The 144,179-nt window shown below is 46.3% G+C and overlaps 4 protein-coding genes across 6 annotated transcripts; all 4 read left to right on the forward strand.

Moving 5' to 3' along the window:
* Positions 1–279: 279 nt before the first annotated feature.
* On the forward strand, positions 280–3,160 carry LOC120924692 (E3 ubiquitin/ISG15 ligase TRIM25-like). Its single transcript, XM_040335703.1, has one exon. The coding sequence runs from the start codon at positions 441–443 to the stop codon at positions 2,319–2,321; it is 1,881 nt and encodes a 626-aa protein (XP_040191637.1). The 5' UTR covers positions 280–440; the 3' UTR covers positions 2,322–3,160.
* A 15,207-nt stretch (positions 3,161–18,367) lies between these two features.
* On the forward strand, positions 18,368–109,287 carry LOC120924691 (E3 ubiquitin/ISG15 ligase TRIM25-like). Of its 3 annotated transcripts, none has more exons than XM_040335701.1 (3): positions 85,229–85,357; positions 88,832–88,899; positions 106,513–109,287. In XM_040335701.1, exon 3 carries the CDS (start codon positions 106,515–106,517, stop codon positions 108,264–108,266), a length of 1,752 nt encoding a protein of 583 aa, XP_040191635.1. In that variant the 5' UTR covers positions 85,229–85,357; positions 88,832–88,899; positions 106,513–106,514; the 3' UTR covers positions 108,267–109,287. The 3 variants fall into 3 exon arrangements, with proteins under 3 accessions (XP_040191636.1, XP_040191635.1, XP_040191633.1); XM_040335699.1 differs by lacking the exon at positions 106,513–109,287 and adding an exon at positions 91,514–94,203 and having other exon boundaries at positions 85,247–85,357; XM_040335702.1 differs by lacking the exons at positions 85,229–85,357; positions 88,832–88,899 and adding an exon at positions 18,368–18,528.
* On the forward strand, positions 62,071–74,723 carry LOC120924693 (fibronectin type III and SPRY domain-containing protein 2-like). The gene is made up of 2 exons (XM_040335704.1): positions 62,071–62,167; positions 73,129–74,723. The coding sequence occupies exon 2, from the start codon at positions 73,550–73,552 to the stop codon at positions 74,612–74,614; it is 1,065 nt and encodes a 354-aa protein (XP_040191638.1). The 5' UTR covers positions 62,071–62,167; positions 73,129–73,549; the 3' UTR covers positions 74,615–74,723.
* Positions 109,288–141,919: 32,632 nt separating the features above from the next.
* LOC120924695 (E3 ubiquitin/ISG15 ligase TRIM25-like) lies at positions 141,920–144,007 on the forward strand. The gene has a single exon (XM_040335705.1). The coding sequence runs from the start codon at positions 142,020–142,022 to the stop codon at positions 143,754–143,756; it is 1,737 nt and encodes a 578-aa protein (XP_040191639.1). The 5' UTR covers positions 141,920–142,019; the 3' UTR covers positions 143,757–144,007.
* Positions 144,008–144,179: the final 172 nt, after the last annotated feature.

Here is a 144,179-nt window from a genome sequence, read left to right on the forward strand (position 1 = left end):
AAGACAAGCTTGAGCGGAATTCCGTCGGAAAAACAGATCGTGTGTATAGGGCATGATACTTCTATTTGACACAAAAAATAGCTGCCAAAATTTAGATGTGGGTTTCCTTACTTATTAGCCAAAGTTTTACGACCCCTTCAGTGACTATCACCCCTCCCCCAATCTATAGCTCTCTCTTTATCTCATCTCACTAACTATGCTTGTTTTATTATCATTGCCATGTTCGTGTGTGTGTGTTTTTTTTTCCTTTCCCTCAAAGATTGTGTAATTTTTTCTAAAACTTGTGAATCCGTACTGCTGGGACCTTGAAAAAGGGGACATACCCCAAAAGATTGTCCTGAAAAATTGTGTTAGTGCAAATAAAAAAATATTTACGTACATTACTCTATTGTTTGAGTGTCAGAGAATTTAAATTTCTTTTCTCTCTTCTGCTTTCAGTCATGGCGTGTGCGGATCTGAGGAAGGAGTTGAAATGTTCCATCTGTCTGGACATTTATAGAGATCCTGTAACCCTGAAATGTGGACACAACTTCTGCCGGGACTGTATTGGTCGTGTGTTTGGTACTAGGGTGAGGTCTGGAGGTTATTCTTGTCCTGAATGCAGAGAAAGGTTTAAAAATCGGCCTGCACTGGGGAGGAACACAACACTACGTAACATCGTGGAGAATTTGCTGTCCACCCATCCAGATCAGAAGTTATCCGGGGTCTTCTGTATTTACTGTATTCACACTCCTGTACCTGCTGTGATATCCTGTCTGATGTGTGAAGCTTCTCTGTGTGACAATCACCTGAGAGTCCACAGCAAGTCACCAGAACACGTCTTATGTGACCTCACCACTTCCCTGGAGAACAGGAAATGCTCCGTCCATAAGAAGATCCTGGAGTATTACTGCACTGAGGACTCCTCCTGTATCTGTGTGTCCTGCAGGCTGGATGGAGAACATCGGGGACACCAGGTGGAGACTGTGGATGAGGCCTCTGAGATGAAGAAGAAGAAACTGAGGAATGTTCTGCAGAAACTGATGACAGAGAGAGAGGAGATGGAGAAAAAAGTCCAGAGTCTGCAGGAACACAGGAGGAAAGTACAAGGAAAAGCAGATGATGAAACAGAGAGAGTCATTGTCCTGTTCAGAGACCTCAGGAGACGTCTGGAAGATCTGGAGAAGAGAGTCCTGAGTGAGATCTCTGGTCAGGCAGAGCGGATCTCTGTTTTAATCAATAATCTGGTCGAGGATCTGGAAATAAAGAAGGAGGAGCTGTCCAGTAAGATGGGGGACATTGAGGAGCTGTGTAACATGACGGATCCACTGACTGTCCTCCTGGAATCAGACACAGGTGACTTGTGTGATACGGAGGATGGAGATAATGAGGACAGAGAGAGACGTGATAAACTCCTCCATGATGGAGGGGATCTGGATGTGGCGGGGATCTCACACACATTACACACAGGTTTATCTGATATCATGTCTGGGTTAAGTGTAGAGAAATGTACAGGCACAGAGGTCTATCCACATTCTACTACAAAGGGCGAAGGTCCCACCAATGATGAACCATCCAGGAGATGTCCCCAAACCTCCCCCACCATACAACCATCAGGCACACATGTCTATCCACATTCTATTACAAAGGGCGAAGGTCCCACCAATGATGAACCATCCAGGAGATGTCCCCAACCCTCCCCCACCATACAACCATCCAGGAGACGTCTCCAACCCTCCCCCACCATACAACACTCACACCGCCAGGCTGGAGGACCAGATATTGGGGCTGTACAGCAAACATCGGGGGTTACAGACATATTACTGGATGCGAGGACATCTGGTAATAATCTCCATATATCAGATGACAGGAAAACTGCATCCTACTCATCATCACATCAGAATCGCCCAAAAACACCAGAGAGATTTTGGTATTCTCAGGTGATGAGCAGTCAGAGTTTCTCCTCAGGCAGACATTACTGGGAAGTGGATGTTGGGGGGTCAGATCGGTGTAGAGTCGGGATGTGTTACCACAGTATAGGCAGGAGAGGACGTCAGTCACTGATTGGATATAATAAGAAGTCCTGGGGTCTGGAGATAAGGTGGGGGGATAATCTGTACTCAGTAAAACATAACAGTAAGAACATCCTATTACTCAGCGGTGTCTCCAGTAACAGAGTCAGGATAGATCTGGATTATGAGGCCGGGCGGATCTCCTTTTATGATCTGTGTAACCCGATCCGACATCTCCACACCTTCAACACCACCTTCACTGAGCCTCTCCATGCTGGGATAGGTGTATGTGATGGTTGTATAAAGATATCTGGGGGGAATCAAATGTGAGAAATCTGCCCAGTTACTGGTGACATCACAGGGTGGAGAATCTGATTGGTGAAATTCTCAGCCAATAGGAGGAAGCAGTGGAAAAGAACTAACATCTAGGGCCATCATCTTCATCCTCATCCTCACTTCACTACCTAGTGTGTCACTGACCAGAAACAAGCATGCAGGAGGTCAGATTGTTCAGACTTCACTGGTTGCATGCTTGTTCTGGGTCAGTGACATATGAGGTAGTGTAGCCAGGATTGAGATGGCAGCCATGGAGCCTGAACCTTTACAGTGTATCTATAGCCATACTTTATTTTTTGGTAGTCGGGAAAGACTAGAACCTCTCAGTTTTTTGGGATTTTTTTTTTTTTTGACTGTTAATCAAAAAAATAAAAAAAATTACCAGACAAGAAGTGAGAGGAACTCTGACAGCAACACATACAGTAATATAAGTTATTTTCTTTAGTAAAATCAAGGAAGGTTATAACCAATGTCAAGTTTTTTTTTTTTTTCCTATGTCCTAATTTCAGATTTTCCTTAATATCCTGTCTGGTAAAAGGTTGTCCCCATGACAGGAAGTGAGAGGGATCTCTCCAATGGAGCCTTGGATAGCAAAAAAAATTGACAGTGGTTCTAATCTTCTAAAAATCTGGAAAAATAGGTTCTGTCTGGACACACAATTTACAATCCACAAGGATCATTCCTAAATTTCTGTCCTCACAGGTTACTTTATATGACAAGTCCTGGTATCTGTGATTGCTCCTCCTCCCCGTCACTCTGATTGGCTGTAAAAATTGTCACTAATTATACAGCCAGTGCTAGTCTTGTTCCTATTGGTTATGATGTACGGGGGGGGGGGGATACACTATATTACCAAAAGTATTGGGATGCCTGCCTTTACACGCACATGAACTTTTATGGCATCCCAGTCTTAGCCTGTAGGGTTCAATATTGAGTTGGCCCACCCCTTGCAGCTATAACAGCTTCAACTTTTCTGGGAAGGCCGTCCACAAGGTTTAGGAGGGTGTCTATGGGAATGTTTGACCATTCTTCCAGAAGCGCATATGTGAGGTCAGGCAGTGATGTTGGACAAGAAGGCATGGCTCACAGTCTCCGATCTAATTCATCCCAAAGGTGTTCTATTAGGCTGGAGTCAGGACCCTGTGTAGGCCAATCAAGTTCCTCCACCCCAAACTCGCTCATCCATGTCTTTATGGACCTTGCTTTGTGCACTGGTGCGCAGTCATGATGGAACAGGAAGGGGCCGTCTCCAAACTGTTCCCACAAAATTGGGAGCATGAAATTGTCCAAAATGTCTTGGTATTCTGACACCTTAAGAGTTATAGTCTAATTCCAACGATACTTACACATACTCCAACACCTATACTAAGCCCTGAGTACTTTGCCAGAGAAAGATGTCTACACTTACCTATTAGATAAATTGCTCCGGTAGGGTCATCCGATGGTCTCCCAGCATTGGCTTCAGGGGAGAGTAGAGACAGCTGACTAAGGCTACAGAACCTGGGTGGTTAATGTCACCCATTGGCTTACTATAGGGTATCCTTTTGTCTACCATGTAGATACCCTCAAAATCTGTACATATGGCACCTTTATAGAGTAGTTGTATTAGATTTACACTGGTGCCCGAAGCAGGATTTTCTGTTGCTTTATGCTCTGGAGTGCAGTCATGTTGGAACAGGAAGGGGCCATCCCCAAACTGTTTCCACAAAGTTGGGAGCATGAAATTGTCCAAAATGTATTGGTATGCTGACGCCTTAAGAGTTCCCTTCACTGGAACTAAGAGGCCAAGCCAAACCCCTGAAAAACAACCGCACACCATAATCCCCCCTCCACCAAATGATTAGGACCAGTACACAAAGCAAGGTCCATAAAGACATGGATGAGTTTTGGGTGGAGAACTTGACTGACCTCACCCTGATAGAAAACCTTTGGGCTGAATTAGAGTGAAAACTGTGAGCCAGGCCTTCTTCTCCAACATCAGTTCCTGACCTCACACATGTGCTTCTGGAAGAATGGTCAAACATTCCCATAGACACCCTCCTAAACCTTGTGGACGGCCTTCCCAGAAGAGTTGAAGCTGTTATAGCTGCAAAGGGTGGGGCCAACTCAATATTAAACCCTACGAAATAAGACTGGGATGCCATTAAAGTTCATGTGTGTAAAGTCAGGCGTCCCAATACTTTTGACAATATAGTGTATGTATAATGGTGCAATGGATTGGGCCAAATTCCAGAGTCACCATTAACCCCTTCAGTCCCATCAGATCTCATTCTCATAGAGAAGAGTAATTGTTACATTCCCTCCATGGCCATATTCATCTCATAAAGAGAAATAGTTATATGATTTATCAATGATTAAATGGCATTCTGAAGTTCTCGTTTTGTTAATGTTACGTTCTTAATATGAAAGGTTTACTTGGTAGAATGACTTTGTTCTAATAACATCTTTCTGCAAATTGTTGTTTTCCGGATCCTTGGAAGGTCTTGTTGAGGAACATTGAAGTCAGTTGGTCTCCTTTTTCTACGATGAGATATTTGGGAGACTGGAGAGTGGATTAAGCTGATTAGGTGTCCAGAGATAACAGAAATGAATGTCTCTTGTTGTGGAACATAGAGAGAGTTGGTCTCCTTCTTCTGCAATGAGATATTTGGGAGTCTGGAGAGTGGATTAAGCTGATTAGATGTCCAGAGATAACATAAATGAATGTCTCTTGTTGTGGAACATAGAGAGAGTTGGTCTCCTTCTTATACAATGAGATATTTGGAAGTCTGGAGATCGGTTTATGCTGATTAGGTGTCCAAAAATTAACAGAAATCCTTGTGCATTGCGCGTGGGAGCCCACGGTTCCGGCAAGATGCTCTGAAGATCTGGCACGGTACGCCGGACCTTCAGAGCGCATGCGCCGCTGACGTCAGCAGCTGCATGCAAGGTGAAGATCTCCTAAACAGATACACGTTTATTCATTTTACCTACATGTAAGCCTTATTGCAGGCCTTATTATAGGCTGACCTGTACGTAAAAATAACAAAGCATGGCTTTACATCCGCTTTAAGTGAATGATTTAATATGCAAAATGTTTGTTTGGGATGATCCTACATGGCAACTGTCCATTTTTGGAAGGTAACATTTTTATTATATTTATTTATACAGAAGTTATATAGTGCTCACAGTTTGTGCAGAGCTTTATGATATAAAGGGAGACCGGTATATTTACAATAAAATACAAGAGGGTTAAGAGGGTCCTGCTCATAGGAGCTCATAGGAGCTTGCAATCTAATAGATCCCATTTGATGAAGAGGTGAGACCCTTGGTCCTCCTGCCATGTCTCAGGGCTCATGTACGTTGCATCTCCATGAAGCGGCTCCTACAGGCTTTTGAGCTCTTTTCTTTTTCTGCCTGGAAACTCCCCTCCATGTTGGCCAATGTGTCCATGCACACCATGACTTTTTCTGGAGTTTACAGGCCTATGCTCTTACAGGAAGAAAAAACAAAAACCACCAACAAACTCACATTTTTGAGGGGAGCTTTCGAGCAGAAAAGAGCCATAAGTGCCCAAAAACGTGTGAAAAAGCATGAAAAACTGCAAAAAAAGCCAGGGAAAAAATTAAAATGATTAGCCGAAGGGGGGGTTTGTGAGAAGAAAAAAAAACAATTATGCTAAAAGAAAAAAAAATGTAAAAGAGCAGAAAAAAAGCACAAGCTTCTTCAAGCTTTTAGGCAGAGAAATAAATGCTCAAATGCCTGTCAAAGCAAGCATTTTATTTCAGCTTAAAGAAGCTTGTACTTTTTTGGGCTCGTTTGCACATTTTTATTGAGCTTTTTTGAGCATATGTTTTTTTTTTTCACAAACCCTACCCTTAGCTAATTTTTCCTAATCTTTTGTGGATTTTCAAGCTTCTTTGAGCTTCTTTATGCTCTTGTGCGCATTTTTGGCCACTTGGGCGCCTTTGCCTGAAAAATAGTATATATAGACACGTTGGGTAGCATGAAGGGGAGTTTTCAGGCAGAAAGAATGAGAGCTCAAAAAAGCTCAAAAGCCTGTAGGAGCCGCTTCTTTGAGATGCCGTGAGATGAGCCCCTAGCATCTCCGCACATGTTTATATCTCTACTTTCTAATCTTTATTTTTTACTCTTGTAATGCTCTTTTTTTCTTCCAAATAAACTTTTTCAAAACATTCTTGGTGATCAGAGGTTGTTATTTCCTTATCACATTCCACAATAACTTGGCATTAGTTATAATACTGATGACACATATATTATTATTTCTTCAGGACCAACAAGGATTTCTATTATCCGAATTATCTTCTATATAAAACAGTCAATTATATAGAAAAAAATCAAGCAGTGTTCGTTGTAGAACAGTTGGCATTACTAGTAGATGAGATTCACATTTAAAGCGGTTGTAAACACCGCTGGGACACTTGTACCTACAGGAAACCGTAAAATAAAGCTTTGTTGAAACGCGTAAGGCGGAGTGACATCATCGTGGTGCTCAAGTCCCGGAAGGATGGGTTGTTGCTGATTTGCTGGCTGGCTAATTTGTTTTAAAAAGTGACTTTTACTTCTACTAATGTATGTGCAATTTGTAAGCTTTGGAAATAAAAGTTTTAAGGATTTTACACTATGTGGAGCCTTCTGCATTTTTGGTCTATGGTACCACTTCCTGGATGCCCGGTCGGTTGGTACGAGGGATCCGTTTGATGATAGCAAAGGCCCAGGCTTTAATAGGGGGTCTGTGCGAGCTGGTAAGCGAGTCGGTGGTGGTGCTTCAAGAGGTTACACTTTCCAGATGGTGGTTGGGGACAAGGAAAAACCTTCCTGGACCTTTGTCACTGATGGTCTCTTGCACTGTTTATGGGATATTCATTGTCCCGGCAGCCGGAGACATCACCAGCACATGCGCTCTGAACGGACGGCATGAGTTACTGTGCTGCAGCCATTACTCCTGTTCACATGCGCGGGAGTGACATCATCACGGATTGGCTGTTCAAATGGCTGAAGTAAGCAAACCCAGAAGAAAGTCCGAGTGAAGATGGAAACCTTGGCAGTGGTCACAACGTGACTCTGGAAGGCTTAATTTTAACATAAGTCTCTTATAATGTGATGCATACTTGTCTTGCAAAGGGCAAATCTTTTTAATGAAACATTACTATCGCTTTAATTCCATGATCTGTGTTTCCCCCTCCCCCACATGTGCCAACAGATCCCCCAGAGCCCAAGTACAGAGAGGTATAATATATATACAGAATAGACAATTATATACAGAGTTATGTAACAAGCCCAGCCTGCTGAGGGGGAGAAGGTTGTACAAGGCTCATCAGAACCACTTTTATGGAAAAATCCCTTGAAGTCATCAGTTGCCACTCAACATACTGATGTCATCCCGCACCCATCTGCTATACACGTCACTTATTGTATTCAGTGGGCAGTGATTACGCTGTCGGGCAGTTGAAGGTCCATAAAAACAGAAACGGAGGCCAAGAAGGTCAACAAGGCTCACAGCTATCAGATGGTGTGGAGCCCATAAAAGAAAGAAGTGGTGGTGAAAACTCCATTCTAGCAATACTCAGAAATGGAGCAGGTGGTGGCTGGCTTCCTTAACAACCAGGAGCTGTCATTAGCTGTCAGCTAAATGTAAACAGAATTACCAGCAATTACAAATTGCAAGAAAATGGCGTTGGGGGTCCCCCCAATCCCTGACAAGCCCTTTAGGCCCCCCAAATAAAGGGTATGGGGTCCCCCAAATCCATACCAGAGCCTTATCCCAGCATGTAGGCCAGGAAAGGGGGGAACAAGCAAGTTCTCTTCCCCCTCCTGAGCCATACCAGGCAACATTGGGGGGTGCTTTGGATCAGGGGGGCTCCCCCCAAACCTCCTAATGACCCCATGTTGATGAGGACAAGGGCCTCTTTCCCCACAACCCTGGCCCTGTGGTTGGGGGGCTTATTGGAATCTGGAAAAGGGGCCCCCAGGTCTCACCCCTAATGTGAGGGAGATTGGGGTACATAGTAACCCTACTCATTCACTAAAAATAGGGAGTAAAAATGCAACAATTGTTTTTTTGGCAAGTCCTTTATTCAAAACCCCCCCAAAAATGTAATAAATGTCCCCCAAAGTAGGTCCAACGTCAATCACTATGAACACCAGCCACAGACCTGAGAAAAGAAAATACAGAGGCCTGCACCCGTTGAATTACAGCTCTGCCACCACATGCCCCGCAGCCGTCATTCAGGGGGAGCCCTTGTCGGGTGCGGACCTCTATTTTCATATTGGAGGCCTGCGTTCATCGCGATTGACGTTGGACATTGTTGTGTTTTTACAATTTTTTTATACTTTTTTGATGAATGAGTAATAAGCCCCCCCAACCCACAGACCCCCATAACCATCAGGCCAGGGTTGTGGGAAAGAGGCCCTTGACCTTTATCAAAATGGGGACAATGTGCTTTGAGGGGAGCATCCATGCCCCAAAGCAACTCCCATGTTTAGGACATGTGGCCTGGTATGGTTCAGGGGGGTGCTTGCTCGTTACCCAACCCCCCCACCCTTCTTTCCTGCCTCTGTCCTGGGACCAATTTTGAGTAACTTGTTGATAAGCGGTATAGAGGATGGGATAAATAGTTCAGTCTCAGTGTTTGTTGATGATACAAAGCTAAGCAAGACAACACCTTCACAACAGGATATAGCAACTTTACAGGAAGACCTGGTGGTCAACTGCATGGCAAATGAGGTTCAATGTAGGGATTTAAAGTACTGAAATGCACTTGGGGCTTAACCATTGAATGTATGTTACTCTCCAGGGGGAGAACCTCTGGGGGAATCCAGAATGAAGAAGGATCAGAGGGTCCTGGTTAATGACAGGGTCATCAATAGCATGCCAAGCTGCAGCAAGATAGGCCAGCAAACTATTAACATGCATAGAAAATGTTAATCCTCCTTCCGTATGAGTCTGCTCTAACCCAAAGACTAGCTCTGTCAGTCAGACAGTAAGGCAGGCATGTTTTCCTCCCCGGAGCTCCCAGTGCCAGAGCACAACTGCAGCATCCAGGGCCCAGGATTTAGGACAACGAATCTTGCCTCTTCTTTCTCCCTCCTCTCACAAGCCTTCACAGGCTCCCTGATACAGGTAAGGCCCGCCACCACCGGACCCCGATCCACCCTCCAGTCTCCTTCCCGGGGACGACTTGCGGCCGTCCTTCTCAGGATAAGCCGCGGCGTCCGTCCCAGGTGAACGGCTGGAAACGACCGGCCACACCCCCCCTTACACCCCCATCGGGGGCATAGGACCCCCCAGGCACTTCCCCGCAACCCCCCTGGACTATTTCGTTGACCAAGCACGGCGGCAGCACTTAGGCAAGTCCGCGGCTTCAGCCGAGGCCTAGTGCACCCCCGCGTTTCCTGCGCTATTGCAACCTAACCACAACCTAACCACTCAACCTCTCCCCTGTTGCCCCCTACTACAGCCCCCAGCCCCCTCCAGGACTCATCTCAGTCCCCCAGGACCTCCACTGCTGCCCCATCGGCGCCCCAAGACTCCAGCCCCCGGCTCGGGCCTAGCCCCAGTCAGCGGCCATCTTGCTACACCCCAGATGCTGTAGACCCCCAGGCTCATAGCCCCTGGCTTGGGCCTGATTCTCAGCTGGTGGCCATCTTGGTACACCTAAACTTTGTCCTATTTTTCTCCTGACTTCAGGCTTGAGTCTGAAATCCAGACTCTTTCCCCAGGGCTAGAACTACATTCCAGCAGCTACCGGCGCACGTATCCCAGGAGTAGGACGTGTGGCCCATGGGATGTAGATAGGTAGGGTCCCCCCCCCCCCAGCCTCCTGACTTCAGGCTCGTGTCTGAAGCGAGTCTCTTCCCCAGGGCTAGAACTACATTCCAGCAGCTAACGGCACACGCTTCCTAGGATCAGGACGTGTGGCCCATGGGATGTAGATAGGTAGGAACCCCGCTAATCCCCCCCCAGCCTATGTCGCCACCGTCGAGTGGCCCCCCGCACCTCCCCATCAGGTACCAGCCTGTTACCCCCCCCTGCAATCGGGTCCCCTACCGCTCTCTCCGGACTCAAGCCACAACACAATAACCACCAGTTGTTAACCGCCCCCCCCCCCTTCGAGGTCACCACCTTTGCAGCATTTTGATCCAGGGCCACGTCCGATCGCCCCTTGGGGGTCAGGAAGGAATTTTTTTCCCCCGCCATGGCACATTGGCTTAGCACGGACAGGGGTTTTTTCGCCTTCCTCTGGGTCAAAAAAAATCTGGGAGCTGGGATTCTGTGAATCATCACTCCCAGCACTACTGCAAAGCCCCCCCCCCCCCCTTATAGGCATTCGGCCCCCAGTGCGTCAGTGACTATGACAAAACTGGGGTACTCGCCAGCAATTATTTGGGGACTAAAGCCACTGGCCTCAAAATTGCCGGCCAACACCAAAAAAGTCTTAAGGACTGAACGACTGTGGAGAGACGATCACCAGTCAAACACTACACCTGCCTAGCCAAACCAAAGTCCATATCATGCGCTCTGGTCAATACAAGATCAGCAATAAGACACTGAATAGAAATGCATGATCTCATCCTACAATGCGATTTAGACTGTCTCTTTATTACAGAAAGCTGTCTCACAGCTGACTGTAACACCATTCTCGACGAACTGGTGCCTGAGAACTATCGCATAATAACAGAAAACAGAATAGGACAAAGAGGAGGAGGCCTGGCAGTGATCCATAAGAGTTCTGTCTCGATCACTAAACCAGTCCTTCAGAACACACTTCCATTCATGGAATCCCTCTCCCTACAACTTCAAACAAACCCACAGGAAACTGTCCATATCCTACTCTGCTATAGACCCCGGGTCCAAAATCGCAGCTTCTCACATCTTTGACAGAATTTCTGTCCACTTATACACTAAACAGCAAACATTTTTTGCTGCTCGGGGATCTCAACCTTTGGGCCAACTCCTCACAGGATCCCGTGGCCGTCGCCTGCATTGACCACTTGGAAGGACTAGGTCTGCAGCAACTAGTATGTGGGCCCACACATGCTTCTGGGCACACCCTCGATCTTATTTTCAGACAAAATCTGGAAGTAAAAATTCTGGAAAATGAGTCGTTACCATGGACAGACCACCATGTAATCAAATTTATGATTACCAAAAATACCCCTATAACAAAAACGCCAAAACCAGTGACAATGCACTGGACCAGATCGCAGAAGAAGCTCCATTCGGAGCTCTTCAAAACAATACTAGGAAATAAAATAAAAACGATCCCTTCATATCAATCAGCCACGGAATCCCTGGATGCCATAAACATAGCCCTACTGCAGTCAGCTGACATGGTAGCGCCTAAACGTAAAACCTGTATCCGTAAAGACAACTCCAGCTGGTTTATCGACCAGCTATTGTCCCTTAAGCAAGAATGTAGAAGAGCGGAAGCAGCGTGGAAAATAAGTACTACAGACGAAAAACCGCGCCATCTACAACGAAACAACTAAGAAATACCACAAAGAAATTTTCCGAGCCAAAAAAAATAATTTCTCCAAAATCATCACCAATGCCCTAAACCGTCCTCGCGAACTCTTCAAGTTGGTTAGTCAGACCATGAACCCAGCCTGTCTTGAAGCCCACAATTCTGATACACAAGAATTTTGCAATGAATTATCGGACCATTTCGTGAACAAAATCGAAAGGATCCGTGTAAGCATTCAGCATAACAGTATCCCCCTCAACCCCCTCAGCAGTCGCCAGCCCAATCACCACAGGAATCAGGCCCAAGTTACAATGTTTACTCTAAAACCCGTCTCCCTGGATGCCACTAAAAATATTATCTGCACTCTGCGAAATAGCACAGCGCCTAACGATATTATCCCCACCAAACTGCTGAAGGAATGTGCCGATATTTTGGCACCACCCATCAAGCAGCTGATTAACCAGTCATTTAGGGAAGGCATAGTGCCCTCCCTGTTGAAACAAGGGATAATCAAACCCATCTTAAAGAAATCCACCCTTGACCCCAAAGACCCTGAACATCGTCGTCCCATAACAGGCCTGAACGTTTTCTCCAAGGTAATGGAGAAAGTGGTGGTACAACAGCTGCAACAGCATTTAGACACCCATAATTTGCTCGATCCTTATCAATCGGGTTTCCGTCCAGGGTACGGGACGGAAACAGCATTGCTCAAAATATGGGATGATGCTCTTGAGGCCGCAGACGAAGGAGAACCTTGTCTTCTAGTACTGTTGGACCTTAGCGCAGCTTTTGATACGGTTGACCACAAACTATTGCTAATTCGGTTAGCTGAAGTAGCCAAGATCGCAGAATGTGACTTAGCCTGGTTCTCCTCCTTTTTGGAAAACCGATCACAAGTAGTGAAACTGGGACCGTTCACTTCTGAAAAACGCACGGTGTCATGCGGAGTCCCTCAAGGATCACCTCTGTCGCCGGTGCTGTTTAATATCTATCTTCGCCCTCTTTTTGAAATTATCAGCAGCCAAAAGCTGCTCTACCACTCTTATGCGGATGACACACAATTGTATTTTCGCATCTGCAACAAAAAGGATCACCATCTCAATCTAGAGAAATGCCTCTCTTTGATAGAGAACTGGATGACAAAGAGTTATCTTAAACTCAACGGCTCAAAAACATAACTTCTCCTGTTTCACGCCAATCGGAAGAATCAACTGGCAACAACCTGCACACCTCCGCCCATTCTAGGAAAAATCATCACCCCTAGCACCAAAGTCAAAAGTCTCGGGGTCTTCTTTGACACCCACATGACAATGGATGCACAAATAGGGTCAGTAGTCAGAGGATCGCACCATCTGCTACGCTTATTACGCAGACTAATCCCATTTATTCCTAAAGAAGACATAGCAGTTGTGGTGGGAACAATTGTTAACTCCAGGCTGGACTATGCAAATGCCCTCTACCAGGTCGTTCAGAACACGGCCGCGCGTCTGGTGACTGGAAAAAAACCTTGGGAATCAATCTCCCCATCACTGAGAAGCCTTCATTGGCTACCAGTGAAAGACAGATTCGCTTTCAAAGCACTCTGTCTAACGCATAAATGTATTTGGGGAAATGCCCCCCAATACCTATGCGACAAAATAAAAGCCTACAACCCCAATCGCGCTTTGCGATCCTCCAACCAAAATGTACTCCAAATCCCCAAAACCAGATACAAGTCCTGGTCCTCTCTCACAGGAGACTTCAGCACGACCCGGTCACTGTATATGTGCCGACCCCAGCTCCACTCTCGGTGGCAGCGTTCAAACCTGGGGTTTAAATATGACAAGCCCAAATCCGCACCCTCCAAAATGCGGAGCACTTTTTCAATGGGTCCAGATGGCCTCCTGGCACCATGCTTCCCGTTCTTGATCTATCTGGCGTAGAAGGGAAGGTGGCACGTAGGGGTACTCATACCCATGGCTGGCAGCAATTTTCTGAATCACCAGGCGCTGCAGCCTGGCCAAATTAGGTAAAGTACGTGGGTCTCCGCGTCCCGGCAGCACTATAGCATCCGGTGCCCTTTTCAGAGCGGGCACGGCAAGGGGCATGGGGGCGGAGAGAGAACCAACAGAAACAGGGATAGACTCACCGACTCCCCGGGTCAGCTGCGGAACGTCCATGGACGAAACTTGAGACCCATGCGATGCGCTCCGGCCGGAGCGTTTCTTCCTCTGGGTACCATAGAGGGCACGGGATCCCCCGAAGCCCTGCGACTCCGGAAACATCGGCTCAAAGAGGTTCTCCAGGGGCTCCTCATCGTCTGTCAGAGAATCGAAATCGGAGGAGTGTATCTCCTCGAAATCGGAGGAGTGCATCTCCTCCGCAGGCAAATAGCCGCAGGGTTTTACGGATGGGTCCCTGGGGTAGTATGGCAAAGAGCGCCGGGCGGGTAGGCCTCGACCGCGGCTGTGGGAGGTCTGAGCCGGGCTTTCTCCCAAAGAGGCACGCCACACAGAGATAGCTGTAGAAGAAGTATCCGATGTGGTCTCGGCCTGTGTACTGGTCACGCTGGTCGTACCAGACGGGTCGTCTTCTCGGTCTTTCTCAGTCATGGGGCTTACCTTCGGTGAACGAGGTGGCGAGGTAGCCGAGGGTAGGGTCAAGGTTGATGAAACTGAGATTATTTCTGTGTCCCGGACCTCTGGTTCCACTTTCTCTACCGATCGGAATGGCTCTGGCCATGTGGCTTCCTCCTCCGCGGTGACGACTCCCGTGACATAGTTCACCCTGTACTCCCGTGGAGTTTTAGCGGGCCATTTGGCAACAAAAAGGTAGGCCTGGCACTTCTGGCACCAGGCGAACGGCTGGATCCGGATGGATAGTTCCTCGCAACGAGGACAGGACAGTCCCAGCATCTCCGATCCTCCGCTCGACAAGAGCACAAACTGTCCCTCGGTGGACATTCGGGTGCCCGTGTCAGTCACGGGCACTCCAGGTGGAGCGAACATGTTAGAAACCCCCGGTGCAGTAGTAGGGGGCCTCAATCGTTGGGCAACAGCACTCGGTTGCAAGAAAGCAGACATACATTGCCACGTGGTCTCTCTCTCTCTCTCACAGGTGGGCGGTGTTCTGCTGGTTTGGCGCGAAGACTCTGTTATACGTCTCACGCAGGGGTGGGTGACTCCTCCCACTTGAAGAACTTGTCCAGACACGTTTCAGGCGTGTGCTGTGCTGCACGTACACCCAAGCTTGGCTGTTTGAGGTTAACTTCCTCGTTACCGGACAGTTCAAAACACGACACTTTTGCTCTCAATAAATCTCTACTCACGATTTTCCGTTGCCAAAGGTAACAGCCGAATCCCGGACGAGCCCCCACATGTACCGCTACCCCCTCAGGAGCCGCTGATTGATTTGGGTTTGGCGTATTAAGTTACCTCTATGTGATGTCTAGGGGTGAAGGTAGTGAGTAGAGCAGTAATTGAATGTCCAGTCTGCAGGTGAAGTTTTCTGAATGCTTTATTTCTTGGTCCAACACATCAACTCGTGGTAGACAGGAAAGACTGATGAAATAAAGGAACTCTGCTGTATCAGACTTTGGATAAAGAAAAGCAATCCTGCTATTCTGTAGTTGTATCAATGCGTCGCCACTCCAGCCAGAGTGGGTGAAGTGCCCCCGGACAGACCTCTGCCACAGGCCTGGCACCCGGAGTGCCACTTAAGGTTGCTGGGAGGAACAAGTCTCTGCCACAGACTTGGCTCTAATTGAATGTTGAGGCCTCTGCCACAGGCCTAGTGCAAGATGTAAGTTGAACAGCAGAGAGAATCCTCCAAGTAAATTACGTTGGGGTCACCGGTTGACAGTGCAAGTGTTCCGGTCACCAGATCCCCGATGGTTCGTTCAAGCCCTTTTGGACAACCTGCCTCCCGGTTCTCCTCAAGCCGATCCCCCACCGAACGGCATACAGCCTGGGATCTACTTAGTAGAAGTGGGGACCCAGCAAGTCACTGGGGCCCCTTGGCAGCATCAGTCGCTCCAGGCCAGGAGGGCCCAGAGTCAAGAACTCCGCGTAGCGCGCGACCCCAGGCCAAGTAGGCCATAGTGGTGGGGCCCGCGATGTGCGCACACCCTAAAGGTGGGTGTGGCGCATCTGGAAGCAGTAACCCGCAAAGAACCCAGAACAACGGCCTCCGCCACAGAAATACCCCTCCCCAGCATGCACAGCGAGGCCCAACTCCTCTCATTGGCTGCTGGGAAAAAGTGGCTCCGCCTGGATCCCTCTGGCGCCATCTGCCGTCCAGAGATGAAACCGCATCTCTGGACGCACAGACTGACACACAGGACAATCCAGAATTTGGCGACAGCCAAATTTACCAAAATCAATAATGAGAGCAACTTATCTCTCTCATTCCCCCACTAAATTTAACATAGCGTCCTTTCTGAAGGTAAAGGGGCGCCACACCCACAATGTCCAGAAATAAAGGGGGAGGGGTTATGGGTTCTCCTTTCCTTCTGCTATAAAGAGATACAAATCTCTGATCTGAGAACGTTCTACTCACTCATCTGTCCTTATATTCTCTTCAGGATAAACCCCGCCCCCTCATCATCACCCAACCAATCACTGTATTCGGAAAAATAATCAACCTATAAAATCTCTTCTTACTCCCCTGTAGCGGCAGTCATGTGACAATCCGGCCCCAACTCTCCTCATCTTATCACTTCCTGGTTTGTGTCCTCCTTCGGGTGTCCATGTCAGTGCCTGCCTGATGTGGACACTTCCTATTGGATGGGGTGCAGTGGGGACCTCACAGGGGACAGGTGACATCACAGTGCTGGATCGGTGGCCCCTCCCCCACCTGGAAACATTGGTGGTGTGGGACCAGAATGGGGAATGTAACCCTCCCTCTCAGTGCTGAGATGGAGGATGTACTCTGGGATTTGTAGTGCACACAGAGCCGTGTACATGACTGCAACTAACATGTACTGATCACTGCAAACACAGGGAAGTGAGGGGGGAAAGGAGAGGATCGGGAGATCACAGAGGACGTTACAAGGCATCAAAACACAGTAAGAAAAGACTTCATGAAGAATAGATTACAGAGGATGTGTGTGGATTGTTTACGGAGGATCAGGATCTCATTTAGTGTCTCTGTAAGATTACATATTAATAGAAATTCACATTTTGTGTTTTTACATCAATAAAAAATATTTAACATTTTTACTAATTACATTAAAGAAAAATTTGATAAATATGAATAGCCCAATAAATATAAAAGAACAAAAACCAGCTGCAATATTCACCTTCAATCCAGAGATTTCTCCTCCTCAGTGTCCTCTGCCTCAGCATCACTCAATCCACTTCCTCTGAGCCCAGGTCATTCTGGGCTGGCCCCAGTCTGTGATTAGTCAGTGTCAGGATAAGCAGCGCACTGATGAGCTCATCTCTGTCACTCTGCTCTCTCCTCCTATTAGCTTCTTGTCGGCACGTGAACTGATTGGCTCCTTGTGCTGCTCCTCCCTCTTACACTCCAGCCCTGCTGTACAGGGACTACAAGTCCTATACCATAGAGATGATGGGGGATGTTCTGGTCCTGATTACCTCTATGGTCAGCCAGCAGAACCGCCGGCTTCACTGCCGGGCCCCCTCACCGCGACAGGAGGGGCCCGGAGAGGCACAGAAGGGGTGTGACCCCCCTCCACTATCTTTAAGGCTCCACTCACACTATGGCATTCTGGATCCTGGGTGGAATCGCAGCAATTCCGAATCGCCGCCAAAATCGCGATCCCCGTTAATTTCAATGGCACTCACGATTTTGCCGCCATTGTCGCAACGACGAATCGCAGTAAAATCGCACAGACAGAATGGCGGGACGCCTGCCCCCCAAAATAAGTTACGGAACTTCTTTTGGATAACAGGCGTTCCGCCATTCTGTTTGTGCGATATTACCGGGATTTGTCGGGTGATGATCGCGGGCAAAATCACACTGCGATTTGAGTGACATTGAAAATAACGGGGATCGCAAAGGGCGTCCTGCGATTTGCGGCGGGTTCGGAATTGCGGTCAGTATCGCTGCGATTATGCCCACGATCCGGGAACGCCGTAATGCGAACGGAGCGTAAAAGTGATCCAACGGTTAATTCTCCTTTAGAATCATTTCTACAAAATCCCCTCAAAAATTGTCTGCTGGAAATAACAGTAAAGTGATGATGTCTGTAGAAGCCCCACCCCCCGGATTATCACCGGACACCTCCCACATTTATATATGTATTACAGTCTTCAAGGGGTTAATATCTGCCCGGAGTTCTCCTTTACATGGTTTAATAATATTATATATACTAATAATACAGAATCATATTCAATTATTAAATGTTATATTATTTATTAATTTTATATTATTAATTTCTATAGAATTTATATTATTAATTTTTATCCATTGATAATATATTCATATAATAGTAATATTACTCTGAGGATGACGTTCTATGATGTCCTGACGTACTATATACACTGATATAATACACTTTGTACTACAGAAAAATGGCCGCCCCCCGGCTGGAGTCCTTTCACAGAGCAGTGTGACCTCTAGTGTCTGCTGGAGGACTTCCTGTGTGTCCTATGCTGTGTATTATGACGTTTGGTCCTACGCAAAATGGCCGCCAACCGGAGCCTCAGATAAAAGTCATTGGTCCTCTAGTGTTTGGGGAGGAAAAGACAGGAAGAGGAATTGTGTGGAGAGGCGAAGAGGAAACTCGGGAGGTATTGATGAATAATACAGATTATAGATGATCAATAATGTGAGAGGAGAGAGGAGGACATAGATTTATATCTCATTACAGAGAAGTCACAACAGACTCCCATCTTATCTCTAATCCTTTTATAGAGCCGACATATACCATAGTGCTGTACACTGAGCCAATCACATCAGTCTCTGTACAGAGGAGCTTACACTCTAATGTCCCCCCCCCCCCACACACAGTCACATCAGTCTCTGTACAGAGGAGCTTACACTCTAATGTCCCCTCCCCAGTCACATCAGTCTCTGTACAGAGGAGCTTACACTCTAATGTCCCCTCCCCCCCACAGTCACATCAGTCTCTGTACAGAGGAGCTTACACTCTAATGCCCCCCCCCCCTACATCACATCAGTCTCTGTACAGAGGAGCTTACACTCTAATGCCCCCTCCCCCCCACAGTCACATCAGTCTCTGTACAGAGGAGCTTACACTCTAATGCCCCCCCCCCCTACATCACATCAGTCTCTGTACATAGGAGCTTACACTCTAATGTCCCCTCCCCCCACAGTCACATCAGTCTCTGTACAGAGGAGCTTACACTCTAATGTCCCCTCCCCCCACATCACATCAGTCTCTGTACAGAGGAGCTTACACTCTAATGTCCCCCACAGTCACATCAGTCTCTGTACAGAGGAGCTTACACTCTAATGTCCCCTCCCCCCACAGTCACATCAGTCTCTGTACAGAGGAGCTTACACTCTAATGTCCCCTCCCCCCACAGTCACATCAGTCTCTGTACAGAGGAGCTTACACTCTAATGTCCCCTCCCCCCACAGTCACATCAGTCTCTGTACAGAGGAGCTTACACTCTAATGTCCCTCCCCCCACAGTCACACCAGTCTCTGTACAGAGGAGCTTACACTCTAATGTCCCCTCCCCCCACATCACATCAGTCTCTGTACAGAGGAGCTTACACTCTAATGTCCCCTCCCCCCACATCACATCAGTCTCTGTACCAGAGGAGCTTACACTCTAATGTCCCCTCCCCCCACAGTCACATCAGTCTCTGTACAGAGGAGCTTACACTCTAATGTCCCCTCCCCCACAGTCACATCAGTCTCTGTACAGAGGAGCTTACACTCTAATGTCCCCTCCCCCCACAGTCACATCAGTCTCTGTACAGAGGAGCTTACACTCTAATGTCCCCTCCCCCCACAGTCACATCAGTCTCTGTACAGAGGAGCTTACACTCTAATGTCCCCTCCCCCACACAGTCACATCAGTCTCTGTACAGAGGAGCTTACACTCTAATGTCCCCTCCCCCCACAGTCACATCAGTCTCTGTACAGAGGAGCTTACACTCTAATGTCCCCTCCCCCCACATCACATCAGTCTCTGTACAGAGGAGCTTACACTCTAATGTCCCCTCCCCCCACAGTCACATCAGTCTCTGTACAGAGGAGCTTACACTCTAATGTCCCCTCCCCCCCCATCACATCAGTCTCTGTACAGAGGAGCTTACACTCTAATGTCCCCTCCCCCCACAGTCACATCAGTCTCTGTACCAGAGGAGCTTACACTCTAATGTCCCCTCCCCCCCACATCACATCAGTCTCTGTACCAGAGGAGCTTACACTCTAATGTCCCCTCCCCCCCCCCTCACATCAGTCTCTGTACAGAGGAGCTTACACTCTAATGTCCCCTCCCCCACACAGTCACATCAGTCTCTGTACAGAGGAGCTTACACTCTAATGTCCCCTCCCCCCACAGTCACATCAGTCTCTGTACAGAGGAGCTTACACTCTAATGTCCCCTCCCCCCCACATCACATCAGTCTCTGTACAGAGGAGCTTACACTCTAATGTCCCATCCCCCCCCCACATCACATCAGTCTCTGTACAGAGGAGCTTACACTCTAATGTCCCCCCTCCCCCCCCACAGTCACATCAGTCTCTGTACAGAGGAGCTTACACTCTAATGTCCCCCCCCCCCCCCCACATCACATCAGTCTCTGTACAGAGGAGCTTACACTCTAATGTCCCCTCCCCCCCCACATCACATCAGTCTCTGTACAGAGGAGCTTACACTCTAATGTCCCCTCCCCCCACAGTCACATCAGTCTCTGTACATAGGAGCTTACACTCTAATGTCCCCTCCCCCCACAGTCACATCAGTCTCTGTACAGAGGAGCTTACACTCTAATGTCCCCTCCCCCCACATCACATCAGTCTCTGTACAGAGGAGCTTACACTCTAATGTCCCCTCCCCCCACAGTCACATCAGTCTCTGTACAGAGGAGCTTACACTCTAATGTCCCCTCCCCCCCACAGTCACATCAGTCTCTGTACAGAGGAGCTTACACTCTAATGTCCCCTCCCCCCCACAGTCACATCACATCAGTCTCTGTACAGAGGAGCTTACACTCTAATGTCCCCTCCCGCCACAGTCACATCAGTCTCTGTACAGAGGAGCTTACACTCTAATGTCCCCTCCCCCCACAGTCACATCAGTCTCTGTACAGAGGAGCTTACACTCTAATGTCCCCTCCCCCCCACAGTCACATCAGTCTCTGCACAGAGGAGCTTACACTCTAATGTCCCCTCCCCCCACAGTCACATCACATCAGTCTCTGTACAGAGGAGCTTACACTCTAATGTCCCCTCCCCCCCACAGTCACATCAGTCTCTGTACAGAGGAGCTTACACTCTAATGTCCCCTCCCCCCCACAGTCACATCAGTCTCTGTACAGAGGAGCTTACACTCTAATGTCCCCTCCCCCACATCACATCAGTCTCTGTACAGAGGAGCTTACACTCTAATGTCCCCTCCCCCCACATCACATCAGTCTCTGTACAGAGGAGCTTACACTCTAATGTCCCCTCCCCCACAGTCACATCAGTCTCTGTACAGAGGAGCTTACACTCCAATATCCCCTCCCCCCACAGTCACATCAGTCTCTGTACAGAGGAGCTTACACTCTAATGTCCCCTCCCCCACATCACATCAGTCTCTGTACAGAGGAGCTTACACTCTAATGTCCCCTCCCCCCCACAGTCACATCAGTCTCTGTACCAGAGGAGCTTACACTCTAATGTCCCCTCCCCCCACAGTCACATCAGTCTCTGTACAAAGGAGCTTACACTCTAATGTCCCCTCCCCCCACAGTTACATCAGTCTCTGTACAGAGGAGCTTACACTCTAATGTCCCCCCCCCCCCCCACAGTCACATCAGTCTCTGTACAGAGGAGCTTACACTCTAATGTCCCCCCCCCCACACATCACATCAGTCTCTGTACAGAGGAGCTTACACTCTAATGTCCCCTCCCCCCCACAGTCACATCAGTCTCTGTACAGAGGAGCTTACACTCTAATGTCCCCTCCCCCCCACAGTCACATCAGTCTCTGTACAGAGGAGCTTACACTCTAATGTCCCCCCCACAGTCACATCAGTCTCTGTACAGAGGAGCTTACACTCTAATGTCCCCCCCCCCCCCCACAGTCACATCAGTCTCTGTACAGAGGAGCTTACACTCTAATGTCCCCCCCCCCCACAGTCACATCAGTCTCTGTACAGAGGAGCTTACACTCTAATGTCCCCTCCCCCCCACAGTCACATCAGTCTCTGTACAGAGGAGCTTACACTCTAATGTCCCCTCCCCCCACAGTTACATCAGTCTCTGTACAGAGGAGCTTACACTCTAATGTCCCCTCCCCCCACATCACATCAGTCTCTGTACAGAGGAGCTTACACTCTAATGTCCCCTCCCCCCACACATCACATCAGTCTCTGTACAGAGGAGCTTACACTCTAATGTCCCCTCCCCCCACAGTCACATCAGTCTCTGTACAGAGGAGCTTACACTCTAATGTCCCCTCCCCCCACATCACATCAGTCTCTGTACAGAGGAGCTTACACTCTAATGTCCCCTCCCCCCCCCCCCACAGTCACATCAGTCTCTGTACAGAGGAGCTTACACTCTAATGTCCCCTCCCCCACAGTCACATCAGTCTCTGTACAGAGGAGCTTACACTCTAATGTCCCCTCCCCCCACAGTCATATCAGTCTCTGTACAGAGGAGCTTACACTCTAATGTCCCCTCCCCCCACAGTCATATCAGTCTCTGTACAGAGGAGCTTACACTCTAATGTCCCCCCCTCCCCCCACATCACATCAGTCTCTGTACAGAGGAGCTTACACTCTAATGTCCCCTCCCCCACAGTCGCACACTATTATTATTGTACATGTGTATAGCTCTGACATATACTTGGTGTTGAGGGATTGTCCTGTTATGGGGGAGGGGTCTGGAGAGAATCCCTCTGAAGTTTTGGGATTTGGCCCGGCTCTCATTCCATGCCGGACTTTATGTGAAGGGCAACCTGAAGCATCGCTCTGCGGAGATCCGTGGCTGTCCGAGAGTGGAGTGTGGGGGACATGATGGACCATTTCTTACTTCAGTGCCCCTCCCACATAGAAGCGGGTGGGCGGGGCTCTGGGGATCCCTTTCTTTTTCCTCTTGAGTTATGCGGAGTGGTCATACGGGGCTTTTCAGACTCACCGGGATTTTGAGACACTTTTTCTAGTTGGCTTCGTAGCCCATTACTTCACATGGAAAGCCCGGTGTCAGGGTTCCAGGATCCGATTTGTGGGAAAAGGTTGTATGCACCGGAGAAATGCCTCATCGTTTCTTACCCTGAGGGGGGCGTGTCTAGGGGGAGGTCTGGGTTATGTTCAGCTGCACTGTAATGATGACAATAATATTAAAATATCTTTGTGTTTCTATATTTATTTCTTTTTATGGTATTTTATTTTCTAGGCAAAAAATGAAATTGTATGCTGAAGTAAGAGATTTTTCTGTGTGTGTGTATGTATATGCATTTATATAATGATGGGGCGCTTTTCCTCCCAGTGACAGCAACGATGGGGCGCTTTTCCTCCCATTGACAGCAACGATGGGGCGCTATTCCTCCCATTGACAGCAACGATGGGGCGCTATTCCTCCCATTGACAGCAACGATGGGGCGCTTTTCCTCCCATTGACAGCAACGATGGGGCGCTTTTCCTCCCAGTGACAGCAACGATGGGGCGCTTTTCCTCCCAGTGACAGCAACGATGGGGCGCTTTTCCTCCCAGTGACAGCAACGATGGGGCACTATTCCTCCCAGTGACAGCAACGATGGGGCGCTTTTCCTCCCAGTGACAGCAACGATGGGGCACTTTTCCTCCCAGTGACACCAACGATGGGGCGCTTTTCCTCCCAGTGACAGCAACGATGGGGCGCTATTCCTCCCAGTGACAGCAACGATGGGGCGCTTTTCCTCCCAGTGACAGCAACGATGGGGCGCTTTTCCTCCCAGTGACACCAACGATGGGGCGCTTTTCCTCCCAGTGACAGCAACGATGGGGCGCTTTTCCTCCCAGTGACAGCAACGATGGGGTGCTTTTCCTCCCAGTGACAGCAACGATGGGGCGCTATTCCTCCCAGTGACAGCAACGATGGGGCGCTATTCCTCCCAGTGACAGCAACGATGGGGCGCTTTTCCTCCCAGTGACAGCAACGATGGGGCGCTTTTCCTCCCAGTGACAGCAACGATGGGGCGCTTTTCCTCCCAGTGACAGCAACGATGGGGCGCTATTCCTCCCATTGACAGCAACGATGGGGCGCTTTTCCTCCCAGTGACAGCAACGATGGGGCGCTTTTCCTCCCAGTGACAGCAACGATGGGGTGCTTTTCCTCCCAGTGACAGCAACGATGGGGTGCTTTTCCTCCCAGTGACAGCAACGATGGGGCGCTATTCCTCCCAGTGACAGCAACGATGGGGCGCTATTCCTCCCAGTGACAGCAACGATGGGGCGCTATTCCTCCCAGTGACAGCAACGATGGGGCGCTTTTCCTCCCAGTGACAGCAACGATGGGGCGCTATTCCTCCCATTGACAGCAACGATGGGGCGCTTTTCCTCCCAGTGACAGCAACGATGGGGCGCTTTTCCTCCCAGTGACAGCAACGATGGGGCGCTATTCCTCCCAGTGACAGCAACGATGGGGCGCTATTCCTCCCAGTGACAGCAACGATGGGGCGCTTTTCCTCCCAGTGACAGCAACGATGGGGCGCTTTTCCTCCCAGTGACAGCAACGATGGGGCGCTTTTCCTCCCAGTGACAGCAACGATGGGGCGCTTTTCCTCCCAGTGACAGCAACGATGGGGCGCTGTTCCTCCCAGTGACACCAACGATGGGGCGCTATTCCTCCCAGTGACAGCAACGATGGGGCGCTATTCCTCCCAGTGACACCAACGATGGGGCGCTTTTCCTCCCAGTGACAGCAACGATGGAGCGCTTTTCCTCCCAGTGACAGCAACGATGGGGCGCTATTCCTCCCAGTGACAGCAACGATGGGGCGCTATTCCTCCCAGTGACAGCAACGATGGGGCGCTATTCCTCCCAGTGACACCAACGATGGGGCGCTATTCCTCCCAGTGACAGCAACGATGGAGCGCTTTTCCTCCCAGTGACGCCAACGATGGATCGCTTTTCCTCCCAGTGACGCCAACGATGGGGCGCTTTTCCTCCCAGTGACGCCAACGATGGGGCGCTTTTCCTCCCAGTGACGCGAACGATGGGGCGCTTTTCCTCCCAGTGACGCGAACGATGGGGCGCTTTTCCTCCCAGTGACGCGAACGATGGGGCGCTTTTCCTCCCAGTGACAGCAACGATGGGGCGTTTTTCCTCCCAGTGACAGCAACGATGGGGTGCTTTTCCTCCCAGTGACAGCAACGATGGGGCGCTATTCCTCCCAGTGACAGCAACGATGGGGCGCTTTTCCTGCCAGTGACAGTGTGATACATTTGCCTATATGTCTCAGTTTACTGCTCCCTGCTAGCCATATGGGTAGAGGTAGAAAGGAATTTCATGTGTGATTCATTCCTCTGACCGGTTATTGACGTGCTAATGTCCCCTCACTATTCTAAACGTTAATTGATCTATTGTGTTGTGTGAAGAAGATCTGTGTTTACCCTTAAAAGATGTGTATTGTATCATCAGGCTAAATGATTAGAGAAGTAGTATGTTAATTATTCTGATTGCTTCAGTGTATTAATTAACTCCAGTGATGTCTTTATCTAAAGAAACGTGTCTGCATGGTCGGCTCCGACTTGTCTCCTATAATCTGTATGGGAAACCCCACTGTGTGAGGGGGGCGTTCCTAACAGGCTGTAACCACATATAAGCTGAGTTTTTGTGTCAATAAAGTGTCTTGGTTCCAGCATCCAGTCTTGACTCATGTGTGGGGGATCCTGTGATGTTCTTGTATGGAGAGGAGGGAATGCTTGGCGGGGATATCATACCGATACCGTCACAAATTGGTTGGCAGCAGCGGGATCTTCCCTTCTACTCTCCTTCACACCCGGATTCCAAGCAGACACTGGAAGAACTACTGGAAGGATTTCTAGCAACAAAACCAAGCGGGTCATCATAGCAGAATCAATGGAGATAGACCAGGAGGACGGGATTGCAGCAACGCCAGCAGTACAAGAGATGGAGACACCAGTGATTCAGGAGGAGGAATCGCCAGCCAACAAGCTAATGAGAGAGAAACTAGCGTGGTTCGGCCCGAACCCAACGCCGGATGTGGTGCTGAAAGTGATGGACCTGTTAGTAAACGCAGAACTACAGAAGGATAAACAAATAAGAGACGCAGAACTACAGAAGGATAAACAAATAAGGGACGCAGAACTACAGTTAAAACTGGCAGCAGTCCAACAAGCAGCCGCACCTTCTCCGAACAGTGAGTACAGCACAGCAGACGCAAGGAATATTCCGTTTAGCGCTTTTAAAGCTTTTGATGAAAAGGACTGTGAAATTGATAACTACCTGGCGGATTTTGAGCGACAATGTAACCTGCACCGAATAGCTAGAAGAGAGTGGGTTGCAATATTGTCAGGCAAACTGTCAGGCAAAGCTTCTGATGCTTTCCGGACCGTGCCAGATCAGGATATCCATAGCTACGCCAGGGTTAAAGAAGTGCTCCTGGCTCGTTATGCGGTAACTCCAGAGTTCCACCGACAGAAGTTCAGGGACTCACGCAAAACCACGAAAGACTCTTACGCAGAATGGGCATGCCAGTTGTCCCTGTCGGCCTCTAACTGGGTTAACAGCAGCCAGGCCACCACCGCAGAGGACATTTTGCAACTAATGCTCCTGGAGCAATTTTACAATCACATCCAGACGGACGTCAAGGATTGGGTGAGAGATCGCAGGCCCATGACTCTACCAGAGGCCGCGAAGTTGGCGGATGAATATGCGGATACTCGCAAGACAAACCAGGTCACACCACGGGTACAACCCCCACAACCAACGGCGCCCTCACACCCACCAGCCGCTAGATACCAACCGCCTAACAGACCGATGACATATAGCCCTCGCTACCCACGCCAGGAGGACAACGAACAACGCTGCTTCCGGTGCAAACAGTTGGGTCACTTCAAGCAGAATTGCCCCATGAATGACAACACCAGGTCAAATTGGTCTCAACCTGGGTACCGCTCACCAGCAGCAGCCCATTGTGTAGACTCGGCTTGGGATCCCCAGGAGCTGGGTCAGGAAGAACCATTGGGCACCCCTTACGAAGCCCTCATGGTACAATCTGTTATTACGGACAACAGGGAACACCATTGTCAGCTGGTCATGGGCGACAGCCATGAGCCGGAGGGGCCTTGGAGGGAGCTGGGCAGAAAGAGGCACCGCCAGCTACCCTCCAAGAAGAAGAGGTCCTGGAAGTCATATAACCAGCAGACCTGGGAGGAGAAGAAGCGACTGGAGGAGATGGAATCGCAGCGGGCGCCCCAGATGCGGGCCGAGATGTTCGCCAAGGGCCCACCGGTGGCCCCTTACACCACCACCCAGTTCCTGATGATGAAGGACCACGTGGAAAGCCTGCAGGACATGAGCAAGCAGGATCTGATCCGTGAGTACATAGAGCTGGAGGAGTGGATAAGCCGCATGGAGGAGGAGAACAACCACCTGAGGTCACAGCGGGCTGACCCCCCCAGGCTCCATGAACTGGAGATGGAGCTGGAGAAGCTCAAAGAGGAGAACCGGCGGCTGCGGAGGGAGCAGGGGGTGGCTGACCTTATGGGGCTCTGAGTCCCCTCTTCCCCCCCCCCCCGGACTCTGAGCACCAGTGCTACAGCATTTCAACAAATATAACTTTTTCTTTTTATGAATCTCCTGTGATTGTCACTTCAGAGCCATAACCTGCCCCTCCCATAGCGGGACACCTAGACGGCGGCGCACAGACCCATTCGCTGTCTTCACACTGACTTCTGGTGACTTTGCAGATCGCACAAAGACTTGGGGACTGACCGGCGTGTGATCTGACGACCCGGTGACATACCTGAGTCTGAAGCAGTTGCCAAGGGAGATCAGTCATGCCAAACGGAGTTAACCTCGGACTAAAAGCTCTAAACCCGTCAACCCTACTGGACCAGGAAAGGTCCAACCGGATTTGCCGGAGCAGGGAGCAAAAGGGGGGCCATTGTGATACATTTGCCTATATGTCTCAGTGTACTGCTCCCTGCTAGCCATGGGTAGATGTAGAAAGGAATTTCATGTGTGATTCATTCCTCTGACAGGTTATTGACGTGCTAATGTCCCCTCACTATTCTAAAGGTTAATTGATCTATTGTGTTGTGTAAAGAAGATCTGTGTTTACCCTTAAAAGATGTGTATTGTATCATCAGGCTAAATGATTAGAGAAGTAGTATGTTAATTACTACGCTGAAGCAATCAGAATAATTAACTCCAGTGATGTCTTTATCTAAAGAAATGTGTCTGCATGGTCGGCTCCGACTTGTCTCCTATAATCTGTATGGGAAACCCCACTGTGTGAGGGGGGCGTTCCTAACAGGCTGTAACCACATATAAGCTGAGTTTTTGTGTCAATAAGGTGTCTTGGTTCCAGCATCCAGTCTTGACTCATGTGTGGGGGATCCTGTGATGTTCTTGTATGGAGAGGAGGGAATGCTTGACGGGGATATCATACCGATACCGTCACAGACAGCAACGATGGGGCGCTAATCCTTCCCCCCCCAATGACACCAACGATGGGGTGCTTTTCCTCCCAGTGACAGCAACGATGGGGCGCTTTTCCTCCCAGTGACAGCAACGATGGGGCGCTATTCCTCCCAGTGACAGTAACGATGGGGCGCTATTCCTCCCAGCGACAGCAACGATGGGGCGCTATTCCTCCCAGTGACGGCAACGACGGGGCGCTATTCCTTCCACTGATACAAATGACGGGCGACTATTCCTCTGTCAAAAACCATGAATCAGACCGAGACAGAAGTACAGTTAAATCACACAATAATAATAATAAAAAGATAAACAAAGTACGCGTAGTCAAAACATAGCCAGAGTTCAGGAACCGGATCGGATAGTCAGCCAAGCCAAATGTCAGAGAGCCAGAGATAAACGTAGTAGAACAGCAAGCAGTATCTGGAGCCAGAAGGTACATCAGCCAAGCAAGTCTTCAACAGGAACACAGGAGAGTCTCTGTAATGTAGACCAAGGCGAAGGCAGAGAATAACTGAGCTGGATTGCATAAGTAGGCAGGACTGACGAGCAGGATATCATCAACAGGGGAGCCACTGTGGAGAGATAGGAGCTGGAAATTAGCCGACAGCTGAGTGGCCAGCTCAGAGAAGGAAGGGCTGAGAACAATACCGACAGTACCCCCTCCTCAACGACTCCTCCCCCTCGGAGGACCACCGGGCTTGAGGGGAAACGTCTATGGAAATTACGGGGGAGGACAAGGACATGTACGTCCGAGGATGAGGCCCAAGAGCGTTCCTCCTGACCGTACCCTTTCCAATGCACCAGGAACTGTATGCGCCCACATAACCTACGGGAGTCAACAATGGACTGTCCCTCATACTCCTCATGGTTCTTAACCCGTATAGGTTGAGGACGTGGCACCAAGGTGGTGAAGCGATTGAAGACCAAAGGTTTCAATAAGGAGACACATTTGAAATACGCATACTAGAAGGAAGGTCCAACGTGTAAGCCACTTGGTTAATCCTGCGAAGGATACGGAAAGGCCCAATAAACCGAGGTGCGAACTTCAGAGAAGGAACACAAAGTCAGAGGTTGCGAAAGAACAGCCAGACCCTGTCCCCAACCTGGTAGGAGGGTGCAGGCAGGCGGTCTGCGGTCAGCATGATGTCTGTACCTATCATTGCCATGTCGCAAAGCCTCCTGGACTTGTGCTCAAGTGGAAAAAAGACCACAGAGATGCTCTTCTAACGCAGGAATGCTCTGCTGAACAAACGAGTCAGGCAACATGGAAGGTTGGAAACCATAGTTCGCCATAAATAGGGACAATCGGGAAGCAGAGTTCAAGGCACTATTTTGAGCAAATTCCGCCCACAGTAAGAGGTCTGACCAGTTGTTATGATGGTCAGAAATATATAGCAACGTAGGAATTGTTCCAAGGACTGATTGTCTCGTTCTGCTGCCCCATTAGACTGCGGGTGATACACAGAGGAAAAAGCTAGCTGAATTCCCAAATGTGCACAAAAGGCTCGCCAGAACCGAGACACAAACTGACCACCCCAGTCCGAGACAATCACCTTGGGTAGCCCATGTAAGAGAAAGATCTCCCAAGCAAAAATGGAAGCCAGTTCCTTAGAAGTGGGCAACTTCTTAAGTGGAATGCAATGAGACATTTTTGAGAACCGGTCAAGCACCATAAGGACAACTGTGTTGCCCTGGGAGTTGGGTAACTCCACAATGAAGTCCATAGACAGGTGGGTCCAGGGCCTCTCTCCATTGGGTATGGGTTGTAGGAGGCCCACTGGAAGGTGTCGTGGAGTCTGACTCTGAGCACACACAGAACAGGCAGCTACGAAGGGGGTTACGTAGACTAGGCCACCAGAATTGTTGGGAAATGGCCCAAAATAGTTGATTCTTCCCAGGGTGGCCAGCAGCCTTGGGAGAATGGTAAGTCTGGAGCATAGCAGTATGGAGACTCTCTGGGACAAAGCAGCGGTCACAAGGTTTCTCAGGAGGAGCATCGACCTGAGCAACTAGAATTTTGTCACCCAAAGGAGAAGGGAGACTGGTGTGAACCATAGCCAGAATACAATCAGGAGGAATCACAGGAACCCGAACCGGCTCCATCTTGGAAGCAAAGGAAAATTGTTGTGTCAAAGCGTCAGCCCTTACATTCTTAGTCTCGGGTAAGAATGAGACCATGTAATTAAAACTTCACAAGAAAAGAGCCCATCGCGCCCTTCTGGGAGAGAGGCGTTTAGCCTTAGACAAGCATGTGAGAGGCGCCACGCTTGTGCATTTGGAGGGTACGGAAATCTCCGAGCCCGAACAGCTGTTTCCCGACCCGATGCTTGGGCTGGTTATACATGCCCCCTCCACTCGCTGGTTATACATGTAGTTTATTTTTTGTCTTTCCAACACGCGGATCGAATTCTCTCGTCTTTGTATCTCAGGATATCCTCCTCTGACACCGACCAGACATCCCAATTATTCCACAGTTGGCAGAGTGATATTCCGAGCTTGGACTCGGATGACTGGGATGAGGGGGTCCAACAGTACATCTCGCTGATGATTTCTGCTAGAGACAGGTATATACAACTTAAATTTCTACACAAGGCTTACTATACCCCCCAGAGACTGGCTAGGATCTACCCGTCATGCTCGGTTCAATGTCCCAAGTGCCTGGTAGAGGTGGGAACCTTTATGCACGTGGTTTGGGCCTGCCCCATAATACAGGATTTTTGGAGAGGTGTGGTAGCCGAGATTAATGATGTTAGTGGGCTGCAGGTGGCCGTTGATCCTAGAGTCCTACTGCTGGGAGTCTGCGACACAGTAACGCCTAATAGGCACCGACAGCTGTTTGTGTTCTATTCGGCCTTCTATGCCAGGAAGACGATCTTGTGTAAATGGAAGTTACCCGATCCCCCCACGGTCTCACAGTGGAGGCTAATGTGTGGTAGGTAGGGGGCGCTAGTTAACCAAATTTGTGTCTTGGCTAAATGACAAAAATAGTAATAGACAAAAAATCTATTCGATCAGTGATAGCAATTACAAATTCATGTGATATCAATTAAAAAATAAACAAACACATATCAATCAAAACTAAATAGCAAAGACCCAGTTGGATCAATAGTGAAGGAAAAAGATTCACGAGAGAACCTCTAATTGGAAGAGTGATGTGCTCCCAAAACCATAAATCAAGAAGAAAATAAATTCTTTAGTGATAATAATAATGTCCATAAATTTCTGTAGTAGTAGTGAGCCACTTAAAATTAACGGAGTGAATCTTGCAATGGACCAGAAGATAAACATGCAATCTTCTCATGAACTGCAGTGCTTCAAAATCCTTCCACCAATTCCGCAAAACGACACCCAAAAGTGTAAATAATATATGCGCTTACCACAGCGCTTTGACTCCTTTAACTAAAAAGAGAGTCAAACACGCTTGTGCAGTTGTGAATGTCTGCAAACATATAATGCGTCCTCCAGTGGTTGACACAGGCAAATCTTCTCCCAGTATTCTCAGGAATGGAATAAAAAACAGAAAAACTCCATAGTGCAACCGGTTTTTAATAAAAAATAGTAAAACAAATCATGGGCCAAGTGGCCACTTACATTAAAAGGTGCCCATCCCGGCACTGGGTCTGCGGGCCTTTGAATAGGGGAGGTAGCACCTCAGTTTGCGTGCGGCGTGTGTCTCCTCTCGCCTCGCCAGCTCACATGGGTCGGATGATGGGGGTAAGTAAAAAGCGTGACCAGGCTACGCCGCCGACGATCGTTTCGTGTAAACGTCTTCAGGGGGGCGTGCCTGGTCACTGGGGTCACGTTTACTTATTTTGGAGCAATCGGAAGTACTCCGCTTGATTGACATACAATCTGGCCAATTACAGCACAGTTGCGGTTTAGATGAAACCCGGAAGTGGCCAAAGCTAATGGACGGATGCTGCAGCCAATTACAGCGCAGCATCGGGACACTGGGGGCCGGATGATAAGAAGAATGATGGACACAGATTCTAGCCAATCACAGCGCAGTCCCAGTGTTGGCTTCAGCACTTACATATAAGACTTTGTTAATTAAAAAAACGACATTGCCTAACAACATTCACCTAACCAACAACAACCTAATTCCTGATGATAGCCACATTTTACTCCTAAATCTCTATCTAGGAAAAAAAGTGAGAATGTAGTTTTAAACATAAAACGGCGATTATATTAGAAAGATATAAATAATAGGATATATATAATGTTAAATGGCTTTCTTCTACCAAAAAACCACAAGATGGCACCCTATACTTAATTGGAAGAAAAACACCAAATAAATGGAAAAAAAGGTTGAAGTGATTTCAAAATTATAAGACAACAAAATCTCATTAGATTTTAATGTAAAAAAAAGACAAAATATATATAACTAGCTAATTTAATCCATAAAGGAAAAGGATAAATATATATATGGATGATATTGCACATATGACTATATTATATATATGTGGAGATAAATTAAGGGGGCCCGCCCAAAGGCTAATTTGGCCTATCAGACTGACTCACATGGTGAATGTGGTAAATCTAAAAAATGGCTTAATTTACAAATTGATGGCACAAAAAGATAAAAAAGATGGACCTAATGAACTATGTACATATCAAGGAAGAGGCACACACAAAGCTCATTAATTGGATAAAAAACAGTTAAGGTCGAGTTCGATGTTCAGGCCCAAGGGCTGCATACTTCTGAGCTTGTGTATCCACATGGTCTCATTCTGAGAGATAGCTCTTCTCATATGAGTACCCCGCCAGTGGTTCGATATCTTGTCAATTCCGTAGAACCGACAAAGAGATGGATCACTTTGATGATATTTTTCAAAGTGTCTAGACACACTGTGGTTTGGAAATTTTCTTTTTAATATTCGCTAGATGTTCATTTATCCTCACTCTGAGTTTACGAGTGGTACGGCCTACGTACTGGAGCGAGCAAGGGCACTCCAGGACGTAGGTAACATGATCAGAATTGCAAGTGATCAATGGTTTAATTTTAAACTTTTCTTTAGTTACATTAGACTGGAAATGTGTTCGTTTCTTTATGGCTCCAGGTTTTCTTGTAACCTGGCAGGCCTTACAGCGTGTACAATGATGGAAGCCAGAGCCATCTAGGAAAGTACTCAATTTTTTTGGGGGATCTGGTACATTTTGGGCTATCCGATTTCTAAGTCCCGGCGCTCTTCTGTATATGAATTTTGGTTTTGATGTAATCGATGTCATTAAATCAGGATCTTTCAGAAGTAGTGGCCAGTGTCTCTTAAATATGGTCTCTACCTGACGATATTGTCGATGAAATCCTGAGATGAAAGAAACTTGGCTCTCAAATAACTTTTTCGGCTTGGTGATAAGTAAAGATTCTCTTTCCATTGCAGACACTTGGGTCAATACTTTATTTAGATTTACTTCAGAGTAACCTTTTTCTAGAAATTTATTTGTCAATATTTCTGCTTGTGCTTCAAAATCCCTTTGTGTGGCACAATTGCGTCTTAAACGCATGTATTGGCCTTTTGGAATGGCTCCTACCCACTGGGGGTGGTGGCAACTAGTAGTTGGCACGAAGCCATTCCTATCGGTTGCTTTGAAGTATGTTTTTGTTTCAAATAAAGTTGCATTTTTTGTGATGGTGAGATCTAGGTAGTTCACTGTCTCCATACTCGTCTCCGCTGTGAATTTAAGGCTATACTTGTTGGCATTCATCTGGGCAAGGAAAACTTTTAAACTACTTTCTGAACCTTCCCAAAAAAGGATCACGTCGTCTATATATCTCCGGTAGAAATACAAAGACTGATTTCGGTTGGAAAAAATGCTTTCGTGTTCCCATTTATTGAGAACTACATTGGCTACACTGGGAGCGTATCTAGCTCCCATAGCCACTCCGCTGGATTGATTGTAGTACTGTTGATTTGCCCAGAAGAAATTGTTGGTCATAGCTAATTTAAGACCCTGCACCAAAAATCTAATCTGAGCTTTTTTCAGGACAGATTGTTTGGTCAGTGCCCATTTTATTGCTTGAAGTGCATCTGAATGCGTAATATTCGTATATAACGATTCGATGTCAACTGTCACTAGAATGGTAAGTTCTGTAGCTGGAAGGTTTTTAAGTGCAATTATAAGGTCCTTGCTATCTTTCAAGTAGGAGGGACTTAATGGGACTAGTGATTTAAAAAAACTATCTAAATATTCTCCCAATCGGGAGAAAAGCGATTCTATGCCGCTGATTATTGGCCTGCCGGGAGGATGTTCTCTGTCTTTGTGCACTTTGGGCAAAATATACATGACAGGAACTTTAGGTGCATAGATTATCAAATATGCTGCCTCTTTCTGATTGAGAATTTTACGAGCCACTCCTTCTTCAATCCACTCAGAAAGTAGATCTTTTAATTTCATTGTAGGGTTCCCATACAAAGGTTGATACGTTGATGTATCCCTCAGTAATCTTTCCATTTCTGAATAGTACATTTCTTTATTCAGGATCACTAGGCCTCCGCCTTTGTCGGCGGGGCGTATCACAATTTGTTTGTTTGCTTCCAATAGTTTAATCCCTTCCCAAATTTTATTGTTAGATGCATGTTGGGACACTTTTAATTCTCGTATATCTTCTTGAACCATAGTTCTAAAGGCCTCGATCTGATGGTTCATACCTTTTTTAGGATTGAACGTTGAATTATTTTTAAGTCCACTATGTTGATAGATGGGGTCCTCATTATTTCCCTCATTCATAGTGCTCTTCCCAGCAAAATATTTTTTTATGTTTAATTTGCGAATATATTAGTGGAGGCTAATGGTTGATCGGGTGCTCCCCCTCTATATATTAACCTATATGAGCCGTAAGTGCCCCAAGAAATTCGATAAAATCTGGGGAAAGTGGGTTGGGAAGTGTCCAAATACTGATTAGTTGTTCTACCGCTGGGGCTACTGGATCTAATGTTGTGAACTGCTCTGTTTGTAGGGTAAAATAAATTTGTGGGTTCTGACCCTCTAGTTCCTGTCCCTTGGGGTATCTATGCCTCTCCCCCCCCCCCCTGGGGCCCTCCCAGTGCCTCTTATCCTGTGGTTTCCCTTCTCCGTCTGGGCCACCCCCCCTCCCCGTGCTGAATACCTGATTTTGCTGTGCTTAAGTACTTATACTGTTATTACCTGGAGTGATGTTCCCTGGACTAGCAACCTCAACGCTTTCTTATGTATGCATCAATTACATGTTTGTATGACTACACCTGTGTGTTCTGAGTTATGTACCATGATGTAATGTATTGTGTTCTTGTTGTAGTGCATTTTGATAAATAAAAACGTACCTGTTAAAAAAAAATACATGTAGTTTATTGATAAAGCCATGTCCCCAAAAAACACTGCTCAATATGACATCCGCCCCCTTTCAGAAAAGCACTGGCCATCGAGCGGAGGGGGCATGTATAACCACTGCCCCTTGCTGTAAAGAGCAAGCGGGGGGGCTTGAACAACCAGCGAGTGGAGGGGGCGTGTATAACCAGCCCCAAGCATCGGTTCGGGATCGAGCGCAGTGTTCATTGCGCATGCTCTGTTTACAGCTGACAAACAGCTGTTCGGGCTCTGGGATTTCCGTACCTTCGACTGCGCAGTCGAGGCCGGACCCTATTCGATAGGGGAACCATCTTGACAAGACACCGGCACAGTGGTACCGGCGAGGAGATGTCTCCATTCCTTCAGGGCTAAAATCATCGCCAATAGCACTCTGTCGCCAATCTCATAATTGCACTCCACAGGTGACAATTTCTTGGAAAAGTAGCCACACGGATGCATGGCGCTCTCAGAGCTAGGACGTTGAGACAGAAGGGCGCCAACTCCAGTCTCGGAAGAGTCAACTTCAAGGATAAAAGGCAACGTAGGATCAGGATGTGCCAACACAGGAGTAGAAACAACGGCAGCCTTGAGACTCTCAAAGGCCTTAATGGATTCCAGAGACCAACTCTGTGGGTTACCGTCCTCTCTGGTCATATCAGTCAGGGGCTTGACCAGAGACGAGAAGCTACGAATAAACTTTCTATAATAGTTGGCAAAGCCAAGAAAACGCTGCAGAGGACGTAAACCCACGGGTCGAGGCCACTGTAGGACTGCAGAAAGTTTCTCTGGGTACATCAAAAAAACAGCAGTGGAAATTGCATAACCCAGGAATTTAACCTGTTCACGATGGAATTCGCACTTCTCCAATTTGCAATAGAGATTGTTCTTTCTTAGTTTCAGACATCTGTGTGATGGCTCTCCAGGGAATTGGAAAATATGAGGATATCGTCGAGATAAACCACCACACATAACTACAACAAGTCTCGGAGGACATCGTTAATAATCTCCTGGAAAACTGCCAGAGCGTTTCAAAGGCCAAATGGCATTACGAGATACTCCTAATGACCTGTTCTGGTATTAAACGCAGTCAACGGAATCGAATAGGCATTCTTAATCGTGAAACGATTGAGACCCCTATAATCAATACAAAGTCTCAGTTCACCACTCCTCTTCTTTACAAAGAAAGCACCAACAGGAGACAAGGATTTGCGGCTGAAACCTCGAGAAAGTGCGTCTGCAACATACTCCTCCATCGCCTTATCCTCCAAGACCGACAAAGAGTAAACCCGGCCACGAGGGGGTATGGCACCAGGTTGAAGGTCAATTGCGCAATCATACGACGGGTGTGGAGGCAGTTTACCGGCTTTGTCAAAGACATCGCTAAAATTGCGGTACTCCTCCAGCAGGGAGGAGAGTGAAGAGGTGCACAGGACCTTGGCTACCTTCTGGAAGCATCTCTTACTGCATTGTGGTGACAAGGACAGAACCTCAGAATGGAGCCAATCAAAAGAGGGGTTGTGCCTCTGTAACCAAGGATAACCAATAACCAGCGGAAACTTAGGTGAGGAAATAACTTGGAATTGGATTATCTCATGGTGAAGAGCCCCTACGGCCATGGACAACGGAACAGTCTCATGAGTCACATGGGCAGGCTGTTAAGGTCTCCCGTCAAGAGCCTCAATGGCAACTGGAGTGTCACGCAGCTACAGCGGAATTGAGTGCTTCGATACAAAGGCAGCATCAATAAACAGGCCTGCAGCCCCAGAGTCGATTAGAGCCTGTATCTCGACGGACGACTCACCCCAAGAAAGGGTAGCCAAAACCAGGAGCTTATCCTTCTAGATAACTGGAGACTAAACAACGCCACCTAAGGTCTGTCTGTGACAGGACCTCAAGGTTCAGGCGTTCCCTGGACGGGAAGGACAAGACTTCAAAAAGTGACCTGCCTGGCCACAATAAAGGCAAAATTTCTCCCTCCTCCTAAAGACTCTCTCATCCACAGAGAGACGCGTGAAGCCCAGGTGCATGGGTTCACCTTCACTGACTGACTCGGTACCAGGGGGCATGGGAGGTGAGGGAGGCAAGGGTGGGACTGCAAAGCTCGTAGACAAATGTACAGGAGGCTTCCACAAACGCTCCTCAAAAGAGAGTCTTTCTTTGAGTCTGGAGTCAATGAGGATGGCAAATGAGATCAGCTTCTCCAGCTCAGTGGATATATCTCTGGCTGCTTTCTCATCCTTGATGGTATCCGAGAAACCATGAGAAAAATCAGCCACGAGGGCCTCATTGTTCCAAGCAACCTCTGCTGCCAGAGTACAGAATTCAACGGCGTAATCGGCAACAGTTCTCGTACTCTGATGGACATGAGGCTCTTGGCAGCAGAAGCGGAGCATGCGGGAACGTCAAATACCGTTTTAAAAGAAGCCACAAACTCTGGGTAACTTGAGACAACAGGTTTTTGCATCTCCTATAGAGGGTTTGCCCAGGCCAAGTTTCTCTCAGAAAGCAAAGATATCACAAAACCTACTTTGCTTCTGTCCGTGGGAAACACCTGGGGCAGCATCTTAAAATATATCTCAGCCTGGTTGAGAAACCCTCTGCATTGGACTGGATTGCCCCAAAATCGCTAGGGAAGCAGAGCAGAACCAGACATACCTCTTATAGAGGTAATACTCGAGGCAGGTGCCTGTACAGAGACTGAGGCAACAGCAGGGTCGGACTGCAACACAGGTTCTACCGTAGCGGCCACAATGGAAGATTCCAGACGAGCTGTGCGACTCAGGAGCGTCTGTAACGCCATGGCAAACTGATCCATGCGGTGATCCAGGTCATCCAATCTGGAAAAAATATTATCAACAAGTGGATTGGCTGCATCCTCTGAATTAATGGCCTTTGCCTACTGTCAGAAACCATGAATCAGACCGAGACAAAAGTACAGTTAAATCACACTTGTATAACAATAATAATAAAAAGATAAACAAAGTAAGAGTAGTCAGAACATAGCTAGGGTTCAGGAACCGGATCGGATAGTCAGCCAAGCCAAATGTCATAGAGCCAGAGATAAACGTAGTAGAACAGCAAGCAGGATCTGGAGCCAGAAGGTACGTCAGCCAAGCAAGTCTTCAACAGGAACGCAGGAGAAAGTCTCTGTAATGTAGACCAAGGCGAAGGCAGAGAACCACTGAGCTGGATGGCTTAAGTAGGCAGGACTGATAAGCAGGAACTCATCAACAAGTGAGTCACTGTGGAGAGATAGGAGCTGGCAATTAGCCGACAGCTGAGCAGCCAGCTCAGAGAAGAAAGGGCTGAGCCCAGCACTGACATCCTCCCACTGACAGCAACCTTGGGAACCATACTGGAACTCAATGCTGTGGGGATAGCCTGTAATGTTGCTTTTTTGTTGTTTGCGTTCTATTCGGCATGAGGCATTCGCCTTAGCAATGAGCACAACACACTGAGTTTTCCCCGCATCGAATGACATGCTAGTATGGCCGGTTCACACAGGTCTGGGGCGGCCACGGTCCGCATTCCAAAAGGTTCCTATTTGTGTTTGGGTCTGGTTCAGGTGCAAATTCAGGCAAAGATTCTGACTTGATTCACATCTGAACGGGTGAACAGGAATGCACCGGACCCCATGCTGGGAACCGCAACCACACATATGTGAACCTGGCCTGAGATAGCCGTTGGGTGCAATACAAGGGCCTTGGTCCATCGCTATGAAACGCAGTGCCTGAAGACCCCTTCAAAGATATGGCCACCATAATGGGTAAAGCCTGGACTTTATATACAGTCCAGCATCAAGGACTGGTAAGAACGGGTCACCCTGTACCTTTGACTCTTACTGTGTAGATGGAGTGTCCAAACAATCTGATCTCTCCTTCGAGGATGCAGGAAATATCAGGGACCAAATGGACCGCCAGTCGGAGACCCTCCTGAAAGGGCCTGGGAGGGCAATGCAGCAGCCATGAGTCCAGCCCTGGCATCGGCCTGAGGTTGTCCTTCCTTTTTTTTGTGTTAACCCTCAGAACGAGAAGGAAAGATCTTTTCATTAGACATCAGACTGTGTGTGCAACTTTATATAGACAGAGTGAAGGAATTTGGAAATTCCAATCATCTGTTATGCCGCATACACACGGTCGGAATTTACGACAGCAAATGTTCGATGGGAGCTTTTCATCGGAAATTCCGACCGTATGTATGCTCCATCGGACTTTTGCAGTCGGAATTTCCAACAACAAATGTTTGAGATCTGGTTCTCAATTTTTCAGACAACAAAAGTGTGTACACATTTCGCCGCACAAAAATCTGACGCATGCTCAGAAACAATTTGACGCATGCTCAGAATCATTGAACTTGATTTTTCACGTCTCGTCGTAATGTTGTATGTCACCGAGTTCTTGACTGTCGGAATTTCAGAGAACATTTGTGTGACCGTGTGTATGCATGACAAGTTTGAGCCAACATCCGTCGTAAAAAAAAATCCACGGTTTTGTTGTCGGAATGTCCGATCGTGTGTACGCGGCATTAGTCAGTTTTTGTGGCTAGAAGAGAGGAGCAGGCATCAGGAACAACCATAGCAAGATGTATTAGGCTATGAACAAGCAGGTAGAATAATCCCTGCTAACATTAAAGCGGGGGTTCTGCGGGAAATCGTTTTTTTTTTTTTTTTTTTTTATGTGCAACTACTGCTTTAAACATAGTTATGCTTCTATTCACTTGTCTGTATTGGCACCCGCAATGATATTCGGCGATAATAGAAGATTTATAAAAATTAGTCCTGTCTAGTTCCATCTTGCTTGTGGGCATTGTGAAGCCCACAAGCAAATACTTCCGGGAATCGGAACGGCGGCAGTGGCGTCATGAATAGTGCACGCCCCGTTGTGACAAGTTCTTCTAGATCAGTGTGTAAATCGTCTCCTGGGAAGCGTGACGCTGTGCTCCCAGGAGACATTGCCAAATAGTCCAAGCAAACACTGGGGCGCTGACAGACCAAGCGACACGCCCACTCCCGCGGGAGGAAGACCAGGAAGTGCCTGCTATAGAGTCAGGATTAAAGGTACTACATTGGTTTATACTGTCATGGACCTTGGAATGCGGAAGTGTTCCTTCTTGAAATCTGTTACACAGTGGGGGGTCTTCTGCTCTGTCTTAGGGCTCCAGACGGCTCCATTGTTCTGTGTCTGGCTATTGTGTACATTAATTGCCCCCTGGGGCTTCTGTCTCATTACACATAGCAGACTTCTATTCAATCTATCGGACCAATCCCTGCTGACTCATTTTTTAAGTCCTCATTTGCATGGCTAAGAGGACCTGAAGGAGGACTACATGTACTTTACAATTGACCAATAGGAAAGCAGTTGTTGGGGGCAGGATGTTCCAAATTCTGTATAAAAGTGTGTTGTGTGCTTCCAATAAAGGTCTTCCTGTTTGAACTTACATACAGCCTGCCTGGTGTTTGTTCTTATGGATTCCGAACGGCACAGAGCTGTAGTTCGAATCCCGGAGCCTTGGATGACCGAACCATCAGACGTTGCGATCTGCAAGCTGATAGTAGCAGAGGAGTGTCGGGGGAGCGGAAGCGAGCGAGCAAGCAAGGGTCTCGTTACATATACAATTATGGATAGCAAACTTTTTGTATACACACTGATCCGCTCTGATATAGCAGTAGTTTCGATTTAGGGTGAACCTCCGCTTTATGGCACATTCTACGTCGTCTCTGGCGACCTCTTGAGCAGAAAGGGCTGGAGCATCGGTAGAGCAGATCTGCAGAGCAGCAACGTGGGCATGACCGCCCCCCCCTCACTGTCATAAAACTAGTGGTTTCTGATCCTTGTACTACAATACATCCCCTCAGAACTGTAAGGGATTTTTTTGACTGACAACACTCAATCATGTCTGACACAGCGACTATTCTATGAGAAAACAACTTCTATTCCATCAGAGCACCAGGAGTGTAGTGATGGCTGTACTCTTGGAGTAAAACTGTTAAGCCAGCCATAGATGGTTCGAATCTCGACCGGTTCAATTCAAAATCATGTATGTGCAGGCTTAATGTACCCAAGTTGGAGCGGCTTCCCATGCACCCACAACAGAAAAAACAGAATGGTTCTGTGGGAGAGACTGTGTGATTGTGTTAATTGAGTGAATTGCTTTCCTGCAACCCGTGGTTGCAGATAAGAAATTTGCTCTGTCTATGACCGGCCTTGGTTATAAATGACAGAGAGAAGACCACAAGGTGGCATGCACCCCATTGGACCCCTAGTAACCTTACATCCTATGCAAAGTGGCTGAATTCCTGGAGCTTAGCTTTAATGAGTGTCAACCAGATCAATCTATCTAAACATGTTCCACACACACAAATAGGACCTTCAATTTTACAGGATCATACAACTGCACCTACAGTAATGTTGTGCAATGTTGTGCAAGGATGCAAAAATTCAAAATGAACGACAGATTGCAAAAGATAGTAGGGCAAACCCCAAAAAATTCTTTAAATATATTAATAGTAAAAAGGTGAAGTCTGAGCATGTAGGCCCCTTACAAAATAATCTAGAGTGGGTGACTGGGGACAAAGAGAAGGCAAATTTATTAAATGCTTTCTTCAGCTCTGTGTATACAATGGAGCATGGGGGAGCTCATGTCCAAAATGGGGGTGGGAGTGACACAGCCCCAAATCCACAATGGCTCAAAAGTGATATGGTCCAGAAATATTTAGACAGAATAAAGGTGGATAAAGCACCTGGACCAGATGGCATCCACCCACGGATCCTAGGTGAGTTGAGCTCTGTCATTTCAAAGCCACTGTATCTAATATTTAGGGACTCATTAATGACAGGAATAGTACCACTGGATTGGCGTAGAGCCAATGTGGTGCCTATATTTAAAAAGGGAACAAAGTCTTTACCAAGTAACTATAGACCTGTTAGTCTAACTTCTATAGTTGGGAAGATACTGGAACGTTTAATAAAAGACCACATGGATGAGTTCTTGCAGGAAAAAAACTATTTAAGCAGCAGACAACATGGATTCATGAAAGACAGAAGTTGTCAGACAAACCTGATTTCCTTTTATGAAGAGGTAAGTAAAACCCTGGACAGAGGCGTGGCTGTGGACGTGATATATTTGGATTTTGCAAAAGCGTTCGATACAGTTCCGCACACACGGCTCATGTGTAAGGTAAGGTCTACAGGATTGGATATATCAGTTTGTAAATGGATAGAAAATTGGCTGAATCCAGAATTCAGAGAGTCGTGGTTATTGATTCTTACTCTGAATGGTCCAATGTTATCAGTGGTGTACCCCAAGGTTCAGTGCTGGGACCCTTACTTTTCAATATATTTATAACTGATATTGGGTCTGGGATCAAAAGTAACATTTCTGTCTTTGCAGATGACACCAAGCTATGCAGTGGAATAACGTCCTTGCAGGATGTCTCCAATTTACAAGCTGACCTCAATGCTCTGTCCAATTGGGCGACTGAGTGGCAGATGAGGTTTAATGTTGATAAATGTAAAGTTATGCACTTGGGGGCTAAGAATATGCATGCATCATACATACTAGGGGGAGTACAACTGGGGGGATCTGTAGTGGAGAAGGATCTGGGGGTTTTAGTTGATCATAAGCTCAATAATGGCATGCAATGCCAAGCTGCGGTTTCCAAAGCGAGCAAAGTCCTTTCTTGTATTAAGAGAGGTATGGACTCCAGAGACAGAGATATAATTTTGCCCCTGTACAAATCATTAGTAAGACCTCATCTGGAATATGCAGTTCAGTTTTGGGCACCAGTTCTCAAAAAGGATATCGGAGAACTGGAGAAAGTGCAGAGAAGAGCAACCAAACTGATAAGAGGCATGGAGGAGCTCAGCTATGAGGAAAGATTAGAAGAACTAAATCTATTCACTCTTGAGAAGAGGAGAATTAGGGGGGATATGATCAACATGTACAAATATATAAGAGGTCCATACAGTGTACTTGGTGTTGAGTTATTCACTTTACGGTCAACACTGAGGACAAGGGGGCACTCTTTACGTCTAGAGGAAAAGAGATTTCACCTCCAAATACGGAAAGGTTTTTTCACAGTAAGAGCTGTGAAAATGTGGAACAGACTCCCTCCAGAGGTGGTTCTGGCTAGCTCAGTAGATTGCTTTAAGAAAGGCATGGATTCTTTCCTAAATGTACATAAAATAACTGAGTACTAAGATTTGTAGGTAAAGTTGATCCAGGGTAAATCCGATTGCCTCTCGGGGGATCAGGAAGGAATTTTTTCCCCTGCTGTAGCAAATTGGATCATGCTCTGCTGGGGTTTTTTGCCTTCCTCTGGATCAACTGTGGGTATGGAGTTGGGTGTATGGGATTGTATTGTGTTTTTTATTTTGTTTGTTTATTTTTTTGAGGTTGAACTGGATGGACTTGTGTCTTTTTTCAACCTGACTAACTATGTAACTCACAAAAATGTCCAAATTGGGCCCAAAGTGTCAATATTTTTCACCATTATTTTCCAGTGCTTCCTTAACCCTCTTGAGCATGGAGTTCACCAGAGCTTCACAGGTTGCCACTGGAGTCCTCTTCCACTCCTCCATGACGACATCATGGAGCTGGTGGGTATTAGAGTCCTGGCGCTCCTCCACCTTCTGTTTGAGGATGCCCCACAGATGCTCAATAGGGTTTAGGTCTGGAGACATGCTTGGCTAGTCCATCACCTTTACCCTCAACTTCTTTAGCAATGCGGTGGTCATCTTGGAGGTATGTTTGGGGTCGTTATGTTGGAAAACTTCCCTGCGGCCCAGTCTCTGAAGGGAGGGGATCATGCTCTGCTTCAGTACGTCACAGTACATGTTGGCATTCATGGTTCCCTCAATAAACTGTAGCTCCCCAGTGCCAGCAGCACTCATGCAGCCCCAGACCATGACACAACTGTGGGACATAACTTCTCACAACAGGATCACACTATAGGAGACCTCAATGTTGTAGTTCTTAAAGAGAATTTCAGAGTTATCCAGCAAAGGAAAACTTTTGAACCAAGAGTGATGCCCCGTACACACGATCGGAAATTCCGACAGCAAAAGTCTGATGTAAGCTTTTAAACGGAAATTCCGACCGTGTGTATGCTCCATCGGACTTTTGCTGTCGGAATTTCCGCCAACAAAAGATTGAGAGCAGGTTCTCTATTTTTCAGACGGAAAAAAATCCAGATCGGAATTTCCGATCGCGTGTACCAATTCCGACGCGCAAAATTCCTACGCATGCTCGGAAGCATTGAACTTCGTTTTCTTGGTTCGTCGTAGTGTTGTACGTCACCGCATTCTTGATGGTCGAAAGTTCCCGAGAACTTTTGTGTGACCGTGTGTATGCAAGCCAAGCTTGAGCGGAATTTTGTTGGAAAAACCATCCAAGTTTTTTCCGACGGAAATTCCGATCCTTTGTACAGGGCCATGATACTTCTATTTGACACAAAAAATAACTTCCTAAATTTAGATGTGGGTTTCCTTACTCATTAGCCAAAGTTTTACGTCCCCCTCGGTGACTATCACCCCTCCCCAATCTATAGCTCTCTCTGTATCTCATCTCACTAATTTTGCTAGTTTTATTATCATTGCCATGTACATTTGTTTGTGTGTGTGTTTTCTTTTTTTTTTTTCCTCAAAGATTTTTTCTTTTTTTTCTAACATCTGCTAAAACTTTTGTGAATCCGTACTGCTGGGACCTTGAAAAGGGTGACATACCCCAAAAGATTGTCCTGAAAAATTTTGTTAGTGCAAATAAAAAAAGTATCACGCACAGTACTCCATTGTTTGAGTGTCCGAGAATTTCATTTATTTTCTCTCTTCTGCTTTCAGTGATGGCGTGTGCTGATCTGAGGAAGGAGCTGGAATGTTCCGTCTGTCTGAACATTTATACAGATCCTGTAACCCTGAAATGTGGACACAACTTCTGCCGGGACTGTATTGGTCGTATGTTTAATACACAGGAGGGGTCTGGAAATTATTCCTGTCCTGACTGTAGACAAACATGCAGGAAACGGGACGTCCTTCAGAGGAACATAACACTACGTAACATCGTGGAGAATTTCCTGTCCACCCATCCAGATCAGGAGTTATCCGGGGTCTTCTGTACTTACTGTATTCACACTTCTGTACCTGCTGTGAAATCCTGTCTGCATTGTGAAGCTTCTCTCTGTGACAATCACCTGAAAGTCCACAGCAAGTCACCAGAACACGTCTTATGTGACCCCACCACTTCCCTGGAGAACAGGAAATGCTCTGTCCATAAGAAGATCCTGGAGTATTACTGCACTGAGGACTCCTCCTGTATCTGCGTGTCCTGCAGTTTGGCCGGAGAACATCGGGGACACCAGGTGGAGACTCTGGATGAGGCCTCTGAGATGAAGAGGAAGAAACTGAGGAATGTTCTACAGAAACTGATGACAAAGAGAGAGGAGATGGAGAAAATAGTCCAGAGTGCAGGAACACAGGAGGAAAGTACGAGGAAAAGCAGATGATGAAACAGAGAGAGTCACTGTCCTGTTCAGAGACCTCAGGAGACGTCTGGAAGACCTGGAGAAGAGAGTCCTGAGGGAGATCTCCGGGCAGGCAGAGCGGATCTCTCTACCACTGTCTGATATGATCCAACAGTTGGAAAAAAAGAAGGAGGAGCTGTCCAGGAAGATGGGGGACATTGAGAAGCTGTGTAACATGATGGATCCACTGACTGTCCTACAGGAATCAGACACAGGTGACTTGTGTGATACTGAGGATGGAGATGATGAGGACAGAGAGAGACATGATAAACTCCTCCATGATGGAGGGGATCTGGATGTGGCGGGGATCTCACACACATTACACACAGGGTTATCTGATATCATGTCTGGGGTAAACGTAGAGAAATGTACAGGCACACATGTCTATCCACATTCTACTACAAAGGGCAAAGGTCACATCAATGATGAACCATCCAGGAAACGCCTCAAACCCTCCTCCACCATACAACACTCACACCTCCAGTCTGAAGGACCAAATATTGGGGCTGTACAGCAAAAATCGGGGGTTACAGACATATTACTGGATGTGAGTACAGCTGGTAATGATCTGCATATATCAGATGACAGGAAAACTGCATCCTGCTTATCACGTCGGAATCACCCAGAAACACCAGAGAGATTTTGGTATTCTCAGGTGATGAGCAGTCAGAGTTTCTCCTCAGGGAGACATTACTGGGAAGTGGATGTTGGGGGGTCAGTGAGCTGGAGAGTCGGAATGTGTTACCCCAGTATAGACAGGATAGGAGGTCAGTCATGGATTGGATATAATAAGAAGTCCTGGGGTTTGGAGAGGAGGAGGTCAGGTAATCGGTACTCAGTGATACATGACAGTAATAAGATCCCATTACCCGGCGGTATCTCCAGTAACAGAGTCAGGATAGATCTGGATTATGAGGCCGCGTGGATCTCTTTTTATGATCTGTGTGACCCGATCCAACATCTCCACACCTTCACCACCACCTTCACTGAGCCCCTCCATGCTGGGATAGGTGTATGTGATGGTTGTGTAAAGATATCTGGGGGGACTCAAATGTGAGAAACCTGCCCAGTTACTTTGATATCACAGGGTGGAGAATCTATCGCCAAATGTATTTATTTTTGTAGTCAGGAAGGACTAGAACCTCTTTTGTTTATTATTATTTATTTTTATTTCTTTACTGTTATCCAGGGCTAAAGATATCTGGGGGAATCAAATGTGAAAAATCTGCCCAGTTACTTTGATATCACAGGGTGGAGAATCTATCGCCAAATGTATTTATTTTTGTAGTCAGGAAGGACTAGAACCTCTTTTTTATTTATTATTATTTATTTTTATTTCTTAACTGTTATCCAGGGCTCATCAAAAAAAAAAAAACTATACAGGGAGTGAGGGGAACTCTCTGACAGCAACACATACAGTAATAGAAATTATTTTCTTTAGTAAAATGAAGGTCATAACCTCTGTCAGGTTTGTATTTCTTTTCTATGTCCAGATTTCCTGTCTAGTAAAAGGTTGTCCCCTTGACAGGAAGTGAGAGGGATCTCTCCAATGAAGCCACAGATAGCAAAAAATACTGAGGAGGGCATTTGTGAGGTCAGGCACTGATATTGGACAAGAAGGCCTGACTCGCAGTCTCCCCTCTAATTCGTCCCAAAGGTGTTCTATCAGGCTGAGGTCAGGGCCCTGTGCAGACCAATCAAGTTCCTCCACCCCAAACTCGCTCACCCATGTCTTTATGGACCTTGCTTTGTGCACTGGTGTGCAGTCATGTTGGAACAGGAAGGGGCCGTTCCCACAAAGTTGAGAGCATGAAATTGTCCAAAATGTCTTGGTATACTGACACCTTAAGTTATAGTCTAATTCCAACGATACCTACACATACTCCAACACCTTTTCTAAGCCCTATCCTGAGTACTTTGTCAGAGAAAGATGTCTACACTTACCTATTAGATAAATTGCTCCGGGAAGGTCATCCGATGGTCTCCCAGCATTGGCTTCAGGGGAGAGTAGAGACAGCTGACTAAGACTACAGAACCTGGGTGGTTATTGTCACCCATTGGCTTACTATAGGGTATACTTTTGTCTACCATGTAGATGCCCTCAGAATCTGTACATATGCCACCTTTACAGAGTAGTTGTATTAGATTTACACTGGTGCTTTGAGCAGGATTTTCTATTGCGTTATGCTCTGGAGTGCAGTCATGTTGGAACAGGAAGGGGCCATCCCACACTGTTCCCACAAAGTTGGGAGCATGAAATTGTCCAAAATGTCTTGGTATGCTGACGCCTTAAGAGTTCCCTTCAATGCAACTAAGGGGCCAAGCCCAACCCCTGAAAAACAACCCCACAGCATAATCCCCCATCCACCAAATGATTAGGACCAGTACACAAAGCAAGGTCCATAAAGACATGAATGAGTTTTGGGTGGAGGAACTTGACTGACCTCACCCCGATAGAACACCTTTGGGATGAATTAGAGCGGAGACTGCGATCCAGGCCTTCTTCTCCAACATCCGTGCCTGACCTCACAAATGTGCTTCTGGAAGAATGGTCAAACATTCCCATAGACACCCTCCTAAACCTTGTGGACGGCCTTCCCAGAAGAGTTGAAGCTGTTACAGCTGCAAAGAGGTGGGGCCAACTCAATATTGAACCCTATGGACTAAGACTGGGATGCCATTAAAGTTCATGTGTGTAAAGGCAGGCGTCCCAATACGTTTGACAATATAGTGTATGTATAATTATGCAATGGATTGGGCCAAATTCCAGAGTCACCATTAACCCCTTCAGTCCCTGCATGTCTGATTCTTATGGGGAAGAGTAATTGTTATATTTCCTCCATGGCCATATTCATCTGATAAAGAGAAATAGTTATATGATTTATCAATGATTAAAAAGGCATTCTGAAGTTCTCGTTTGTTAATGTTATGTTCTTAATATGAAAGGTTTACTTGGTAGAATGCCTTTGTTCTAATAACATCTTTCTGCAAATTGTTGATCTCCGGATCCTTGGAAGGTCTTGTTGGGGGAACATAGAAGACAGTTGGTCTCCTTTTTCTACAATGAGATATTTGGGAGTCTGAAGATCGGTTTAAGCTGATTAGGTGTCCAGAGATAACAGAAAGTAATGTCTCTTGTTGTGGAACATAGACAGAGTTGGTCTCCTTCTTATACAATGAGATATTTGGGAGTCTGGAGATCGGTTTAAGCTGATTAGAAATTAGAGGTAACAGAAATGTATCCTTGTGCAATGCGCGTGGGAGCCCTCGGTTTCCAGCAAGATGCGATGAAGATTTGGCACGGTACGCCGGACCTTCAGAGCGCATGCGCCGCTGACGTCAGCAGCTGCATGCAGGGTGAAGATCTCCTAAATAGTATTAATTTTACTTACAGGTAAGCCTTATTATAGGCTGACCTGTAGGTAAAAATAACAAAGCATGGCTTTACAACGGCTTAAAGTGAATGATTTAGTGAATGATTTAATATGCAAAATGTTTGTTTGGGATGGTCCTACATGGCAACTGTCCAGGTTTGGAAGGTCAAATTATTAATATTTTTATACAGAAGTTATATAGTGCTAACAGTTTGTGCAGAGCTTTATGATATAAAGGGAGACAGGTATATTTACAATACAAAAAAAAAAGGTCCTGCTCATAGGAGCTTGCAATCTAATAGATCCCATTTGATGAAGAGGTGAGATCCTTGGTCTTCCTGCCATGTCTAAGGGCTCAGGCACGTTGCATCTCAAAGAAGCGGCTCTATATTTTTTCCTGTCTGGAAACTCCCCTCCATGTTAGCCAATGAGTCAATGCACACCATGGGCCGCATTCAGAAAGAGATACGACGGCGTATCTCCTGATACGCTGTCGTATCTCTGAGTTACGACGGTCGTATCTATGCGACTGATTCAGAGAATTCCGAAACGAACGACCGCCCGGCGCTTTTTTTTTTACGTTGTTTGCGTTCGGCTTTTTCCAGCGTATAGTTACCCCTGCTATATGAGGGGTAGCTAATGTTAAATATGACCGTCGTTCCCGCACCGAGTTTTGAAATTTTACGTCGTTTGCGTAAGTCGTTCGCGAATACGGCTGAACGTAATTTACGTTCACGTCGAAAGCAATGACGTCCTTGCGACGTCATTTAGAGCAATGCACACTGGGATATTTTACGGACGGCGCATTCGCCGTTCAAATAATACGTCAAAAACGCGGGGTCAAGTTAGATTTAAATAATACACGCCCCCAACATCCCCATTTGAATTACGCGGCCTTACGCCGCAACACATACGTTACGCCGCCGTAACTAAGGGCGCAAGTTCTTTCTGAATAAAGAACTTGCGCCCAAAGTTAGAGCGGCATAACGTATCGGAGTTTACAGGCCTATGCTCTTACAGGAAGAAAAAAAACCCCCCACCAAACTCACGTTTTTAGGAGGAGCTTTCGAGCAGAAAAAAGAGACATAATTGCCCGAAAACCTGAGAAAAAGCATGAAAAACTGCAAAAAAGCCCGGGAAAAAATAGAAATAATTAGCCGAAGGGAAGGTTTGTGGAAAAAAAAACAATTATGCTAAAAGAAGCAAAAATATGCAAAAAAAACCTCAAGCTTTTAGGCAGAGAAATAAATGCTCAAATGCCTGTAAAAGCAGCTTTTGTTTTTGGCTTTTATTTCAGCTTAAGCTAGTACTTTTTTGGGCTCTTTTGCACGTTTTTATTGAGCTTTTTTGAGCCATAAGGATTTTTTTTTTCACCAACCCTCCCCTAATTTTTCCCATTTTTTTTTTTTTGTGTGTATTTTGAAGCTTCTTTGGCATCTTTTCTGCTCACAAGCTCCTATCAAAAATGCAAGTTTGGTGTGGGGGGGGGGGGGGGGGGGGTTCTGCCTGTGGGAGCATAGCCCTGGAAACTCCTGAAAAAGCCATAGAGCCAGATTCAGGTAGGGAGCGCAACTTTGACAGGCAAGTGCAGTATTCACAAAGTACTTGCTCCGTAAGTTGCGGCGGCGTAGCGTAAATAGGCCGGCGTAAGCCCGCCTAATTCAAATGTGGAAGATGTGGGCGTGTTTTATGTAAATTTATTGTAACCCCACGTAAATGACGCTTTTTCCGAACGGCGCATGCGCCGTCCGTGAAAGTATCCCATGCTCCAAATGACGCCGCAAAGACTCATTGGTTTTGACGTGAACATAACTTACGCCCAGCCCCATTCAGGGACGACTTACGCAAACGACGTAAAACGTGAAAAATTCGACGCGGTCCCGACGTCCATACTTAACATTGGCTGCGCCTCCTATAGCAAGGGTAACTATACGCCGGAAAAAGCCTAAAGTAAACGACGTAAAAAAATGCGCCGGGCAAACGTACGTTTCTGAATCGGCGTATCTACCTAATTTGCATATTCAACGCGGAAATATACGGAAGCACCACCTAGCGCCCAGCGTAAAATTGCAACTAAGATACGACGGCGTAAGAGACTTACGCCGGTCAGATCTTAGTCAAATCTATGCGTAACTGATTCTAAGAATCAGGCGCATAGATACGACGCCGCACACTCAGAGATACGACGGCGTATCTGCAGATACGCCGTCGTGTCTCCTACCTGAATCTAGCCCATAGTGTGCATGGAGGGGAGTTTTCAGGCAGAAAAAGTGAGAGCTCAAAAAAGATCAGAAGCATGTAGGAGCCGCTTCTTTGAGATGCCGTGTGCATGAGCCCTTAGGACAGTGCTGGTACCCCTTGGCAGCCCCAGATGTTTTGGAACTACATTTCCCATGATGCTTATTCACTCTGCAGTGTAGTTGGGCATCATGGGAAATGTAGTTACAGAACATCTGGTGTGCCAAGGTTCACCATCACTGCCTTAGGATCTTTGCACATGTTTATCGCTCTTTTTTTCTAATCTTTATTTTTTACTTTTGTAACTCTCTTTTTTTCTTCTAAATAAACTTTTGAAACATTCTTGGTGATCGAGCTCTCTACTGTTCAGACACCCTCCACACTTCACCCCTCTTTCAACCCCACCGCTACAGACGAGGTCGCTAAATTACTTGCTAACGTCCATCTTACCACCTGCGCTCTGGATCCTGTTTTCTCACAAATGCTACGTTCACCCTCTGGCTCTATTTTACACTCTCTGACCCACATCTTCAATCTCTCCCTCTCTTCTGGCATCTTCCCTAACTCTTTGAAACATGCACTAGTCAGCCCCATACTTAAAAAGCCCTCACTGCACCCATCCAATCTTGACAACCTACGCCCCATCTCCTTGCTCACCTTTTATCCAAACACTCCTTGAACGTCTACAACCGACTGAGCGTACACCTTGCTGATAATAACTTTCTTGATCCCCTTCAGTCTGGATTTCGTCCTCAACATTCCACAGAAACTGCTCTCCTAAAACTAACAAACGATATATTAACGGCCAAAATCAAGGGACACTATTCTGTGCTCCTACTCCTGGACCCAAAACCAAGGGACACTATTCTGTACTCCTACTCCTGGACCGCTCTGCTGCCTTCGATACGGTTGACCACCCACTCCTCCTCAAAAAACTCCACACCTTTGGTCTGCGTGACTGTACTCTTCGCTGGTTCTCTACCTACTTATCCAACCGCACCTTCAGCGTTACTTACAATTCTACTTCCTCCTCTCCTCTACCATTCTCTGTTGGGGTCTCCTCTTCACTATCCCTTTCCCCCACTTTATTTAATTTAAGCCTATGTTTGTCACGTTTTTGTCTTATTTTTGTTTGTGCACGTTTTGTTCACTGAAAGATTATTAGGGTGCCGGTCCTCGGGCCAGCCCTGAACGTCTTGGGAGTAGGTGGACATGGCCTTCTGGCTTAGTTCACTTGCTCTCATGGGGTTTAGCTTCGGGGGAGCCCCACCTAGTACTGGGAGGGTTCTGTTTCAGCAGTCCCTCCGAGGAAGTTGGGTCCGTGTCGGCTTCGGTTGCTCGGACCACAGTACCTCAGTCCCCGTCTGGAGCCTAACGCCCCGGGGGATCAGGGTTTGGGTCCCTCTTCAGAGGAGGACCACTTGACGTTGCACCCGTCTGCACGTTTTTGTGAGCACTCTTTATGTGTGTGCACATTTTTTCTGCACCGGGTGGAGTTTTTGGGTCTGTTCACACGCCATAGGCTTTAAAAAAAAAAAAAAAATTCTCTGTTGGGGTCCCCCAAGGTTCTGTTCTTGGACCTCTCCTATTTTCAATCTACACCTCCTCCCTGGGTCAGCTGATAGCCTCCCACGGCTTCCAATACCACCTCTACACTGACAACACTCAAATCTATTTCTCTGCCCCTCAACTCACTCCTTCATTCTCCTCACATATCACTAATTTACTATCAGATATATCACTTTGGATGTCGCACCACTTCCTCAAACTCAACCTATCCAAAACCGAACTTATAATTTTTCCTCCCCCACTTGCCTCTTGCCCTGATCTCTCTGTCAAAATCGATGGCACAACGTTCAGCCCATCCCCACACGTCAAGGTCCTAGGAGTAGTCCTGGACTCTGAACTGTCCTTTAAGCCTCACGTTCAATCACTGTCCAAATCTTGCCGCCTCAACCTTCGCAACATCTCCAAAATGCGCCCCTTTCTAACCAATGACATCACAAAGCTCTTAATTCACTCCCTGGTCATCTCTCGCCTCGATTACTGCAACTCCCTTTTCATTGGCTTACCGCTGCATACTCTATCCCCCCTTCAGTCCATCATGAATGCTGCTGCCAGACTCATCCACCTTACCAACCGCTCTGTCTCTGCTACTCCCCTCTGTCAATCCTTCCACTGGCTTCCGCTCGCCCAACAAATTAAATTCAAAATACTAACTACGACCTACAAAGCCATCCACAATTCTGCCCCCAGCTTCATCACTGACCTAGTCTCTAAATACCAACCCAATCGTTCTTCTCAAGACCTCCTGCTCTCTAGCTCTCTCATCACCTCCTCCCATGCTCGTCTCCAGGACTTTTCCAGAGCCTCTCCAAGCCTATGGAACTCCTTACCCCAAACTATCCATCTATCTCCTTCTCTATTAGCTTTTAGAGGATCCCTGAAAACCCTCCTCTTCAGAGAAGCCCATCCTACCCACATCTAACAACTGTATTTTAATTTTGTCCATCTGATCACCCCCCACAACTACTAGCCTCTGTTCCACTTGACCCTCCCTTCTAGATTGTAAGCGCTAACGAGCCGTGCCCTCTGATCCCTCCTGTATTGAATTGTATTGTAACTATAATGTCTTCCCTGATGTTGTAAAGCGCTGCGTAAACTTTTTGGCGCTATATAAATCCTGTATAATAATAATAATCAGAGGTTGTTATTTCCTTATCACATTCCACAATAACTTGGCATTAGTTATAATACTAATGTCACATATATTATTATTTCTTCAGGACCAACAAGGATTTCTATTATGAGAATTATCTTCTATATAAAACAGTCAATTGCCGTATTTGCCGACGTATAAGACGACCCCCTATTTTTCCAGGAAAAATTTGGGTTTTGGGATATACTCGCCGTATAAGATGACCCCCTTCCTACTAGTCTGTCTGGAAGCTGAGGGGTAGCCGGAACAACCGCTGACCGGAACAGTATTTTTTCAGCTTTTTTCTAATCTTACTGTGCCATTACATTACATGCCTCCACTGTGCCATTGCCGACCTCACTGTGCCATTACATGCCTCCACTGTGCCATTACATGCCTCCACGCCTCCACTGTGCCATTACATGCCTCCACTGTGCCATTGCCGACCTCACTGTGCCATTACATGCCTCCACGCCTCCACTGTGCCATTGCCGACCTCACTGTGCCATTGCCGGCCTCGACGATTTCCCTACCTTATTTTGTTTGCAGAGTTTGGGTCTCAGGCTGCGGGCGTCCATTATTCAAAAGCCGCGCCTCCTCCTCAGACTGTTCCGTGATAGGCGGAACACTCATTTTCCCAGCAGGGCCTCTGTTCAGTGTTCCGCCTATCACGCATGTCCTCTCGTCCGAGGATGAGAAGGCATCCGTGATAGGCGGAACACTGAACAGAGGCTCTGCTGTGAAAATGAGTGTTCCGCCTATCACGGAACAGTCTGAGGAGGCGGCGCGGCTTTTGAATAATGGGTGCCCGCAGCCTGACTGAGACAGGTACCGGCGTATAAGACGACCCCCGAGTTTTTAGGCTTATTTTTTTACATCCAAAAGGTTGTCTTATACGCCGAAAAATACGATATATAGAAAAAAATGAAGCAGTGTTCGTTGTATAACAGTTGGCATCACTAGTAGATAAGATTCACGTTTAAAGTTGTAGTAAACACTGCTGGGACACTTGTACCTACAGGAAACTGTAAAATAAAGCTTTGTCTGTTGAAACGCGTAGGGCGGAGTGACGTCATCGTGGTCCGCGAGTCCCGAAAGGACGGGTTGTTGCTGATTTGCTGGGCAGCTAATTTGTTTTAACTACTTAAGACCCGGACCTTTAGGCAGCCAAAGGACTGCGTCGCTTTAACTGACAATTTAACAAAACTCATCTCTTTTGATACCAAAGGAGACAGGAACAACAAGCGCCCAGAGGCGATTAAGTTTGCATGTGTTGCGCTATATAAGTTTTTATTCATTCATTCATTGCGCAGTCGTGTGACGTGGCTCCCAAACAAAATTGGCATCCTTTTTTTCCCACAAATAGAGCTTTCTTTTGGTGGTACTTGATCACCTCTGTGTTTTTTTTTTTTTTTTGCGCTATAAACAAAAATAGAGTGACAATTTTGAAAAAAAATCTATATTTTTTACTTTTTGCTATAATAAATATCCCCCAAAAATATATATTAAAACAATTTTTTTTCCTCACTTTAGGCCGATACGTATTCTTCTACCTATTTTTGGTAAAAAAAAATCACAATAAGCGTTTATGGGTTGGTTTGCGCAAAATTTATAGCGTTTACAAAATAGGGGATAGTTTTATTGCATTTTTATAAATTGTTTTTTTTTTTACTACTAATGGCGGCGATCAGCGATTTTTATCGTGACTGCGACATTATGGCGGACACTTCGGACAATTTTGACACATTTTTGGGACCATTGTCATTTTCACAGCAAAAAATGCATTTAAAATGCATTGTTTACTGTGAAAATGACAATTGCAGTTTGGGAGTTAACCACAAGGGGGCGCTGAAGGGGTTATGTGTGACCTAATATGTGTTTCTAACTGTAGGGGGTGTGGCTGTAGGTGTGACATCATCGATTGTGTATCCCTATCAAAGGGAACACACGATCGATGACGCCGCCGCAGTGAAGAACGGGGAAGGTGTGTCTACACTCAGCTCTCCCCGTTCTTCAGCTCCCGGGACCGATCGCGGGACTCCAGCGGCGATCGGGTCAACGGGTCCCTGTCACGGAGCTTCGGACCGGGTCGCGGGTGCGCACCCGCGACCCACGGCTGGGCACTAGCACAGGACGTACCTGTACGTACATGTGCCCAGCCGTGCCATTCTGCCAACGTAAATGTGCAGGAGGCGGTCCTTAAGTGGTTAAAAAGTGACTTTTAAGTCTACTAAGTGCAATTTAAGCTTTGGAAATAAAAGTTTTAAGGATTTTACACTATGTGATGCCTTTTGTATTTTTGGTCTATGGTTCCACTTCCTGGACGCCCGGTCGGTTGGTACGAGGGATCCATTTGATGATAGCAAAGGCTCGGGATGGATATAGAGCCACAAGAATCTCTGACCTTCTGTAATAGGAGGTCTGTGCAAGTTGGTGGAGGTGCTTCAAGAGGTTACACTTTCCAGGTGGTGGTTGGTGACGGGGAATACCTTCTTGGACTTTTGTCACTAGAATATTCCACCTTTTCACAATATTCTCATTTCCTGAGATTGTGGATTTGGGGTTTTCATGAGCTGGAAGCCACAATCATCACAATGATGACAAATCACGGCTTGAACCCTCTTGCTTTGCATGTAACGAGTCTCTCTCATATACAGGCATACCCCGCTTTAAGTACACTCACTTTACATACACTCGCGAGTAAGGACATACCTGCGAGTGTATGTAAAGTGCCTTACAAGTACTGTACAGACATTTTGCAGCCGCAGTGGAAGGAGCTGAAGCTCCGAGAGCATACCCCACTGTGTTCCAGTTTGCCCCTGACACCCCCACTACAGCCCCTGAGACCTCAACTACAGCTCTTGACACCCCCACTACAGTCCCTGACCCCCCACTACACCCTAGAAGTGAAAAAGGGTATTGTTTCACTTTAAGTACATTTTCGTTTTACATACATGCTCTGGTCCCGTTGTGTACTTAAATGTGGGGTATGCCTGTATTACTTTCACCTTTTAAGTTGCATTAGTGAAATAAATGAACTTTTGCACGATATTCAAATTTTTCGAGTAACAAGCCCGGCCTGCTTGTTGGAGAAGGTTGTACACGGCTTATCAGAACCACTTTTATGGAAAATCCCTTGAAGTCATCAGTTGCCATTCAACATACTTACGTCATCCTGCACCCATCTGCTATACACGTCACTTTTTGTATTCAGTGGGCAGTGATTGCACTGTTGGGCAGTTGAAGGTCCATAAAAACAGAAACAAAGGTCAACAAGGCTCACAGCAATCAAATGGCCCATAAAAGTGGTGGAGAAAACTCCATTCTGCCAATACTTAGAAATGGAGCCGCCGGCTTCATTAACAACCAGTAGCTGTCATGGTTGTTAAGGAGTGGGCGGCTGCCGCATCCTTAACAACCGATGAGTCATTAGCTGTCAGCTACATGTAAACAGAATTACCAGAAATTACAAATTGCAAAAAAAACAAACAGTTTTGGGGTCCCCCCAATCCATACCAGGCCCTTGAGGTCAAAACAAAAGGGAATGGGGTCCCACAAATCCATACCAGAGCCTTACCCCAGCATGCAGGCGAGGAAAGGAGGGAACAAGCGAGTGCCCTCCCCCCTCCTGAGCCATACCAGGCCACATGCCCTTAACATTGGGGGGTGCTTTGGGGAAGGGGGGATCCCCTCTATACCTCATGACCCCCAGGTCTCACCCCTGATGTAAAGGAGATTGGGGTACATAGTACCCCTACTCATTCACCAAAAAAGTGAGTAAAAATGCAGCAATCGTTGTAAGTCCTTTATTCAAAACCCCCCAAAAAAACTAAAATGTCTCCCGAAGTAGATTCACCGTCAATCACTATGAACACCATCTGCAAACCTGAGAAAAGAAAAAACAGAGGCCCCCGGAGGCAGCAGAGCTGTCATTCCCCGGGAGCCTTCGCCAGGTGCGGACCTCCGTTTTATTTTTATTTTTATTGGCTGCCTGCATATATCGTGATTGAAGTTGGATCTACTTTGAAAGAAATCCCTTTTATTTATATATATATATATAAATAAAAGGGATATATGCAGGCAGCCAATATATATTATATATAGGACATGTGAACAAAAAATCGTGTTTTTACAATTTTTTTATAATTTTTAGGTGAGCCCCCCACCCACAGACCCCCATAACCATCAGGCCAGGGTTGTGCGGAAGAGGCCCTTGACCTCATCAACATGGGGACAAGGTGCTTTGAGGGTTAGCACCCCTGCCCCAAAGCAACCCCCCATGTTTAGGACATGTGGCCCAGTATGGTTCAGTGGGGTGCTTTCTCGCCCCCCCCCCCCCCCAACCTCCTTTCCTGCCTCTCCTGGGACCAATTTTGAGTGACTTGTTGATAAGCGGTATAGAGGATGGGATAAAATGGTGTTTGCTGAGGATACAAAGCTAAACAAGACAACATTTTCACAACAGGATATATCAACTTTACAGGAAGACCTTGATAGGGGTGGGCAACTGCATGGCAAATGAGGTTCAATGGAGGGAAATTTAACCACTTCAATATTGGGCATTTTCACCCCCTTCCTACCCAGGGCAGTTTTCAGTGCTGTCGCACTTTGAGTGACAATTGCGCAATTATGTGACACTGTATCCATATGAAATTTTATAATTTTTTCCCCACAAATAGAGCTTTCTTTTGGTGGTATTTGATCACCTCTGAGGTTTTTTTTTTTTGCGCTATAAACAAAAAAAGAGTGAGAATTATGAAAATAACACAATATTTTTTACTTTCTGCTATAATAAATATCCCAATTTTTAAAAAACAAAAACAATTGTTTTTCCTCAGTTTAGGCCAATACGTATTCTACATATTTTTGGTAAAAAAATAATCGCAATAAGTGTTTATTGATTGGTTTGCGCAAAAGTTATAGCTTCTACAAATAGGGGATAGTTTTATGGCATATTTTTTTTTTTTTTTTTTTTTTAGTAATGGTGGTGATCTGCGAATTTTTATCAATACTGTGACATTATGGCGGACACATCGGACACTTTTGACAATAGTTTGGGGCCATTCACATTTATACAGCGATCAGTGCTGTAAAAATGCACTGATTACTGTGTAAATGTGACTGGCAGGTTAAGGGGTTAACACTAGGGGGCGATTAAGAGGTTAAATGTGCTACTAACTGTAGGGGGGAGGGGACTCACAAGGGGAGGAGACCAATCTGTTTTCCTCTGTTTTATTAACACACCATCAGTCTCCTCACCCCTGACAGCACGTGGATTGGTGTGTTTACACACACAGATCCCGCAATAGTTAAAATTTTCACGCAGAGGAAGAGGAGGTCAGAAGTTTTCGCCCCCTCCCGCTACTAATCACTGCAGCACGGGAGAAGGAAGGAGCAAGAGGTAAGAAGTCAGAATCCCCCCCCACTTGTCAACCTTTTACCCGTAGGTGTTCGGTGGCAGCAGCGGCGGCAACCCAAAACCCCCACCCCGACCCCCCCCCCCCCCCGCTTATCAATTTAGTGTGAATTTTAAAGGCTAATATGCAAGTTATTGTACTAAAAGTGTTTGAGGACCCGGGTCCTGTCCCAGGGGACATGTATCAATGCAAAAACTTCAGTTTTCGGGAGCAGTGATTTTAATAATGCTTAAAATGAAACAATAAAAGTGAAATATTACTTTAAATTTCGTACCTGGGGGGTGTCTATAGTATGCCTGTAAAGTAGAGCATGTTTCCCGTGTTTAGAACTGTCCCTGCACAAAATTACATTTCTAAAGGAAAAAAAGTCATTTAAAACTACTCGCGTTTATAATGAATTGTCGGCTCCCGGCAATACAGAGAAAAGTCATTGAGTCCATTACCAGGCCCTTTGGGTCTGGTATGAATATTAAGGGGAACCCCCTGACATTTTTTTCAATGACTTTTATCTGTATTGCCGGGACCCGACAGTTCATTGACCACTTAACCCCCGGACCATATTGCTGCCCAAAGACCAGAGCACTTTTTGCGATTCAGCACTGCGTCGCTTTAACTGACAATTGCGCGGTCGTGCGACGTGGTTCCCAAACAAAATTGGCGTCCTTTTTTCCCACAAATAGAGCTTTCTTTTGGTGGTATTTGATCACCTCTGCGGTTTTTATTTTTTGCGCTATAAACAAAAATAGAACGACAATTTTGAAAAAAAAATATATTTTTTACTTTTTGCCATAATAAATATCCCCAAAAATATATAAAAAATAAATGTTTTCCTCAGTTTAGGCCGATACGTATTCTTCTACCTATTTTTCGTAAAAAAATATCGCAATAAGCGTTTATTGATTGGTTTGCGCAAAAGTTATAGCGTTTACAAAATAGGGGGTATTTTTATGGCATTTTTATCAATATTTTTTTTTTACTAGTAATGGCGGCGATCAGCGATTTTTTTCGGTACTGCGACATTATGGCGGACACTTCGGACACTTTTGACACATTTTTGGGACCATTGGCATTTTTATAGTGATCAGTGCTATAAAAATGCATTGGATTACTATAAAAATGCCACTGGCAGGGAAGGGGTAACACTAGGGGGCGGGGAAGGGGTTAAGTATGTTAACGCGGGGGAAAACCGTGCCGCGATTTGAGTGCCATTGAAAATAATGGGGATCGCAAAGGGGCGTCCTGAGATTTGCGGCGGTACGGAATTGTGGTCAGTATCGCGGCGATTCCGTCCGTGATCCAGCGGTTATTTTTCCTCTAGGATCATTTCTACAAAATCCCCCCCAAAAAAATTGTCTGCTGGAAATAACAGTAAAGTGATGATGTCTGTAGAAGCCCCACCCCCCCCCGGATTATCACCGGACACCTCCCACATTTATATATGGATTACAGTCTTCAAGGGGTTAATATCTGCCTGGAGTTCTCCTTTACATGGTTTAATAATATTATATATACTAATAATACAGATTAATACTCATTTATTAAATATTGTATTATTTATTCATTTTATATTAATTTCTTAATTTCTATCCATATATAATGTAATAATATATATAATATATTTTCATATTACTCTGAGGATGACATTCTATGATGTCCTGATGTACTATACACTGATATAATACACTTTGTACTACAGAAAAATGGCCGCCCCCCGGCTGGAGTCCTTTCACAGAGCAGTGTGACCCCTCTAGTGTCTGCTGGAGGAATTCCTGCGTGTCCTATGCAGTGTATTATGACGTTTGATCCTACACAAAATGGCTGCCCCCGGCTGGAGTCCTTTTTACGGAGCAGTGTGACCTCTAGTGTCTGCTGGAGGACTTCCTGCGTGTCCTGGTATGACGGTTGGTCCTAGGCAAAATGGCCGCCAACCGAAGCCTCAGATAAACGTCATTGTTCCTCTAGTGTTTGGGGGGAAAAACACAGGAAGAGGAATTGTGTGGAGAGGCGAGGAGGATACGTTGAGGTATTTATTAATAATACAGATTATAGATGATCAATAATGAGAGAGGGGGAAGGGTATAGATTTATATCTCATTACAGAGAAGTCACAACAGACTCCCATCTTATCTCTAATCCTTCTATAGAGCCGCCGACATATACCATAGTGCTGTACACTGAGCCAATCACATAGTACAGGAGATGATCAGAGACTGCACACATGATACAGGAGACGGTCAGAGACCACAGACATGATACAGGAGACGGTCAGAGACTGCAGACATGATACAGGAGATGGTCAGAGACTGCAGACATGATACAGGAGACGGTCAGAGACTGCAGACATGATACAGGAGACGGTCAGAGACTGCACACATGATACAGGAGACGGTCAGAGACTGCAGACATGATACAGGAGACGGTCAGAGACTGCACACATGATACAGGAGACGGTCAGAGACTGCAGACATGATACAGGAGATGGTCAGAGACTGCAGACATAGTACAGGAGACGGTCAGAGACCGCAGACATGATACAGGAGACGGTCAGAGACTGCAGACATGATACAGGAGACGGTCAGAGACTGCAGACATGATACAGGAGATGGTCAGAGACTGCAGACATGGTACAGGAGACGGTCAGAGACTGCAGACATGGTACAGGAGACGATCAGAGACTGCAGACATGGTACAGGAGACGATCAGAGACTGCGTAGTACAGGAGACAGTCAGAGACTGCAGACATGGTACAGGAGACGGTCAGAGACTGCAGACATGATACAGGAGATGGTCAGAGACTGCAGACATGGTACAGGAGACGGTCAGAGACTGCAGACATGGTACAGGAGACGATCAGAGACTGCAGACATGGTACAGGAGACGGTCAGAGACTGCAGACATGGTACAGGAGACGGTCAGAGACTGCGTAGTACAGGAGACAGTCAGAGACTGCAGACATGGTACAGGAGACGGTCAGAGACTGCAGACATGATACAGGAGATGGTCAGAGACTGCACACATGGTACAGGAGACGGTCAGAGACTGCAGACATGGTACAGGAGACAGTCAGAGACTGCAGACATGATACAGGAGATGGTCAGAGACTGCACACATGGTACAGGAGACGGTCAGAGACTGCAGACATGGTACAGGAGACGGTCAGAGACTGCAGACATGGTACAGGAGACGGTCAGAGACTGCGTAGTACAGGAGACGGTCAGAGACTGCGTAGCACAGGAGACGGTCAGAGACTGCGTAGCACAGGAGGCGGTCAGAGACTGCGTAGCGCAGGGGACGGTCAGAGACTGCGTAGCACAGGAGGCGGTCAGAGACTGCGTAGCGCAGGGGACGGTCAGAGACTGCGTAGCGCAGGAGACGGTCAGAGACTGCGTAGCACAGGAGGCGGTCAGAGACTGCGTGGCACAGGAGACGGTCAGAGACTGCGTAGCGCAGGAGACGGTCAGAGACTGCGTAGCACAGGAGGCGGTCAGAGACTGCGTAGCACAGGAGGCGGTCAGAGACTGCGTGGCACAGGAGACGGTCAGAGACTGCGTAGCGCAGGAGACGGTCAGAGACTGCGTGGCACAGGAGACGGTCAGAGACTGCAGACATGATACAGGTAGGCTTGCCACCTCATCCCTTTATTCCCAAACACATATGGATTACACATGTTCTGTGGCTAGTGTAATGCTGATAAGGCACCAGATGAGTTTAATTACCACCTTAATCAGCCACAGAACCTGTTAAATTAATATGTGTTCTGGTTTAAAGGGATGAGGTGGCAACCCTAGATACAGGAGACGGTCAGAGACTGCACACATGATACAGGAGACGGTCAGAGACTGCACACATGATACAGGAGACGGTCAGAGACTGCACACATGATACAGGAGACGGTCAGAGACTGCAGACTTGGTACAGGAGATGGTCAGAGACTGCACACATGATACAGGAGACGGTCAGAGACTGCAGACATGATACAGGAGATGATCAGAGACTGCAGACATGATACAGGAGACGGTCAGAGACTGCACACATGATACAGGAGACGGTCAGAGACTGCAGACTTGGTACAGGAGATGGTCAGAGACTGCACACATGATACAGGAGACGGTCAGAGACTGCAGACATGATACAGGAGATGATCAGAGACTGCACACATGATACAGGAGACGGTCAGAGACTGCAGACATGATACAGGAGATGGTCAGAGACTGCAGACATAGTACAGGAGACGGTCAGAGACCGCAGACATGATACAGGAGACGGTCAGAGACTGCAGACATGATACAGGAGACGGTCAGAGACTGCAGACTTGGTACAGGAGATGGTCAGAGACTGCAGACATGATACAGGAGACGGTCAGAGACTGCAGACATGGTACAGGAGACGGTCGAAGACTGCAGACATGATACAGGAGACGGTCAGAGACTGCACACATGATACAGGAGACGGTCAGAGACTGCAGACATGGTACAGGAGACGGTCAGAGACTGCAGACATGATACAGGAGATGGTCAGAGACTGCAGACATGGTACAGGAGACGGTCAGAGACTGCAGACATGGTACAGGAGACGGTCAGAGACTGCGTAGTACAGGAGACGGTCAGAGACTGCGTAGCACAGGAGACGGTCAGAGACTGCGTAGCACAGGAGGCGGTCAGAGACTGCGTAGCGCAGGGGACGGTCAGAGACTGCGTAGCACAGGAGGCGGTCAGAGACTGCGTGGCACAGGAGACGGTCAGAGACTGCGTAGCGCAGGAGACGGTCAGAGACTGCAGACATGGTACAGGAGACGGTCAGAGACCGCAGACATGATACAGGAGATGGTCAGAGACTGCAGACATGATACAGGAGACGGTCAGAGACTGCAGACATGATACAGGAGACGGTCAGAGACTGCAGACATGGTACAGGAGACGGTCAGAGACCGCAGAGATGATACAGGAGACGGTCAGAGACTGCAGACATGGTACAGGAGACGGTCAGAGACTGCAGACATGATACAGGAGACGGTCAGAGACTGCAGACATGGTACAGGAGACGGTCAGAGACCGCAGACATGATACAGGAGACGGTAAGAGATTGCATAGTGCAGGAGACGGTCAGAGACTGCCTAGCACAGGAGACGGTCAGAGACTGCGTAGTACAGGAGACGGTCAGAGACTGCGTAGCACAGGGGGACGGTCAGAGACTGCGTAGCACAGGAGACGGTCAGAGACTGCGTAGTACAGGAGACGGTCAGAGACTGCGTAGTACAGGGGACGGTCAGAGATTGCGTAGTACAGGAGACGATCAGAGACTGCGTAGCACAGGAGACGGCCAGAGACTGCGTAGCACAGGAGGCGGTCAGAGATTGCGTAGCACAGGGGGACGGTCAGAGACTGCGTAGTACAGGAGGCGGTCAGAGACTGCGTAGTACAGGGGGGCGGTTAGAGACTGCGTAGTACAGGAGACGATCAGAGACTGCGTGGCACAGGAGGCGGCCAGAGACTGCGTAGCACAGGGGACGGTCAGAGACTGCGTGGCACAGGAGGCGGTCAGAGACTGCGTGGCACAGGAGACGGTCAGAGACTGCGTAGCGCAGGAGACGGTCAGAGACTGCGTAGTACAGGGGACGGTCAGAGACTGCGTAGTACAGGGGACGGTCAGAGACTGCGGCGTAGCACAGGAGACGGTCAGAGACTGCATAGCACAGGAGACGGTCAGAGACTGCATAGCACAGGAGACGGTCAGAGACTGCATAGCACAGGAGACGGTCAGAGACTGCGTAGCACAGGAGAGGGTCAGAGACTGCATAGCACAGGAGACGGTCAGAGACTGCGTAGCACAGGAGACGGTCAGAGACCGCAGACATGATACAGGAGACGGTAAGAGATTGCATAGTGCAGGAGACGGTCAGAGACTGCCTAGCACAGGAGACGGTCAGAGACTGCGTAGTACAGGAGACGGTCAGAGACTGCGTAGTACAGGAGACGGTCAGAGACTGCGTAGTACAGGAGACGATCAGAGACTGCGTAGCACAGGAGACGGCCAGAGACTGCGTAGCACAGGAGGCGGTCAGAGATTGCGTAGCACAGGGGGACGGTCAGAGACTGCGTAGTACAGGAGACGGTCAGAGACCGCAGACATGGTACGGGAGACGGGAAGGCATTCCAACTCAACTTTTAGTTGGTAGAGAGAACAACGCATACCCGGATTATACTACCATTCCTGTGGATGGGAGATTATCTGCAGGGGCACGCCACCCCCCCCCCCAAAAAAAGGGGTGGTTGCCCTTTGGAAAACTCTCCATGTATTGTCCCTTCTAAGCTACCTGATTTAAAGGTAAACCACTTAAGACCCGGACCTTTAGGCAGCTAAAGGACCCGGGCACTTTTTGAGATTCGGCACTGCGTCGCTTTAACTGACAATTGCGCGGTCGTGCGACGTGGTTCCCAAACAAAATTGGCGTCCTTTTTTCCCCACACAAATAGAGCTTTCTTTTGGTGGTATTTGATCGCCTCTGAGGTTTTTTTATTTTTTCTGCGCTATAAACAAAAATAGAGCGACAATTTTGAAAAAAATGCAATATTTTTTACTTTTTGATATAATAAATATCCCCCCCAAAAAAAAATATATATATATATATATATTAAAAAAAATCCTCAGTTTAGGCCGATACGTATTCTTCTACCTAATTTTGGTAAAAAAAATCGCAATAAGCGTTTAACGGTTGGTTTGCGCAAAATGTATAGCGTTTACAAAATAGGGGATAGTTTTATTGCATTTTTATGAATTTTTTTTTTTTCTACTACTAATGGCGGCGATCAGCGATTTTTATTTTTATTTTTATTTTTTTTTCGTGACTGCGGCATTATGGCGGACACTTCGGACAATTTTGACACATTTTTGGGACCATTGTCATTTTCACAGCAAAAAATGCATTTAAAATGCATTGTTTATTGTGAAAATGACAATTGCAGTTTGGGAGTTAACCACTAGGGGGGCGCTGATGGGGTTTATGTGTGACCTCATGTGTGTTTCTAACTGTAGGGGGGTGTGGCTGTAGGTGTGACGTCATCGATTGTGGTTCCCTATAAAAAGGGATGACACGATGGATGACGCCGCCACAGTGAAGAACGGGAAAGCCGTGTTTACACTCAGCTCTCCCCGTTCTTCAGCTCCGGGGACCGATCGCGGGACTCCAGCGGCGATCGCGGTCACGGAGCTTCGGACCGAGTCGCGTGCACGCGCCCCCACGGCTGGGCTTAAAGGGCAACGTACAGGTACGTGATTGTGCCCAGCCATGCCAATCTGCTGATGTATATCGGCGTGAAGGGGTCCTTAAGTGGTTAAAGGCCAATAACTGCATGTTTGGTCATTTGTTGCTATGTCTGGGAACAATTGCATTCGTTTGTCAACTGCAAATGTCCTAAGCTCCGGTCGCACTCGGGGGTTGAATCAAACCCTAAGCTCTTCTCTAGTGGGAAATGATTATCGATCGTTGGTTGCTATGGCAACATGCAAATGGCCACCTAAGTTTGCAGTTTCCACAAACTGGAAATGAATTGGGTTCAGCTCAAGCCCCACACTCGTCTCACACCTCATCCTGACCCAAGAACCTCTAGTCTACTATTGTGTTATATACATACAGTGTGGAAATGACCCCCTCCCCCTCTCACTGCCATAACACATCATGGAGATTAGGAGGGGGTGCTTAGTGTTTATGATCCCCGTACTACAATACGTCCCCTTCAGGACAACAATCAATCATGTCTATGTCACAGCGACTGCTATATGAGAAGACAACTTCTCTTCCATCAGAGCCGGGGGAGTGTAGTGATAGCTGTACACTTGGGGCTAGATTCAGATAGACTCGTCTATCTTTATGCCCAGCGTAACGTATCTCAGATACGTTACGCCGCCGTAATTTAGGGCGCAAGTTCTGTATTCAGCAAGAACTTGCGCCCTTAGTTACGGCGGCGTAACGTATCTGTGTCGGCGTAAGCCCGCTTAATTCAAATGTGAATAATGTGGGCGGGTTTTATGTATAATAACTGTGACCCCGCTAATTTGACGTTTTACACAAACGGCGCATGCGCCATTCGTGAAAATATCCCAGTGCGCATGCTCGAAAATCCGCCGCAAAACGTCATTGCTTTCGATGTGAACGTAAATTACGTACATCCCTATTCGCGAACGACTTACGCAAACGACGTAAAATTTTCAAAACTCGACGCGGGAACGACGGCCATACTTAACATAGGATACGCCTCATATAGCAGGGGTAACTATACAGGGAGTGCAGAATTATTAGGCAAATGAGTATTTTGACCACATCATCCTCTTTATGCATGTTGTCTTACTCCAAGCTGTATAGGCTCGAAAGCCTACTACCAATTAAGCATATTAGGTGATGTTCATCTCTGTAATGAGAAGGGGTGTGGTCTAATGACATCAACACCCTATATCAGGTGTGCATAATTATTAGTCAACTTCCTTTCCTTTGGCAAAATGGGTCAAAAGAAGGACTTGACAGGCTCAGAAAAGTCCAAAATAGTGAGATATCTTGCAGAGGGATGCAGCACTCTTAAAATTGCAAAGCTTCTGAAGCGTGATCATCGAACAATCAAGCGTTTCATTCAAAATAGTCAACAGGGTCGCAAGAAGCCTGTGGAAAAACCAAGGCGCAAAATAACTGCCCATGAACAGAGAAAAGTCAAGCATGCAGCTGCCAAGATGCCACTTGCCACCAGATTGGCCATATTTCAGAGCTGCAACATCACTGGAGTGCCCAAAAGCACAAGGTGTGCAATACCCAGAGACATGGCCAAGGTAAGAAAGGCTGAAAGACGACCACCACTGAACAAGACACACAAGCTGAAACGTCAAGACTGGGCCAAGAAATATCTCAAGAATGATTTTTCTAAGGTTTTATGGACTGATGAAATGAGAGTGAGTCTTGATGGGCCAGATGGATGGGCCCGTGGCTGGATTGGTAAAGGGCAGAGAGCTCCAGTCCGACTCAGACGGCAGCAAGGTGGAGGTGGAGTACTGGTTTGGGCTGGTATCATCAAAGATGAGCTTGTGGGGCGTTTTCGGGTTGAGGATGGAGTCAAGCTCAACTCCCAGTCCTACTGCCAGTTTCTGGAAGACACCTTCTTCAAGCAGTGGTACAGGAAGAAGTCTGCATCCTTCAAGAAAAACATGATTTTCATGCAGGACAATGCTCCATCACACGCGTCCAAGTACTCCACAGCGTGGCTGGCAAGAAAGGGTATAAAAGAAGAAAAACTAATGACATGGCCTCCTTGTTCACCTGATCTGAACCCCATTGAGAACCTGTGGTCCATCATCAAATGTGAGATTTACAAGGAGGGAAAACAGTACACCTCTCTGAACAGTGTCTGGGAGGCTGTGGTTGCTGCTGCACATTGCAATGTTGATGGTGGACAAAAAATGTAGCGCTAAATAAAATGTGGGATGCCAAGTGGGGTACCGACATTAAATAGTGCAAGTGCACATATCTGACTGACATGAAAGTCAGAAATAAAGTTCCATATAAAAAGGGAAAACAAAAACACACACACAAAACATGTAGCCAAGTCTCTGTTGGGAACTTGAAGTGGATCATCAATTAAACAATTGGTGTGAGGTGTAGGGTGGATAGATGTCCAATGATTGAAGAAACAAACAGGTGATCAATTTGTCTGCAGTAATCTATACGAATCACAATGACATCAGATGTATGGTAGGTATGAATACGCTTACCGGATAAGTTGGACTCTGATACTGTACAGCAAAAGAGTCAAACGGGCATAGTGGTCATTAGGGAACTGGGACCACTGCAACCAGGTATAGGACAAGAAGTTTGTGGATGAAACTCCAACTGGCATGGACACCAGGAACCAGTGATGTTCAAATGGCGTGCTGTAAAACTGCAACGGATTCCGGATGGGATCCTTAGACTGCGTGTCCAAGGGTACAAGCAATGAACTCAGCTGAAGCTCCGGTCAGACCATGTGCCCCTGTTGAAGGCTTCTGTGGCCGAAACGCGTCGGGTACGCCATTGAGCACCCCATATTGCTTCATCACGTGATTACTTTTATGTCATCATTCATGTATGACTTTTATTGAATAAACCTTAATTTGGTTTTATTGACCTGCGCTATTGGAGCCCCCTTTTTTCTTTATTTTATCTCATGGTCTGACCGGAGCTTCAGCTGAGTTCATTGCTTGTACCCTTGGACACGCAGTCTAAGGATCCCATCCGGAATCCGTTGCAGTTTTACAGCACGCCATTTGAACATCACTGGTTCCTGGTGTCCATGCCAGTTGGAGTTTCATCCACAAACTTCTTGTCCTATACCTGGTTGCAGTGGTCCCAGTTCCCTAATGACCACTATGCCCGTTTGACTCTTTTGCTGTACAGTATCAGAGTCCAACTTATCCGGTAAGCGTATTCATACCTACCATACATCTGATGTCATTGTGATTCGTATAGATTACTGCAGACAAATTGATCACCTGTTTGTTTCTTCAATCATTGGACATCTATCCACCCTACACCTCACACCAATTGTTTAATTGATGATCCACTTCAAGTTCCCAACAGAGACTTGGCTACATGTTTTGTGTGTGTGTTTTTGTTTTCCCTTTTTATATGGAACTTTATTTCTGACTTTCATGTCAGTCAGATATGTGCACTTGCACTATTTAATGTCGGTACCCCACTTGGCATCCCACATTTTATTTAGCGCTACATTTTTTGTTTACCATTTACTCAGCTTTGTTTGTTTGTATGTAGCAGCTTAATCATTGTTTTAGTTAGCGCAGTTTTTTTCCCTATTTTTGCTAATGTTGATGGTGAACAGATCAAAACACTGACAGAATCCATGGATGGCAGGCTTTTGAGTGTCCTTGCAAAGAAAGGTGGCTATATTGGTCACTGATTTGTTTTTGTTTTGTTTTTGAATGTCAGAAATGTATATTTGTGAATGTTGAGATGTTATATTGGTTTCACTGGTAAAAATAAATAATTGAACTGGGTATATATTTTTTTTTTGTTAAGTTGCCTAATAATTATGCACAGTAATAGTCACCTGCACACACAGATATCCCCCTAAAATAGCTAACACTAAAAACAAACTAAAAACTACTTCCAAAAATATTCAGCTTTGATATTAATGAGTTTTTTGGGTTCATTGAGAACATGGTTATTGTTCAATAATAAAATTAATCCTCAAAAATACAACTTGCCTAATAATTCTGCACTCCCTGTACGCCGAAAAAAGTGTAATGTAAAATACGTAGAAAAATGCGCCGGCCGGACGTACGTTTCTGAATCGGCGTATCTAGCTCATTTGCATATTCCTCGCTTAACTATACGGCGCATAGATAAGACGGCCGGACTCAGAGATACGACGGCGTATCTCCTCTCTGAATCTAGCACTTGGTGTTCAGTAAAACTGTTATGCCGCGTACACACGGTCGAAATTTCCGAGGAAAAAAGTCAGACGGAATTTTTTCATCGGATATTCCGACCGTGTGTATGCCCCATCTGACTTTTTCCGTCGGAAATTCCGACAGAGTTCGAACGAGAACATGTTCTCTTTTTTCCGACTGAAAAAAATTCTATCAGAAGTTCCATTCGTCTGTATGGAACCTAGACGGAAAAAAAAACCCATGCATGCTCGGAAACAATTCGACCCATGCTTGGAAGCATTTTCTCGGCTCATCATAGTGTTTTACGTCACCGCGTTCTTGACGGTCGGAATTTAGTGTGACCGTGTGTATGCAAGACAGCTTGAGCGGAATTCCCTCGGAAAAATCAGTCAGCGTTTATCCCGACGGAAAAACGGGTCGTGTGTACGACGCATTAGGCTGGCTGTAGAAGGTTTCGAATCTCGGCCGGTTCAGCAGGAAACGGTTTTAATTCAAACCATGGCAGGAAGTGGTCGATTGTCCTAAGGAATACGGCACCTCATCCCTAAATTTTATGAATAAGGGAAGTAAGGAATGTGGCATTATCACGGTGCCACAGAAAAATCAAATCAAAATATTATAGAAAATGTATACAAAATTGTATTCATTACAAAAGAGAAACATTTAAATTCATACACACAACAGTACAGATGATTCACACAAATACTGTAAAGGGAGCAGATATCTCATGTGTAGCGGTCAAGTCCTCCCGACTAGTTTCGCCAAACATTGGCTTCATCAGGGGATTACGACGTGACCATTCCAGATATAACTCTAGGATAACAAAATACAATGTTAAGTGTGACAGACTCACCAGGGACATCACCGGACCCTCTTATGTCTAAAACCATCCTATGTCCACTAAGGGGCATAGGATGACTGAGGAATGATATCTTGGACTACCTGAGATGGTATTATTATGTAATTATTATCCACAATATATTCCAGGATATCTGTGAAGAACTATTTACTGTTTGTTGATTCTGAACTCAACGGGTTAATTATAGTGACTCATTCATATTGTTGGGACACATACTGTTATATGCTAATGTCCTCACCTCCAGCCATCTGTCTGTTCTCCTGTGCTAATTGACCCTGCTATTGTGTGAAGATGTCCTGTGTTTACACTTATGATAATGTGTATTGTATAGCAGGTGAGCGAGGAGACGTGACCTCTACCCTGAAAGGTCACATGTATGAGTCGCCTAGTCTGGGTAAATTATTAGTTAATTAGCTCATGTTAATTTATGTCCTGGTTACCTCCTCTTTAAACTGTATATAACAGTGGTTCTCAACCTTCTAGTGCCGTGACCCCTTAATAAAATTTCCCAAGTTGTGGAGACCCCTAACAGTAAAATTATTTTCGTAGTGTGGGTTGTCGGCACTCAAGGCAAGACAAGTAATTTGCAACCCTAACTCAGGACATTTAGCGCTCCCTGAGTCCCTTCCACTCGTACAGTATTAAAACCCCCTTATAAGTGTCAGAGAATTTCAATTTTTTTTCCTCTTTTCTGCTTTCAGTGATGGCGTCCGCTGATCTGAAGGAGGAGCTGGAGTGTTCCATCTGTCTGGACATTTATACGGATCCTGTGACCCTGATATGTGGACACAACTTTTGCCAGGACTGTATTGCCCGTGTGTTGGATTCACAGGAGGGGTCTGGAGGTTATTTCTGTCCTGATTGCAGAGAAGATTTCCAGGAGCGGCCTACACTGCGGAGGAACATAACGCTACGTAACATTGTGGAGAATGTCCAGTCCACCCATCCAGATCAGGAGGTGTCCGGGGTCTTCTGTACTTACTGTATTCACACTCCTGTACCTGCTGTGAAATCCTGTCTGTTGTGTGAAGCTTCTCTGTGTTACGATCACCTGAGAGTCCACAGCAAGTCACCAGAACACTGTGCAATGTCTATAAGGCAGGGAGACCATATATTGTAAATATGCCTGGGGTAAATGTAGAGAAATGTACAGGCACATATGTCTATCCACACTCTACTACACGGGGCAAAGGTCACATCAATGCTGAACCATCTAGGAGATGTCCTCAACCCACCCAAGCCATACAACCATCCAGGAGATATCCCCAGCCCTCCCCCACCATACAACCATCCAGGAGATATCCGCAACCCTCCTCCACCATACAACCATCCAGGAGATATCCCCAGCCCTCCCCCACCATACAACCATCCAGGAGATATCCCCAACCCTCCCCCACCATACAACACTCACACCGCCAGGCTGGAGGACCAAACATTTTATCTGATATCATGTGTGGGGTAAATGTACAGAAATGTGCAGACACAGAGGTCTATCCACATTCTAGTGCAAAGGAAATGCTTCCCTTTCTTGCTAAACCATCCTGGAAACATCCCGAAACCGCTTCCACCATACAACACTCGCACCGCCAGGCTGGAGGACCTAACATTAAGTCTGTACAGCAAACATCGAGGGTTGCAGACATATTTTGGGATTTGAGCACAGCCAGTAATCATCTACATATATCCGATGACGGGAAAACTGTGTATAAGTCGCCATATAAGCTCTTTCCAGAAACGCTTTGGTGTTTTCGGTGTTCTCAGGTGATGAGCATTACGAGTTTCTCCTCAGGGAGACATTACTGGCAAGTGGATGCCGGGGAGTCACCGATCTGGAAAGTCGGAATGTGTTACACCAGTATAGACAGGAGGGGATTTCAGTCAGGGCTTGGATGTAATAATAAGTCCTGGTGTTTGGAGAAGAGGAAGTTTAATGAATACTCTTTTGTACATGACAGTTATCAGTACCCATTACCCGGCGGTATCTCCAGTAACAGAGTCAGGATAGATCTGGATTATGAGGCCGGGCGGATCTCCTTTTATGATCTGTGTAACCCGATCCAACACCTCCACACCTTCACCACCACCTTCACTGAGCCCCTCCATGCTGCGATGCGTGTAGGTAAAAATTCCTGTATTAGGATAATTGGGGGGGAATACAAGGGGAAAAATCTGTACAGAGACTGGTGACATCACAGGGAGGAGAATCTGATTGGTGCAATACCCAGCCAATAGGAGGAAGCAGTGGACAAAAACCAACATGACTGATTTATTTACAAATAAAAGACGTCATCTGCGATCCATGGTGTGCTGGCGAATATTTTTTATCTGTTTGATGGTTCCAGTGCCCAGCTGGTGATCGTTTCACCACCCACCTTATTTCCGCGAGCCATTTTCAAAGTCCAGGACCGTGTGCGATTAAAATATTGACTAGATTGATTTATTTATAAAGCTGCAGGCCTCGGGATCGCCATCCTAAACCTCACTTCACTACCTAGAGCAGGGGTAGGCAACCTGGGGCTCTCCAGCTGTTGTGGAACTACATTTCCCATTGCAAGGCTGGCATTTACAATGGGACTTGTAGTTCTGCAACAGCTGGAGGGGCCCATGTTGCCTACCCCTGACCTAGCGTGTCACTGACCAGGAACAAGCATGCAGGAGGTCAGATTATTTCACTGGCTGCATGCTTGTTCTGGAAACCCATGGTATGTATGTATGTGAGCCGCTCAGGCTGCTAGAAAGTGTGGTCCTGTGCCTGCCGCTGTGAGGAACCCGCCCATGCTCCAGACAATGACAGATAAGAGCAGAAGATCCCAGAACAAGACCTGCTGTGTGTAGACCGGTGGCAGTCTCGGCCTGGACCCCCAACGTGTTTCACTTAACCCACTGGAACCCATGAGCCCCATGGGTAAGCTCCTGTGGGCAGAGTGAAACCCGTTGAGGGTGTTAACCGGCAGGGGGTCCAGACTGAGACTGGCACTGGTCTACACACAGCAGGTCTTGTTCTGATGTGCGGCTACTGGGAATCGGCTGCATGCTTGTTCATGAGGTAGTGAGGATTGGGGTTAGTCCGGGGATCCTGCACCTTTATAATGTATCTATAGCCAGCGGGCTAGATTCACATAGATTAGCAGATCTTTAGATCCGCGTAATCTATGTGATTTACGATCCGCCGGTGCAATTTATCGAGGCTAGTGCAGTATTCACAAAGCACTTACCTCGAAAATTGCACCGTCGGATCGTAACTCCTCCCGGCGGAATTCAAATTCCGCGGCTAGGGGGAGTATACAATTTAAATCAGGCGCGTTCCCGCGACGATTTAACTGCGCATGCACCGCTGGCGAAATTTCCCAGTGCGCATGCTCCAAATGACATCGCTAGGACGTCATTGTTTTCGGCGGCTACGCAAATTCCGGCCATCCGTATTCCAGACCGACTTACGCAAACAACGTAAAAATTTGAATCTCGGCGCGGGAACGACGGCCATACTTAACATTAGCTACCCCTCATATAGCAGGGGTAACTATCCGCCGGAAAAAGCCGAACGCAAACGACGTAAAAAAAAGCGACCGGTCTTGAATCGGCGGTTCTCCTCATTTGCATATCCGACGCGTAAAAAACAGCGACGACACCTAGCGGCCGGCGGTAGATTGCAGCCTAAGATCCGACTGGTGTAAGTCACTTACACCAGTCGGATCTAAGGGAGATCTATGCGGAACTGATTCGTATGAATCAGTCGCATAGATCCGACCGTCGGATCTCAGAGATACGACGGCGGATCAGGAGATCTGCCGTCGTATCTCTTCATGAATCTGGCCCAGCGTGTGCGTTTTTAGTTGTAGATAGTGGGCTAAATTCAGCAAGAATTTACGCCGGCGTATCTATAGATACGCCGCGTAAATTCAAAGCTGCGCCTGCGTATCTTCTTTCTGTATTCAGAAAGCAAGATACGCCGAAATTAGCCTAAGATCCGACTGGCGTAAGTCTCTTACACCGTCGTATCTTAGGGTGCATATTTACGCTGGCCGCTAGGTGGCGCTTCCGTCGTAGAATATGCAAATTACCTAGATACACCGATTCACAAACGTATGTGCGCCCGGCGAAATTTTTTACGTCGTTTGCGTAAGGCTTTTTCCGGCGTAACGTTGCTCCTGCTTCTATGAGGCGTACGCAATGTTAAGTATGGACGTCGCTCCCACGTCAAATTTTTAATTTTTTACGTCGTTTGCGTAAGTCGTTCTCGAATAGGGCTGGACGTAATTTACGTTCGCGTCGAAAGCAATGACGATTTGCGGAATTTCAAGCATGCGCACTGGGATTCTTTCACGAACGGCGCAATACGCGGGGTCAACAATAATTTAAATAAAACACGCCCACATCATCCCCATTTGAAGGCGGGCTTACGCCAGCCCACATACGTTACGCCGCCGTAACTTAGGGCGCAAGTTCTTTATGAATACGGAACTTGCGCCCTAATTTACGGGGGCGTAACGTATCGGATATACGTTACGCTCGCACAATGTTACGCAGGGCTACCTGAATCTAGCCCATAGTTTTATATGTATTAGAACCTTTTTTTAACTGCTATGCAGGACTGTCGGAGAAACTTCCATTTACATCCTGTCCTGACAAGAATTCACCAGACAGGAAGTGAGGGGAACTCTGACAGATGGATAAACAGACCAAGATATACATGAATAGGGGGAAGGCTAGAACCCCTGTCATGTTTGTATTTCTGCATCCTTGTTTAACATTTTACTTCACTGAACTACCGTATTTATCGCGGTATAACGCGCTCCCGCGTATAACGCGCACCCCTAAAGTGACCCCCAATCCTGTGGAAAAAAAGTTATTTTTGTACTTACAGTTTTGGTGTCTTGCGCGGCGTCCATCGGCGGCCTCGTCGGGTCCGGCGTCCTTCTGCGGCTTCGGGTGTCCTCTTCGGCGGGTCCGGTGTCCTCTTCGGCGGGTCCGGTGTCCTCTTCGGCGGGTCCGGTGTCCTTCTGCGGCGTCCTCGCGTCCTCCCCGCTCGTTTCCCGCGCCGAGTTTTGAATACTGCACCAGCATATACCGAGCGCAGTACACTCGGGCAGGCTCGGCAACTGTCGCGCTCACGTCCTGTACGTCCAGGACTTGACCGCGGAAGAAGCCGAGACTGGCCGAAAATAACCCGAGTGTACTGCGCTCGGTATATGTCGGCGCAGTATTCAAAACTCGGCGCGGGTATCGGCGTATATTGCGCACCCACGATTTTGCCCTGATTTTCAGGGCAAAAAAGTGCGCGATATACGCCGATAAATACGGTACTTTCTGTAAAAAAAAAGTCTTGTATAAATTTAGGGCAAAATGTATTCTGCTACATGTACTTTGTTAAAATAAAAAAAAATTAAATCCCAATACGTGTACATTTAATCGGTTTGCGTGAAAGTTCTAGCATCTACAATCTATGGTACAGTATATTTGAAAATCGATCAATACTGATGTCCGTTCTTAATTCTTGAGGGCCTAAAATATCAGAACAGTATAAAATTCCCCCCCCAAAGACCCCCTTTTAGAAAAGTAGACAGTCCGAGGTGTTTAGTAAGAGGCATGGCGATTATATTTTTTAACATTAAAAAAAAAAATAATAATTAAGAAATTAAATTAAAAAAAAAAATAGTGAAGTTTCTGCACAGCGCCCCCATCTCCAGTGTGGGCATCTGAAGCCACAGTGTGCTTCTTCCTGGATTCTGTTCATGCTGGCTACCCAGCATGCACCTGCCGATCTCGCACATGTGTAGTGCGGTGCAATCTTGGTCAGCTTGACATGGCACTGCCATGCCAAGCTGACCAAGATTTTACATAGACACCAATGTTAAAGGAGTTGTAAAAGAATTTTTTTTTTTTTTTTGCTGAAATGACTGTTTACAGGGTATAGAGACATAATAGTTAACTGATTCCTTTTATGATTAAAAATAGATACAAATCAATCATATAATGTACCTGCAGTTTCTAGTTTCGTTTTTGCATGTTTCCTGCTTCTGTGATGTACAAAGCCACAGAGCTAATACAGGGCAGTGATGGTTTGGGAAACGAAACTGATTGGTGCTGAGGGGTTTTAGACACTGTGGGCTAGATTCAGATAGGTTAGCGGATCTTTAGATCTGATTTACGATCCGCCGGCGCAAGTTTTTGAGGCAAGTGCTTTATTCAGAAAGCACTTGCCTCTAAAGTTGCGCCTGCGGATCGTAACTCCCCCAGCGGAATTCAAATTCCGCGGCTAGGGGGTGTGTAACATTTAAATCAGGCGCGTCCCTGTGCCGATCGAACTGCGCATGCGCCGTCCGCTAAATTTCCCAGCGTGCATTGCTCCAAATGACGTCGCTAGGACGTCATTGGTTTCGACGTGAACGTAAATTACGTGCATCTGTATTCGTAAACGACTTACGCAAACGACGTAAAAAATTCAAAATTCAACCCGGGAACGACGGCCATACTTAACATAGGATACGCCGCATATAGTAGGGGTAACTATACGCCGGAAAAAGCCGTACACAAACGACGTTAAAAAAAATGCGCCGGGCGGTCGTTCGTTTTTGAATCGGCGGAACTCCTCATTTGCATATTCGTCGCGTACAAAAAACAAAACGCCACCTAGCGGCCGGCCTGGAATTACACTGTCGGATCTTAGGCTGCAAGTCACTTACACCTGTCGGATCTTAGGGAGATCTATGCGGAACCTGATTCTATGAATCAGGCGCATAGATCCGACCGTCGGATCTCAGAGATACGACGGTGTATCAGGAGATATGCCGTCGTATCTCTGTCTGAATCCGGGCCACCGTAATCGCACCTCATTGATTAGTGACCACAAAGAGAAAGCGCCCAGCTCTGTGGTCATCAGGAAACAGACAACCAGGAAGTGTGGAGATCAGAGAAGAATTACAGCAACTTGAGAGCAAAAATGAACACTGAGGACATGAAAACAGCACTGCATTAAGGTAAAGGAAGCTATTAAGATAAAAAAAAATTCCTTTACAAACCCTTTAAATGTTGCGAGAACCATGCCATGCTGACCAAGAATTTCCATAGACACCAATGTTAAATGTTGCGGGAGCAGTGCCATGCCAAGCTGACCAAGACTTTTCCATAGACACCTGTATTAAATGTTACGGGAGCAGTGCCATCCCAAGCTGACCAAGATCTCCCAGGAGCCAATGCAAAACCAGAAATGACGCACAGCACCACGACCATTAAAGGAGGAAGTGAAATTGAAAATATAGGCATAAATCATGTAAGTGAACAGAAAAGAAATAAATTGCCAATTCATTTTTAGGATTGCATTGTGAGGAGTGAAAAATGTGGGTGGAACTCCACTTTCATCGGAGTGTCACCACTCTGGGGTGTGATCAGGGATTTTTTATTTATTTTTTCACTTAGATTTATGTTATTGCAATGATGTTCATGGTAACAGGTGATAGCTGTGGGCCAATCACGGCTCACTGCTATAGGAAGCAGAGCTTTTATGAATGAGATTAATTCATCACAGCTTTTTTTACATTGTGATCATGGGATCGTATAGATCTGTCTCTCTCTCTCTCTTGTCTGTCTCTCTCTCTCTCTCTCTCTCTGTGTCTGTCTCTGTCTCTCTCTCTGTCTCTCTGTGTCTGTCTCTCTCTCTCTCTCTGTCTCTCTCTCTCTCTCTCTCTCTCTCTCTCTCTCTCTCTCTCTCTCTCTGTCTCTCTCACTCTCTCTGTCTCTCTCTCTCTGTCTCTCTCACTCTCTCTGTCTCTGTCTCTCTCTCTCTCTCTCTCTCTCTCTCTGTCTCTCTCTCTATCTCTCTCTCTCTCTCTCTCTCTCTCTCTCTCTCTCTCTCTCTCTGTCTCTCTCTCTATCTCTCTCTCTCTCTCTCTCTCTCTCTCTCTCTCTCTATCTCTCTCTGTCTCTCTCACTCTCTCTGTCTCTCCAGTCTGTACTCACTAATGTCCTTGGAGAAATTAGTTGCCTCCTTCAAATATCTTTACAACACTTGTGATATCAGACTAGACCCTCAGAGACGTCCCTCAGTCAGTCACCATGCAGACACAGGGCAGAATGGCTAGTAGCCCCCTTAGGCTGTGATCTACTCAGGGGGGAAAAGACCAGGCTGCTCTCCGTTTCAGAATATTTATACAGGTGTATGTAGTCAGGTCAGTGTGGTCAGGTCAGTGTAGTCAGGTCAGTGTGGTCAGGTCAGTGTATGCAATGCAGGTCTGGTCAGGTCAGTGTGGTCAGGTCAGTGATTGTGTATGTAGGTCAGGTCAGTGTAGTCAGGTCAGTGATTGTGTATGTAGGTCAGGTCAGTGTGGTCAGGTCAGTGATTGTGTATGTAGGTCAGGTCAGTGTAGTCAGGTCAGTGATTGTGTATGTAGGTCAGGTCAGTGTAGTCAGGTCAGTGATTGTGTATGTAGGTCAGGTCAGTGTGGTCAGGTCAGTGATTGTGTATGTAGGTCAGGTCAGTGTAGTCAGGTCAGTGATTGTGTATGTAGGTCAGGTCAGTGTAGTCAGGTCAGTGATTGTGTATGTAGGTCAGGTCAGTGATTGTGTATGTAGGTCAGGTCAGTGTAGTCAGGTCAGTGATTGTGTATGTAGGTCAGTGTAGTCAGGTCAGTGTGGTCAGGTCAGTGATTGTGTATGTAGGTCAGGTCAGTGTGGTCAGGTCAGTGATTGTGTATGTAGGTCAGGTCAGTGTAGTCAGGTCAGTGATTGTGTATGTAGGTCAGGTCAGTGTGGTCAGGTCAGTGATTGTGTGGTCAGGTCAGCGATTGTGTATGTAGGTCAGGTCAGTGTGGTCAGGTCAGTGATTGTGTATGTAGGTCAGGTCAGTGTGGTCAGGTCAGTGATTGTGTATGTAGGTCAGGTCAGTGTAGTCAGGTCAGTGATTGTGTATGTAGGTCAGGTCAGTGTGGTCAGGTCAGTGATTGTGTGGTCAGGTCAGCGATTGTGTATGTAGGTCAGGTCAGTGTGGTCAGGTCAGCGATTGTGTATGTAGGTCAGGTCAGTGTGGTCAGGTCAGTGATTGTGTATGTAGGTCAGGTCAGTGTAGTCAGGTCAGTGATTGTGTATGTAGGTCAGTGTAGTCAGGTCAGTGTGGTCAGGTCAGTGATTGTGTATGTAGGTCAGGTCAGTGTGGTCAGGTCAGTGATTGTGTATGTAGGTCAGGTCAGTGTAGTCAGGTCAGTGATTGTGTATGTAGGTCAGTGTAGTCAGGTCAGTGTGGTCAGGTCAGTGATTGTGTATGTAGGTCAGGTCAGTGTGGTCAGGTCAGTGATTGTGTATGTAGGTCAGGTCAGTGTAGTCAGGTCAGTGATTGTGTATGTAGGTCAGTGTAGTCAGGTCAGTGTGGTCAGGTCAGTGATTGTGTATGTAGGTCAGGTCAGTGTGGTCAGGTCAGTGATTGTGTATGTAGGTCAGGTCAGTGTGGTCAGGTCAGTGATTGTGTATGTAGGTCAGTGTAGTCAGGTCAGTGTGGTCAGGTCAGTGATTGTGTATGTAGGTCAGGTCAGTGTAGTCAGGTCAGTGATTGTGTATGTAGGTCAGGTCAGTGTAGTCAGGTCAGTGATTGTGTATGTAGGTCAGGTCAGTGTAGTCAGGTCAGTGATTGTGTATGTAGGTCAGGTCAGTGTAGTCAGGTCAGTGATTGTGTATGTAGGTCAGTGTAGTCGGGTCAGGTCAGTGTGGTCAGGTTGGTGATTGTGTATGTAGGTCAGTGTAGTCAGGTCAGTGTAGTGTACGCAGGTCTGGTCAGGTTAGTGTAGTCAGGTCAGTGATTGTGTATGTAGGTCAGGTCAGTGTGGTCAGGTCAGTGATTGTGTATGTAGGTCAGTGATTGTGTATGTAGGTCAGGTCAGTGTAGTCAGGTCAGTGATTGTGTATGTAGGTCAGGTCAGTGTAGTCAGGTTAGTGTAGTCAGGTCAGTGATTGTGTATGTAGGTCAGGTCAGTGTAGTTAGGTCAGTGTAGTCAGGTCAGTGATTGTGTATGTAGGTCAGGTCAGTGTAGTCAGGTCAGTGTAGTGTATGCAATGCAGGTCTTCCCAGCAGCAGCATAAGATAAGTGGGGTGCACTGTGATGTAAGGGAGAGTGGGGGACTCAACTTCTGATGGTGGGGGGGGGGGGGGGCTCTTGACATCTAATGTAAGAGGAGGGGAATGCGCTGGACATCTAATCTTACAGATATAACCGGCCCTTGTGAGGCCAATCATAATGCTGATGCGGCCCGCGACGAAATTGAGTTTGACACCCTTGCCATAACCCTAGTATTCATTTTTACTTCAGGCGCCAGACTTTCTGCTAAAAGTGATCCGAGCCACAGATTTGCAGCTGGATCGCTTTTAGAAGCGACAGTAGGGGGTCGTCCCCTCTCCCCCCGCTTCACGTTGGTGGTTCCCAGGCTTTCCTGGATGATCGGTAACTCTGGGGACTCATCCAGAGATGAGTGAAGGAAAGATGGCCTTCGCTCATCTCTGTGGCCTAGGAGAGTGGTCTCCAAACTGCGGCCCGAGGGCCGGACGTGGCCCTGTGCTTGCCCTTTTCCAGCCCTTGGGACACTATTCCTCCCACTGATAAGAGACACTATTCTGCCACCTGACACTGACAATAGGGCACCATTTCTTCTACTGAAACCAAAAATGGGGTACCATCCCTCCGTATGATACCAACGATGGGGCACTATTCCCCCCTCAATATTGAATGTGGCAATGTTTATTCCCACTGATGCCAGGACCATTTCCACTCCCGCTGTCCAAGGTCCGGCCCTCCTAGAGTCTGAGGAATGTTAAACCGGCTCTTTGTTTAGAATGTTTGGAGACCCCTGGCCTTGGAGGACCGGAACAGCCTCATGTAAGCAGGGCCGCCATCATGAATTATTGGGCCCTTTACACAGCTTTAGCCATGGGCCCCCTGGAGCAGAGAACCGGGGAGGGGGGGTGATATGTTGCACTAATGGGCACTGATAAGCTGCGACGATGGGCAGCACTGATGGGTATTGATAGGCTGCAATGATGGGCCCTGATGAGGTGGCACTGATGGGCACTGATTAGGTGGCACTAGTGGGCATTGATGAGGAGGCACTGATGGGTACTAATAGGTACTGATGAGGTGGCACTGGTGGGCACTGATAGGTATTGATAGGCTGCACTGATGAGTATTGATAGGCTGCACTGATGAGGTGGCACTGATGGGCACTGATGAGGTGGCACTGGTGGGCACTGATGAGGAGGCACTGATGGGTACTAATTGGCAGTACTGATGAGGTGGCACTGATATGCTGCACTCATAGGCACCAAAAAGTTGTCACTGGCGGGCACTGATTGGCATCCCTGATGGGTACTGTTAGCATTAAAAAGCAGCACTGATGGGCACTGTTGGGGCTGCACTAATAATCCCCCCATAATAACTACCCCTAAAGACTGTTATAGAAATAAAACATCCAGCACCCCCATAATGACCCTCTATGGAGATTGTTATAGACAGAGAACATCCAGCATCCCATAATGATTACAGAGCTGCATTCATGTGTATCTTTATTATCTGTTCTCCTTTAACCCCTTCCATACCGGGGGGGGCACTTACGCACCTTCCTGCCCAGGCCAATTTCCAGCTTTCAGCGCTGTCGCAATTTGAATGACAATTGCGCGGTCGTACTACACTGTTCCCAAATGAATGTTTTTATCATTTTGTTCCCACAAATAGAGATTTCTTTTGGTGGTATTAGATCACCTCTGCGATTTTTATTTCTTGCGCAACAACTAAAAAAAGACCGAAATTTTTGAAAAAAAATACGTTTTTTTTTCTGTTCATTTTTTTTGTAAATAAGTACGTTTTCTTCTTCAATTATGGCCACTGATATGGCGGCACCGATGAGGTGGCACTGAAGGGCCATGCTGGTATGCTGCACTGATGGGCATTCATAGGCGACACTCATAGGCAGCACTGGGCACTCTTTGGCGGCACTGATGGGCACTCATGGGTGGCACTGATGAGTACTTTTGGGTGGCACAGATGGGCACTGATAGGTGGGCAATGGGCATAGATGGGCACTAAGAGGTGGCACTGATGGACACTGAGGGGTGGCACTGATGGCATTATTTTAGCCAGTGCCATGTTGCCAGTCAGTGCCCATTTGTGGACCTCCTCTGTAAATCTAAAGTGGTAATCGGTAAAGGCTTTTGAAGTGTCGCCTAAAACATATGTCATTAGTCGCCGTTGTGCGGGCGTGAAGAATTTTAAAGCGTGACATGTTTGGTATCTATTTGTTCGGCATTACGTCGCCTTTTATATTTTATAAAAGAATTGGGTTATTTATTGTGTTTTTTTGCATTTAAATGTAAAAAAAATGTTTTTTTTCCCCACAAAAACTGCATTTGAAAAACCGCTGAGCAAATACCGTGTGACATAAAAAAAAAAATCCCATCAATTTTATTCCCTAGGGTCTCTGCAAAAAATATATATATATAATGTTTGGGGGTTATAAGTAATTTTCTAGCAAAAAATACTGATTTAAACTTGTAAACAAAAAGTGCCAGAAAAAGTGTAATCTTCAGCTGGTTAATATATATTTAATATTATTATATTAACAATACATATTCATATTAATTTATTAAATATTGTATTATTTACAAATTGTATATGATTACTTTTATATATATAATACTAATATTACTCTGAGGATGACATTCTATGATGTACTATTTACACTGATATATTATTATGTGTACTACAGAAAAATGGCCGCCCCCCGTTGGAGTTCTTTCATAGAGCAGTGTGACCTCTAGTGTCTGATGTGTGTTCTATGCAGTATTATACTATGACGGTTTGTCCTACGCAAAATGGCCGCCAGCCGGAGCCTCAGCTAAACCTGGTTGGACCTCTAGTGTTTGGTGGAATGAAACAGGAAGAAACATTGTATGGAGAGGTGAGGAGGGGGGGACACATGGAGGAAATTATCAATAATACAGATTATAGGTGATCAATAATGTGAGAGGAGAGAGAGAGGGGGTGACATGGCAGGGTGGGGGAAAGTTCACAGTAGGATCCAATCTAATCATTCTACAGAGCTGACATATACCATAGTGGTGTACACTGAGCCAATCACATCAGTCTCTGTACAGAGGAGCTTACACTCTAATGTCCCCTCCCCCCACACAGTCACATCAGTCTCTGTACAGAGGAGCTTATACTCTAATATCCCCTCCCCCCCACATCACATCAGTCTCTGTACAGAGGAGCTTACACTCTAATATCCCCTCCCCCCCACAGTCACATCAGTCTCTGTACAGAGGAGCTTATACTCTAATATCCCCTCCCCCCCACATCACATCAGTCTCTGTACAGAGGAGCTTACACTCTAATATCCCCTCCCCCCCACAGTCACATCAGTCTCTGTACAGAGGAGCTTACACTCTAATATCCCCTCCCCCCCACAGTCACATCAGTCTCTGTACAGAGGAGCTTACACTCTAATGTCCCCTCCCCCCACATCACATCAGTCTCTGTACAGAGGAGCTTACACTCTAATGTCCCCTCCCCCACAGTCACATCAGTCTCTGTACAGAGGAGCTTACACTCTAATGTCCCCCCCCCCCCCCACATCACATCAGTCTCTGTACAGAGGAGCTTACACTCTAATGTCCCCTCCCCTTCCCCCACAGTCACATCAGTCTCTGTACAGAGGAGCTTACACTCTAATGTCCCCTCCCCCCCACATCACATCAGTCTCTGTACAGAGGAGCTTACACTCTAATGTCCACTACCACCCTGCCCCCTGTTATCTCCACTGCCACCCTGCCCCCTGTTATCTCCACTGCCACCCTGCCCCCCGTTATCTCCACTACCACCCTGCCCCCCGTTATCTCCACTACCACCCTGCCCCCTGTTATCTCCACTACCACCCTGCCCCCCGTTATCTCCACTACCACCCTGCCCCCCGTTATCTCCACTACCACCCTGCCCCCCGTTATCTCCACTACCACCCTGCCCCCCCTTATCTCCACTACCACCCTGCCCCCCCTTATCTCCACTACCACCCTGCCCCCGTTATCTCCACTACCACCCTGCCCCCTGTTATCTCCACTACCACCCTGCCCCCTGTTATCTCCACTACCACCCTGCCCCCCCTTATCTCCACTACCACCCTGCCCCCCGTTATCTCCACTACCACCCTGCCCCCCGTTATCTCCACTACCACCCTGCCCCCTGTTATCTCCACTGCCACCCTGCCCCCTGTTATCTCCACTACCGCCCTGCCCCCTGTTATCTCCACTACCACCCTGCCCCCTGTTATCTCCACTGCCACCCTGCCCTCTGTTATCTCCACTACCACCCTGCCCCCCGTTATCTCCACTGCCACCCTGCCCCCCGTTATCTCCACTGCCACCCTGCCCCCTGTTATCTCCACTGCCACCCTGCCCCCTGTTATCTCCACTGCCACCCTGCCCCCTGTTATCTCCACTGCCACCCTGCCCTCTGTTATCTCCACTACCACCCTGCCCCCTGTTATCTCCACTGCCACCCTGCCCCCCGTTATCTCCACTGCCACCCTGCCCCCTGTTATCTCCACTGCCACCCTGCCCCCTGTTATCTCCACTGCCACCCTGCCCCCTGTTATCTCCACTGCCACCCTGCCCCCTGTTATCTCCACTGCCACCCTGCCCCCTGTTATCTCCACTACCACCCTGCCCCCTGTTATCTCCACTACCACCCTGCCCCCTGTTATCTCCACTACCACCCTGCCCTCTGTTATCTCCACTACCACCCTGCCCCCTGTTATCTCCACTACCACCCTGCCCCCTGTTATCTCCACTGCCACCCTGCCCCCTGTTATCTCCACTACCGCCCTGCCCCCTGTTATCTCCACTACCACCCTGCCCCCTGTTATCTCCACTGCCACCCTGCCCTCTGTTATCTCCACTACCACCCTGCCCCCTGTTATCTCCACTGCCACCCTGCCCCCTGTTATCTCCACTACCACCCTGCCCCCTGTTATCTCCACTACCACCCTGCCCCCTGTTATCTCCACTACCACCCTGCCCTCTGTTATCTCCACTGCCACCCTGCCCCCTGTTATCTCCACTACCACCCTGCCCTCTGTTACCTCCACTACCACCCTGCCCCCTGTTATCTCCACTACCACCCTGCCCCCTGTTATCTCCACTACCACCCTGCCCCCCGTTATCTCCACTACCACCCTGCCCCCTGTTATCTCCACTGCCACCCTGCCCCCTGTTATCTCCACTGCCACCCTGTCTCAGGCTAACCACTTAAGGACCGCCTTCTGCACATTTACGTCGGCAGAATGGCACGGCTGGGCACATGCATGTACAGGTATGTCCTGTGCTAGTACCCAGTCGTGGGCGCGCGCCCGCGGCCCGGTCCAAAGCTCCGTGACCGTGGGACCCATGGACCCGATCGCCGCTGGAGTCCCGCAATCGGTCCCCGGAGCTGAAGAATGGGGAGAGCCGTGTATAAACACCGCTTCCCCGTTCTTCACTGTGGCGCTGTGATTGATCGTCTGTTCCCTGATATAGGGAATCACAATCGATGACGTCACACCTACAGCCACACCCCCCTACAGTCAGAAACACATATGAGGTCACACATAACCCCTTCAGCGCCCCCTTGTGGTTAACTCCCAAACTGCAATTGTCATTTTCACAGTAATCAGTGCATTTTAAATGCATTTTTTGCTGTGAAAATGACAATGGTCCCAAAAATGTGTCAAAATTGTCCGAAGTGTCCGCCATAATGTCGCAGTCATGAAAAAAATCGCTGATCGCCGCCATTAGTAGTAAAAAAAAAAAAAATTCATAAAAATGCAATAAAACTATCCCGTATTTTGTAAACGCTATAAATTTTGCGCAAACCAACCGATAAACGCTTATTGCGTTTTTTTTTTTACCAAAAATATGTAGAAGAATACGTATCGGCCTAAACTGAGGAAAAAAATTATGTTTTATATATTTTTGGGGGATATTTATTATAGAAAAAAGGAAAAAATATTGAATATTTTTTCAAAATTGTCGCTCTATTTTTGTTTATAGCGCAAAAACTAAAAACCGCAGAGGTGATCAAATACCACCAAAAGAAAGCTCTATTTGTGGGGAAAAAAGGACGCTAATTTTGTTTGGGAGCCACGTCGCACGACCGCGCAATTGTCAGTTAAAGCGACGCAGTGCGGAATCGCAAAAACTGGCCAGGTCCTTTAGCTGCCTAAAGGTCCGGGTCTTAAGTGGTTAAACTGAAACCTCAAATACTCATGAGTTTCTCTCAGCCGATATATTTCTATGATATGAACTTCATTTATTCATGAAATATATATTTGTATAGATCGCGGTCGGATCAAAATCCTATTGATTATTGTATTTATAACATGTAATATATTTTCTTAAAGGATTCGCAGGGTTGGTGAAAAGATTCCCGGCGCTGGGAAGTCTCTTCGGATTCTCACGTCGCAGTGAGGTAAGTTTCTCGTCACTTTGGGAATCTTTGTGTTTTGGTTATTGGAATCTTTACTTTTATTAAGTACTTCCTGTCTGACGGCGGCGGTGGGGCGGCTCCCTTGTCATATGACGTCTTCCCACTCTCTGTGCTTGCGTGACCCCGAGGACGTGCAGTGCAGCGACCGACAATGCGCTGTGACCATGGTACACGACGCACCCCCCCCCCCCCAAACTCGCTAAAGAGTCGATGACGCCGCTCTTTACCCATGTGATCAGCTGTGTCCAATCACAAGCCAATCACATGTAAACAAGGAAATGCTGGTTATCATGTGAGGAGAGAACCGATCAGCAGCATTTCCTCACAGGGGAGACCTGCTAGATAATCAGGGCACTGATCAACAGTGCAGCCCCAACAGTGCCCAGCAGTTATGCCAATCAGTGCCCATTTGTGCTACATATTAGTGCCTCCTCATCAGTGCCTTTCAGTGCAGCCTATCAGTGCCCTTCAGTGCTGCCTATTAGTGCCGCCTATCAGTGCCCTTCAGTGCTGCATATTAGTGTCTCCTCATCAGTGCCCTTCAGTGCAGCCTATCAGTACCCTTCAGTGCTGCATATTACTGCCTCCTCATCAGTGCAGCCTATCAGTGCCCTTCAGCGCTGCATATTACTGCCTCCTCATCAGTGCCCTTCAGTGGTGCCCCATCAATGGCACCTTTCAGTGCAACCTATCAGTGCTGCATTTAGTGCCTCAACATCGCCCGTCATTGCAGCCTATCATTGCCCTTTAGTGCAGCCTATCAGTGTCTCTCAGTGCTGCATATTAGTGTTTCCTCATCAGTGCCCTTCAGTGCAGCCTATCAGTGTCCTTCAGTGCTGCATATTACTGCCTCCTAATCAGTGCCCCTCAGTGGTACCCCATCAATGGCACCTATCAGTGCCCTTCAGTGCAACCTATCAGTGCTGCATTTAGTGCCTCCTCATCAGTACCCATCAGTGGCGCCTATCAGTGCCCATCAGTGCTGCATATTAGTTGCGCCTATCGGCGTCTTTCAGTGCAGCTTATCAGTGCCACCTATCAGTGCCCTTCAGTGCTGCATATTAGTGCCTCCTCATCAGTGCCCCATCAATGGCACCTATCAGTGCCCTTCAGTGCAACCTATCTTAAGGGGGAGATATCAGGGGTCTGTTAAGACCCCTGATATCTCACCAAAGCCCCCCAACAGGTCTGATTAAAAAAATAAAGTATTGCAATAAATAATAAAAAAATAATGTTTGTAAAAATAATAAAGATGTAAATAAAAAAAAACACACAGACACTGTCCACCCCTCCCCCCCCCCCCCTCTTAAAAAAAAAAAAAGGAAGCATTGTAAATAAAATACAAAACAAAACACTGTTACGTGACATAAATTAAAAGTATCGGTGATCGGCATCTGTGAGTACTTGAAAAAAAGTATCGGTACTTGTACTCGGTCTTAAAAAAGTGGTATCGGGACAACCCTAGGACGTATATATACGTCCATTTGTCTGTCCGTGCCATTCTGCTGACGTAAATGTTCGTGCGACGGTCGGCAAGTGGTTAACCACTTCCGGACCGCCGCATGTAAATTTACGTCGGCAGAATGGCACGGACAGGCACATTGGCGTACCTGTACGTCCCTGCCTAGACGTGGGTCGGGGGTCCGATCAGGACCCCCCCCCCGGTACATGCGGCGGTTCCTGTGGCTTCAGGAGCGATCCGGGACGACGGCGCGGCTATTCGTTTCTAGCCGCCCCCTCGCGATCGCTCCCCGGAGCTGAAGAACGGGGAGAGCTGTATGTAAACGCGGCTTTCCCGTGCTTCACTGTGGCGGCGCATCGATCGAGTGATCCCTTTTATAGGGAGACTCGATCGATGACGTCAGACCTACAGCCACACCCCCCTACAGTTGTAAACACACACTAGGTGAACCCTAACTCCTACAGCGCCCCCTGTGGTTAACTCCCAAACTGCAACTGTCATTTCCACAATAAACAATGCAATTTAAATGCATTTTTTGCTGTGAAATTTACAAAGGTCCCAAAAATGTGTCAAAATTGTCCGAAGTGTCCGCCATAATGTCGCAGTCACGAAAAAAATCGCTGATCGCCGCCATTAGTAGTAAAAATAATAATAAAACTATCCCCTATTTTGTAAACGCTATAAATTTTGCGCAAACCAATCGATAAACGCTTATTGCGATTTTTTTTTTTACCAAAAATATGTAAAAGAATACGTATCGGCCTAAACTGAGGGAAACATTTTTTTTTTATATATATATTTTTGGGGATATTTATTATAGCAAAAAGTAAAAAATATTGAATTTTTTTCAAAATTGTCGCTCTATTTTTGTTTATAGCGCCAAAAATAAAAACCGCAGAGGTGATCAAATACCACCAAAAGAAAGCTCTATTTGTGGGGAAAAAAGGACGCCAATTTTGTTTGGGAGCCACGTCGCACGACCGCGCAATTGTCAGTTAAAGCGACGCAGCGCCGAACTGTAAAAACCCCTTGGGTCATTTAGCAGCATATTGGTCCGGTCCTTAAGTGGTTAATAAACTTTTTAGTATTTTTATGAATGAATCTTATACAAAATAACTGTTCTCTTTCTTTCAGAATGCCTGGCTGTTTTGTTCCTGGATGTTCGTATTCTTGGCGTAGAAAGGACACAATTTTGCATATTTTCCCTAAAAAGGAGGCTAGAATAAGACTTTGGCTACAGAATATGAATGTACAAGATACTGAACTTGAGTATCACGTAACGCGTATAGCCAAATCGGGAAGGGAAAAATTTAGAATTTGTTCCAAACATTTCTCCGATAAAGACTATGTCATGGGAGGACAAGGCCTTTGTTTACGCTTTGATGCCATACCTACGCTTCAAATGCCACCCGCTCTCGAACCCCAAATTGTAGAACATTTTGAACACAATTACTACAAGCGCCAGAAACTCACGGACGCGTCTGAGGGGGAAGTAAGGAGCGAGGAGCCACCGTCCTTTCTTGAAACCTCACCAACTTCAAGTGGTTTGTATGGTGGTCTATCTATGGGTTCACCAGAGGCAGAACCAACCTTGTCTATGTTGCAGGATAGCTCTGAACACATTTATCGAACCGATTCTGCGTCGCCAGAAATGGTGGCAGATGAAATTGAAGTTTCTACAACAGATTTTTTCAGAGAAAGTTTAACTACGAGCTCAAGGAAAAAAAAATTAAAAGGGCCTCCAAAACAATTCACTACAGCTACAAGAGGGGCAGACACTGAATACTTCCCGGCACAAAAACATAAAGCGATACAGACTAATCCATTATTTATGAAAAAAAATAAAAAAGTGCAGGCGTCCGTCATTAAATCGCAAAATTCAGTTGGAATGCAGTGCGACTTGGTAAGTCTTCCTCCGCTCGTGCCTTGGACTAAATCAAGGTCCGTTGTTGAAAAGGAGCCATTGATTCGAAATGTTGAACCTTCGTTATTACAGTCGTCGTTTTGTGACGCTGATCTTACAGAACAACCAAAAGGACAAAAGCTAACTCAACCATTTCCTCTTCGTTATTACGCATATTCAGAAATTGAAGGCAACGCAACAACGAAAACGGTATTACAAGATGAGAGTTACCGTCCAAGTGTGAAGGAGGAATATCTACAAGACGTGAAAGGAGATTATCTAATCGATCCCACCGATCCCGACACATCGTTCTTTGTTTTAGAAGACCAATCAGATCAAAAATTAGCAACGGAGAGAAAATTTATTGTTTTTGAGAGTTGTTTAAATGAGCTATTGCTGAGCAGCAAGTGCAAATATAATGAGAATTGCCTGGGAAAAGTGATCAAAATAAAAAAATATCTCGTTGGTTCAGCGTTGGTCGTAGAAGGCTTCTGCGGTGAACACCACCGATTTCATTTGTGGAGCAGCCAGCCGTTTGTTGGAAAAATGCCCGCTGGAAATCTTCTGCTTTCCGGTTCTATTCTGGGCAGTGGATCTAATTTTCGTAAAGTTTCCAATTTTTTCCATTTACTGGGCTTATGTGGAATATCCCAAACGACTTATTACAAAAATCAAAATTACTACCTTTTTCCTATCATCAATCATCACTGGTGTGAAGAACGCAAAGACGTCATCTCAATCATCGGAACGCGTACAGTTGCTCTGGCAGGGGACGGACAATGCGACTCACCTGGATCGAGTGCCAAGTACTGCACTTATACCTTCCTAGACATGGATACAGACAAAATAATCGATTTTCAGGTAGAGCCAATTAAAACGGGAGCATCTTCAACGTCTTTAGAGAAAATCGCATTCGAAAAAGCTCTTCAACGGCTAAAAGATGATAATCTGAAGATTAAAATCGTAGCTACTGATCGTCATGGTGGTATTCGCAAAATGATAAAAGAGCAGCATAACGAAATACGTCATGAATTCCACGTGTGGCACTTTGCCAAATCGATAGGAAACAAGTTGCACCAAGCTAGTAAGAGAAGAAACTCCCATGAACTGTCAGCATGGGTGTCTCCGGCAAAAAAACATTTATGGTGGTGCGCTAGCACTTGCAATCATAATGTGGACCTGCTAAAAGAAAAGTGGATGTCCCTTGTGCGTCATTCAAGCAACGCTCATTCATGGACTGATGGGAAGTTGTACAAACAATGCAGCCATGAAGAAAGGTTGGACAACGAGGAGGAGGAGGAACATGTTTGGCTTTTGCCGGGATCTGCAGCCCATCAAAGACTGAAGGACGTTGTTCTCGATCCTCGAATTCTGAAAGACCTCGAACACTTGTCGAATTTCTGCCACGCTGGAAATTTCGAGGTGTTTCATAGTAGGGCTTTGAAGTATAGACCTAAACATCATCATTTTGAAATTGATGGTATGGTAGCACGGACGCAACTTGCCGCATTAGATCACAATCGAAATGTTGGCAGAGAGCAAGCTGGTAGAAGACCACAATCCTGTGGAGCGCCAATACAAAATCCTAACTGCAGATACATCTACAGTAAGGCCAAGAAAGACTGGACCATGGCAAAAATGTATGACGGGGCCAATCAAGAATTTATGATTGATATTTTAACAGATTCCATTTCTTTGGCTGCCGGTGACCTCAAAGTGGACTGGATTCCAAGACGAAGCTATGAGCCCGAAAATATAGCTCATTTTCCTTGTCCGGAGAAACCTGATATGCTACAAAGATATCTTTCACGGTTCAACCATTGAAAATGTTATTCCTGTTGTTTTCTTTGTGGAAAATTATTGAAAGACTTGTGGAAAATTATAGCTAAGATTTGAAAAAAACGAATGACTTGAAGCATAATACAGAATGACGGTGTTTTTTTTTATAACGGATATTAAAAAAATACAGAAATAAAAGCATAACATAACTTTACACAAAAAAAAATAACAAAATGACAATTTAAATGACAATAAGGGCTCTTTCACACGTCCGCTCAGTTTTTTAGATAATTTTTTTTTTCATCAGTTGATCCGTTTTTTCATCCGTTTTTCGTCCGTTTACATCCGTTTCCGGTCCGTTAACGTCCGTTTTCCATCCGTTTTTTCATCTTTTTTTTTTTTTTTTGGGGCTTTTTACATATTTTGATGAAAAACGGATGTTAGCGGATCGGATGGTAAACGGATCGTCCGCTAACATCTGTTTTTCGTCCGTTCCGTTTTTTTGACGGAAGAAAAATAGTGTTTTCTTCCGTTAAAAAAAACGGAGCTTAACGGAGACGGATGTTAGCGGATGGTCATCCGCTAACGGACGCTAACCCATAGGAAAGCATTGCGGTCCGTTAACGGACGTCCAAAAAATGGACGAACGGAACGGACGTGTGAAAGAGCCCTAACTGTGCAATACCTTTTATAAAAAAATACACACATTTCATAAAAAAATTAAAACATTTTGATTTATCAATGCTTATTGTTACAAGCCATACAGTTTAGAATGAAAAATCACTCGCGCATAATATTTTATTTGGGTTAGGTTGTCTAACCGAACGTCCCGTACTCCGCTTGAGTGCTTCCGTGATATACCGCTTCCTATCAGTCTGGATATAGATATCAGATATTCCAGCTGCCCTCAACACACAACGAGACGAGACTTGTTTGTCTGCTAAACATGGAGGGCCAGATTCTTGTAGAACGGCGTATCCTTGCGGCGGCGTAACGTATCCGATTTACGTTACGCCTCCGCAACTTAGACAGGCAAGTGCTGTATTCTCAAAGCACTTGCTCCCTAAGTTGCGGCGGCGTAAGCCCGCCTAATTCAAATTTGGATCAGGGGGGCGTGTTTTATGCAAAACTACTGTGACCCGACGTAATTGACGTTTTTTCGGAACGGCGCATGCGCCATCAGTGGAATTTCCCAGTGTGCATTGCTCCAAAGTACGCCGCAAGGACGTCATTGGTTTCGACCTGAACGTAAATGACGTCCAGCCCCATTCACGGACGACTTACGCAAACGACGTAACTTTTTCAAATTTCGACGCGGGAACGACGGTCATACTTAATATTGTTACGCCGCACTTATGCCACCATATAGCAGGGGCAACATTACGCCGGGAAAAGCCTAATGTCGTAACTTTACTGCGTCGGCCGCGCGTACAATACAGCCTTATATACAGTTTAACTGCTTGTTAACCCCTTCACTGCCAGTGGCATTTTTATAGTAATCCAATGCATTTTTATAGCACTGATCGCTATAAAAATGCCAATGGTCCCAAAAAAGTGTCCGAAGTGTCCGCCATAATGTCGCAGTACGGAAAAAAAATCGCTGATAGCCGCCATTAATAGTAAAAAAAAATAATAATAAAAATGCCATTAAAAATACCCCCTATTTTGTAAACGCTATAACTTTTGCGCAAAACCAATCAATAAACGTTTTTTTTTTTTTAACGAAAAAAATGTAGAAGAATACGTATCGGCCTAAACTGAGGAAAAAAAAATATTTTTATATATTTTTGGGGGATATTTATTATAGCAAAAAGTAAAACATATTAATTTTTTCCAAAATTGTTGCTCTATTTTTGTTTATAGCGCAAAAACTAAAAACCGCAGAGGTGATCAAATACCACCAAAAGAAAGCTCTATTTGTGGGGAAAAAAGGCCGCCAATTTTGTTTGGGAGCCACGTCGCACGACCGCGCAATTGTCAGTTAAAACGACGCAGTGCCGAATCGCAAAAAGTGCTCTGGTCTTTGACCAGCAATATGATCCGGGGGTTAAGTGGTTAAAGAGGAGGTAACCAGAACATAAATTAACATGAGCTAATTAACTAATCATTTACCCAGACGAGGTGACTCCAAGATATAACCTTTCAAGGTAGACGTCACGTCTCCTCTCACCTGCTATACAATACACATTATCATAAGTTTAAACACAGGACATCTTCACACAATAGCAGGGTCAATTAGCATATAACATTATGAATGAGTCACTCTTACAATTAACCCATTGAGTTCAGAATCAACAACCAGTAAATATATTTACAGATATCCTGGGATATATTGTGGATAATAATTACATAGTCCAATATATCATTTCTCAGTCATCCTATGCCCCTAGTGGATGATTTTAGACATAAGAGGGTCCGTGTCTGTCACAGGTTGGTATTAATAATAATGTTAAATTGTATGAGAAAGTTGAACTATATCGCTTTATCCACTTCCCGCCCGACCAATAACATATTGATGTTCGGGAAGTGGCTCTGTTATCCTGATTGGGCTTCATACGACGTCCAGCAGGATAACATGTCGGCGCACGGCAATCGCGAGTGCGGCGTGTTAGTCTGACACGCCGCATCTGCGATCGTGATAAGGAGCCTCTGTCAGAGTCTTTTTACCACGTGATCAGCTGTGACCAATCACAGCTGATCATCGTGTGGACCAGGAAGTGCCGGTAAGCGGTTTGTGCTGACAGGAAGAGCCAATCGGCAGCTCTCCCTGTCAGAGGGCGGTCTGTGCAGCACATTGATTATCAGCACAACCCCCTCAGATGTGCCCATCACCTGCCAATCAGTGCCCAGCAGTGTCCCCATAATAAAAGACTGCCAGTGCCCACCACAGTGCCAATCCGTGCCCACCACAGTGCTAATCCATGCCCAGAAGTAGCACCTGTCAGTAACACATCAGTCCCTTATCATCAGTGCCTCCTATCACTGCCCATCAATTCTACATATCCAGTGCCACCTCAGTGCCCGTCAATGAAGGGGGACTTTTTTTTGTATAACAGAAACAGAAAAACTTTAATTTTTTTCAAAAATGTTGGTCTTTTTTCGTTTAGCAAAAATTGTGTTTGGATACAGTGTACCATGACCGCGCAATTGTCATTCAAAGTGCTGAAAGCTGAAAATTGTCCTGGGTAGGAAGGGGCGAAAGTGCATGGTATTGAAGTGGTTAATAGATTTACACTATCTTACCAAAAGTATTGGGACGCCTGCCTTCACACACACATATAATACACCCCAGGTTGGATTCCATTATTTTTACTTCATTATTTACACACACATGAACTTTAATGGCATCCCAGTCTTAGTCCGTAGGGTTCAATATTGAGTTGGCCCACCTTTTGCAGATATAACAGCTTTAAGTCTTCTGGGAAAGCGTCCACAAGGTTTAGGAGGGTGTCTATGGGAATGTTTGACCATTCTTCCAGAAGCATATTTGTGAGGTCAGTTACTGAACTCTGCCTACGATGCCGCAAGGCTTCTTGTCGAGTATGCCCCCACATTTCTGAACTCTGCCCACGATGCCGCAAGGCTTCTTGTCGAGTATGCCCCCACCTTTCTGAACTCTGCCCACGACGCCGCCAGGCTTCTTGTTGAGTATGCCCCCACCTTTCTGAACTCTGCCCACGACGCCGCCAGGCTTCTTGTTGAGTATGCCCCCACATTTCTGAACTCTGCCCACGACGTCGCCAGGCTTCTTTTTGAGTATGCCCCCACATTTCTGAACTCTGCCCATGACGCCGCCAGGCTTCTTGTCGAGTATGCCCCCACCTTTCTGAACTCTGCCCACGACGCCGCCAGGCTTCTTGTTGAGTATGCCCCCACATTTCTGAACTCTGCCCACGACGTCGCCAGGCTTCTTTTTGAGTATGCCCCCACATTTCTGAACTCTGCCCACGATGCCGCCAGGCTTCGTGTTGAGTATGCCCCCACATTTGATGGCTTCTTGCATGATGAGCTTTCTTGATAGTTTTAACCAGCCACATTTTCAGTGTCCTTTTGGACGCTGCTAGCCCCTATTTCTTAATCCGGCTGGGATGATGAACAGGTTTTCCACTTTTCTGAATGGGGCTGTTCTCTGTATGTAAGCTTTGAGGATAGACCTGACATCTAATTCATGCCTTTTGACTAGATGCATCCATCTGCATTGTTGGGAGGACAATGTCCTATTCTCTATGATATGATTTGTTTACCTTTGACCGGTGCTATGGCAACGTTCTTAGTACCACCCTGTCTTGTAGGAGACAACAGTAAGGGGGTTTGTATCGTAGAGCTTGAATGTCTGATATTTTTCTCCCTGATGTGATGGCAGTGAGAAAAACTGCTTTTGTCGTTCTATTCCATAACGAGGTTGCTTGGCCTCCTGCAAAACAGGGTTGGGACAACATCTCTAGCACCATCTGTAAGTCCCTTGGAGGGACAAATGACCTTCTCTGTGGTCGTACACTGTCGCAGGCTTTCAGGAACTGCCGTACTAATTGTTGGGTAGCCCATCTTACTCCTGTTAATGCTGAGATCTGTACTCCTAGGGCTATATTCAGCATAGAATTACGCCGGCGTATCCATAGATACGCCGCGTAAATTCAAAGCTACGCCGCCGTATCTACTTTCTGTATTCTGTAGATACGCCGACATTAGCCTAAGATACGACTGGCGTAATTCTATTACGCCGTCGTATCTTAGGGTGCATTCTCACGCTGGCCGCTAGGTGGCGCTTCCGTTGTTTTCAGCGTAGAATATGCAAATTACCTAGTTACGTCGATTCAGGAGCGTACGTGTGCCCGGTGGTAGTTTTTTACGTCGTTTGCGTAAGGCTTTTTCGGCGTAACGTTGCTCCTGCTATTAGGTGGCGCAGCCAATGTTAAGTATGGATGTCGTTCCCGCTTCGAAATTTGAATTTATTACGTTGTTTGCGTAAGTCGTTCGCGAATAGGGCTGGACGTAATTTACGTTCACGTCGAAACCAATGACGTCCTTGCGACGTCATTTGGAGCAATGCACACTTGGGATATGTACACGGACGGCGCATGCACCCTTCGTACAAAGCGTCAATCACGTCGTGTCAACACACATTAACATAAAACACGCCCCCCCTTACACGTTTGAATTACGCGCGCTTACGCCGGCCCCATTTACGCTACGCCTCCGGAGCAAGTGCTTTGTGAATACTGCACTTGCTCCTGTAAGTTGCGGCGGCGTAGCGTAAATAGGATACGCTGCGCCGCTGTAAGATCAGGCGCATCTCCCTGAATCTAGCCCCTAGTGCAGGGGTGGCAAACACAAGGCCCGCTGGCCGAATCCGGCCCGCCAAGCCTTGTCATGTGGCCCGCCAGCCTCCACCGCTTGTGCCAGTGCTACCCGCTCAGGCCGCACAGCGGGAGGTAAGCGGCGCCCGCGGCCCGCACAGGGTTAACACAGGTCGCGGCCGCCGCTCACCTACTGCTATGCGGCCGCGCCTGTGTCATCTCCGGGCTCCGGCGCGGCTGATTGGCTGAGTTGTGTGTCTCTCTCACACACAGCTCAGCCTCAGAATCCACGCTGACAGTTCAGCTCGGACACTGCTCCTCCTCTTCCCGCCCACACCCCCTGCGTCTTCCCCGCTCACACATCCCCGGGAAAATGTGAAGGAAGATGCAGGCAGCCTGCCCCTGACCCTCCATCCTGGGGTTAGTAAGCTCGCCCTCTCCCACCTCCCAGTGTATATATTAAATGAATTTAAGGGGTGCTCTGTGGACTCTGGTGCAAGAGGGGGGCTTTGGTGGGCAAAGCCCCCCTTACATCAGAGTTCCCTGATGTAATGGGGCTCTGTGCGGACTCTGATGTAATGGGGCTCTGTGCGGACTCTGATGTAATGGGGCTCTGTGCGGACTCTGATGTAATGGGGCTATGTGCGGACTCTGATGTAATGGGGGTCTGTGCGGACTCTGATGTAATGGGGCTCTGTGCGGACTCTGATGTAATGGGGCTCTGTGCGGACTCTGATGTAATGGGGGTCTGTGCGGACCCCTGAATTCCTGCACTGTGTACATAGCATAATCCTGACGTAATCCTGAACTCTGCATTCTGTATGTAGTGCAACCCATATACAACTGGCCCTTTGAGGGCAACCACACTGCTGATGCGGCCCTCGATGAATTTGAGTTTGCCACCCCTGCCCTAGTGTATTCATCTGTAGGCCCATGTCAAGGCCTGCTTGTAGGATTCTAATATCTGTGCTTCCCATGGTGCTAAAGGATTAATTGCTCAAGTTTCAGTAAAGGCAGCAAACTTCTCCCATGCCCTTTAAATAGGTTTTATTTCGTTGTTTCTGCTCTTGCCTTGAGTAAGGTCTCAATGACTGAGACTGAACACCCGGCTTCTCCTAGTCTTCGCCTCTCAACCTCCAAGATGCCAGATGATGTTTGGTAGGGTTCGTGTGCAACCGCCCTTGTTGTAGCAGGTCCGGTATTTCTGGCAGTAGGATTGGAGGTTCTATTGCCTGGGCTTGTAATAATGGGAACCATGGTCTGCGGGGCCACACCGGCATGATTGCTATTACTATTCCCAGATGTTTGCGTATTCTGTGGAGTAGCCTGGGAATTATAGGTATTGGTGGGAATATGTATGCTAGAATCCACTGCTTCCGCCTGCAGGAACTTTGCCCTTGCCAGGAACCGTTTGCACTTGCTGTAGGCCGGGGATTCCATCAAATCGAGCTCTGATTGACCCCATTGATTGCAAACCCATTGAAAAATTCATTGGTTTAGCGCCCATTCATGGTTGTCCACCGTTTTGCGGCTCAACGCATCTGCTAGGTAATTTTGTGGGGCTGGGATGTATACAGCCGATTAAGTTTGTCAAGTTCTATTGAGCCCAGGTCATAATTGGTGCAACCTCTGCCAGGAGTGCTTGACTTCACGTCCCCGTCCCCCCCTTGACAGCGCACATAGGCGCACAACCACCGCCTTGTCCATATGAATCGTCACGCTGGCTCCTCTTATTTGGTCCTGGAAGGTTTTCAAGGCCAGGAAGGCTGCTTTCAGCTCTATTATATTGGAGACTTATCTTTGTTCTTCCAGCGGCCCTGGGCTAGCTGGCCTACTGCTGATACGTCCGCGATGTGACTACTATTGGCCTTGGTGGATTGAGTTGGTAACAATTTGATAGACTGACTGCCTTCCTCCACCATTTGAGGGAATGTTTCATTATTGGTGATATTCTGATCCTCTGACGTGTGGATTGGTTCCTCCACTGTTTCAGGAATTCCATCTGAAACATCGGAATTGTGGCCGCTAGTGACCCCAGCAGTGGGAGGCTAGGAGATATGACTGTGCTGATATCCTCTCTAGTTGGGAGATTAGTGTTGCTGCCTTTTCTGATGGGGGTTCCACTGGCACTGGCCTGCCACTGTCAAGATTAGACTATAAACTCAAAGAAGGATAGCAATCACATGAGCTGGAACAGGATCAACTGCAAAGCCAGTAGTTTTCCCAAGCTGGCATTGAGACACTGGGCCTCGGGGATATGCCCAGAAGAGACACTCGCCTGGTCAAGGATGCTGCTGGAAATAGTGAGTTGAGTGTTGAAGACTTATGGCAAAGTTCAAGCCTACGTTTGACCCTACTCTTGTCTTCCTCTCCAGGGAGACAACAGACTGCACCTGGCTACAGAGACGAGATGGTGTAGGGCAGTGATGGCGAACCTTGGCACCCAAGATCTTTTGGAACTACATTTCCCATGATGCTCATCTACACTGCAGAGTGCATGAGCATCATGGGAAATGTAGTTCCAAAACATCTTGGGTGCCAAGGTTTACTATTGTGTAACAAAATCTGCTAGATACATTAATCTCATCTTAGATAGTTGTAAAAATCAATGACACCCAAAAAAGAAGGTATGGGAGGTAAAAAGGAGGCATAGAGAACTCCACCGGGTGTTACTGTTAATAATGAGCCTCCTGGAATGAAGCACAGTGGGCACATGGGTAGAAATTAGCTATGTAAGCAATCCAAAACGTAGGGAAAGGTAGAAAAAAAGGAGGGTAAAAATAAATATTTTGCCCTACTTGGACGCTTAGGACTCCAGCACAGTCCCAGTGATAGCAGAGAGGATAAATCGATCCTTCTCTCTATTTATGTGCCTGTGTACAGGTGAGCTCCTTTCCAGTGACACCCATGACGCCGCAAGCGTCTGACATCACCGAACCTGGAGTGTGCATGCGCCAATTGTGGCGCATTCGCAGTGTCCAAAATTGGCACCCTGCACACCACAGTCGTAAGTGCATGGCCATAAAGACAATGGGGCCCAGGCAGTGCAATGCACATACTCAAGCCCCCCTCCAAAGCCGCATATTCGCCAGGGAGAGCCAAGATACCGGGCCGTCGTGCAAAGAAACGCACCCCCTGGCAAGAGGTCAGGAGCAGCCATGCTGGAAAAAGGCATGCCCCTTTAGGACAACAATGACTGGGGGGGGCTTAGTGGGATTAAAATGACACTCTAATTGGAGCGTCGATAATGACCCTCCCTTGGGCCTCTGGCCACTCGTTGTTCATGGTAAGACGATTGTTTCGGGGGGTACTCACAGAAGATACTTTCTCAAACCTTATTTTATGTTATTTTGAATACTGTTTTTTGTTTTGTGTGATTAAAGTATGTTTTCTTTATTTCATATTTATGTGATAATCATCTTTTATTCTCCATGGGGCAGATCCACGAAAGAATTATGCCGGCGTATCTATTGATACGCCGCGTAATTTTAACGTTCCCGCGTCGTATCTTTGTTTTGTATCTACAAAACAAGATACGACTGCATCTGGGATCGATCCGACAGGCGTACGTCTTAGTACGCCGTCGGATCTTAGGTGCATTTTTTCGGCGGCCGCTAGGTGTCGTTTCCGTCGAATTCCGCGTCGAGTATGCAAATTAGTTAGTTACGGCGATCCACGAACGTACGTCCGGCCGGCGCATTTTTTTACGTCGTTTGCGTTCGGCTTTTTCCGGCGTATAGTTAAAGCTGCTATTATGAGGCGTACTCCATGTTAAGTATGGCCGGCGTTCCTGCGTCTAATTTTGAATTTTCTACGTCGTTTGCGTAAATCGTTCGCGAATAGGCATTTGCGTAAAATGACGTCACCGTCGTAAACATTGGCTTGTTCCGGTTTAATTACGAGCATGCGCACTGGGAAACCCCCACGGACAAAAAAAAGTCGTTTACGTCGGGTCATGCCGTATTTACATGAAACACGCCCCCATCACATCCATTTGAATTGCGAGCCCTTACGCCGCCAAAGATACACTACGCCCCCGTAACTTACAGCGCAAATTCTTTGAGGATTCCAAAAAAAAAAGTAAGTTACGGCGGCGTAGTGTATCTTAGATACGCTACGCCCGACGCAAATATGCGCCGATGTACGTGAATCTGCCCCCAAATATTTATACAATAAAGCTCCTGAAGAAGCAGTGTGATCCGCGAAACATGTAGAGCAACCAATGCACAGATGGTATCTATGTTCCAGCTGTCACACTTTGGTGTGACTACAGAACTAATGCCGCAAACACACGATCGGAAATTCTGACAAGAAAACCGTGGATTTTTTTCCGACGGAATTTTGGCTCAAACTTGTGTTTCATACACACGGTCACACCGAATTCCGACCGCCAAGAAAGCGGTGACATACAACACTATGACGAGCCGAGAAAAATGAAGTTCAATGCTTCCGAGCATGCGTCGACTTGATTCTGAGCATGCGTAGGATTTTTCTCCCTCGGAATTGCATACAGACGATCGGAATTTCCGAGAAGAGCTTTTACAAGAACCAGCTCTCAAATTTTTCTTGGCGGAAATTCAGACAGAAAAATTCCTACACACGGTCAGAATTTCCGACCAAAAGCTCACATCGGACTTTTCTTGTCGGAATTTCCGATCGTGTGTGCGCGGCATTAGAGTTTTGTTTGATTATCATTGTTGTTTTTAGCATTTAATTGTCAGATGTGTGTATATATATATATATATATATATATATATATATATATATATATATATATATATATATAAATATATTCAAATATTTTATTCACGACTGTCTATTTCAGTTGGTATACGGTACCACTAAAGTCCTCCCCCTTTCAATTCTTTCCTCCTTGTATATAGCAAGAGTTGTCCCTGAAGTTGTCTTTGAAGTCAAGTGGGCATCCCAGAACCTCCAATCCCTATCCAAGTTATTATCCCTCAATAAATAACAAAAACAAAGTCACAGACTGTTCTCTGAATCAGGAGTGCCTGTGAAAATTCAGAGGAGGATGAAATATTCCCAACACAATGGGGTTGATTTACTAAAGGCAAACAGACTGTGCACTTTGCAAATGCAGTTGTTTCAGAGCTTAATAAATGAGGTAAAGCTTCACTTTGCAAAGAAAACCCAATCACATGTAAGGCCTCGTACAGACGACCGGACAGTCCGCTGAAAACGGTCCGCTGGACCGTTTTCAGCGGACATGTCCGGTCGGAGATTTCTGTCTGATGGTTGTACACACCATCAGACAGAAATCCGCGCGTAAACAATACGCGGGGACGTGGCAGCGCCGTCGCCGCGATGATGACGCGGCGACGTGGGCGGCCCTGGAAGTTCAAAGCTTCCACGCATGCGTCGAATCAGTACGACGCATGCGAGGGATGGTGGCCAGTCGGACATGTCCGGTGAGTCTGTACAGACAACTGAGCTCCGAGACACGCTGTCTGCTATACACTCGGCTGAGAGTGTCAGCAAATGTGAGTTGTTTTATTGTTCTGTTTTTAGATTAAACTTGTTGCATACAGAGAGCACTAGTCCTTCTCTTTTGTCATTTATTATTTACCGGTCCATGGATTGCTGAACCTCTTTGCTGGTTTTATCTGGAGATATTCATAGCTGGTTGATTGGTTGCTGATTCCATCTGTACCTTGGAGGATTATGACATGCTTTTTGACCTAGCCACAGGTCGAATAGCTGAGGTGAGAGGCCATTCTTAGTCTTTGGTGGAGGATCTCTTTTCCTGTGGGTCACTGATCTTAAGAAGATAATCTCACTACAGTCACCATTGTTTTTTGAAGCACGTTTTGAAATTTCTTCACTTGTGCACTATATGGACTCTTTCTAATTTATTTTATGGTTAATTATTTTGTCACTTGCGCCGCACTTTATATTTACTTGATTTCACTTTGGGACATTTTATTTGGATTGATCCTGCAGTGCTGGCTTGCATTATTTGATTTTATTGTTTTTTTCCAGCGCTGAATTATTTCACTTTTCTGTACAGACAACCGAACATGTCCGATGGACATGGTTCCAGTGGACAGGTTTCTTAGCATGCTAAGAAACATTTGTCCGCTGGAAACTGTCTAATCCGCCGGACAATTGTCCGGTCGGGCCTACACACGACCAAACATGTCTGCTGAAACTGGTCCGTCGGACCAGTTTCAGCAGACATGTTCGGTCGTGTGTACGGGGCCCAAGGAATATAAAAAAAATGAATTTTTGCTTGCACATGATTAGATGATTGAAGTCAGTGGAACCTCCCCTCTTAGGCCTCGTACACACGACCGTTTTCCTTGACAGAATCCATCAAGAAACTTGGTGGGAGAGCTTTTTTGCCGAGGAAAACGGTCGTGTGTAAGTTTTTCACCGAGGAAACTGTCGAGGAACTCGACAAGGAAAAAAGAGAACAAGTTCTCTTTTTCCTCTACGGAAGTCTCAATTTCCTCGTCCGGCTGGTTTTCGCCGAGAAACACGATCGTGTGTATGCTTAGAAACCCGCGCATTTTCAGAATAAAGTATGAGACGGGAGCGCACCTTCGGTAAAAGTAGCGTTTGTAATAGAGATAGCACATTTGTCACGCTGTAACAGTCTGAAAAGTGCAAATCGTCTCCTACCAAACTTTTACTTAACACACAGTAACATGAGATTAGCAAAAGCAGCCCCAAGGGTTGTGCCAGTGGAATCAAACTTCCCCTGCCATTGTACGTGTTGTACGTCACCGCGTTTGAGAACGAGGATATTTGGTCTTGACCGTGTGTACGCAAAGCAAGCTTGTCAAGTTTCTCGACAAGCCTAACAAGGAACTCGTTGAGGAAAACGATGTGTCTTTTCCGAGTTCCTCGGTCGTGTGTACGAGGTCTTATACTATGCTCCAGGACAACTGCATGTGCACAGTCCATTTGTCCTTAATAAAGCAACCCCTAGGTTTCCACAGATTATTATATGTCCAGATAGGGAGGTTATTAACAGGAATCCTCCCATGTATTATCTGTGTTCTTATTTATAAGGATTGCTATGAGTACGAGTCTCAGTCTCAGCCCCTCCCTGTGTAGGAATGTACAGAACTGGTCACACTGGTTACGGAGTGTCAAATACTTTCAGTTTCATTTCTCTCTTCTGCTTTCAGCGATGGCGTCTGCTGATCTGAGGAAGGAGCTGGAATGTTCCATCTGTCTGGACATTTATATTGATCCTGTAACCCTGAAATGTGGACACAATTTCTGCCAGTACTGTATTGGTCGTATGTTGAATACACAGGAGAAGTCTGGAGGTTATTCCTGTCCTGAATGTAGACAAACATTCAGGAAACATCCCGTCCTTCAGAGGAACATAACACTACGTAACATAGTGGAGAATTTCCAGTCCACCCATCCACATCAGGAGGTGTCCGGGGTCTTCTGTACTTACTGTATTCACACTCCTGTACCTGCTGTGAAATCCTGTCTGATGTGTGACGCTTCTCTGTGTGACAATCACCTGAGAGTCCACAGCAAGTCACCAGAACACGTCTTATGTGACCTCACCACTTCCCTGGAGAACAGGAAATGCTCCGTCCATAAGGAACTACTGAAGTTTTACTGCACTGAGGACTCCTCCTGTATCTGTGTGTCCTGCAGGCTGGATGGAGAACATTGGGGACACCAGGTGGAGACTCTGGGTGAGGCCTCTGAGATGAAGAAGAAAAAACTGAGGAATGTTCTGCAGAAACTGATGACAGAGGGAGAGGAGATGGAGAAAAGAGTCCAAAATCTGCAGGAACACAGGAGGAAAGTACAAGGAAAAGCAGATGATGAAACGGAGAGAGTCACTGTCCTGTTCAGAGACCTCAGGAGACGTCTGGAAGACCTGGAGAAGAGAGTCCTGAGGGACATCTCCGGGCAGGCACAGCGGGTCTTTGTGTTAATCAATGATCTGGTCCAGGATCAATATATAAAGAAGGAGGAGCTGTCCAGGAAGATGGGGGACATTGAGAAGCTGTGTAACATGACGGATCCACTGACTGTCCTACAGGAATCAGACACAGGTGACTTGTGTGATACGGAGGATGGAGATGATGAGGACAGAAAGAGACGTGATAAACTCCTCCATGATGGAGGGGATCTGGATGTGGCGGGGATCTCACACACATTACACACAGGTTTATCTGATATCATGTCTGGGGTAAGTGTAAAGAAATGTACAGACACAGAGGCCTATCCACATTCTACTACAAAGGGCGAAGGTCCCACCAATGATGAACCATCCAGGAGACATCCCCAACCCTCCCCCACCATACAACACTCACACTGCCAGGCTGGAGGACCAGATATTGAGTCTCTACAGCTAACATCGGAGGTATCGGGGGTTACAGACATATTACTTGATGTACGGACAGCTGATAATCATCTCCATATATCAGATGACAGGAAAACTGTATCCTGGTCATCATCACAGCAGAATCGCCCAGAAACACCAGAGAGATTTCAGGGTCGTCAGGTGATGAGCAGTCAGAGTTTCTCCTCAGGGAGACATTACTGGGAAGTGGATGTCGGGGGGTCAGTGAGCTGGAGAGTTGGGATGTGTTACCCCAGTATAGACAGGAGAGGACGTCAGTCACAGATTGGATATAATAGGAAGTCCTGGAGTTTAGAGAGGTGGGAGTTGCGAGGTAATCAGTACTTGGTGATACATAACAAGAAGGAGATCCCATTACCCGGCGGTATCTCCAGTAACAGAGTCAGGATACATCTGGATTATGAGGCCGGGCAGATCTCCTTTTATGAATTGTGTGACCCGATCCGACATCTCCACACCTTCACCACCACCTTCACTGAGCCCCTCCATGCTGGGTTAGGTGTATGGAATGGTTGTATAAAGATATCTGGGGGGAATCAGAGGTGAGAAATCTGCCCAGAGATTGGTGACATCACAGGGTGGAGAATCTGATTGGTGAAATCATTAGAAGAAAAGTGGACAACATTATCATTTATAAAGCTGCAGGCTCCGGGGGCCGTCATCTTCACCCTAAACCTCACTTCACTACTTAGGCCAGTGATGGCGAACATTGGCACTCCAGATGTTTTGGAACTACATTTCCCATGATGCTCATGCACTCGGCAGTGTAGTTGAGCATCATGGGAAATGTAGTTCCAAAACATCTGGGGTGCCAAGGTTTGCCAATACTGACCTAGTGTGTCACTGACCAGGAACAAGCATGCAGGAGGTCAGACTGTTCAGGCTTCATTGGCTGCATGCTTGTATCTGGGGTTCCATTAGAAGGATTTCCTCTCATTTCCTGTCTCGCCAACAATATTTTCCCAGACAGGAAGTGAGGGGAACTCTCCAACAGACACTTTTTCTTTAGTAGAGGGAAGGCTAGAACCTCTGTCAGTTGCATCTGATAAAGAAAAAAATATGTGATTTATTAACTATTATATTACATTATTAAGTGCTAATATGCTAATGTTAGGATCTTTATATAATAGCAGGTTCTCTTGCTAGAATGACTTTGCAGTAATATGTTAGAATAAATTGTTGTTCTCCGGATCCTCAGAAGGTCTTGTTGGGGAACATAGAGACAGTTGGCCTACTTCTTCTACAATGAGGGATTTGGGAGTCTGGAGGTGGGAAAAGCTGTTGAGATGTTCAGAGATAACAGAAATGAATGTCTCTCGTAATCAATGTGCTGTGTGTGCAAATGCTTAGGTGAATGATTTATTATGTAAAATGTTGATGTTTGGGATGATCCTCCATGACAACTGTCTGGGATTGGAGGGTAGAAGCCTCTAGTTTGATGAAGAGGTCAGAGGCCTTGGTCCTCCTGCCATGTCTAATGATCTCTGCACACCTTCATCTCTCTACTTTCTAATCTTTGCTTTTACTTTGTAACTCTTCTCTTCTAAATAAACTTCCAGAATCTTCACTGGGATCCGAGGTTGTTATTTCCTTATCACATTCCACAATGACTTTGGCATTAGATAGCGATGCAACACAGAGATCAGTTTTCGGTGACAGACAAGGCTTTCTATTGTCACTGTTGTCTTATGTTTTTCATATAAGACAAAATGTAACAATGATATAACTTTGCTTGAACAATATTAGTTTTTGTAGCAGTTAGTGTTACCGTAGATAAAAGATTCAATCCTTCTGTATTCAGTCAGCGATGATTGCACTGTCGGGCAGTTGAAGGGCCATAAAACAGAATCCGAGGCCGGGAAGTACTAAGACCAACAAGACTGACAGTAATCAGAGCTCACAGGGGACCAACAGACGGTGTGGAGCCCATAAAAAACAAGTGGGGAGAAAACTCCATTCTGCAGATACTCTGAAACTCCACGGATACGTCTGTATTAGGGATGCACCGATATATCGGTGGCCGATACATATCAGCCGAAAACAGCTGTTTTGGGGACATGCCGAAACAGCTTTAAAACCGCCGATAATGAATAGTGGCTGCAGAGCGGTAAAACACATACTGAAATTGTCTCAGCTTTGCTCGCACACAGCCCCGCCTGCTCCTAACCCCACGCTATGATAAACAGAATGCCGGTCTAATGCTGAGATGTGTGGGGTTAGGAGGAGGCAGGACTGTGTGCGAGCAGAGCGGAGACAGTTTCAGTATACGGGCGGCGGTGAGTTGCTTTCTTTTCTATCAGCCATCCGCCCCCCCCCCCCATCACATACCTCCCTCCGGCTGGCTATATCTTTGGGTCTCTGTCCCCCGCCCCTCCTCCTCCTCCCCCCGGCTGCCTAGTTTGGCTACTGTCCCTGACGCCAATCCATTCCTGAGGTGACAGGTAGGGTTGTCCCGATACCACTTTTTTGAGACCGAGTACAATTACCGATACTTTTTTTCAAGTACTCGCCGATACCGAATACCGATACTTTTTTTTAATGTCATGTGACAGTGGCAGTATTTTTCTTTTTACTTTTTTTAAGGGGGGGGTGGATTATCAGTGTGTTTTATTTTTGTTATTTTACTATTATTATTATTATTATTTAAATTTTTTTTTTTTTTTTTTTAAATCAGCCCTGTTGGGGGTCTTTGGAGAGATATCAGGGGTCTTAACAGACCTCTGACATCTCCTCTTTGAGACAGAGAAAGGCACTAAGGACACAGATTCCCAAGTCCCTTTCTCTGAAGCCTCAGCTAAAATGAATGGAGAAGCTCCTCTCCATTCATAAACTGAAGCATCGTAAACACAGGTTACGATGCTCAGTTATGTGAATGAACAGAGTCAGTGATCACTGACTCTGTCCATTCGGATAATTAGGAGCTGGATTTAGCGGCTCCTACCTCTGGCACGGAGGGGGGGAGAAGACGGCACGGAGGGGGAAGCACACGGAGCACGGGGGGTGAGAAGGAGAAGGCAGCACACGGAGCATGGGGGGGGAGAAGGAGAAGGCAGCAGCAGCACACGGAGCACGGGGGAGAGGGGGGAGAAGACGGCACGGAGGGGGCAGCACACGGAGCACAGGGGGGGGGGGGGAAGTAGAAGGCAGCAGCAGCACACGGAGCACGGGGGAGGGGGGGAGAAGACGGCACGGAGGGGGCAGCACACGGAGCACGGGGGGAGAAGGATAAGGCAGCAGCAGCACACGGAGCACGGGGAGGGGGGGAGAAGACGGCACGGAGGGGGCAGCACACGGAGCACGGGGGGGAGAAGGATAAGGCAGCACATGGAGCATGGGGGGGGCAGAAGGCAGCAGCAGCACACGGAGCACGGGGGAGAGGGGGGAGAAGACGGCACGGAGGGGGCAGCACACGGAGCACAGGGGGGGGGGAGAAGTAGAAGGCAGCAGCAGCACACGGAGCACGGGGGAGGGGGGGAGAAGACGGCACGGAGGGGGCAGCACATGGAGCACGGGGGGGAGAAGAATAAGGCAGCAGCAGCACACGAAGCACGGGGAGGGGGGGAGAAGACGGCACGGAGGGGGCAGCACACGGAGCACGGGGGGGGAGAAGGATAAGGCAGCACACGGAGCACGGAGGGGGGAGAAGGAGAAGGCAGCACACAGAGCACGGAGGGGGGAGAAGGAGAAGGCAGCACACGGAGCACGGGGGAGGGGGGGGAGAAGACGGCACAGGGGGGGCAGCGCACGGGGGGGGGGAAGGATAAGGCAGCACACGGAGCACGGAGGGGGGAGAAGGCAGCACACGAAGCATGGAGGGGGGAGAAGGAGAAGGCAGCACACGGAGCACGGTGGGGAAGACTTGCAACTCCCCTGCCGCACTGATCACCCTGACTGCCCAGGTATCGGGTGAGGCATCGGAGCATTTCCCCCGAGTACAAGTACTCGGGGAAATGCTTGGTATCGGGACATCCCTAGTGACAGGGTTAATAAAGAGAACCTGTCACCTCCAATCACCTGTCACCTCCAATTGCTCCAATTTATCCTGTGTGATAGCAATAAAGTTAAGTGTAAAAAAAATAAGAAATAATAATTAAATTAATAAAATAAGTAATTAAAAATTTAAGAATAAGAAAAATAAAATAAAAAAAGTAAAATGACAAGCTACAAAAAAAAGTGATAAAGTAATAAACAAACAAAAAAAAAAGAAACAAGAGGCGGAAATTGGGGGCACAGTGAGGCGGCAATTGGGGGCACAGTGAATGTATGTTTTAACATACAATTATTTAAAAAAGAAGAAAAGTCATTTTCGGTTTCGGCCTGACATTTTTTTTTATTTCGGTTTTGTTTCGGTTCTGAAATTTCCATTTCCGTGCACCTCTAGTCTGTATGTCACACTTTCCAATGCAATCAGCACCAGAGCTCAACTACAAGGCTCCTATCTGCTCTTTGTCTCTGACCAGCCCCAAGTGCCGCACACATGTGGTCACAGGCAGGAATAAATACCAGACAGAGATTGTAAAGCTGGCCATAGATAGGTAGAACTTGAAATGGAAATTTAATAGGAAAATAATGTTCTAAGTAAGTTTGTTCGGTTTTCTAATCATTATTGGGGACAAATTGATGGTAATTTCTCAACATTCGAAGGAGCGGTATGGAAATTTTTTCTCGAACGAATATCTAACAGTGAATGTGATTTTTGTTTGGTAAGGTCCATTCATTGCAAAATCAAATGTTAAAAGCAAAAATGACATTCAAGTGTTCTAAGAATTTTTGTATAAATAGACTTTTCATTTGAAATTCTCTCCATCTATGGCCGGCTTAAAGTGTTTGTAAAGGCTGAAGGGTTCTCACACATTCTATGCATGAAGGTAAAAAACTTCTCTTTGTAGCAGCCCCCCAATATTTACCTGAGCCCTATCTCGCTCCTGTGATGTGCATGAGAGCCCTTTGTGAGAGGGGACAGTATGACAGGTTGGGGGGGCAATGTTTCAGGGGGGGCATGATAGGGGGAATATGTGACAGGTGGTGGGGGGGCAGTGTGACCGGAGGGGGGCAGTGTAACAGGTGGGGTGGCAGTATAAGTGGGGGGCAGTTTGACAGGAGGGGGGCAGCAGTAGGACACCTGGACACACTCAGGTACCAGGCAATGTTGTGGCAGGGAATATATTTCCTAGCTTTCCTTGTGGGAATATCCTGGGGAATGTAAACCTCTTACTTTACCTGGCAGGAGCAGCATGGAACCAAGAAGCGGGAGCCAGAGTCAGGGGCAGAGCCGACAGTCCCAGTGACCAATGGCTGCCAAAAACATCTAGCACTAGGCTGGTTAGGAGGGGTGGCAGGACGGCATATAGAGCAACCAATGCTCTGCATTCTCCTCCCTGCAGCTGCTGAATGCTCCTCCTCTCCCTTCCTCAGGCATTCAGTGGCTGCAGGGAGGGGAATGTAGAGCACTGGTTACTCTCAGGGCCGGCCCTTTCACTAGGTGAACTGGGCAGCAGCTTAGGGTGCACTGCCGCGTAGGACGTAGCCACAGCCATAAAGCTGTGAGTGGAGTCCAGTGTGCCAGGCCTGGTCTTCTCTTCCAGTCCTGTAGCCTGGATGCCGGGCATTGTGGAGGCACTGTACTGGTCACTGGAGCGGCATGGCAGCAGTGCAGACTCTGGCTAAGATGACCTGTCTGCTCTGTGTCCAGGGTCCCCCTCTCCTCTCCTCCTCCTCAGGCACATGAATCAGAATGCTGTGTATGAGCAGCCAGAGCTGGCAATGCTGGAGCTGTCAGTGTCAGGTTAGCAGATCTGAGCTCTTCTGTCCTTCCTGCCAGTCACTGCAACCTCCAGGTCACACCAAGGATTACATCTTTATTCTGCACTGGTAAGAGAACCACCTGACACCACCATCACCATAGAGGGTCACCTGACACCACCATCACCATAGGGGGTCACCTGACACCAACATCACCATAGGACGTCACCTGAAACCATCTCCGCCATAGGGGGTCACCTGAAACTGCCATCGGAGGTCACCAAAGGGTGGCCAACAGGTTGGTGCTATTGTCATACAAGATCTTGAATGCCATTTTTCTTTAGATTTTTCTCCTCTTTTTTTGGGTATCCTCTGATTCAAATGCCTTTTTTCTTGAAATTGTTTTAGGATGTAATTTTTGATCTGTCGACAACTGACGACGGTGAGGTATTGAACCTCAACTTACCTCTTGTAGCGACACTTTGTCGACCCAATGGGTAAGAATATAGTCCTTTTCTGGGACTATGCTAAGATTTCTTGTTTGAATGAGGGAAGGAGAATCATTCTCTTCCCCCATTCTGGGTCACGAATTGACCTTGCACGATCTAATAATTTGTTGTGCAATATGTTTTTTTATTTTTCTCTTTTTATCTCTTCTTTCCATTTCTTTTTCTTTCTTCTTCATATTCTCTTCATCTCTTCAGCCTGCCTGCCATTGTTCGTATTTACGGGACTACAGATGATATCCGTACGGTCCTGCCTGTCCATAGATATTGACGAGACTTATGGCTGGATCAAATGATGTATCTAAACCCCTTAGTGTTGTAACTCACAACACTCAGGGGTTGAATTCTCCTATTAAGAGACGCAAAGCCTTTCAAGTATACAAATCTCTCCGTGTAGATGTGGTTTTCCTTCAAGAAACCCACTTTCCTAAACGATACAAAAGGATCATAGCTTGGTGGAAAACTATAGACCAATATCTCTTATCAATAACGATCTTAAGATACTTACTAAGATAATGGCCAATAGGTTGTCTTCTTTCGTTGGCCAGTATGTTAGTAAAGATCAAGTAGGCTTCATCGCTGGAAGGCAAGGTCCAGATCAGGTTAGGAGGGCTGTAGATCTGATTTCTATATTGAACTCGGGATGGACTGGAGATAATAATCAAAGGGGTATGCTTCTTTCTATAGATCTTCAGAAAGCATTTGACTCAGTATCATGGCCATTTATGTTCGAGGTGATGAAACGTTGGGGGTTTGGCACAAAATTTCTGGGTGTCTTGTCTGCACTTTACTCTTCCCCTGAAGCTAAAATACGCTTTCAGGGTATTTTTTCGGAATCTATTGAGATCCATAGGGGTACAAGGCAGGGATGCCCTTTATCTCCCCTGATATTTGCAATAGTAATGGAATCCCTGGCTATAGCTATTCGTGAAAACTCAAATATCAGGGGAGTAAGATGTGCCAAAATGGAGCATAAATGTGCCTTATTTGCAGACGACCTTTTACTGTTTTTGACCGCTCCTGATACATCCCTACCGGAAATATATTCTCTTTTAGACAAATTCTTTATGGTTTCAGGTCTAGCTGTGAATATGGCCAAGTCTAGGGCCCTCAATGTTTCTCTCTCTGAATCCACGGTTTCTCTACTGAAGAAAAATTATGGATTCAAATGGGACACCTCTTATATCAAATACCTGGGTGTCTATTTGACCCCCAACATTCAGAATTTATATTTGGCCAATTATCCCCCTATGTATAGAAAACTTGAGAAAGATTTGAAAGACTGGGGTACTCAGAATATAGGTTGGATTGGTAGAATTAACTCGGTTAAGATGACTCTTCTCCCTAGGCTTTTGTATCTTTTTAGATCATTACCCATACCGATAATAAAAAGTCATCTAAAATCTTTTCAAGGCAAAATTACCAAGTTTATTTGGAACAATAAGGGTCCACGCCTTCCATCTCGTACTCTCTATAACTTGCCTGAACAGGGTGGTCTGGGGATACCCAACTTATTATGGTACTATCAATCAGCGAGATTGGCACAGTTATCGGAAATTTTTCTTAAACATGAACGCCCTGACTGGATAGATATAGAAGAGCAGGCGACCCCGAATCTAACGATAGAGGAGTTAATGTGGAGTCCTACCAAGAATAGACCTTCTATATTATCTCCGACTCTATCTCAAACTTTAGTTTTATGGGATTCACTTAAAAACAATCCCTCTCTAATTTCTAAAGGCAGGCCTTTATCGAGTGTTTTTCTAGACCCACTCTTTGTTACTAAAATTGATATAGATTCCTTCAAATGGTGGCATGATAAAGGGTTGTATCGTATAGGACGCTTCTTTTCACGTTCGGGTCCCCTTCCTGAGCAACACTTCATTGACAAGCTAGGTCTTCCTAAAAACTAAGATTTTCTCAACTACATGTCTATGCACAAAGCCTATGGGATAACGACTCAATATCTGGACTATTGACACCTTATGAAAGTAAATGTGATCAGGGTTTGATCCGGAAGGGGAATATTTCAATTATATATCAATCGCTTGCTACTAATAGCACCAAACTACCTCATATGCTGGCCTGGGAAAGGGAACTTAATAACAAATGGGATTTATCAGACTGGTGTAGTAACTATACTAGATCCATTAAAGGATATGTGAGTATATCCCTTATAGAGGCTAACGTAAAAATTTATACTAGGTGGTATTTAGTTCCCGTTAAACTGGCTTCCATGTATGCGTCAACTTCGCCCCTATGCTTCAGAGGTTGCCAGGGATTGGGGTCTATGATACATATATGGTGGGAATGTCCCAAAATACGGGGATACTGGAATAAGGTGTTTAACATTATAAGACGAGTCACAGGCTGTAACTTGCATCAATCCCCCACTATTGCTTTACTTAACGGAATGTTACCCCAGACCTCCAAGGTTACTAGAAAACTCATCCTATACATTCTGACAGGTGCCAGGATCACACTCGCAGCTGCATGGAAAAAGACTAATGTTTCCATCCGGTATATGAAACAAAAGGTTACATGGATTATGGAACAAGAAAAGAGGGTCTGTTCCATGTTGGATATGTATACTATTTTCCATGAAATATGGGAACCTTGGTTGAAATTTATGGGGATATCTTGTACCCCGTGAAGGTTTTGGTGACATCTGTATCTTCAGGACGATGATGTTCGTTGGCAGGCAGGCTGCCATATTTTTTTTTTTTTTTTCCCTCTCCTGATTTTCTTCGAACTTTCTTTTTTACTCCTCTTTATGTCTTCTGTCTTTTTTTCTTCCTTTCTTTGATTTTTCTTTGATTATATCTCGTTGTTTTATCTATGAGGATAGAATCCTTACTATTTCTCATTCTCAGTGTGTTTTATTTTGAAAAAAAATTGTATTTGCCTATGATTAGGTTATTAAAGGATTCCACCAAATATTTGGGGATATTAGGTTTGATAAGGATTTTGAAAATATATTTTCAGATACCGGTGGGTTTTAGTGATGATTATTGGAGGGAGGGAGGATTGAAGGGTTTGCTCGACCTCTTGGACACAGACAGTTCCCGTTAGGGGTGTCAGAGAGGTTGATATTCTCCAGAAATCTTATCCTTTATTTGTTCCATGAAATTTGGTCTAGTACACACATTAGGGTTTTTCTTATATATAATTTATTGTGTGGCAACGATGGGCCTAGGAATTCCATAATATATTGAAATGTCCTTTTATTTAAATATAAATTATTAATTAAACCTAATTTATCTTATTTGCTTATGCAAACTGCTTTACTCTCACCGTATGGTGATGAGCATATGGAATGGCTAGATACGAGTGACAGTTACTAAGACAGGAATGTTTAATATGAAATGTAATGCACTTGATTTATTATATTTCTGTATATTATTGACTTATATACTGCTATTTTAGTACAAATGCATGTACTTCTTTTATTGAAAATAAACTTAAATTTGAATGAAAAAAAAAAGATCTTGAATGGCATGTGGGGAGGTGCAGCGGCAGGTGAAATCACAGAGTCCTGTTGCAGTAACTTGAAACTTGTATTGAAAATAATGCCAAGATTACAATCACCCTAGCGGGAGAGCGCTACTTAGGGAATCACTCACAGTTCAGTGCAATGCAGTTGTAGCAGAGGAGAGATGACAATATTGTCTGTTTTGGAGTTTAGAATGAGGCCTGGCCAGTCCTGTCCCAATCGGGGATGCTACCTGTGATACATTTGCCTATATGTCTCAGTTTACTGCTCCCTGCTAGCCATATGGGTAGAGGTAGAAAGGAATTTCATGTGTGATTCATTCCTCTGACAGGTTATTGACGTGCTAATGTCCCCTCACTATTCCAAACGTTAATTGATCTATTGTGTTGTGTGAAGAAGATCTGTGTTTACCCTTAAAAGATGTGTATTGTATCATCAGGCTAAATGATTAGAGAAGTAGTATGTTAATTATTCTGATTGCTTCAGTGTATTAATTAACTCCCCTGATGTCTTTATCTAAAGAAACGTGTCTGCATGGTCGGCTCCGACTTGTCTCCTATAATCTGTATGGGAAACCCCACTGTGTGAGGGGGGCGTTCCTAACAGGCTGTAACCACATATAAGCTGAGTTTTTGTGTCATTAAAGTGTCTTGTTCTAGCAGTAAGCCTGGACTAATGTGTGGCTTATTGGGCGATCTCAGGGATATTCCTCCTAGTGGAATATTGGGGTGATGTTCTTATGGAAGAAGGGAATCTTTGACGGGGATATCATACCGATACCGTCACACTACCTTCCAGGATTGAGAGCCTTTCCCTGCTCATCTGGAACTTTTCCCTACCACTCATCACTTTCCTTAACAAGTGGGCTCTCTCTCCCTACATTAGCTATTATGAAAAATGTTCGCCAAGAACCTGCTGACCCAAGATGGCCACCAGGGGTCACATGGATGCAGCATAGCCAACTGAAATAATGCTCTCATGACCCAGGAAACCATAGAAAAACCATGTTTCTTTTGACTTCCTCTCTAGGCTGCACCCCACTCAAGTGGATTGCCCCCTACAGTGGAGAAAACAGACTGCACCTGCCTACAGGCACAGGATGGTGTAGGGTCAGCCACCTCTTGGCCTGCCTCTGAAAATCTGCCAGAATCTCTGGATCACTGTGAATTATGTCCGCCATGCATACCTGCTGCAATCATCATGGCATAATTTTTCCTGGGTCATTGCATAGGCTTTGGGACCATGAAGAGGAGGATACAGGTGACAGTTCTCTTACTGCCATCAAAGTGCAATACGTGGAGCAGGACAACTGCCTCCAGTGGTGTGCCCAATCCTACATTTGACGTTCTGGGCTCCCCGTCTCACACAATTCCTTGCAAGGTGGCCTAAATGGCCACACTGCCAGCATTTTCAGTCAATATCGGGGTCCCTACGGAGGGGGTTGATCGTCGACCGGGGTTGTTCGGACCCACTCCGCAGAGCTGCCACCTCTTGCCTAGGGAGGCGACCATATCAACTAGATCTCGTATGACCTTTTCCATCTAGGGCATCTCCGCATTCGAGGCGGTGGCAGGGCATGGGGCAGTCACTTCCTCTTGCTCCACTGGCCACCTGGCTCCATGAGTGAGGGTAACCTGGCTTCTGGCACCAACCTGTTCATGGTCCGGCTCTTCCTGTTCCCTCTCAATGGCCTCTTGTAGGATAGTAGCGAATTTCACCTTCACTCGATCCCTTAAGGCTCTCTTTAACCACTTAATTACTGGGCACTTAAACCCCCTTCCTGCCCAGAGGACTTTTTGCGATTCGGCACTGCGTCGCTTTAACTGACAATTGCGCGGTCGTTCGACGTGGCTCCCCAACAAAATTGACGTCCTTTTTTTCCCACAAATGGAGCTTTCTTTTGGTGGTATTTGATCACCTCTGCGGTTTTTATTTTTTGCGCTATAAACAAAAATAGAGCGAGAATTTTGAAAAAAAATATATATTTTTTACTTGTTGTGTAATAAATAGCTCAATTTAAAAAAAAAAAATTTCCTCAGTCTAGGCCGATACGTATTCTACATATTTTTAGTAAAAAAAAAAAAAAATCGCAATAAGCGACTGGTTTGCGCAAAAGTTATAGCGCCTACAATATAAGGGACCGAATTATTATTTTTTATTATTTTTTTTTTTACTAGTAATGGCGGCGATCTGCAATTTTTATTGCGACTGCGACATTATATCGGACACTTTTGACACATTTTTGGCACCATTCACATTTATACTGCAATCAGTGCTATAAATATGCACTAATTACTGTATAAATGTGACTGGCAGGGAAGGGGTTAGCACTAGAGGGTGAGGAAGGGGATAAATGTATTCCCTATATAGTGTTCTAACTGTGTGGGGGGAAGGGGGGTGACTGGGGGGGTGACCGATCTGTGTCCCTATGTACAAGAGACACAGATCGGTCTCCTCTCTCCCTGACAGGACGCTGTCATTGTGAGAGCCGGCATTGAGAAATGATCTCATATGTTTACATATGAGATCATCTCTCATTGGCCGCACAGATCGCCTAGCAAACGGCCACTCTGATTGGCCGTTCACGGCGATCTGTGATTGGCTGTGTCCAAGGGACACGGCCAGCACAGAAGTCCCCCGCTGCGTGCTCGGGAGCGTGCGTGGGCTACGCGGAAAGGGGCGGCCGTAAAAACACGGCGCCCCAGAGAAGTAGAACCACCCTGCGGCCGTATATAGTCGTACGGCCGTCGGGAAGTGGTTAATGAAGAGGATCATACACCAGTGAAGAACTGGTCCCGGATAAGCTGATCAGGGTTAGAGACCCCAGTTCCGGCGGGAGCCATCTTCTCCTCCATTTTCTCCTCCTGTAAGGTCACTGCAAATTGAGGGATAGTCTCTCGGTCGTGCTGCTCCCGACAATAGAAGCTCTTCCGGAGTTTTGCTATGGAGGTATTCTCGCCATACAACCTTTCTAGTTAGCCCACAATAGCTGGTCTGCTATCCCTTTCCTTCTCAGGCAGAACCATCACAGCCCGGTGGGCTTCTCCTTCCAGCACATTAACAGTCAAATCTGCAAAGTGTGCTGCGGGTATTTCGAACAAGCGGACTGAACTGTCCAATTTCTCCACCCAGTCTGTCAGGGGAAGATTCGTGCCATAAAATTTTGGAATCAGGGCCAAAGCTGCTCCATATGGGGCCATGATTGACCCTCTAGCCACTCCCCTGCTTGAAGACGATGGTTCTGATATCCTGCCGACTACGCCAAAATGTAAGCTGGAGTAGGGTGTAGCGGTTTCACACGTACTGACTTTATAAACCAAGCAACGTTTATTACCGGAGAGACGGTAGTACAAAGAGTATTTACAGCAGTTATGCATGTAGTTTCACTCCAAGCATGGAGGCACAGATACACAGCACAGTCACTTCTGATATAAGCGGTAGTTGTATTCGTCAGCACTATAGTCACTTTCCACTGACTGACACAGTATAAACCCAAGCACACAATGCGTATCTGTAGGGGCTGATATTCACACACGTTACCCGGTACAACGGTATTCCTTCAGCAGATGGATATAGGCATCTGATACACTTGTCCCTCTCTCACAGCGAAGACACCGGTTTTATTATACGCAATGGGGAGTCTTTTATCAGACCAGGATTGCTGATACAGGACTCCGTAGAAACCCTGAACTATCCCTCACAGACCGGAACACTCTCCCTACCTTCTTCTGATGCCGCATACACACAACCGTTTTTTCCGACGGTATAAACTCCGACTGATTTTTCTGAAGGAATTCTGCTCAAGCTGTCTTGCATACACACGGACACACCAAATTCCGACCGTCCAAAACGCAGTGATGTACAACACTAAGACGAGCCGTATGCGGACAGGATACAGGAGATGGTTATGCGGACAGGATACAGGAGATAGTTATTGTAACGGAAACCCCAAATGGGACAGGGGTTAAAGCCGTTTAAGATATTCCATTCCCGAACCCAAGACAGCTACCGATACTCCACAGTCAGGCAGACGAACCCCAATAACGAGACATACAGCTCTGTTTGAGGTTCCACACGAATAGACCCTTTATTGAGAAAATCAGGCTCTTATATACAGTTAGGATACTGCAGTCCAAATGAACAATGACCCAACTCCACCCACAACATCATACAATGCTTACCTAATGAGCCCCAATACACATCTTTTAGTCAGACATTCTGACTCCAGCTCTGACATAATTTACATGAGCTAATTAACTACAGCTGATGATTTATACACCTGACCTTTAGGCTGTCTGTTAACTCACAATACACATTTATCATCAATAGACCTTCACACAATACAGGGTCAGTTAGCACAATAGACATTAGAATGCAATCACAGCAAGCTTTATAGTACACTACAGCCAACACACAATATATATACAATGTATACCGCATTAAATCTGACTAGCACAGACCATAGTGGGGTTCTCATTCACCATGTGCCCCTATTGGAGTGATCTACACATAAGAGGCATCAGGGAGCTTCTGGGTCCCACGGGCCCTTCCGTTACAGTTATGCGAACAGGATACACTCATGCGGACAGGATACAGGAGAAATCAGAGAGACAGCAGACAGAGATTGCATACAATGATTTTGTACAATCTCACCACTGCCATTCTCTCTCCTTTATCCTTCTGTTAGATCACAACATCGGTGCACCTGATAGTGTTAAGCTCAGACCCCCAGGGGTACAGGTACAACAAGTCATTAACTGACAAACCTGTACTGTACTCACCCTTCATGAACATGGACAGATGGGCTAACGGAAGCTTACATAATCACCTTGATAATCCCTACAAATTACTCTGGCAGGTTATAAAGATCAGATGGTCCAGATCTGTGTTACTTTAATAATTACAGAGAGCGGATAAGTATTAGGGGATAACATTTTACCTGGAAAGAACAGAAGCCCCCCAGTTATACTCTCCTGCTCCTCCTCACCCATGCTCGGCCGAGTCCTCGAGTGCACTGCATGAGCCCCACCGGCACCGAATAGCGGCGACCGCCATAGTGTCCCGAGTACCGATCTATTAAAAAATGCGCCATTACGTTACTGCCCATGCGCCGCCCGGCCGCACGCATACAAGCTTTCCCGAGCCCGGCCAGCTTCGGAACGGCGCATGTGCAGTTGCATGGTCGGCTCGCGGCCATCTTTTTTATGGGCACCCGTTGCCCATTACAGACTTTAACGGACAGCCCAAAAAGGGGTTAAATTTATGGGCTGTCCGTAAATATACGTACTGTTGGCAACACTGATACACATAAATCGGCTGAAAAGTGAGTATATATACTTGCTAATCCACTTCCTCTTGCAGCCAGATAGGCTGCCCTGCACTACAGATGCCTACAAATGTTCAAATAATAATAAAAAGGAGGATGAAATATTCCTGACACAATGGGGTTGATTTACTAAAGGCAAATAGACTGTGCACTTGCAGTTGCTCCAGAGCTTAGTAAATGAGGTAAAGCTTCACTTTGCAAAGAAAACCCAATCACATGCAAGGAAATTTTTTAAAAAAACAGCATTTTATCTTGCACATGATTGGATGATGGAAGTCAGTGGAGCCTCCTCTCATTTACTAAGCTCCAGGAAAACTGCATGTGCACAGTCTATTTGCCTTAACCACTTAACCCCCTGAACCATATTGCTGGTCAAAGACCAGAGCACTTTTTGCGATTCGGCACTGCGTCGCTTTAACTGACAATTGCGTGGTCGTGCGACGTGGCTCCCAAACGAAATTGGCGTCCTTTTTTTCCCACAAATAGAGCTTTCTTTTGGTGGTATTTGATCTCCTCTGCGGTTTTTATTTTTTGTGCTATAAACAAAAATAGAGCGACAATTTTGAAAAAAATTAATATTTTTTACTTTTTGCTATAATAAATATACCCCAAAAATATATAAAAAAACTATTATTTTCCTCAGTTTAGGACGATACGTATTCTTCTACATATTTTTCGTAAAAAAAAAAAAAAACGTTTATTGATTGGTTTGCACAAAAGTTATAGCCTTTCCAAAATAGGGGATAGTTTTATGTCATTTTTATTAATATTTTTTTTTTACTAGTAATGGCGGTGATCAGCGATTTTTTTTCGGTACTGCGACATTATGGCGGACACTTCTGACACATTTTTGGGACCACTGGCATTTTTATAGCGATCAGTGCTATAAAAATGCATTGGATTACTATAAAAATGCCACTGGCAGGGAATGGGTTAACACTAGGGGGCGGGGAAGGGGTTAAGTATGTCCCTGGGTGTGTTCTAAGTTTAGGGGGGGTGGACTCACTAGGGGAAATGACTGATCGCTGTTCATACATTGTATGAACAGAAAATCAGCATTTCTCCCCCTGACAGGACCGGGAGCTGTGTGTTTACACACACAGCTCCCGGTCCTCGCTCTGTAACGAGCGATCCCGGGTGCCCGGCGGTGATTGCACCCGCCGGGCACGCGCGTCAGGATCAGAGACGAGCGGGGGGTGCGCGGGCACGCCTCCGGCGGCACGCACGCGCCCCTAGTCGCCCCTTCGCGAGGTGACGTAGAGCTACTTGCTTTCGCGCAGGGGAGCTGACCTGCCGCCGGCGGCTGATCATCAGGGGATGCCTGATGAAGTCACATGTGTGACGATACACATCGGGATTGGAGCGCTGGACAACCCCTAGCATCCGACGGACGTAGTACGAGTTCGCTACTCGTGGATTTATGCCATTAATACCCACTTAAATGTGAGTTTTATGTGCTGTTTTAAATTAAATTTGATCGTTTTTACTGGATTATGCGATGTGTTTTGCTTCCCTATTGCTTTGATTGTTCCACTGCTGCATGAGCTGTATAGTGTTTCCAGCCTGACATCCCAGCCTGACATATATGGAAACTGCCTGACATGCATGGAAACTGGTGAGAGAGGAGAAGCAGGACACTGACGAGCTCGCTGCTCGTGGAGATAAGCCTCATATTTTATATTCCATGTGAGTGCATCTGAGTGTGTTATGTGCAAGACCCCCCGGCTCTATCAATATTACACCATCCTGTTCTATGTTCCTTATATTTGCATGTACTGCCTTGGAATGTGAGAGCAATCTATACCATCAAGACCAGACCATAAGGGTTTTCCTATCAGGCTCTTTTTGCTTGATGTAAGGTGAGCTGCTGGGACCACCAGAGGTTTATTGTTTATTGCTTATTGTTTATTGCTTATTGCTTGTATAGCGTAGAATCACCCGAAGGTATCGAAACGCTTCCAGACCTTAACAATTCACAACAGGACCGAGTGTTACAGGCATAAATTAACATAGTAACAATATAAAATATGTACCACAATTAAAATCAAATAATAAAACAACAATATAAAACCATAAAACCAATACAGTACAAAAACCATAGAAATCACATAAGACCAAAGGAGAGACAACACACAATTCCCAACAGATCTAGCAGTGCTTCCCGCCAGAATGACCCTAACCTCACTCTTCCTATCAATCTGCCTCTGCCCACAGATAGGTTTTTAGATCCCTCCTAAATGTGGGTAGGTCAGGACTCTGTCTAAGACTTAGGCCCCGTACACACAATAGAATCCATCCGCGGATAAATCCGAGCAAATGGGTTTCAGCGGATAGATTCTATGGTGTGTACACTCCAGCGGATCTGTTTCCGCGGATATTTATCCGTCGAATGGCTTTTCAGCAGATCGAATATTTGCTGACATGCTAAACAAATCTATCCGCTGCGAATCTATCCGACGGATAGATCCGTTGGTTAGTACACATTATCCGCGGATAAGAACCACGCGCATGCTCAGACAAAATAAGGGGATGGGAGCACTCGTTCAGGTAAAACTCTCGTTTGTTTGTGATATGGCACATTCGTCCTTTTAACTATGTAGTGTGTCGTTTATTTCCTCTTGTTTTTTCCGCGTTCTCTTGCTAGAATAAACCCGTTCTCTTGCTGATGCTATCTATCCAGATGTTTGAACTTTCTTTTTTTCCTCCACATGTCAATGTTTTTATTTTTTGGTTTGTAATTAAATGTTTTTTATTTATGTTTCTTTTTTTTTTTGTTGTGCAATTTATGTCCCCATTCTTTTTTCTTTCCCATTTTTTTTTCTTTTTTTTTTGTTGTGCAATTTATGTCCCCATTCTTTTTTCTTTCCCATTTTTTTTTCTTTTTTTTTTGTTGTGCAATTTATGTCCCCATTCTTTTTTCTTTCCCATTTTTTTTTATTTTTTTTTGTTGTGCAATTTATGTCCCCATTCTTTTTTCTTTCCCATTTTTTTTTCTTTTTTTTTTGTTGTGCAATTTATGTCCCCATTCTTTTTTCTTTCCCATTTTTTTTCTTTTTTTTTTGTTGTGCAATTTATGTCCCCATTCTTTTTTCTTTCCCATTTTTTTTCTTTTTTTTTTGTTGTGCAATTTATGTCCCCATTCTTTTTTCTTTCCCATTTTTTTTTCTTTTTTTTTTGTTGTGCAATTTATGTCCCCATTCTTTTTTCTTTCCCATTTTTTTTTCTTTTTTTTTTGTTGTGCAATTTATGTCCCCATTCTTTTTTCTTTCCCATTTTTTTTTCTTTTTTTTTGTTGTGCAATTTATGTCCCCATTCTTTTTTCTTTCCCATTTTTTTTCTTTTTTTTTTGTTGTGCAATTTATGTCCCCATTCTTTTTTCTTTCCCATTTTTTTTTCTTTTTTTTTTGTTGTGCAATTTATGTCCCCATTCTTTTTTCTTTCCCATTTTTTTTTCTTTTTTTTTTGTTGTGCAATTTATGTCCCCATTCTTTTTTCTTTCCCATTTTTTTTCTTTTTTTTTTGTTGTGCAATTTATGTCCCCATTCTTATTTCTTTCCCATTTTTTTTTTCTTTTTTTTTTGTTGTGCAATTTATGTCCCCATTCTTTTTTCTTTCCCATTTTTTTTTCTTTTTTTTTTGTTGTGCAATTTATGTCCCCATTCCTATTTCTTTCCCATTTTTTTTCTTTTTTTTTTGTTGTGCAATTTATGTCCCCATTCTTTTTTCTTTCCCATTTTTTTTTCTTTTTTTTTTGTTGTGCAATTTATGTCCCCATTCTTTTTTCTTTCCCATTTTTTTTCTTTTTTTTTTGTTGTGCAATTTATGTCCCCATTCTTTTTACTTTTTTTTTTGTTGTGCAATTTATGTCCCCATTCTTTTTTCTTTCCCATTTTTTTTTTTTGTTGTGCAATTTATGTCCCCATTCTTTTTTCTTTTTTTTTGTTGTGCAATTTATGTCCCCATTCTTTTTTCTTTCACATTTTTTTTTTCTTTTTTTTTTGTTGTGCAATTTATGTCCCCATTATTTTTTCTTTCACATTTTTTGGTATTTTCGTTTTGGTCAAGTTATGTCACCATTTTATTTAGGCGTGTGTTTTTCCTTTTTTGTTTTCCCAAGTTGGTACGCCAAATGTACCCCCCCCCCCAAGGAGTTGGTGTCCTTTCTAAATGACACATATTATTTGCTAAAATGTTTCATGCCTAATCAACACAGTATTAAAACACAATAGACAAGGTATTTCAGTAAATCGAATAACCATTTATTTTGGCCATAAACAAAAATAAATTACCGAGAACGGCAGCACTTGATGAGATAGCAACATACATGCAGACTTGTGTTCCAGACTGCACAGGCAACATAGTCAAGGACAAAATGGCAAACCTTGAGGACCGCATACCGAGAACTAAAAAAGAAGTGAGCCAATGGAGCCCAGGCTGTGGTAGTCCAAAAAACCCAAAGTTTTTGGGGGATCAAATGGAAGGCCGGGAATCATCTTCTCCTGTTCCTTGTAACCCTCCTTGCAGCAGATCTTCCACGGACCCGTCCACGGCCCCTTGCAGGTCGGGATGATGTAGCAGCAGGAGGAGTTAGCAGGTGTTGTGCAGGATAGGCCGGGTCACTCAGCTCAGTGTCATCGGTCAGCCAGCCCTGGTGCAGCCATAAAAGCACCTGGTTCATCAGGTTCCTGGCACGCCTCTGACCGTCCTCCCCCGCTTGGGACAATTCGTGGGCCACATAGGCACTGTAGGCCTCAGTGGGGTTGAGGGGGGCCCTCATTAAGGCGCTAGCCTCCCTAATCATTCGGAGGCTCTCATCCTCAACCTGCCTCCTGCGCCTCATTAGGCCTGTTTGCCTGACCCGGGGGGAGGGACTTGCCTGGTGGGGCTGACCGTGGGCCTGGGGCCCTCCTGACTGGTGCTGGGCCCGGCCTCCTCCTCCTGGCTGACAATGACCCCTTCCTCCTGGCTGGCAGGCAGCTCAGCATCATTAGCCGATATTTCCTGGCTGCTCCCTTCTTCCTGTGTCAAAAAAAGTGACATGTTTTACAATTTGGCACAAGCAAATCACACACATTTTCATGCTCTAGACTGGTTTGTTTTATCTTACTTTAAACTTGAATAGACTCTCCTTCTGATCCCTGCACTTGGCATCCATGACCCCTATTTTTATGACCATGACTTTTATAGTCCATTTTTTGGTTTGGGATTACAATATCAACTCAATAAACAAACAAGAATTAGCAGCCCAAAAACATTTAGAAAAATACTCTACCTCATCAGAAGTGGAGACTCGGAGATTTTCATGCCTGCCAGCCAGCCCCTCACCGTCCTCCTCCTGGCTGTGGTGATCCATGGAAGGTCTGCTGCGATGCCGGCTGGAAGGAAGGCTGGACATTGATTGCCGGCCCTCCATTTGATCCCCCAAAAACTCCAGCTCCTGGTAGTACCACAGACTTGGCTCCGTGGACTCTCTTGCTGCTGCTCCTGATCGTTGCTCCCGAAGTTCTCTTCTTTTTGTTTGGTATGCGGCCCTCAGGTTATTCATTTTGTTCTTGACCATGTTGCCTGTGCAGCCGGGAACCCATGTCTGCATATATGTAGCTATTTCAGCAAGTGCTGCCCTTCGTCGGTCCCGCTTCGAATAGTTGGGATGTTTGGAATCCCAAAGTAGGGGCATTTCCCTAAACTTCTCAATGAGCCGTGAAATTATCTCCTTTCCCACGATTGTTTCCATTTTTGATTTTTAGGAAGAAATTTTAAGATGAACACTGTTAAACAAAAAAAAAAAACATTAAAAAATGCCCAGCATTCCCATTGTATTCATATGTGGCCCCAGATTGATCAAGTACTATGCAAACACAGTGTCTCCTGCAGCCAAAATGCTGGCCAGCTCTGCCCCATTGTTGTGACCAAAAATGAGTTCACATGCAGACCCTTTTTCAAATCAGTTTGCTAAATACGTGTAATCTAGACCCATCCACAAATTTTTAGATTGAGACCTTTCATCAAGGCACTATTTCATGTGTACTTAGCATGCCCCTCATCATTCCGGACATATAAATACACTTCCTAATAACCTCTGGCCAACCAACACAGAACAATACTTGCATGATCACAATACACCTGGCAAAAAATACAAATAGGTAGAGCATTCTTCACATCTAGATTTAAGTGATGTGTGAAAGCATTGTGAGAATTAAATTCAGTTTTGGGGACACAATAAACATACTAAGTTGCGTTAAAAGGCTGCAAACAACAGACAAAACCACAATCCCATGGCTCTTAAGTTTCTAGGCCTCTGCTGATCCCATGTTTTAATTTTTTACCTTATTATCTCTAGCTCCTCGTGCAGCTCAATGAAATAATCTCCGCGTAAGCAACGTAATCACGTCGGTTACCTTTTATAGACTCCGCGTGTGCATGACACACCGCTTTCGTCTCCATTGCCATGCCCCCTAATCAATGTTAATTCCCAAAATCTGGCGTTAACTGTGTTACTGCTGTCAAATGTTCTACTAATCTCCGCGTAAGCAACGTAATCACGTAGGTTCCCTTTAACAGACTCCGCGTGTGCGTGACACACCGCTTTCGTCACCATTGCCATGCCCCCTAATCAATGTTAATTCCCAAAATCTGGCGTTAACTGTGTTACTGCTGTCAAATGTTCTACTAATCTCCGCGTAAGCAACGTAATCACGTAGGTTCCCTTTAACAGACTCCGCGTGTGCGTGACACACCGCTTTCGTCACCATTGCCATGCCCCCTAATCAATGTTAATTCCCAAAATCTGGCGTTAACTGTGTTACTGCTGTCAAATGTTCTACTAATCTCCACGTAAGCAACGTAATCACGTAGGTTCCCTTTAACAGACTCCGCGTGTGCGTGACACACCGCTTTCGTCACCATTGCCATGCCCCCTAATCAATGTTAATTCCCAAAATCTGGCGTTAACTGTGTTACTGCTGTCAAATGTTCTACTAATCTCCGCGTAAGCAACGTAATCACGTAGGTTCCCTTTAACAGACTCCGCGTGTGCGTGACACACCGCTTTCGTCACCATTGCCATGCCCCCTAATCAATGTTAATTCCCAAAATCTGGCGTTAACTGTGTTACTGCTGTCAAATGTTCTACTAATCTCCGCGTAAGCAACGTAATCACGTAGGTTCCCTTTAACAGACTCCGCGTGTGCGTGACACACCGCTTTCGTCACCATTGCCATGCCCCCTAATCAATGGTAATTCCCAAAATCTGGCGTTAACTGTGTTACTGCTGTCAAATGTTCTACTAATCTCCGCGTAAGCAACGTAATCACGTAGGTTCCCTTTAACAGACTCCGCGTGTGCGTGACACACCGCTTTCGTCACCATTGCCATGCCCCCTAATCAATGTTAATTCCCAAAATCTGGCGTTAACTGTGTTACTGCTGTCAAATGTTCTACTAATCTCCGCGTAAGCAACGTAATCACGTAGGTTCCCTTTAACAGACTCCGCGTGTGCGTGACACACCGCTTTCGTCACCATTGCCATGCCCCCTAATCAATGTTAATTCCCAAAATCTGGCGTTAACTGTGTTACTGCTGTCAAATGTTATACTAATCTCCGCGTAAGCAACGTAATCACGTAGGTTCCCTTTAACAGACTCCGCGTGTGCGTGACACACCGCTTTCGTCACCATTGCCATGCCCCCTAATCAATGTTAACTCAAAAAATATGGCGTGAACTCTGTTACTTCTGTGAAACGGGCGAATAATCTCCGCGTAACCTACGTAATCACGTCTTATTCATTCTCTACACTCCGCGTATGTATGAACCGCCGCCCTCGTCCCCGCCCATGACGGGACATTTCCTGTTTTCCACGCCCCTAATCTCTGTGGGGATGAAAGATGGCGATGACAGGCGAGCATGCACGGAGCTCTCAGGCCAGAAGTGAGGGGACAGAGGCAGGAACGTCCCGATCCCGGCCAAAACGTTATAAGGCAACTAATATGTCTTTCGACGAAATGGTGGAGCTGGTAGAGATTATGCGGAGGAAGGACTATGATGGGCAATATGGCCCATACAAGACCCCCAACCGCAGGAAGGGGAAAATTATGGAGAAGGTGGCAAGAAAAATGCAGAGGATGTTTGGGATCGCCAGGTCCAAGGAGCAGCTACGGAAGCGGTGGTCCGACTTAAAGCTCCGTGAGCCACATCAACTGAAGAAAATTAAAAAAATACTCAAAAAAAGTAAGTTCTTTTTTTGTTTGAGGGGTGGGGACAATTTTATTATTTGAATGTTTGGTCAGGTACATTTCTACATCTGTATCCTTGGCCTGGTTGTACTTCTGAACACATGTTTAAATAATTTTCTTTTTCAAAATATCATTTGCTTGGCCAACGACTGTTAATAGTAAACCTTGTTCACATCAGGTTGCTTCTCAAAAATACGATGTTGGCCCAGGAACAACACACCTGGACATGCCTCTCTTGCCAAAAACATTGTTTGTAAACATTGTGTAAAAATGTATTAATCGAAAATTTAAATCCAAGAATGGGAAATGCAAACAGTGCTACTAAGCAGGTGTTTTCAGATCTGTAATCCAGAGCACCTGTGTCTCCCCCAAAAGATTACACTAAAATGTGGATGGTCTCAGCTCAAAATTTGAAGGGGGGGACATCCATGTGTGTCACTAAGCTAAAAATGGAATTAATCAGAGCTTGGCCTAGAAGTCATCCTAAAATGTAGGTTTGGGGTGATAAGACAACTAAATATTAAAAAAAAAGCCTCTAAACTTCTATGCAATGTGTGCGATTTCTGCTCTACAATATCTGTGTGCTGATGAGTATACCTTTTTTTTGGTTATTCTTTCTAGGGGAAAGAAGACGCCAGCAATTCGAGGAGGCAGAGAGGGCCAGACACGCCCGGGATCTGCCATCTGGCCATGTGGAGGAGGAGGATGTGGAGGAGGAGGAAGGAAGAGAGGAGGATGTGGAGGAGGAGGATGTGGAGGAGGAGGTGGAAGGAAGAGATAAGGATGTGGAGGAGGAGGAGGAAGGAAGAGAGGAGGATGGCGTAATTTTAGATCTGGTAGTTGTTGAGGAGGAAGATGAAATTCAAGAAGAAGATTTAGGAGATTTTGAAGATGGTGGATTGGTGGAAGAAGAAGAAGGAGGAGTTTATGAAGATGGAGAAGTGGTGGAGGAGGAGGAAATCGGCACGACATCAGGTCAGTGTCATCCCAGCTTGATAGGGCAAAACAGATGTAGTTAGGGTTGCCACCTCATCCCTTTAATCCCGAATACATATGGATTCCACATGTTCTGTGGCTAATGTAATGCAGATATGGCACCAGGTGAGTTAAATTACCACCTTTTAATCAGCCTCAGAACCGGTGTAATTAATATGTGTTCTGGTTTAAAGGGATGAGGTGGCAACCCTAGATGTATCTAGGCCGGTCAAATGGCTAATTTTATATTTTTTCATAATTTTGTAGGGGATGAAGATGCTGTTCCACATTTTTCTCAGGCAAGTGCGGGAATTATAATCCAGCAAGTAATGGAGTGCAGCAGCGAAATGGCGAATATGCGGCAACAGATGGTTCAGATGGAACAGAATGTGCAGAATGTAATTGTCGAGTGCTGCACCGAGCTGGACACTATGCGGCAAAGAATGGTGGTTATAGAGCAAAACTATAAGAACATCATTGACATGATGGGCCGTGTCAAAGACTAAACACCCCCCCCCCCCCGCCCATCCCCCAACCTGTTTTTATGTATGACTCAGCAACACGCCAAAATTTGAAGATGCACACACAGTGTGTCAACATGTGCTATCTGCCATCACAGAATATAGAATATCTGTGCTTTGTGGGTACAACCCCCTCCTCGATTGTCAATTAGTTTTCGAGGAAGTGTTTGCTCCCACAAAACCCAGACATTGTTCACCCATGATGGCAGATAGCACATGTCGCCATTTTAAAGTCTTTCGTTGTTGTAGAACTGACATTTGGCGAATAGCACTGAATGTGTGCATCTTCAAATTTTGGCGTGTTCCGGTGTGACCTCACACCATGACTGTTTTTGGGAATGCAAAAGTGCCACATTTGTGTTTTTAGTTTTTGGGACATGTTTTATTTTTGGTATTTTAAAAATGGCTTCCAATCAACAAGCCATACAAAACAGAAAAAGTTCAAAAAAATATATAAAAATAATGAAAAAAAATAAAAATTAGTTAACAAAAAAAAGATTGGTTAACACATCGATCCAAAAAATGAGATCAATCTTTTTTTTGGAATTAAAAAAAAACAAAAAAAAAAAATATATAAACATTTTGAAAAATAATCAAAAAAAAATTCTTTCTAAATATTAAAAAAAAAAAAAAAAAAAATTATTGGGTGAACAAATAGCTTTTAAAAATGTGATCAATATTTTCTCACAAAATTACGCCCAAAAATAATGAAAAAATCCAAAAGCTCCAAAATCTGCACAAATATTTTTTCTAAAAAAAAAATTAATAATTTTAGGACACCAAAAAGATTTTGTGACGTTTACACTTGTTAAATACAATTTTTTTGTGAAAAACTGTACAATTGTACAACATTGTTTGTGAACACCAAAACAAAAATATCCAAAATGGTTTGGACCAAAAAAACAAAAAAATTGATACAAAAAAAAATAAATAAAAAAAAAAGCCTTGAAAAATAAAAATGTTGGCATGTTTAATAATAAAAATATTCCTAAAAAAAAAAAAGGAAAAAGCTGACAATAAAAAAATATTTTAGAAAATCATTACAAGGAGTGGCTTGATTATTTAAGATGCTGAATACCCAGTTTGGAGATGAGTGAATAATGTGCAATTGTGTTTATTTACTAAAACCTGAACCATACATTTGGCACTAGAAGTGCACTATTTTTGTGGCTAACCAGGAAGACAGATAAAAATAGAAAAAGCAGTAATGACAAACAACTGTATAAAGTCCAATGGTCTAATTATTTATTAGTTCTGTGAATATTCCTTTCTTTTGGGGGCTGAATTAGAAAGTAATATCATCTGGCATAGCAATGGCCCCTCGACCCATGAAGTACTCAACATATTTGTCGCGTACCTCACGAGCTGATTGGGTGCCAATGCCAGCGCGACCAGTGACCAGCCCAGGGAGAGGATCTGAGAGTAGTCTTGCCTCAGAAACGCTGTCGGGTAGGTACGTCTGGGAATGCCTGCGTAAAAAGTTGTGCAAAATGCAGCAGGCAAATACAATGGTGTTCAATTTATATTCCGCCAGATGTATAGCTGTCAGGAACAGGCGGAACCGGTTGGTGAGGATCCCAAAGGCATTCTCGACTACCCTCCGAGCCCTGGACAACCGATAATTGAACACCTTCCTCTGTAAGGTGAGGGTCCTCTGGGGAAAAGGCCGCATTAGGTGAGGTCCAAGCCCGAATGCTTCGTCCGCTAGGAACACAAACGGAAGTCCTTCCACATTATCTTCATCTGGTGGCAGTGCCAGACCACCAGTTTGGAGACGATCGTAGAATTCTGTCTGCGAGAACACTCCCCCATCTGACAGCCGGCCGTTCTTCCCCACGTCCACATAGAGAAACTCATACTGTGCCGACACCACCGCCATCAACACGATACTATGAAAACCCTTGTAGTTATAATAGTAGGACCCCGAGTGGGGTGGGGGCACAATGCGGACGTGCTTCCCATCTATTGCTCCACCGCAGTTCGGAAAATCACAACGCTGGGCAAATTGGGAAGCCACAGACTGCCATTCCTGTGGTGTGGAGGGAAGCTGTGGGGACAAACAAAAAAAGAGATTTAGTACTTTGGCACATAAACATTGCAAACAAAATACAAAAACCATCATTGTGCAACATCAACAACAGGATTCACATTTCCTACAAGCATTGTGAAGTGAGTATTTATTTCCAAAAATATAGGCCCACTTAATTATCAGACTCCACATCCCTCTGATGATAGAGCAAGAAACTATTTTCGGGGGGGAGGAGGGGGGGAGGGGCAGAGCTACAATGGATTAGCCAAAAAAAAACCCAAAAATTAGGCTAGGTGTGTTGTGGCCTAGGTAAGCATGCTGGACAGGATTATGGTGGGTAAGGACAAAATATGCAGGTAGGCCCAAAACAAACATGTAAAGGTTAACAACATGCATGGGGAGAAAAGGGAACATCCCACACACAGCAGATTACAATCTCATGGTTATTAGGGAAGAAAAAAAAAATTGACTTTCTCACACATTTAAAAAAAAAACATTGTGATTTTAAAATTAGGGAACTTACCTTAATATACTCCTCCTTCAAAACACGTATGATGGCAGTACACGTCTCCGGTATGATGACCCCAAGTGACTGGGGAGAGATGCCTGTTGAGAACTTGAGGTCCTGCAGGCTCCTCCCAGTCGCCAGGTACCGCAACGTGGCAATAAGCCTCTGCTCGGCCGTGATGGATTCCCGCATCACAGTGTCCTGCCTCGTGATATAGGGGGACAGAAGATCCAGCAGACGGTTGAATACGGGGTCCGTCATACGGAGAAAATTCCGAAAATCATCAGGATTATTCTCCTGGAGTTCCCTAAGCAGAGGCATATGAGAAAACTGGTCACGCTGGCGCAACCAATTCTTGGTCCAGAAACGCCTCCTCCCAGTGTTCCTGGCCAATAAACAGGTTCGCTGGACATGGCCATAAGCAATCCCATAACCAGCACCAATTCGCGAGAATCGACGCTGCTGCTCCATCATGGATTCAAACCGGCCGGCTGGTCAGTCAAGAACACACTCCAACAGAAAGCACTCGCAAATCCAGCACAACCTGCTAAGCCCGCACGACACACAGATACGAGCGCACAGTACGCGGAAACGTGCTGAAAGCCTGTGCCCGAATGCCAACTGCAAACCCGCAAGCAAACGCACTGAACCCGAGAATACCTACTGTCAAAACGCGGAGACTGAAAAGCACGAATCGGCTCCAAACCTTCACTAGCACGCGGTCACACGGAACTAGCAAAAGCGGAACAGAGGGCGGCGCCGTTGACTTTGGTCTTCCCCTTTATAGTGACGTCTTACGTGGTTTACGTTGCATACGTTCTGGTTCCTGGAGATTTTTGGGCGCTAGTGTGTACGTTCCAGCGGATCAACAGATAAATCCGTCGATCCGCTGAAACCGATCCGCGGATAAATTTCAGCGGATGGATTCTATCGTGTGTATGGGGCCTTAGGGGAAGTAGATTCCACTCTCTCGGGCCAAGGACAGAAACAGGTGTGTGTGGAGATTTTTAAGGTGATGGTCTATCCTTTCTTCACCAGAGTTGGCTGTGGGGTCTCCCTTCGTTGAATATCTGTCCTCATTTTTCAACCATCAGACTTACCAGACTTTTGGAGACCTGGGGTTTCTTTCGTTTCTTGGACTTTTTTTGTTGTTGCATATGTGTATCTTTTATATTTACTGAGTTATTGTTCAACTTTTTGCTATCTATAGTTATTACCACGGCATACCCACGTATTCACTGTCACTTGTGTCCCTCCCCCCCCCTTCCCCTCCCCTTTCACACATTTGCAATATATTATTGATAGTGTGTTTTCACAGCGCAGACATCTTTCACTTGTTCCAAGTAGTTAAATAAATCAATTATTGTCAGGAACCCTCCCATGTATTATCTGTGTTCCTCTTGTGACGCTATGCGAGGTGCGATACATGATCATAGGTACATTTCACCTCGCATACGTTCTATCATGAGAGACTGAACCGGAATCCATTCCGGGTTTTACAGCCTCTGTGCCTGGCTAGGATTCCGGTCCGGATGTTTGGGTCCACTGGAGTCCACAATCAGCTGGACTTTAAATGTCCAGGAAGAGAGCACAACAGGGCTCTGGCTTGAAACTCAGGAAGGGACCTGAGTGAGGGGAGCGCTGAGTGCTGGACTGAAAAGGTTTGCTTTACTGCATGTTTTGTGGGTGTCAGGGACTAGCCCCACACTGTATAGAGAGGAGATCCTGTTTGTTTAGTTTAGCGCCGGACGGCAAGGATTTAATTTATTGTTTTGTTTATTGTAATCTGCAAACCGTTTATAAATAAAATCTGGCATCCGCCAGACTTAAAAGAAAGTGCCTGCTTACAGACTGTGATTTCAGAAAAGGTGATCCCCACGAGCTAATCCCTCACACGTGGTGAAGAATGCGGGCACTTTTCTGAAAATGGAAGAAATATTAAAGGCCCTGCTACAGGCCAATGCAGCCCAGCGGGAAACCAACCGCCAAGTCGCAGAGGCCGCTACAGCACAACAGGCTGCCCAGCAGGAGATAAACCGCCAAGTCGCAGAGGCCGCTGCAGCACAACACCGCCAAGTCGCAGAGGCCGTTGCAGCACAACACGCTGCCCAGCAGGAGATGAACCGACAGTTCGCCGAAGCTCTGGTGGAACTGAAAAAGGGGTCCGCACCTCCGGTGTTAGCGGAACCAAAGATTGTACGTGCTTCCTACCACCTGCAAAAGATGACACCGGCGGATGATGTTGAGGCGTACATGGCGACTTTCGAGAGAGTCGCTGACCGCGAAGGATGGCCAAAAGAGCAGTGGGCGGGACTATTGGCCCCATTCCTAACAGGAGAACCCCAAAAGGCCTATTTTGACCTAGAACCAGATAAGGCCCAGGACTATGAGACTCTAAAGACAGAAATACTCGCACGCTTGGGTGTCACCATGGCAGTCCGGGCCCAGCGCGTGCATCAGTGGTCCTATTCCAGCAACAAGCCACCCCGGTCACAAATGTTTGACCTGGTCCACCTCACCAGGAAGTGGTTGCAGCCAGAGACTCTGACCAGCCCTCAGATTGTGGAGCGTGTGGTAATGGACCGGTACCTGCGTGCGCTCCCTGCTACCCTGAGAAAGTGGGTCGGACAGGGGGACCCCAACACTGCAGCCCAAATGGTGGACCTAGTGGAGAGGTACAGTGCTACCGAGGACTTAATAAACCCACCCACGCCCCACTTCGGAGTGTCTCGGGGTGCAAGATCTCCCCACGGTTCGGGTAAGACTGTTCCGGGGTTCAAGAGTTTGGGGAGAGTGGATAAGACTGTTGTTACAGCAGATGAGACTGTAGGTCCTAGACCTGGAGACTGGCCAAAGAAGCCAGGAAGGTTTTTGGGACCGGTAAGAGGACTGGGGGTAGGGCAAATACGGTGTTTTCGTTGCCATGCATTAGGCCATATTGCTGCAAACTGCCCTCTAAAAGATGAACCTATGCAATGTGATTATGTTGATAGGGTAAGACGCCTTTCTCTGTTTGCACAGGTCGCATGTGTTGCGACAGGTCAGCGTCGCCTGGAAAAACAAATGTGTGTTATTTCAGTAGATGGCAAGCCTCTTACAGCCCTGCTAGACTCTGGTAGTGTGGTGACCTTAGTCAGGAGTGTGTGTGTAGACCCCGCAAAACTACACCCCAGTTGTATTGGGGTAATATGCATCCATGGGGACACTCGGGACTACCAAACTGCGGTGGTTGAGGTTGATACCCCCTGGGGCTGTGTAACACATTCAGTGGGGGTGGTACCTTCACTGCTCCATGAAGCCTTAGTGGGGAGGGACTTTCCTCATTTTTGGAAGTTATGGGAGAGTGAAGGGAGGCCCGTAGATAGCGCTCCCCCTACTGGGGAAACTCGAGAACTCTCACCAGACCCGTTTTGCCAAAGGGAAGGGCATGCTGTTGGTGGGATCGAGGAGGCCGGAGATCCTCCACCATTCCCTGCCATGGCTGGGGAACCGGAGGACTTAGAAGCTAGCACCCAGCCTGAGGGTAACGAACAGGAAACCTCGCCTGACCCTGACATGGAGAGTAGCCAAAATGTGGTACCCGACTTGGAGGTCAGGAGGGAGGATTTCTGTACCGAGCAGCTGCGAGAGCCCACCCTCATGAATGCCAGGGAAAATGTTAAGGTGTTGGATGGGGAACCGGTGGATCCTAATTGGGTGGTGTCCTTTCCCTACATGGCAATTAAAAACAATTTGTTATATCGGGTGATAAAACATGGAGAGGAAGAGGTAGAACAGCTACTGGTTCCCAAACCCTTTCGCAGGGTGGTGCTAGACCTGGCTCATGGTCACGTAATGGGGGGACATCTCGGGGTCGAAAAAACCAGGGAGAGAATCACCCAAAGATTCTTCTGGCCCGGTTTGCATGCAGAGGTCAAGGAGTACTGTGAATCGTGCCCCGAGTGCCAAATGTCAGCACCATCGCCCCATTTTCGCAGCCCCCTTGTTCCTCTACCAATAATTGAGGTCCCCTTTGAAAGGATTGGCATGGACCTGGTGGGGCCGGTCGTGAAATCTGCCCGAGGTCACCAGCATATTCTGGTGATCCTGGACTATGCGACTCGCTATCCTGAGGCCATACCCTTGCGTAACACCTCCGCCAAGGTTATTGCCAAGGAATTAGTCCAGGTGTTTAGTCGAGTAGGGATCCCAAAAGAGATCTTGACCGATCAAGGCACCCCTTTTATGTCAAGGGTTACCAAGGAATTGTGTAGATTGTACAAAATCTCCCATCTCCGTACTTCTGTCTACCACCCCCAGACAGATGGTCTGGTCGAAAGGTTTAATAAAACATTGAAGAGTATGTTGAAAAAGGTGGTCAACAAGGATGGGAGAGACTGGGATTTTTTGCTACCATATCTCATGTTTGCCATACGAGAGGTTCCACAGGCCTCCACAGGCTATTCCCCCTTTGAGCTCTTGTATGGTAGGCATCCCAGGGGCCTGCTAGATATTGCTAAAGAAACGTGGGAAGGAGAGGTCAGCCCATATAGGAGCATCATAGAGCATGTCTCCTTGATGCAGGACCGAATCGCAGCCGTTCTGCCCCTAGTACGGGAACATATGGAGCGAGCCCAGGAGGCCCAAAGGAGGGTCTATAACCGGGGTGCCAAGGTCCGTACTTTCAACCCGGGGGACAGAGTGTTGGTACTGGTTCCCACGGTAGAAAGCAAGTTTTTAGCCAAGTGGCAGGGTCCCTTTGAGGTTGTCCAAAGGGTGGGGGAGGTAAACTACAAAGTCTACCAGCCAGGGAAAAGGAAACCACACCAAATTTACCATGTAAATCTCTTAAAGCCCTGGAAGGACCGAGAGACTTTACTGGCCACGTCCCCACTTCCAACAGAACGGATACCCGTGATACCTGACGTTCCCATCACGGATTCCCTGTCCGTAGCACAGCAAAGTGACGTTAGGGCATTCGTGCAGAAAAATAGAGACTTTTTCTCCCCCTTACCCGGACTGACCAACACGATCCAACATGACATAGTGACGGAACCAGGGGTTCGGGTAAATGTAAAACCATATAGAATTCCAGAGGCCCGGCGAGAGGCAGTTGCGGAAGAAATAAAAAATATGTTAGAGTTGGATGTGATCGAGGAGTCTCACAGTGAGTGGTCAAGTCCCATAGTGCTGGTCCCAAAACCTGATGGCAGTATTAGGTTTTGTAATGATTTTAGAAAACTTAACAGTGTGTCCAAATTTGACGCCTACCCGATGCCCCGGGTCGACGAACTTGTGGACAGGTTGGGACAGGCTCGCTACATAACGACCCTAGACCTAACGAAAGGTTATTGGCAGATACCGCTTACTGAATCGGCCAAGGAGAAGACTGCCTTTTCCACTCCTGAGGGCTCGTTTCAGTATAAGCGGATGCCGTTTGGTCTGCACGGAGCCCCTGCATCATTCCAGCGAATGATGGACAAAATTTTGAGACCACATCGCTCGTATGCAGCGGCGTACTTGGACGATGTGGTCATCCACAGCCCAGATTGGGAATCGCACCTGCTCCGTGTACAAGCGGTCGTAGATTCCCTTAGGGAAGCACATCTCACGGCCAATCCAAAGAAATGTGCCATAGGCCTGGAGGAGGCCAAATACCTTGGGTACATTATTGGCCGGGGGATGGTCAAGCCGCAGACCAATAAGATTGAGGCAATTCAAAAATGGCCCCAACCAGTCAATAAAAAACAAGTGAGGGCCTTCCTGGGCATTACGGGGTATTACAGGCGTTTTATACCCAATTTTGCCACCATTGCCGCCCCCTTGACCGATCTAACGAAGGGTAAGGGGTCGGTCAAGGTCAAATGGAACCCCGAAGCCGAGGGGGCATTTCAGAAGTTAAAACAGGCTCTTTGTATGGTACCCGTACTAGTAACCCCAGATTTTAGCCAGGAGTTTGTTATACAGACGGATGCCTCTGAGGTGGGACTAGGGGCCGTACTGTCACAGATCAGGGATGGTGAGGAGCACCCAGTGGTATACCTGAGCAGGAAGCTGAACAAGCACGAGAAAAATTATGCCATCGTAGAAAAGGAGTGTCTCGCCATTAAGTGGGCCTTAGACTCCCTGAGGTATTACCTACTGGGGAGGTCATTTAAGCTGGTCACAGACCATGCTCCCCTGAAGTGGATGTGTGATAACAGGGAGAAAAATGCTCGTGTGACAAGGTGGTTCCTGGCTCTACAGCCTTTTAAATTTGCGGTGGAGCACAGGCCAGGGAAGCTCCAAAATAATGCAGATGCCCTCTCCCGTGTGCACTGTATGGTTGGGTCAAGTGCTCAGCCGCAGGGGCTTGAGCAGAGGGGGAGGATATGTGACGCTATGCGAGGTGCGATACATGATCATAGGTACATTTCACCTCGCATACGTTCTATCATGAGAGACTGAACCGGAATCCATTCCGGGTTTTACAGCCTCTGTGCCTGGCTAGGATTCCGGTCCGGATGTTTGGGTCCACTGGAGTCCACAATCAGCTGGACTTTAAATGTCCAGGAAGAGAGCACAACAGGGCTCTGGCTTGAAACTCAGGAAGGGACCTGAGTGAGGGGAGCGCTGAGTGCTGGACTGAAAAGGTTTGCTTTACTGCATGTTTTGTGGGTGTCAGGGACTAGCCCCACACTGTATAGAGAGGAGATCCTGTTTGTTTAGTTTAGCGCCGGACGGCAAGGATTTAATTTATTGTTTTGTTTATTGTAATCTGCAAACCGTTTATAAATAAAATCTGGCATCCGCCAGACTTAAAAGAAAGTGCCTGCTTACAGACTGTGATTTCAGAAAAGGTGATCCCCACGAGCTAATCCCTCACACTCTGTATAAGGATTCCTATGACTACGTGTCTCAGTCTCAGCCCCTCCCTGTGTAGGAATGTACAGAACTGGTTAATGAGTGTCAGAGACTTTAGTGTCATTTCTCTCTTCTGCTCTTAGCGATGGCGTCTGCTGATCTGAGAAAGGAGCTGGAATGTTCCGTCTGTCTGAACATTTATACAGATCCTGTAACCCTGATATGTGGACACAACTTCTGCCGGGACTGTATTGGTCGTGTGTTGGATACACAGGAGGGGTCTGGAGGTTATTCCTGTCCAGAATGTAGAGAAGAGTTCCAGGATCGGCCTGCACTGCGGAGGAACATAACACTACGTAACATAGTGCAGAATTTCCTGTCTTCTCAGCCACATCAGGAGGAGTCTGGAGTCTCCTGTACTTATTGTATTCACACTCCTGTACCTGCTGTCATATCCTGTCTGCATTGTGAAGCTTCTCTGTGTGACAATCACCTGAAAGTCCACAGCAAGTCACCAGAACACGTCTTATGTGACCTCACCATTTCCCTGGAGAACAGGAAATGCTCCGTCCATAAGGAACTACTGAAGTATTACTGCACTGAGGACTCCTCCTGTATCTGCGTGTCCTGCAGTTTGGCCGGAGAACATCGGGGACACCAGGTGGAGACTCTGGATGAGGCCTCTGAGATGAAGAAGAAGAAACTGAGGAATGTTCTGCAGAAACTGATGACAGAGAGAGAGAAGACAGAGAAAAGAGCCCAGAGTCTTCAGGAACGCAGGAGGAAAGTACAAGGAAAAGCAGATGATGAAACAGAGAGAGTCACTGTCCTGTTCAGAGACCTCAGGAGACGTCTGGGAGACCTGGAGAAGAGAGTCCTGAGGGACATCTCCAGGCGGGCAGAGCGGATCTCCGTGATAATCAATGCTATGATCCAGCATCTGGAGATAAAGAAGGAGGAGCTGTCCAGGAAGATGGGGGACATTGAGGAGCTGTGTAACATGACGGATCCACTGACTGTCCTACAGGAATCGGACACAGGTGACTTGTGTGATACTGAGGATGGAGATGACGAGGACAGAGAGAGACGTGGAGGGGATCTGAATATGGCGGGGATCTCACACACATTACACACAGGTTTATCTAATATCATGTCTGGGGTAAATGTAGGGAAATGTAGAGGCACACATGTCTATCCACATTCTACTACAAAGGGCAAAGGTCACATCAATGCTAGGAGAGGTCGCCGATTCAGGAGATATTCCCCATCCACCCTCACCATACAACACTCACACCTCCAGGCTGGAGGGCCAAACATTGGAGCTGTACAACAAACATCGGGGGTGTCAGGGGTTACAGACTTATTACTGGATGTGAGGACAGCTGGTAATAATCTACATATATCAGATGACAGGAAAACTGCATCCTCATCATCATCACATCAGAATCGCCCAGAAACACCAGAGAGATTTTGGTGTCCTCAGGTGATGAGCAGTCAGAGGTTTTCCTCAGGGAGACATTACTGGGAAGTGGATGTCGGAGGGTCAGAGTACTGGAGAGTCGGAATGTGTTACCCGAGTATAGACAGGAGAGGAGATCAGTCAGTGATTGCATTTAATAAGAAGTCCTGGGGTTTGGAGAGGTGGGGGGATAATAAGTACTCAGTGATACATGACAGTAATAGAATCCCATTACCCGGCGTTGTCTCCAGTAACAGAGTCAGGATAGATCTGGATTATGAGGCCGGGCAGATCTCCTTTTATGAATTGTGTGACCCGATCCGACATCTCCACACCTTCACCACCACCTTCACTGAGCCCCTCCATGCTGGGGTACGGATAGGAATAGGTTGTCTAAAGATATCTGGAGGGAATCAGAGGTGAGAAATCTGCCCAGAGACTGGTGACATCACAGGGGAGAGAATCTGATTGGTGAAATCAATAGAAGAAAAGTGGAGAACATTATTATTTATAAAGCTGCAGGCCTCGAAGCTGTCATCTTCATCCTAAACCTCACTTCACCACCTAGTGCACAGGTGTTAAACAAAAGGCCCGCTGGCTAAATCTGGCCCTCCAGGCCATTTCATGTGGCCCTTGCACCTCTCCTGCAGCCTCAGGAGAGCTCCAGCCCTCCTCTGGTCCTCCTCCAGTCCCTTACTTTCTGCTTTTAAGCAATGCATCCAGCTTCTTCCCAGCAGCAGCATAAGGAAAGGGGCGTGCATTATGATGTAAGGGAGAGTGGAGGACTTGACTTCTGATGGTGGGGTGGCTCTTGACATCTAATGTAAGGGGAGGGGATGCACTGGA

The sequence above is a fragment of the Rana temporaria genome, chromosome 1 (genome assembly GCF_905171775.1).
Source record: "Rana temporaria chromosome 1, aRanTem1.1, whole genome shotgun sequence".
In the NCBI taxonomy this organism is placed as follows: domain Eukaryota; kingdom Metazoa; phylum Chordata; class Amphibia; order Anura; family Ranidae; genus Rana; species Rana temporaria.

Excerpts from the sequence above, each read along its gene's own strand:
- LOC120924692 (XM_040335703.1), top strand. The coding sequence starts at position 441 with ATGGCGTGTGCGGATCTGAGGAAGGAGTTGAAATGTTCCATCTGTCTG.
- LOC120924693 (XM_040335704.1), top strand. The coding sequence starts at position 73,550 with ATGCCTGGGGTAAATGTAGAGAAATGTACAGGCACATATGTCTATCCA.
- LOC120924691 (XM_040335699.1), top strand. The coding sequence starts at position 91,515 with ATGCCTGGCTGTTTTGTTCCTGGATGTTCGTATTCTTGGCGTAGAAAG.
- LOC120924695 (XM_040335705.1), top strand. The coding sequence starts at position 142,020 with ATGGCGTCTGCTGATCTGAGAAAGGAGCTGGAATGTTCCGTCTGTCTG.